Source organism: Rhinolophus sinicus, chromosome 17 (genome assembly GCF_057876585.1).
Source record: "Rhinolophus sinicus isolate RSI-liver-muscle chromosome 17, RSI-T2T, whole genome shotgun sequence".
In the NCBI taxonomy this organism is placed as follows: Eukaryota; Metazoa; Chordata; class Mammalia; order Chiroptera; family Rhinolophidae; genus Rhinolophus; species Rhinolophus sinicus.
Window position 1 is genome coordinate 195,162,548 of NC_142517.1, and position 119,750 is coordinate 195,282,297.

At 44.6% G+C, this 119,750-nt stretch overlaps 2 protein-coding genes and 1 pseudogene across 3 annotated transcripts; all 3 read left to right on the forward strand.

The window, feature by feature from the left end:
* The first annotated feature begins 13,624 nt into the window (after positions 1 to 13,624).
* LOC109445072 (large ribosomal subunit protein eL32 pseudogene) lies at positions 13,625 to 17,160 on the forward strand (annotated as a pseudogene).
* An 11,479-nt stretch (positions 17,161 to 28,639) lies between these two features.
* SMARCAL1 (SNF2 related chromatin remodeling annealing helicase 1) lies at positions 28,640 to 79,244 on the forward strand. 2 transcript variants are annotated; one of them, XM_074312945.2, is made up of 18 exons: positions 28,640 to 28,828; positions 29,961 to 29,997; positions 30,466 to 31,272; positions 32,055 to 32,105; positions 35,038 to 35,244; positions 37,628 to 37,678; positions 42,267 to 42,453; positions 46,102 to 46,252; positions 47,885 to 48,043; positions 51,141 to 51,206; positions 58,779 to 58,919; positions 63,659 to 63,877; positions 69,655 to 69,725; positions 72,912 to 73,014; positions 74,306 to 74,488; positions 75,618 to 75,718; positions 76,704 to 76,800; positions 78,937 to 79,244. In XM_074312945.2, exons 3-18 carry the CDS (start codon positions 30,750 to 30,752, stop codon positions 79,174 to 79,176), a joined length of 2,550 nt encoding a protein of 849 aa, XP_074169046.2. In that variant the 5' UTR covers positions 28,640 to 28,828; positions 29,961 to 29,997; positions 30,466 to 30,749; the 3' UTR covers positions 79,177 to 79,244. The 2 variants fall into 2 exon arrangements, with proteins under 2 accessions (XP_074169046.2, XP_019582613.3); XM_019727054.3 differs by having other exon boundaries at positions 28,651 to 28,828; positions 30,389 to 31,272.
* A 5,686-nt stretch (positions 79,245 to 84,930) lies between these two features.
* RPL37A (ribosomal protein L37a) lies at positions 84,931 to 87,671 on the forward strand. The gene is made up of 4 exons (XM_019727070.3): positions 84,931 to 85,040; positions 85,414 to 85,542; positions 86,090 to 86,172; positions 87,403 to 87,671. Exons 1-4 carry the CDS (start codon positions 85,038 to 85,040, stop codon positions 87,464 to 87,466), a joined length of 279 nt encoding a protein of 92 aa, XP_019582629.2. The 5' UTR covers positions 84,931 to 85,037; the 3' UTR covers positions 87,467 to 87,671.
* The last annotated feature ends 32,079 nt before the right edge of the window (positions 87,672 to 119,750 follow it).

A 119,750-nucleotide genomic window follows, 5' to 3' on the forward strand; every position in this document is an offset into this window, starting at 1 on the left:
AAAGAACCTGAGCCAGAGGACCCATCTAAACTGTGTCTGCATTTCTGACCTACAGAAACTATGAGATAAATGTAATTATTTTAAGGTCTGTACACTATCACAGCCCCCACCCCAACACATACATAGAGATAGACCTGCCACTCAGTCAAAGTCCATTTCTCAGCATGTAAGCAGTTTGAGTAGATATCCATCCGCAAGTCTTGGAAGAGGTAGTTTTGGGAATCTCTCATTGAAACTGCAGACCTGGTAAAGTCTTAGTCCCTCATGACTAAGAGCTCATGAGAAGAAAACACTTCAAAGAGGCTCCAAGGAATAGTGTTCAGGAAGAAATATTAGGAGAAATATTATTTCCTTCCATTTCCTCTTCTAGAATTGAAGTTCCATGGGCAGGGATTTTTCAATTTTTTTTTTGGTCCATTTTGACCCCAAGGGCCTAGCTCAGTAATGACATGAAGTAGATGCTCAGTCCACATTTGTTGAATGGATTATGACCGTCACCACAGTTATCATTCCTCCAAGCCATAGACCTCTTTCAATTAGGGACCATAAGAATCTAGAGCAATATTACAGCCCCATCTTAACCAGTATCCCAGCCTCCTCCTTATCTAAGCCTTTCACTGAGCCACTAATAAGGGGTAATTGGAAATGGACTTTAATTTCCTCTCTTATTTCTGCTCCTGACTCATGTCACTCTATCCCATCCTTCTCAAAGAGTTTCTAGTGAGCAGAAAAGTGTCCTCAAATGTGAGAAGTGCACTCTGCTTTGGGGCAATTTGTGACACAGCCATTGGTGATTCATTCACTAGGGCACTGAGAACATCAGTCATTGTGCCCATGTTTTCTTTGCCCCAAGGTAGTCTCCTCTGACCTCAGACAGAGTTTGATCATTCACAAGACAGTGCAAGGGTCACTGTGAGTGCTCGCCAAGGAAAAGAAGTATTTTGGTTTGCTTAATTGGTGGGCTGAACTTAAGACGTAGGAGAGCTCCTTTCAAGTCTGTGTGTTTAAAGATCACTTTGGGTGCTTTTATTATTATTACTAGTGTCAGGTGTACAAAACAATGTAATAGTTAGACATTTATCATTTATATCCCTCACACAGTGATAACCCCCCTCCACCCATCTACTACCCCTCTAACATCGCACACAGCCATTACATTTCCACTATCTCTAATCCTAATGCTGTACTCCACTTCTTGTAAATATATATATGTGCATATATATATATATTTATATATATATATATATATATATATATATATATATATATATATATATATTTATAGTTGACATTCATTATTGTTCAGCTTCAGCTTCAGGTGTACAGTGCAGTGATCAGGCATCTACACCATCCCTGAGGTGGTCTCCCTAACGAGACAAGTGTCCGTCGGACACCTTACAAAGTCTTTACGACATTATTGATTACATGCCCCAAATTTTGGGTGCTTTTTAAAAGCACAGATTCCAGGGTAGATTCTTACCTCCAGAGAGTCTATCATGGGATTTGGTATATATTTTTTCGTCTAGTTCCTTGGGTGATTCTGAAACAGGTGACACTTGAACTCCACAGTGGAGAACACTGGCTTAGAAGATAAAGTTCAAAGCCAGGACCCCACCCTTTAGTTATCAGCCACCACAGGAGCAGGGCTGGCCATTCCCCTGCTATGAATTGATATTGTTCTCCAGAAACAAGTGAGTAAAGAGCAAGTTCCAAATCAATATCAAAAAGAGGCAACATAGTGACATGGAAAAGGCACAGAGAAGAGATTTGTGCCTTCACCACTGGAGTCTGGACCATTCCTGGTTATAGGGATTCAGTAGAGAGCAAGACAGATGAAGTCTTTGCTCTCACAAAGTTCAGATCCTAGTGTGGAAAACTGTTTGCCTAAGTGGGCAAATAAATGAGTTAATTTCATATGGTGATAAGTGCTATAAAGAAACCGAACAGAGTAACGAGATAGGGAATGACCCACTGTAATGACAAGTGGGGGAGGGGGGAACAGAGGGAACACACGCTAAAGTGGGGTTAATTATTTATCAATATCTAATCAGTTTATTTAGCAATATGCAGTAGCAAAAGACAAAGGCAATTAATAGAATGTGTTAATGACAGAAAGTAAAGGTGTTTAAGACTATATGCATTGATAACAGTGTCGTGTCAAAGGAGTACACATACTTATAAAGTTTAAGAGATCCCAACCTATGTTTACTATTGATCAAAAATCACTTGGCTAAATACACAAATAACATCAGTAAGGAGTATCCAAAAGCAGTAATAAGCTCTATAGGATAGTAACTATTACAGTAGATGCCACAAGCTCACCAAACCGGGGTGGGGAACAGTACTGGAAAAGTCATAAATCAAAACCTTGCCAGGTCTGCAGCTGAGAGAAACTGAGGCGTCTCCCACACCACTGTTTGCTAGTTCCCAAGAATGCTGCTGCTATTGGTATTGTTGTAGTTGTTGGAAGTTAGGAAGTCTTCTGATACTGTAAGCTGCAAGCTACATACAAGTTCCAAAAGATGCTAGAATTATGACAATTCACCAACAAAGGAAGTCTCTACTGTCCATTGAGGCAAGTTCCGATCTCTTACTCTGAAACAATCCAATCCTGAAAAGCAGTTCTGAAACAGCAAATCTTCTGAATAGCAATTTCTTGAAACAGCAATCAATCAATATCAATCCACCTTATATATCTGTCTTATATATCTCTTTAGATGCACCCCAGAGCCAAGTTTTATGTTCCTGCCTCCCCTCTCAAGGAATGGCCAGTTCTGGGAGGGTCTGGCACTTACTGATAGGAATATTGCCCATCCGCCGAAGGGCCAGTTCATCCTAATAAGCAATGTCTACTGTTCTTGCTTGGGACCATCAGCCCAAGGTCTTCCAAAGCCTGGCAACGTGCCTGTCACGTCGTCCTGATATAACTTAGCTACTTCTTCACTTCATCTGCCGATGTGGGTGAAACAGACAGAACAAAGAGGGAATTCTCTCAACCCCAGATCAAGAATTCCTTTAACCCTAAGCTAACCATCACCTCACAGCACACATCATCTCATATCTCCCCTGCTCGGGAGAATGAGACCAAAGGGGGAATTTACTCAACCCCTGATCACAGTGCAGAAATCACCTCACATACAGGAACAGACAAAAGCTAATAGACAAAAGCTCACATCAACCAATGAAGGAAAATTTTCCTCAACATCTACCCTACAATTCTGCCTCAAAATTTGTATTCATTGGTAATCACATATAGTCTCTTATGTGAGAGAACAAAGAGTCAACAGACAGAAGTTAACCATCACCTCACATGCAGTCTCTCATGTGAGGGAACAAAAAACAAACAGAGAAAAGCTCACATTAACCAATAAAGACAAATTTTCCTTAACATCTACCCTACACCCACTTAGCACATGTGTGGACTGGAAGGAAATATGTGGTGAGGAAAGGCAAAATAAACTTTTATTGTGTTTTAGTGTGTGAAGAAATGGGAAATGTGGCACTATTTATGACTGCAGCATAAGTTAACCATTCCAAGAATGGAAACAGAGTCTTGGGTTATATAAACAGCTTGGCCAATAATTAGTTGTATGACTTCAGGGATTGGTTATAATCAGAGCCTTGGTTTCCCAGTCTGTAAAATGTTTGGGATTAGAAAAGCAATGTGGTCCATGCTAGCTTCACCATTCTATGAAATATACTACAGTTGCCTGAATTCGAGCCAAATTCTTACATGTGAGTGGAAAATAAGCCTCTGGTTTCCCTTGCACTGTAAGCCCTGGTCACTTGATACTCAGCACTTCCTCTTCCTCTGTAAGGCTCCTGACTGGTGCCTGAAACCACCTGTGTGGCCTCCTCTCTCTGCCACATCCTCAGCCCAGAGACATCTGTTGGGGTTTTCAGTTTAGGGATGCTCCTAGAGGGGAATGATGGTCAGCCTGCTGCCCTGTGTCAGCGACAGCCCTGCTGCCCACCTCCTGTACCCATGACTGTGCAGGCTTCTCTGAGCTCTTTTTTCTGGGAAGGCAAATGGTATTATTAAATATTTAAAAAGCTTGCAATGAGACAGCGGACATGAAAGACAGAATCGGCTTCTCAATTGTGCTGAGAGGGCAATTGCCTGCTCAGAGTCAGGCAAAGGGGGAGATGGTGTCAGCTGAAGAGTCCCCAGGCTCTTCACATCTGGTCCCAGACCATGAGGCCTTTTGTCTCTCATGGGGACACAGCTCTCTGCTGACCAACCCTCTTTGGTAACATGTCATCTCAATCCAGAGACCTGTGACTAATCACAGAAGTACAGGTGTCTACGATGCATATGTGCACATACATGCATAGTCCTCCATAGAAATGTAATTTGTATTTATATCACAAACTCCCTCAGTTCATGTGTGTATATTGATACCCACACCCTACAATCTTCAACCGTGTGCATGTAAGCCATTTTCACAGAAAGCCCACTTAATGCAACATGGCTTTAAAAAGAGCCTGTTTTAAATGGCTACCCAATGTGCACATGTAGATCGATAGCCAGACAGATAGAAATATTGATTTTTAGATACATACCTAGCAATAATAAAGCCTTGAATTTACATACCCTCCTTCTCCTGGGAAATTCACAGGATATGTCAAGTCTTCCCTATGTGGAAAGCACAGAAGTTTATCTGTGTATGCCATGTGACGGGAAATTAATATAAACACAAAGAAAGGCACATAGCATTTTGGTTTATGCCACCTTGTACCTCATACACTCTGAGCATCTGAATTCACACACCCTCCAAAACTGGAGAGACTTGGGTTCTATGAATTACAACAAGATGTCTATAGTACTATCCACAGGCATGCTGTATCACTATGTTCTAAATAATATTACCGAGAGATTATTTTTTAAATTGTACCTACACTTCCTGTAATGTTTATCATGTCTACCTTTTCAGATTCATATACTTATGGATATAGAGAGCTGGTACATGAGTATATAATTATGTGAAAATCCATTAAGCTATCCACTTAAGATCTGTTGCACTTTACTGGGTATAAGTAAACACCTCAATATAAAAACATAGGAAAACAGGAAGTTGCCTCTTGAAATTCAAGATACATTCCTATAAACTAGAGCCCAGATTTTAAAAAAGGGTGGGGTAGTTAGTATGTGGGTGTGTCTCAGAATTTTTTTAGTACAACTAAGGTGGGACACTGAGTCCTAATTCTGACAGTTCGTGGTTATGGGACCTTAGCCACTTTCCATAACCTTTCTGTGCCTGTTTCCTCATCTGCAAATAAAATAGAACCAATCTCATCGAGTGACAGAAAGGTTAAATGAGAAAATTAGTGTAAAGCCCTTCACATGGTGGCTGGCACCTAGTTAACCCTCAGTAACAGATGGCTGTTCCCATGGTGATTGTGGGGACCCCAACTCCTTGCTGGGGGTCGTTTATGTGCCACAGAATCATTTATGTGCCACAAATTCTGCCCCCAAATCATCTGCAAAAGCAAAAAATATTTAAATATAATCAGAGACCTATCTAATGATTTTGAATGTCCCGCTTGTACAACCTCATCCACAACAATCAAACAAATAAATGTTGGTGTTCCAAATCGCCAGCTAGGCACCATGTTTTCTAACTGCCTCAGCAAATAACACAACTTCTTTCCATCACCGGAGCCCCCACCTAACATGCTGTCCTACTTCTGCTTTCCTCTCCTAATCCTGAGACTCCTCTTCCTGGTCCTGGTCCTGAATCCCAGCACTTCCCCTTTATGTACACCCCTGCAGGTATGTACCCCAGAAAAACGAGCCCAGCCAGCATTCTCTTCCAATTCACTAATGTGGGGAATGCGTGTGTGAGAGGCTGTGTGAGTGTGTGTCTGCAGAATGAACAAAGCAGGGGGTTTCTAGTAAGAAAGACCTGGATATGGATTCTAGGCATGTCCCTTAGAGCAAGTAACTAAAACGGGACCCTTAGAGGGTTGTGGTGGAATGGAATGAGAACACAGATACAAAAGAAGTGCCCAGCACAATGCCAAGAATTAAACTACTGAAGAGAAACATGGACGAGTGGTAAGTAAGGAGTTGGCTGCAGATTCCTCTCTTGGGAGAATGTTTGCAGTTTTATTGGGCAGGACAACGCCTTATTAACTGAAATAAGATCCCATGCCTTCTTGGGAATTATCTCCTCTGAACATTTTCATTGAGAGTTGGTCCTAGGTAGGGCTGGCAATATTTGTGCAATTCATACATACTCGTGAAATTCAAGAACATTGTCTCTTACTGACAGACCATAATGACTATAATACACAGGGAAGCCTCTGTTCTAATAAACAAGTAATTATAGTTGACAATAAATGTGTAAACATAATGCTAATTAGCAAATCTTCTCGTAGCTGTTCCCAGTTTGGGGACCCATGTACAGATGCGTGCGAATATGGGTAAGACCAGGCGCTGTGTTCTCATCCATAGGTATATGAATACGTGGGCAATAAGTGCCACCTTCTTTGTCATCTGTTTTTTCTTTTTCAATAGAAAGTATTATCTTCTTCAGTAAAGAAAATGAGGTCATTTTAGCACCTTGGTTTCCAATGGAATCCCTTTAAAGTCAGGTTTCTTAGTAACCTTGGGGGACTGTGATTTATTACACAAAGTGCCTTTAGATATGGGGACACTGGCCTCATTACCTGGGTTCTTTCCAAACTTAGATACAAAAACATGGCCTGTCGGTCCTTGGGATTTGGAAGTGATGGGTGATAGAAGGCTGAAAGGAGAAGGTGGTTAAGATTAATAAACAATGTTAAACAAACAAATTGTTTTTATTGAACCATGAAAGAGATAAGCCACACAGGGAGCAGTGACCCAAATGAAGATTCTGTCCTGCTTACAGGCAGAAGGACTGTAGCTTGGAACTTCTCTTCCAAAGCAGAGAGCATTCTCATTTATGCTTCCCTAGAGACGGGCTGCAAAATTATTTTCCTTGAAAACAGCCACAATTAATTTCCTGGCCATGAGGAAAAATCCTGGAGGCCCCAACTATAATGTAAAGTTTTCTAAAGCATCCTCTTTTTTCTAATTTATTGATATGATGAGCAAAGGAAAGATAGGTATTATTTTCTACCAATCTCTTTCCTAGCTCTTTTATTTCTCTAGTAAGAGTCCTCATGTGTATCATTTTTCTTTCTTAGGTCCCCTTTCAAAGCCTTGGGTCATTTCCAAGCCACAGCTTTATCCAAGGAGTCTTCTTGGTAATGAGCCAGGGAGAAGCAGTACTGTCCAGTGTTTAAGGGTACTGTTTCGTTCAAACATATTTGTTTTTCATCCCAGCTCCTTCACTGTTTCAGTCAGGATAGGTTAGGTTATGCTATAGTAACAAATAGTACCACTTATTTCCATTGTTATATAACAGTACTATTATTTCCCATTTCTTGACACAATAAAAGTTTCTTTTGCCTTTCCACCAAGTCGGTACAGGTCGGAGTGACTCTGCAAGGCAACTGCTTTCATGTAGGGGCTCAGCAGTCAAAGCTGCTTGAATCTTATGGCACTAACCTCCTATCTCAACACATGCTTATGTGACTACGGAGACAGAGAAATCAAACATTGAAGATCACATGCCAGCTCTGAAAAGGAGTACCTTGTCACTTGAAATCACAATCCATTGGCAACACTAGTCACAAGACTCTCTCCAATTACAAAGAGAGACAGGAAATATAGTTTTCCATGTACCCAGGAAGGAGAAGAGAAGAAGAAATACTGGTGACCACTGGTATTAATCACCATAGCTACATACCAGCTGTTTGATGTTGGGCAAGTTACTTTATTCTCTGAGCCTCAGTTCCCTCTTCTATAAAATAGGGAAAGCAGTAGCATCTAACTCATAAGTTTTGTGCAGGTTAAATGAGATAAAGCATATAAAGTTTGTGGCACAGTTTATGCATTTTACAAGTGTTCAAAAGTCGGTAGTCACCATTGTCAAATATAGCCTGGTAGGCACACTTTCTACTTGCTTAGACAATAGAGAAAATAGGTTAGCAGGGATTGGAAAGCGAGAGGGAGAATAACCCTTAATCCATCATTTTAACTTTTAGCTTCCCAAGAAGGCTAGGTCCTAAGGAATGAATGTGAGTGGCTATTCTTCAGGCTCATTTTAGGAACATTGGGTGGGATCAAGGCTCGTGACCCCCTGGCACAACAATCTGGCATGAGTGGATCTAGTACTTGTCACCTGCCTGTTGTATCAGTCAGGATCCTTGGGGGGACCAGACAACATACTCAGAGATTTTCTAATGAAGGTGCCATATACAAATGTGTAGGGAAAAGTGAGGGAACAAATGGGAAGTGTTGAATCACGCAAGAAGGTGACATTGTGCAGTTAATGCCACCCTTAGGCCTGAAGAAGCAAAGAGAGGAGGCAGTAATGTGAAGCTTAAATGAAAGCAGCACTATGGAAGGGGAACCACCTAACAGAAGTGCTAGTCATAGTGGGATATAGACAGGGTCAGAACCAGGGCAAATCAGGGAAGAATCAGGAGGAATACATATCTGCATCTCTCTTCCCTCTCTCCCTTTTATCTCCTGATGATGCCAACCATTAACCATAGCCAACCGGAAGCCAGAGGACAAAGGGGCCTGAGTGATGCAGTCCCAAGAGCTCAGCACAGAAGTCATATGGGGTTGGGGACACACAACACACCTGTACTCCAGCTCTCTCTCTCTCTCTCTCTCTCTCTCTCTCCCCCTTTCTCAGCTGTCACCTCCTCCTCTCCCTCCCCCTCCTCTGCTCCTCCTGATTTCACTTTGCCAGGTTGACTCAGCCTCTCCTTAGGTGAAAAGTGCTGCCTGGATAGAGGTAATTAAAGCCACAGGACTTCTGCCCACCATGTGGAATGAGCAATTCACAGGCACCAGCCCAGAGTGTTCCTAGACAATCCCATTGACCTCCCGCTGCTACTGCTGCTATTTTGAGCCCAAGTACAAACACAGTTGTTACCCCTGTAGTCTCTTGGTGAGAGCTATGGAGTGGGGGGCACCTGCTGTTTTTGCTGCCCAGCGTCTATTCACCTCATCTTCATGACCATCCCCAGTTCTTTCTGGGATATCACCCTCTCCTCCCCCACTCTCAGCTCCTGTCTTCAGGTGGAGTTGACTCATCCCGGGCTCAGAGGTGCAACATGTGACCTAGACTTAAACCAATCATTGCAGCTCATTCTCCTGTACACAGTAATTGGTTCAGGGATCGACATGTGATGTAATCAGACCAATAGAATATCATGAGGTTTTGCTGGAAATACTGGGACAGCAATGGTTGTTATTTTCCAGATAGAACATTGTAGAAGACATTGTGGTTGATTCTCAACTAGCCATTCTACCCTACTGGATTGTCTACGCAAGGGGTTCTCAACCTCAGCACTACTGACATTTTGGACCATAGTTTTTATTGTCAGGGGCTGTCCCATCCATTCTGGGATGTTTAGCTGTACCCACTAGATGTCAGTAGCACTCCCCAGTACATTTGTGCCAACAAAAAAATGTCTTTAGATATGGTGAAATGGCCCCTGTGGGACAACATCTTCCCTGGTTGAAAACCACTGGTCTAAGCTAATCATGGTAATTTTATTCCACTTGTCAGTGGTTGGTTGAGGAATGGGCAGGTAGGGTAATTCTATTCCACAAGACATTAGAAGTCTTTGAGGAGATTCTGGGGGAACATTTCCTTTTTCTGAAGAAAGAGCTGGAGGAATAGGCAGTTTTAGTTGTTTCCTGCATTGTGTAGATATGATGCTTTGAATTTCAACAGCCATTATGTCACCAAAAGGGAAGCCATTCTGAGAGAATTGATACTGAAAACAAAGGAGTAGAAAAAGTTGGCTTCTTGATGACATTGTTGAGGCACTTAATTAGCCAATCTGGATCTCACTATGTCTTTGGACTTCTTGTGTGAGGTGAAAGATTTCCTTATTGTTTAAGCTAACTTGTGTCAGATTTTCTGTTGACTGCAGCTCAAATTATCCCAACTGACATAGACTTCAACATGATGTATGTAACGCTGGGAGTTTCTGGATGTTCTCGTGATCACAAAAGGAAATCATAACACTTGAGTAAATACAGAGAATGAAGAGCTGAGTGGAGAAGAAATGTGTTTTAGTGACAGTGGTTCAGACCTGTGAGACAACACATTTTCTTTGCTTGGCTTTCATCCATTACAGTTGGGTTTCTGTCCCTTGCAATAAAAAGTGACCTAACTGATACAGGTGAAATAGGAATCGAGCCTCTAGCAGAAGAAGGTCACCTCAGAGCAGACAAAAGACTTAAGTACTTTGGATGTAAGTACTTTGGCTGTATTCAATTTAATCTGAACCCTTTTGGCTGTGTCTATACCAGCAAATGAAGTAGAATGAGGCACCACCCACTCTCCCCCAGCTCATCTTTCCCAAATATAACAAAATACTTCAGCCTAAAATATTAATGAAATTAAGGAAAGTATGGGCCTCAAATATAAACACTTGTCACAATTTCAAATTCCACTGACTCATTGTAGATTTTGTCTACATGCTCCATGCATATATTTGATCATATTGGAAGTTATTGGATCTTTATAAGGAAAGAATTAAAAGGAAACTTAGATATATCCTATCCCACTTTCTCATTTAACAGAGGAGGAAACTGAAGACCAAAGGAGAGATGATTACCGAGGTCACACAGTTAGAAAGCGACAGAACCAGGACCAGAAGCCACGTGTCTTGACTATTCTACCCCTGTTCCTTCTCCCTCACCTCACCTACCTGACACTGGGTCCCATTTTCTGAAACAGCAAATGCAGAGATTGGGCACTTGGCCTGGCTTTCCTGAGGTGCTAGAAGCTACTCTCCCAGCATCTGAATCTCATTAGTGGCACCCATCAGAACATACACTTTAAAATCTTTTTTCTGGAGCAGCTGTCTCAGCAGCTCTAGAAAGCACTGGGACAGGTGGGACCCTCACCCTCGGGTGGGACAGATGGCCCGTCTGGCGAGGCTGGTCCGGTCGCCTGCTCTCCTTCAGCCTGAGTGGGAGCCAGCTGGATGCTGCAGGGCAGAATGACTGGAGACAGCAGTGTGGGAGAATGGGCCCTCCCAGTGGCAGGAGGCACAGAATCTTTTGTGCCACCAAAAACTGAATCCAAATTTAAAGCTGACACACAGGTGGAGTGGGCGGGCCTCTGTGATTTGATGGGTTCTCTAAGGTTCTGGTTGCCTAAAAATATCTCCTCTACCCACCTGCCTAGGACACCCTCCCTTCTTATCAGGCCTGCAATTCTTACCATTGGAGTCATGAAGGTTTTAGATGACAAAGGATGGAGCATGTTTGCCAGCAGGTCACTGTTAAAGCAGGTTTCCTGGGAGTAGAAGGGAGGCCCTTGTGTCTGCTTCTTGTAGCACAAAGAGATAATACTGCCAGGTGCTCAGAGAAGACAAGAATGGCCTACTTTACAACTTTGCCCCCTACTGAGACACCAGTCACACAATTCATTCATGCCCATATGGCCAGGGCCTTGAAGAAATTAGGCAGCAGGCTTTAATACAAATAAGGCAAAGAGGCCTACAAGCAAAGTATCATATTCTGCCTTCTTTGCACTCCTGTTTAGGTTTTCTCTTTGTGGGACTCTGGGTCCAAGTCGGAGAACGCTTTTCCTTGTGCTTGCGGCAGCCAGACGTCAGAGCATTTCCAAGCCCTGCAGGGCTCTCCAATTATTGTTGCTGTCCCCTAAATTCTTTTCCATTTCTTTTTGCCACCACTTCCCCTTGGCCAATCCCAGAAGGAAATTAAAAATCCTAGCATGCACTTGAGAAGTAGAGGGATGAAATTGTGGGGTGCAGGGAAGGGCAGTGGGAGAGATTCATGACCTTGTTGATTGATTCTGTCCACCCCAGTCCGACAGGTGTGAGCCTTTATCCTGCTCTGTCAGGGGCTGGGGTGAGGGAGAGAGACCACAGGGAGGGTCAGAGGGAACAGTTGCTGACAGGAAGAGCCTGGCAGGCGGCAGAGTGATTAATGATCTCGGGTTCAGGGAACACAAAACAGTCAAAGGAGGGGAGGGAGTTGAGCTAAGAATTTATAGGCTCTAGCATGAAGGGGAAGCTCTCTGAATACTGAAGACATTTGGTGTAGGCCTTCTTGGGTGGATCAGGGTGAGTACCTCAATTGGGTCAGATCGTTTACTCATTCATTAACAAAGTACACGTGGATAAGACTGGAGAACCGGATTGAAAGAATTAATGTCCCACCATTCTGTGATTGTCTTATCTGGGCCAGACACACCTGGTGGGAGAATGGGGCGGGGTTGTCCTTGAAGCAAATGGATAGTCCCACTGTCAGTCATCCTGGCATGAATTTAATTGGATGCTAGTCATACGGATATAAGGAGGAGGGATTTGCGTTGGGAAGAATTTATTCTGGGGGCGGGGGAGTAGAATATATCTTCTGTTGGTGCCTCAAAGCCAAGAACAGTGTCCCCAGATATTTCTGGTGGGAATACTTGCCCAGGCAGGGGAGCATTGCCCTTTGTCGATGGAAGCAAGCCAGGAGCCAAACAAGGCAACAGACCTGAAGGATGAGCCTGATACAAAGCAAGAGTGTTGGATAATTCTCAGTTTTCATGATTTCTTCCATTAATCCCAGACTGAGAGAAAAGTCTCCTTAAGATTTACAGGCTTACCTCAGGGATGCTGTATTGGCTCAGGGAAGCGGCTGATACTGGCTTGAGACCCAGCAGCAGAGCAGTGAGCAGCGTCCCCTCCTTGAAGCCAGAGAAGTAGATGAGTGGCTGTCCCAGAGCAGCTGCACCCAGTAGGAACAGCATGAGGGTGGATGGCTGGAGCAAATAGCTCAGGAGAAGACAAAGTGAAATAACCTCACGGGCTTGTTCCGTGACGTGGGTAAGGCTCTGGGAAGCTCTCTGAAATGGTTTCAGGGTCTCAGGGGGTGGACAGGTCTCAGCTCAGGCCACTCTGATTTGAGGTGCTTTCTTTCATAAGGTCCTCCTTCCCCTCAGGACTTTCCTGCCTAAGTGACTTTACCCCAACCCTCCCAGTGTCTGGACCAAAAGATGCTGGGAAGGAAAAGCCATGTGAATCCTGGGTTGTTTTCTTTTCCATTGTCCATGTTGCCAGGCGCACAGCTCAATTTTAGGAATCACAGGCTTATAAGGTCTGGAAGAGAGGTTAGAGAGTGTCTGGCTCAACCTTCTGATTTTATAGACTTAGAGGCATCTAAATGGTAATATCTGGGTGAAGAGGGCATCCAGATTTGTCCCTTGGCCAAAGGGCACTTTCTGCAAGTACCATCAGAACATCACCCTGAAAAGTAGGTGAGTCCTGTGGCCAAGTGTACAGGCTCAGACACAGGGATTCAAATCCTAGTTCTGGCTCTGCAACCCTGGGCATGTTACTGAATCTTTCAAAGCCTTCATTGTCTTGTCTATAAATGGGGACAATAATGGCAGCTATTCACAGGGAATCTGTTGAGAATTAAATGAGGAACACCTGTGTCAATGGCTTAGTGCTCTGTATGGTACATCAAAAATGCTCCATGGATTTCAATTATTTAAAAAAAGCTTTTTCTCAAAATGTGCTAGAGTTGGGATTGATTTGCCTTTTTTCTGCTTCAAAGTACATGTCAGCTGTAAACCTTGCTATTTTTAATATCAGTCATTACCAATTGATGAGAATATTCTTGTTGAAGCTCTTGACTCTCCCATTTCCCTGCAACTCCAGTGCTTTTTCCTGTATCTCACAGCTTCCGTTATAATACTCTAGGCAAAAGGTAATATTCCAGTTATCTATTGTTGCATAACAAACTACCCTACCATTTAGTGGCTTAAAACAACAACTGTATATGTTACATATAATGAGTTTATGGATGAAAACACGTGGGCAGGGCTCCATTCATCTTCTGCTCCATTTAGTGTTGACAGGTTACTCGGTGATACTCGGTTTGCATGGGTGCAAACAGCTACAATTCTGGACTCAACTGGGATGGTCAGATGTTAACACATAACCTCTCCAGCATGGTGGTTAAGGTAGTCAGACTTCTTACATGGAGACTCAGGACTCAATTACCCTGTGCAAAAAGAGTATGACCTCACTTCAGAATTCCCAGGCTATCAGTTCTTCCACATTCTATTGGTCAAGCAAGTTACTAAAGCCAGATTCAACATGAGGAGAATTAGACTCCTCCTCTCAAAGGTAAGAGGAGGAATTTGCAGCCACATTTAATCTACCAGAAGTAATGAGAGCATACAAAGCAACATTTTTAATGGAAACATACACATCATTGAGGAAAACAAAATAAAAAGAAATACACATGGCTTCCTCTGCGCTGCCCACAGAGGTGGCACTCATCTTCTACTTGGCATCATGGCTGCCCTCAGACCACTCATGGAGCCCAAGATCACCAAAAAGAGGACCAAGAAGTTTATCCGGCACCAGTGAGACCGATATGTCAAAATTAAGCGTAAGTGGCAGAAACCCAGAGGCAATGACAACAGGGTGCACAGAGGATTCAAGGGCCAGATCTTGATGCCCATCACTGGTTATGGGAGTAACAAGAAAACAAAGCACATGCTGCCCAGTGGCTTTCGGAAGGTCCTGGTCCACGATGTCAAGGAGATTGAGCAGCTGCTGATGTGGAACAAACCTTACTGTGCTGAGATTGTCACGATGTCTCCTCTAAGAACCGCAAAGCCATTGTGGAAAGAGCAGCCCAGATGGCCATCAGAGTCACCAATCCCAACGCCCGGCTGCACAGGGAAGAAAATGAATAGACAGCTTGTGTGCACATTGTGTTTTAATAAAACCATAAAATTCTTTCCAAAAAAGAAAAGAAATATACATGATTGTTTATCCCCTCTATGGATGGAGAAACTCTCTAAGCATAAGAGGATTGAGGGAAACCACAAAGGAAAATTTTGATAGAGTTCAAACTTCTGTATTTCAAAAGCATTGTACAAAATAAATAATAAAACTGAAGCCACAGAAAATAGCTATAACATATAATAGGTTAATATCACTAAGGTAGAAAATTGATACAAATCAATAAGAAAAAGTTAAGTCCAATAGAAAACTAGGCAAAGTAAATGAATGGGCAATTTCCCCCAAACACGAAATATATGTGACTAATAAATATGTGGAAAAAAATCAATTTCAGTCCAAAAATAGAAATTAAAAACACTATAAAAAATTTTGTGACCTCTTTGACTTGGGCTGACCAAAAATATTCTACTGGATACTGGAAAGAATATTGGGAGACAGGCAGGTGTCCTCAACAAACTTCCTGGAAATCAGTTTGATAATATATATCAAAAGCTTTTAAAATGTTATAGTCTTTGAACAACTAATGCTGCTTCTAGGAATTTATCCTAAAGAAATAATTATTAGAGTGCACAAAGATTTAAATACAAAGATATTCATTGCATATTGGACAAAAGAACAAACATTTGAAAGAAATCTAACAATAAGGATTGCTTAAATAAGTTATGATGATATTTGCACTGTAATACGATACAGCCATTAAAACAAGGTAAAATATGCCATTCGCATGGAATATTTTCACAATATATTGGTAAGGGGAAAATATGCAGTATGATACTATTTTTGCAAGACAAAATATATTTATTTACATAGAAAGCAATGTTGGTACCAGACAAATATCATTGCTTGTGCTACTCAAAGCCACTTAAAGGTGCAAATCTTCTGACTGTGTCAATATGACTGTCATGGGTTGAGTTGCGTCACCCCAAAAGACATTGAAGTTCTAACCTCCATACCTGTGAATGTGACCTAATCTAGAAACAGGGTCTTTGCGGATGATCAGTTGAGGTCATTAAGCTGGGCCCTAATCCAATAGAAAGAGGAAACTTGGACACAAACACATGCACACAGAGAGAATGCACCGTGTGAAAATGAAGGCAGAGGTTAAGGTGATGCAGCAAAAGCCAAAGAAAACCAAAGATTCCAGCGAACCAGCAGGAGCTAAGGGAGAGGCACAACCCTCAGAAGGAACCAACCCTACTGACACCTTGATCTTGGACGTCCAGCCTCCAGAACTGAGAGTCACTGAATTTCTGTTGTTTAAACCACCCAGGTTATGGCACTTTGTTTTGACAGCCCTAGCAAACTAATACAGAGTTCTGACCCTGTCTACCAGAGGAGGCCGCCTGGCCCCAGCTGGCACAATCAGGCTTTTTGAAACTTGGATCTGGGACAGAGAAAGACTGAGTCACTAAGACTGAAAAATCATGGAAGCTCCAGAGCAAACAAGGTAAACAAGAGGACCACCAGTGAACTAATGAATGAGCAAAGGAAAGTGGTCTTTGGAGAGAGATGATTGGAGCAGGTGGAGAGACGGAGGCCCAAGGACGGAGGCCCAAGGCCTCACAGAGCCAGCGAGCGCAGTCTTGGTGTCCGTTGGAGTTTAGTTCCCTTGAGGCCCAGGGATACTCTGTACCCTGCAGGTTTCCCTGGAGCTCACTGCAGCCTTTAATAATATCGTTGTGTCTGGATCAGCCAGAATAGATTTCCATTCCTTACGACTCAAAAGGCATTGATGAGAGCAGTCAAGAAGGTTATATAGCAAATGTCAGCACTGGCTATTTCCAGACGATGGTTCTTATTTCATTCCTAAGGCTTACCATAGTTTCTAACTTTTCTACAAGAAACCCATATGATATGTTTCTTTTTTTTTTCAAAGCTAACTAGGTTTATTTATTCAATCATATAGCAAACAGTTATTAAAAGTGTCCTGTGTACTAAGCACTGTTTAGACCCCAAGGATGCAATAAACAAATCCACAAAAATCCTTGCCCCTGTGGAGCTAAAGATAAAGAAATTGATTAATAAAATATATAGTATGATAAATAGTGATAAGGTTATGGAGAAAATAAAATGGAAGAAGGAGATGAAATTGTCCAGTGAGGTGAAGAGTTTTAATTTTAAATACAGTGATCAGGGAAGGTTTCCTTGAAAAGGTAAGTGTGCACCAAGACTTGAAGGGGGTGAGGGAGCAAGTGATTGAATGTCTGGAGAAGAGTGATTCAGGCAGAGCAACCAACAAATGCAAAGTATCTGAGGCAAGAGGATGCGTGGAATGTTCCCAAAAAATCAGGGTGGCCAGTGTACCTGTGACAGAATGAAAGAGAGGGCAAAGGCTAGGAGATGAGGTCAAAGATGGAACGGGGGGTGGGGTGGGGGAGTAGGAAGGCAGACCATCTAGGGTCTTGTAGATCATTGTGACAACTTTGCTTTTTTGGACTATATATCAATTGGGGTATAGCAAATTATCTCAAGACATAGTGGCTTAAAACAACAGCAAACATTATTACCTCACCATTTCAGTGGTTTGGGCTTGAGATTGCCATCAAGATACCGGCCAGGGCTCTGTTGTTCATCTGAGGGCTTGAGCAGAGCTGGGAAATTAATTTCTAAGGTGGCCCACTCACATGGCAGGCAAGCTGGGGCTGGCTGGTGGCAGGAGGCTTCAGTCACTCACCATATGAGTCCTCCATAGGGTTGTTTGAGCATCCTAATGACATATGGACTAGCCCCCTTTGTGACCCAAGACAGAACAAGGTGAAAACCTCAATATCGTTTATGACCTGGCCTTAGAAGTCATATTCCACATACAATACTTTGAAATATTTTATTGGTTGTACACGTCAGCCCTATTTAATGTGAGAGGGAACTAAACAAAAATGTGACTATCAAGCAGCAAGCATCATTGAGGGACCTTTTGGAAGCTGGCTACCACAGTTATTCTATTTAAATGATCATTTCCAACATGTGCAAAGACAGACAATTTGCCAAATTCAACTGCATCCCACTTTGAAGGGTTTATCTAAATATAACCACATTGAGGAACCAAATAATTCTGCAATTCTGGCTTCCAAGGGACCTGATCTACGGTAGTCAGTCTTTAATCTGTAAATCCTGACATGTTATTTGTCTCCAGAATGAAAACATCTTACTAAGATTCTTCTGTTGTAAATAACAGCCGTCAACTTCAGCTGGCGTGAGCACAAAGAAATGGAACTTTGGGGCGGATTCTGTGGTGTCTCGTAGAAACCACAGAAGGACTGAATTGCCGAACCCCAAGAAGGGTAGGAAACAGGTTCTGGAGACCTCTGTACCTGCAGTACAGGGTTCTTCTCTAGGAGTTGCTGTAATGTGACTCAGCTCTCACAGCACAAGCTCCTATCTCAGTTCAAAATGCCAAGTCCCTGTGAAGGAGCATCTGAAGGGCTCGAATTGGGTCAGGTGTGCCCTACACCACCTAGACCAACCCCCCATTGTGGGGGAGGGGGTATGTGATACAAACTGCACAACTGAGGGCTCACCTTGAGTATTGTATGGAGGAAGTTCCCAGAGAAGACTGAGTCTCTGTGAGCTGAGAAGCCACCCTAGGAAATATCTGCTATAACGCTGGTAGAGGTATTGTATTCCGATGGCCGCTGTTGAGATTGACTTTTTTGCATTATTGTATGCACGTTTGTCTGTATTTTTACGTAAAATTATTTCATTATCATACCAAGCAAAAGGAACAGAAATGCTTTCATATCATCTAATATCCAGTCTAAAAGTGCTTGATTATCTCAGGGAGTTTTTTGTTCTTGTAGTTCTACATTTAAAATTTCTTGGTTGTCATTTAATTTTGTTACATTTAGTTTAATTTGATTCACATGTTAATTGTTACTGTAGCTGAGGATCATCCCCCTCTCCCCCCACCCCAGGGGGCATTTTGGTAAAGAGTGGAGTGTTTTGGGTCGATCCAGTGATGGACAGAGGTCCCATTCCCATTCCTGGCAAGTGGAGGCTGGGACCCGAGCAGCTCCATCTTTTGCAGTCTGTGGCATAATCCTGTACATCCCTCCCCCATGCTGCGCACAACTTTCAAATGTCCCACTAGATAGCGGTAGGGCTGGCAACTTACTTAGAATCATCGGAGCTTCAGAATGTAACTTTGTCTTATATGTAAACAAAAGGACTTTTTAAAGGCTTTTAATACACACTCAGTATACACTAAGAATGGAACTACTATGTATGTAAATTACAGGAAGATTATACTTTATTTTGCTCAACGCTTTACCAGGAGTTGTTCCCTATTGTAGGAGATCACATCCCTTACAGCAGTGCTGATGGTGGTAACTGAGTCTCCAATGTCCCTGTACTAGTCTTCATTCATAGCTGTCACAGGTGTGGTAATTGCACTTTTAGGAACTAGCATCCGTTTCATTATGTCTTCCGGTGTAGTCCGCCTTTAGCTGTTACCTATTGAAATACACCCTCAGTTCCATTTCCTAGCCTCTTTCAACTCTAAGCCTCTCTCAGCAGCTCTTCTTATCATGCCCAAAGCAGATGTGGAAGTCTCCAGCGGCATTTCCCTTAGGATAATGCCTGACATCCAGATTTGGAGTGGGGAGGGTCAAGAATTGAACCTGGATTTTCTTAGCAACCCTGATATTTTGGGGGAGAGGATGAGGAAATGATCCTTTGGGTCACAACAGAAAGAGAGCCAGCTGGAGCTTACCAGGAGGAAATGTGTGTTGCCTCACTCCTGCCACCACTGCCACCGCGATTGCCACCATCCTCACCACCCACCTTCATAACAAAGCTCCTAATTTACAGGCTTAGGATTCAACTTACATTTCCCCAGTGGCTTCACTATGCCAGCCATTTTACCAGGCATCGTACAAGCATTGAATTAAGCAAGGGAACTGAGACTCAGTTTCTACAGTATGGAAAAGATGCCAAGAAATCTTCCTAGAGCCCTCACCCTGCTTCTAGGAAGGGCCAAGTGTCCTTTCCAAGTTCAGGCAGAGAGAGGTCTCCTTTCTTTCCATTCTCTTTGTCTCTTTTTCTGCGTGTGCAGCCTCAGAGGAGAAGGGGATTGGGAAGAGTTCTGGCCAGATGGCAGGGTAATAAATGAATCTGATTTAATAATGTGTTGCTCTCCTCTTAATTAAAAGGCTTTTCCCTAAATGACTTGCTGATAACACAAGCAGCACACACCGGTTGGGCAAGCATTGGGGGCACCAAGGGAAATCTAGACTGAGAGGAAGAGTTGGATACAGAGGCCCCAGATGGGCAGATGCAGCCCACCCCACATAGGCCAGGTGGGCCAGCTTCAGGGCCATTCTCTCGCTTCGGGTCTGAAATGTGCTTAATCCCATGACAGAGCCTTGGGGAGCTGGCTCCTCTCTGGGCGCTGTGTTTGTCTGGAAGCTGACTTCACCATAAGGCTTTTGAATTTCTGGGATCAAGATATAAGCTCCATTTTATCTGACACGTGGCTTGGCACTCAGTTTCCCCAAAGTCCCATCTGGCCTGGGAAATGGTTAGATGGCCTCTGGACCATTTTGCATACGTAATGTTACTTATACACTTGATATATCGGGGCTGCGGCAGGAGCGGGTTGGGGGGGGCACCCATTGTTCCCAGCATTGTTGGATCTGTAGTTGTAATTAAATGATACTCTTTAATAAGCTCTCTATGTCTTCTGTACAATATAGTCCCTGTGACTAAAATCTGTTTTACAGCAATTATCATACAGAGGCATATTTTCAAAGCCTCAGATGTAGTTAGAATGTGTTATTGATAAAGTGTTAGCTAAAAATTTAGATTTTGAGTTTGTTCATGAGGGATTACTTTTGTTGATATTGATATGCCACTGCCCCCCCCACACTTTAATTGCCGTTGACAGTTAGAGATGCCAAATTCAATCTAAGCCCACATAACACACACACCCCCCCCCCACCTAGGGATTCCTGGCCCTCCCTTATTCATTCAGACTTGTTGAAAGGACGCCAGATTCAGGGCAATATCCTGTCCATCTATAAGTTTCTGTCTTAAACGTGATTTCATTTAATTAACCAGATTTTCCTCAGTGTTTGTAATTCCATCCAATTGAATCACCCTTTAATCACCATCTTCTGAATGTCAAATTCCTACCTATCTTTCCAAGTCCAGTTCAGACCCCACTTCATCGGCTTAGCCTTCCTGGTTCTGTACTCTGTATGCCCACCCCCCAGCACTCCAGCCGCAAGAAGCTCACCAATCCCCATAGCAATTATTCTTTTTGTATTCCGTTTTTGACACATGTCTTCTCTCTTCCCCTAGACTTAAAGTTCCTTGAGACAAACTTTTTCTTTCTAGTGTTTGTATTCCACTCCTAGACAACAGCGTCTTGCACACAACTGATAAAGACGGAGTTGCAGAGGCTTCGTATTTTATTTCATCCATCGGCTATTATTTATCAGTACCACACTGTTTTCATTATTATAGCTTTGTAGCATGTTTTTAATAATAACAATGGAATAATAACTTACTATATTCCAGGCAATAAGGTAAGAACTTTCCATTATCTCATTTACTTCTAACAGGAAGTCTCTGGGATGGGCACAATTATTTCCATTTTATAGACGAGGAAGCCAAAATATAAAGAAAGTAACTTACTTCAAGACAAATGCAAAGGGCAGAACAGTGTGCACGGTATGCTACCACACATAAAAAGGATGGAAGGACAAAAATGTTTTTACCTAAATGTGCATAAAAAATATCCATAAAAATACACAAGAAAGCGATGGTATGGGCTGCCTGGTGGGGAGGGAATGAGGTGGCTAAGAGTCAGGGATAGGGGCCGGGGTAGATTCAAGTCTTGCAGGCACTGAAGCTCATCCAATTCAGGGGGGGGAGCTTTTAAATAAAAAAATAATACAAAATGATGAATACGGAATTAGGTACAGAACCTTGAACGGCCTTATGCAAATAAAGATCCCTGAAGGCGAAGCTTATATAACTTCATATTAAATCTGCTCCGGATGGAAGAAAACAGTTCACTGTTTTGCTCTTGCATGTGTATGGAGTTTGAATCACGTGAATGCATTGCCTATTCAACAAATTTATAGTTTTTAAAATTAATACTTTTAAATGCCATCTCTCCAATGGACAGCATGAAACAGAACTTGTACATTTTTCAAAAGCACATAACTTTTGATTTGTTTACAGCAGAGAAGGATGTGCCTACAGCAAGCTGGAGGGGGCGATGAGAAGGAATTCTGGAGTTGTCTGTTTAAGGGAGGTGGGCAGTGGGAGGCGAGGATTTCCTTCCACCCTGCAGAAGTAGAGACTCATGGCGGAAGTCTACAAGGCTCGAGTATGTAATACTTACTGGACTACGCATCACTTGCTGTACAAGTAGGGTTAAGTAGAGAGGCCCTGCTCTTTCAGAAGTTTACAAGAGAAAAAGAAAAGAAAACCTGAAAGAATATTGAATTGCTAAGAGGGAGCTGATTTCCTGGAAACAAGTGCTGGAGGACCAAAGAGGTGAGTGGACTGGATGCTAATGCTGTTTCCCAAATGGATCTGATGGCCCGTGGTTTTCTATTATTGCATCCAGGAGTAGGAGGTCCCTTCCTGTAAACTACCTAGAAAGCATTCATTCTCTTAACCGCTCAATTAGGATAATTTATCTCTCGGACTTAGTCTGAGTGTGCCCCTATCTAATGCAGATGTAAATAACTGTTTGTAGCAGGTGGTCAACCTCGTGTCCTCACCACCCTAACTCCTGAGCCTGCAGCTTGCAGCGTGTCTCCATGGAAGGAATTGATCACAAGCCCCTCAAATCAACAGAAACATAAACTAGCTAGCAGCTCCCGCCATATATCTTTCTCCTGTGGACAGGACAAATTTGACCTTGGAGAGAATTTGGAGTGGACCCTAAGGAGAATCTTCTGACAGTAAGAAATGTGAAATACTGGAGTCAGGGAAGGAACAAATGGCCTTTTCCTGTATCCGTAAGAACCCCACACTTTGGATGGTTAGTTAGATGCTGTCGTAGTTACAGTGAAGACAGGATGCAGCCCTCTTAAATTTTCCCCTTCTCTTGAAATTCCTTAACAATTGAATGACCTTTTGTTTGTTTGTGTCATGTTACGTTTTATTAGGGTCAGAAGTAGATTCCCTTTCTTTTTCTTTTCCTGTTGAAGTGGGGAAGACAATTGATGGCCACATAAGTGAAAAATCAGACATATGAGAGTGGGGAAAGGGTAGGGACAGGAAATATAAAGCGTTTCACTTGTACTCTTTGAGAACTGAAAACCAGGAGCAATTCAATCTACAACAAACTACTAAAAATAGCTTTAGTTCCAAGATGTGGGCAGGCTGGATATGGGGTTCGAGGAACAAAGAGGAAAATAAAGAATTTAAAAAATAATAAATGTAGCATAAAATTAGAAAGAAAGGCATAAAAAGAGACAAAGCATAAATATAGAGAACCTAGAGGTAAAGGGGCCCAGACAGGGACAGGTAACACTAACACTGACTGGCTTTCATGGACTGTTACTTTCCCCCTGGTGGCCTTCAGGGATATTGCACCAAGCCAACCACAATCCAGCGTTAACTTTTCCCATCTGTAGACACAAGTGGGGTGTCACCACTGGGGCAATTTCCCCTGGGATGGATAAAACTGTGTCAAGAGGGGGCCGGCGCTGTGGCTCAGGTGGTTGGAGCTCCATGCTCCTAACTCCGAACGCTGCCGGTTCGATTCCCACATGGGCCAGTTCAACTCCTCCAGTCCCGCAAGGGATGGTGGGCTGCGCCCCCTGCAACTAGAAAACGGCAACTGGACCTGGAGCTGAGCTGCGCCCTCCACAACTAAGATTGAAAGGACAACAACTTGACTTGGAAAAAAGGCCTGGAAGTACACACTGTTCCCCAATAAAGTCCTGTTCTCCTTCCCCAATAAAATCTTAAAAAAAAAAAAAAAAAAAACTGTATCAAGAGTAGAATCCTGAGCACAGTCTGGTGGCTCTCCCCTTGCTGTAGGAACTTCTGGATGAGGAGTAGGAAATAGGACATCTGAGATGGAGTTTGGGCTCCAGTATTATCTATATCCTTGAACAAGCTACTTAGCTCTTCTTTGACTCGGATTTCCATCAATAATTATGAAAGAACGTAATTGTTCTGATTCATACTTCTGTGAAGAAGCTGCCTAGTATATTAAAAAAAAAAAAAAAAAGCACTTCATGGGAAAGTTCAGTTCACTCTCCCAACTTTCTCATCCACCTTCCTGTCCGTTACCACCAGTGGGAGGCGAGCCATGAGGCTCTGAGTGTGTGTGTGTGTGTGTGTGCCGGACTCATACATTCAGGCTCCCTGAGAAGAAGATGTGGTTCTGAAGTCTCTCTCCAAGCATCTTTCCAAAGTGACAATCCAGCCAGGCCACCGTCATCTCTTCTTCAGACTCCTGCCATGGCTTCCTAAAAGTCCTTCCCATGGGCCCACTTGCCTTCCTCTAGGGCATGCTCCACTCAGCAGCAAGAGCAGCCTTCTTAGGACACACATCAGATCACACCATTGCAGCATGAATGCATTCCATGGCTTCCCACAGCTCTCAGAACGAAATCCAAACTTCCTTTCAGAGCTTGCAGGACCCTGAAAGTATCTGTCCTACTTGCCTCTCCAGCTGCTTCGTCTTGTGCCCCTCTCGTCCTCTCACACCACCCTGCAGCCACACTAGCCTTCTTTCCGTTCCTCAAACACACCCAGCCAGCTCTTTCTTGCGTGAGTGCAGTGTGCTGCCTTTGCCTCCGGTTCAGAACCCTCCGCCCTCTGATATTTGCATGACTGCCTCCTCTCTCCCATCCGATCTCAGCTCCACTGTTTCCCCTTAAGGAGGCCATTTCTCACCACTCTGAAATAGTTCTTCTTGGGCCGTCTGTTTAGGTCCTTCAAGCCCTTATCATTTAGTTTATTTGTTTCCTTTTTTTGGTCTGCCTCCCCAGCTAGACTATAAACTTTATAAAGAAAGGGTGAAATCTTGGGGTTCTTATTCAGTTACAACAATATGTGGCCCATAATAGATCCTTGAATTGTTGTTAAATAAATATATGAATGAATGGATGAATACAGTGCAACTTGACATATTGGAGGAACAAAAAAAAAATGAAAATTTTACAGGTTTAAGAAAACTGGAGCCGGGTGTCAAGGGGGTGCTTTTGGCAAAGGATGTGCCAGCTGTCTCAGTAGAAAATGTGCCAGATTTGAGAGAGAGGCTTGTGAAGTAATCACAGTCACCAAGACCAAACAGAGAAATTAAGACGCTTGGAGAACCCTCCCACTGAACTATGGAATGAACCATGCAGAACTAATACTGGAGTTTCTGTCTTTATAACGCATTTAGAGTTGGGAGGCGGGGCTAGGGGAGGCAGATTACAGGAGGGAGAAAAACGGAAGTGTCAGACTGAACGCTATTAAATTCATCAGAAAGGAACAACCACTCAGGAAGGTGAATTTCTTGGCTTATAAACTTTCTCATTGCTCCTCTGTGCTTTGGATATGCAAATGCCTGGCCACTGATGGCACTGAGGAGAGCAGAGTCACCTATTCCATCCAAAGTCTTGCATTTGCTCCAGAATCTTACCACAGTGCTCTAGATGTAATCAACCTGAGTGACGGCATGCCCTTGAGGTGGCTGTCCAATCTCCCTCCCCAAAGGGCTGTCAAGCCCTGTCTAGGGAATCAGAAATGGAAAGCGGGAAGGCCCGCACATACATTACTAACACATAAGCTCCAGGGAGAGGGACTTACATCTGGTGTAGGTGCCCAGACATGCTATCAGGCAAGGGCAAGCGTGCAACAACTAGTGGTATGTTTAATTAGTGTCCAGAAAGAGCCCTACACTGCGACTGAGTTTCCCCATTCCAGCAGGCCTCTGCCTGAGGTGTGACATTGGGCACAGCTGACTTCTCTGGGTGTGTGTTTATAGTACACAAAAGTGCTTTCTATAGACTAGCTAGCAGCTGATCTGGCCTCTATGGTCTCACCTATAAAACCAGATAGTCTCTGAAGTCTCTTCCAGCTGTAAAATTTGATGTATTAATATATCTGTGAATCATCTATCTATTGTATCAACGTCTATTTGTCTGCTGCTCAGCTGAGTCCTGAGCCACTGATAATAGAAGTGGACTGTTTCCACGGTTGTCAGATAAAATATAGGACACCCAGTTAACTTTGAATTTCAGAGAAACAACAAACACTTTTTTAGTATAAGCATGTGCCATGCCATATTTGGGACGGATATCTGGGACGTTAGCTACATCTGACCATTTTAGCTGCTTGTCTTCTATCCTCCAAATACTGTAACCTTTTCAACGGATGGGAACTGCGTCTTAGGCATCTCCGGAATACCTTACAAATGTGTCTGCCAGGCTTTTGGATTTCACAGACTAAACATTATTGGATTCTTTTGGAGGAGAAAACAACTTTTCTACCTTGGTAAATAAAGGCATTTATAACCATCACCACTTTACTAAAGAAAAGCCAGTTAAACATTAAAAACTATGAGACGAATTCTCGTCATTTTATGTTAACTGTATGAAACAATATAATTGCAATTTATATAATTTTATAAATCATTTAAAAATTTTAACTTTACAAAATACTCATCACATTGTCCTTTTGTTTATCTATTTCTAAGGCAACCAAGGGACGCTTCAAACCAGTTTGGGACTGTTCAGCTGATCCTCTGGGAGCTTCAGCTGTGCACTGTTTATTTGAAGGCTTTGCACGACTTTTTGACTTTTTTGCGTTAGCTGCCAGGAAGCTCCGAGTTAAAGTGGAGCTCAACTGCTCCAACTCTCCTCTCCTCTCCCTTCATTTCTTGGCTCCTGTGCTTTCTTCCAGGTCTTTAAACCTTTTAATGAATGCATTTTCACCGTAAGTTGTCTCAAGAACTTCGGAAGTATAGAAATTATTTTTTTAAAGCCTTGCATATGGTAAGACCTCAATAAATGATGCTGTTGGCAAAGCAGAGATAAATATTGAGTGGTATCCAATTAGCTTACTTTTTTGTTTTTGTTTTTTTTACTAAATTCTTATTTAAATTTCCCATTCTTAGAAATTTACAGCGAGAAAGGTAATCACATCTTTTAATCCAATTCCAGACCTACCAAATTGGGATTTGGGGGATAAGATTCATGAATCCACAGGAATTCTAGGATCCAAGGTCCACTCATCCATATGCCCTTTTAGCTATACCGAAGGGCAATATATCATTTCACACGTGAGACGACTGAGCACAACTAAGTGAAGTGACTGTCATAGGAATTGGTGGCAGGCAGGGGTGAAGTGCACAGCACCCAGCTTTCTTAGCAAATTAACTGATTCTGTGGGAAACAGGAAGGACAGGAAAAGTTGTCCGTCCATTTCTGTTCATATTACATAGTGGGAAATGGGTGCCTGGTGTAGAGAAATGAAAGACCTAAGAAGATTTACCTCAAATAACAGCAACATCCTGCTCCCATCTGCTCTGAGATTTCACAGTTCACTAAGCACTTTTCCCATATCATCTTGCTTTGATTCTCACAACAAGAATTAGCAAGATGGTACTGTTTTCCATCTTTACTTTACAGATGAGAACATGGCGGCACAGTCACTGTGTTTATGTGGCCAGTAAAAGGGGTAGAGCTGAGATTTGAACACTTTCTAATATTAAAAGTCAGCCAAGTCCAATAAGACAGGCCAATATCTTTGACATTTAAAAAAACAAAACAAAACAAAACAAAACTGATTTACTGGTTCAAAAGTTACACAAGTTCTATATGATGATTATAAGAAAATTCAAATAATTCAAAAAAATATATATTCCTGATCCTGAAGAGTTTGGTAAGTTTTTTAATTTCCTTCCCAGACCTTTTTCTATAAGTTTACATACTCTTATAGGTAATAAATTTTTTTAATGGATCGAACTATATGCATTGCTGTGCTTTGCTTTTTTTCTTAACAATATGTCTTGGCCATTTTCCAAAATCCTTAAGTAGAGATCTACCTATTTGTTTTTAAATAAGCTATGTATGAAAACAAAGTAGCATTCATATGTAGACTGACTATAGGGGAATATTATATTTACCACCAATGTGTAAACTGGAGTTGATTGTGGAAGGAAAAGGGTGCTGGTGCTCAGAAATGGGTTAATCTGACTCTGATGGTATCAGTTTACTAATTTTGTTCTTGGGGGCGGGGGGAGCCTTCAGATTCAGAATCACGAATCGCCTAACAAGGCCTTGAAAAAGTTATAGAATAGCCCTTAGTTTTCCCATCTGTAAAAAGGGGATACCAACAATGTGTGTTCTATAAGGTTGTAGTGAGGGTTAAAGGAGATGATTTATTAAATGCTCAGAGCAATGCCTGATGATGACGACGATGATGCTCACTTCGCCTTTGTTCCTGAGATGGGAACTTAAATTGCAAGGTTATCAACTCCAGGAATGGATACCCTAGGGAATACTTTTTATTATGCACTACCAAATCAGTCTGGCCGTCTGCGATGCCTTTTGGAGACCGTTCTGACAACGAGACTCCAGTTTTGGAAACCTCAACGTTGGGACCCAGGCTTTCATGATCCGTGCTGGGCTTAAGCTTTGGGGGAACCGAGGACTACAATTCCCAGGGTGCATCCCTTCAGCCTCGCCCCGCCCACGACTATGCGTCGTTCCGAATGCGGGCCAGGCTCCTGGCCCAAACTACAAATCCCAGAAGAAACTCCAGCACTGCTCCAGTCTTCGGGGTCATCACTCCTACTTTTTGAGGCGTAACTGCGGTCCCGTTGCACGCTGGGAAGTGTAGTTCCTCGGTGACCAAGCACCCTACGCCTTTCAGGCCCAGCCGTTGCAATAAAGCTGGCGAACTGGTCGCGCTCGAATGCCGGTCCTAACGGTCCACCCGGAAGCGTAATCCGGCTCGGACGGCCTCTGGAGACGCGCCTGGGTTCGGGGTCCGCGGTGAATGTGGCTCGCATTCTAGGCCTTACCGGGTGAGAAGGGAGACTGGGAGGAAGGCGGACGAGACCAAATGCCATCCTGGAGCAGGGAGTGAGCCAAAGGGAAGGATGAATCCAAGTGGAGATAATACTAAGGGATGGAAATGGAGCGTGGCTCATCCTTACTGCGGGACGGAAGTGAGGCGCGCCCCCCAAATGGGGTAGAAACAGAGGTCCCAGCGAGCGGAGGAAGAGGGGCCTCCGTATGGTGCAATGGCTTTATGGTTTGGGGCTGATTAGTGGGACTTCATCCCATGGTCTTGCTGCCCCTGGCTAATGGAAGCAGTTGCCGCCTCGGGCCTTAGACCTGGAGAGTTCGGGGGTGCTGGAAAGCCCTGGTGGGAAAGTTACCCAAGGAGCTTCAGGGCTTCATCTGTACCCCGGGAACAAAGCCTCTCCCAATCCCTTCCTAACTGCTGGTGGTTGGAGGAAGTGGAAAGTCTCTGGGGATATTGCCTGGGGTTCTGGCCAAAGGGAATCCCAGCAGGAAGGAAACCTTTGAACCCTCAGGCTCCTCTCAGAGGCCTAAAGAGTGCTCTGGGGTGCCCCCTATGTCACCATTATAAGCATGACATGCTATTACACGGGTGGGGGCTATTTAGTCTGAACCAAGGCAGTCAGAGAAATTGGTGTCCAACTCCCTGGTTGTACAATATTGCAAAAGTGGCTCAGCTCGTAGAAAAATGACTTGAGTAAAGAAGCAGGGTACGAAACACAATGTATATAATCATCCTATTTTGTAATAAATGCATATATATTCCAAATATGTAGGATGTGTCTATGGATCTGAATAGAAAACAAATCAGAACTATACTGTAAACTCTGAACAGTAGTTACTGATGGATGGTGAGATTGCAGATTAATTTTACTCTTCATTACATCTTCATGTAGCATCTGAATTTGTAACAATGAGCATGTATTACTTTTTTTCCCCCCCTTGGTTTTCCAAGAGTCACTGGGTTGCGGCGTGATAGTGCATTTTGGAAGGCAGGCCGTAAGGCCAGCTGCGCTATGGGTTGCAGCTGGCCGCCTGCAGATTGGTTTGCCAGGAATGATAAGGGGATTGACTTCAGGGGGTGAATTTAGTGTGCAGTCTGTGAGGCTAATGCTTCTTTCCTTCTTCCAGGTTGGGAAGAGTCTACGTTAGCAAGTATCACACCATGGTAGGTGGTTGTTTTGATCCATGTCGGTCTAATCCATGTCCTTTCTAGTTTGAAATGTTGTTTTTCTCATTATCTGATGGAATTAGGTTCCACTGCGTAATTTCCTTGGGATCTGATAACACACTTTGTCTAGGGAATAAGAGGGAGAAAAATATTGCCACTGAAATACTGCTTCAGCCTGGATTCGATCTTGCTTTTTGCTCTTTGTCAGGGTCATTGTTTTAGTGTCTGTGTGTGTGTGTGTGTGTGTGTGTGTAACTATAAAAGAAACTTTAATATATCCTTTTGTTCTTGTGCATTTCCTGGGACAAAAGCTTTTAAGATCAAGTTTGGAACAGAAAAAATACATTTCATGTGTATTTCAATCTTTTTTTTTTTTCTCCTTCCTCAGCTTTTGCCACGTTTCTGATTAAAGATTGCCATTCCTGCGTTAGCATTTCCCTGTTAAAATGTCCTTGCCTCTTACAGAGGAGCAGAGGGAAAAGATTGAAGTGAATCGACAAAAGGCTCTGGCCCGTAGAGCCGAGAAATTATTAGAACAGCATCAGAACGCCGGCTCAGGCCCCTCCATCACTACCCACCCTTCCCAGTCCAAGCAAGGCGCGTTCCAGAATCTCCCCAGGGATCCTTCTAAGCCAGTGAGCCATGGTGTCATTTTCAAGCAACAGAATCCCAGTAGTTCATCTCCTGGTGACCAAAGACCTCATGACGCCCGCAGTGTTCATCTCAGTACTTCAGAGCGGGCAGAAGGGATGTGGAAGAGGCAAGAAGAGATGTCCACAGCCTGCCCACACCACAGCCCCCCAAGTCAAAGGACTCTCACTGGGATCTCCCCTCCATTGGCACAAAGTCCTCCAGGGGTTTCCATCCAGCAGCTCGCAGGTTATGAGTTAGGTCAGAGTCATCCTCAGGCATCACACGGGACCAAATCGACACCCTTTGCTAACACAACTCATGAGTCTTTGGCCAAAGCAAAGAGTTCCCAGGATACGCCAGCTTCTTCCTCTGGACAGCTTCCCAGGGATCCTGAATTAGAGGCCACGGCAGCGAAACCCTCCACTTCCGGGCAGAACATTTCTGATGTCCATTATGGCTCGGGGCAAGTGACTCCCAGAACAGAGGGAAGACTCCAACAGAAATTGGGGGCCTCACTCCCCAAAGCAGTAAGCTCCCAGGAGGGAATATGTGTAAGGAATGGAGACGGTTTCCAGGTGCAGGTTGGATACAATGCAGAGCTTATTGCTGTGTTTAAGAGTCTGCCCAGCAGAAGATACGGTAATGAGTGTTCATTCAGTCTAGTTCTGTAGATGTTTTGTTTTGTTTTCTATTTCTAGAGTCTCTTTTAATACAGCAGTTCCTCATATATATGAAGAGGGTTCATTGGCACATTCTGTCCATCCAGTTGTTAACATGTTTCTATTTTAGCCTGTGTTTCCTTTTGTCATAGACATTCCTTCAAACAGCTGCCAAAATTGGGGGCTGCTGCATGGCCATATGGAGAATGGATGAATGTGTAATGAGAGGCCAGCTCCGCTGCCAGGTGCTATATATGCATTGTAGCACTTAAGCCTAACAAGTATTTTTTGATGAAAGTAGATGTTTTCATTTTAAAGGCAATGGAACTGACTCAGCAAGGTGAAGTATGATGCTCAGGTTTGTCTGAAGGGCAGAGCCAGGATGTAGCTAGCTAGCTCTGCCATGCCTCCGTGCACACGCCTTCTCATACCTGAGCTTTGCCAGACTACACTGGGTCTCAGAGAACCTGGATTCCAGTCCCACCTCTGCCCTCAGCCCTCTTAGGTAAGGCCCTTAGCATCCCAGGGCCTGACTTGAATTTCACAATATAAAAAGCATTATCCTTATTTATAGTTGCTATTTGTCCTCTCCAAAGATTTTGTAAATCAGTGGGGGCTTGTCAGTCACCTGTTTTGAAGGTAGCATTCATTCATTCATTCATTCGTTCGTTCATTCAGCTTTTATTGAGTGTTCAAGTACAAATCATAACAACAGTCATCAACCTCACTGTGAACAGACCATGTACTTCTGTTTCATTTCAGATCCTGCCACCAAGACATGGAACTTCAGCATGAGCGACTACAGTGCCCTGAGTAAGTAGGTGTGTCGTCACCCCTCGTGCAGAAAATACTGGAATTGAAAAGTTTCTCTGGAGTAGCAGACGTGGTCTCGCTTGTGGGCCCCATCCCAGTGTTCTTCTTCCTTCTCACTCTGGCCAGTCTAGTGAGTCAGCTCGTTGGGTAAAAGTCACTGGTAGTGTTAGCAAAAGCTGGCACTTAATGGAGCCTGCTACGTTCCAGTCTGTGCTAAGCCCCTTACATAGGTTAAGTCTCTTATTCCGTAGAACAACCATTTTACAGATGGGAAAACTGAGGACCAGAGAGACTTTGTAACTAACATAGGGTCACACAGCCAATAAATTGTGCAACTGGTATTCGAACCCCGACAGTCTTGACTTCAGAGTACATGTTCCCACTGGCCTGCTGATTCCAGCCATGACGGGCAGCTATGCCAACCCCTGCCCCCAGGAAGGTTTACATCTCAACAGACAGCCCAAATCCTCATAGCACTCTCCATGTGGCTAGTTAACTCGAGAGTGCAGGACTCCAGCCAAGGCCAGGTGTGGGGAGGCCAGGTCAGGATGTCGTCGGGACCCTGCATACACCGCTGTCTTCTGAGATTTTGTTGACAGTCCTACACCAAAGTTTGTCACCTCCTAATGCCTTAAGCCTGCACCTCTTCCCTGCGTGTTCTCATCTCCCAGGAGCCATTTCTATGCCCTTTCTTCCCTCCCTCCCCGCCATTCAAAACGAAAAAGATGAGGATGCATGGTGAGGTCACTCTTGCACAGATTTGGGACATGAAGTAGAATTCTCTGGAGCACCAGTACAGTTCCTGGGGGCTGATGGGACAGCCCCCTGCAGAAGTTCCTATTTCTCTCCTTGGCCTCCATCTCTTAAAACGTATGGTATTAGGTGGTATGCTTTTCTTTGGTATCTGCTGGTGACCTTTTTGCGAGGCTCATTTTTACTGTTATTTTAATCCATTTGTAAGGTGTTGGGAGGGGTAGAGCCAGTCCTCTGGGTTAGAATTACAGGTCTTGACACCTGGTTTTCATGGTTGTGTGGATTAAATCAGTGAATTCCTCTGTCATGATTTTGTCTGTTTTATCATCTTTTTACTCCTGTTCTCTGGCTGCAATGCATGGTGACCTGTATGACTTTGGCGTTTGCAAATTCATTTAGGTTTTCTGTGTGGTATGATTGCTTTTGCTCACTCTCCACATATTTTTTGAAAACCATTTAATGGGCACAAAAGTCTCTATATAGGTTTTGGATGAATTTTACTGATTATGAATTGTTTAGCTCCTTAGCAGTGTTTTGCACACTTGATCTGCTATCCACCACGCTGTACCTTGAACAGTCTTAATGATTGTGGAGTTGTGCATTTATCCTTCTTTTTAAATTTTCGGATAGGTTCATGATTGCTGTGTCTTCTTAGTAGATTATACTTTTCATCAATATAATATGTAAAGACAGTCTCTATCAGTCTTTTTGTCATTTTGGGTGTACCTCTGGATTTTGCTTTTTTAACCCCACCACATACTCAGTGTAGAACATATGGAAAGTATATCAATGTGCAAAGAAGAGAAACTATCCCCCATAACCTCCCTGCTCAGTTAACCACTATTGACATTTTGGTTTTGCTCCTTCCACCCTTTTAAAATATACAAAATTTTATATATGTAATGCAATTTTATCTTGCCTTTTTCACTTAGTATTCCAGCATTGCGTTTTTATTTTAATGGTAAATGTTAACAGTTAATTCTGAGTGATGAAAATGTGGGTGTCCATTATTGGACCACTTTGACCTCTAAAAAAATGATTTCATATTGTTGAACTTAACACTGTTTTTTTTGTGTTTTTGGCTTTTCCAAAATTTCTTCCTAAAAACAATGGCTATATGATATTCTATTGTATGAATGTGTCATAAATTGCTTAAATCATTTTCTTCTATTTTATTGTATCTTTTTTTTCAATTTGTCAATTACCATTGGCATTATTATTTTATAGTAGTTGCAGGTTTTTTTTGTCTGTTTTAATTTGCTCCCAGTTTTTTCCACATTAAAGCTGTAAGAAACACCTTTATCCATAAATTTTGTATTTTCGATTGTTAGTTGGGAGAGATTCTTAGAAGTTGAGTCATTATGATCACTTTTTGCGGCTCTCGCTATATATTACCACATTGTTTTCCAAAAGGTTTTGTTCCCAACTAGCAATACAGATATCTATTTTTGTCATCTTTTAAGTTTGATAAGTAAAAAAATGTCTTTTTATTTCTCTGATGATTTATAGAGTTGAACGTTTCTTAAAATGTTTAATAGTCATTTCCCCCCCTCTCTTGCTAGAGACATCTCTCCTTATCTTTTGTGGTCTTGGTATTTTTTAAGTTTGAGTTCTGTTTATCATTCTTGCAATTATCTTTATTCAGTAGTTTTCCCTTTCAATTCAGTTTGTGTTTTTTGACAGTTTAGTTTTATGTAGTCAAATCTATTAACCTGTAAAATATATCAGTAATAGGTAAAATAAGGTACAAAACTGTGCTCCTGTGGCCCGACAGTCCTTTGTCTCTTTCCCTTGTTCTCCAAGCAGAGAAGTGGCCTGGAAACAGGATTAAATGGGTGATTTCTGGTGGGTTGACTCTAGTGGCTTCTCTGACACAGCAGCAGAAATTATCTAATAAATTGACTCCTTCTGGTGAGATCCCTCTTCCTCCTTTTAGTTTCTGACTTCTAAGTGTTGTAATTTGAAAGCTTAAGGAGCAGAAGAGTTATGTTTAACAAATACTGAAATTCCCAAAGCCCCAGTTAAAGCACTTGCAAACCTTGCCAGTCCAGCCGTGCCTTTTCTTGCCCACCTGCCGGACAGAATGCCCCCTGCCCCTGCCTCCTCGGCCTGCCTGTGTGTCCCAGGGCACGTGGAAGTCACCCACCTTGACACTTCTGTCCTTCTTCTTCTTCGGCAGTGAGAGCAGCCCAGCGCCTGCGCACGGTCGTCCTGCAGCCTTTGGAAGGGGCCAGCAGTGTGGCGCAGACCAGCCTGCCGTCAGCCTCCTCCCTTAGGTTTGTCAAAGGGCAGTGCATGCTCATCTCCCGGGCCCGCTTCGAAGCCGACATCGACTATTCAGAAGAGCTGGTCACACTGTTTAAACAGATGGATTCTGGAAATTACGGCAAGTTACTGGCCTCTGCCTGATTCCCAGGATGTGCAGTGGTGTGTGATCTCAGAGGAGGGTGTTTTTCTCTCTCTTTCAATATTCAGAAATGACTTTTCTTGGTAGAGCCTCTTGGATCTGCTCCTCTTATTGTAGAACAGTGATACCTACATTGTGCCAGGTCGGGGACACATAGTGGGGCCTGTCTTGTCCTTCAGGGCCTCCCAAAGAGAAGACCCCACAGTTTCCCCAGTCACCTGGTCAGTGTCTTCTTGGTAAAAGTAGGTAAATTCCGGCTTCAGCCATTTAAATCTACCTGTTTATGTTTTGTCCTTAGCAAAGCTTGAAAAACAGATGCTTACCCTAAAAATAAAAATAAACGCCTTTGTGCGGACCAAGGCAACAGCTCTCAAACATGAACATGCTCCAGAGCCACGTGGAGGGCTTGGTAACACAGACTGCTGGGCCCTGCCCCAGAGTAAATATGATGCCTGCCTGCCCCCCAGAGATACCAAGTAAATTGGTTTGAGGTGGGTCTAGGCAGTGGTATTTTTAAAATCTTTCAGTGAGTCTCGTAATCAGCCAGGATTGACAACCACTGCCCAAAGCTAAGCAGTTTTCCTTTATTTTGGGGGAGGTTCTTCAAAAGCTGCCCCCTTGGATAAGGTGCAAAAGTCAGTTTTAGAATTCTGATTTCCTGGGTTTCATTCTTAGCTTGGGCCATGTTGTCTTACAAAACAGTGTGGCTTTTATGGGTTAATATTCCCATTCTTGACATGGTTGTAGCCTTTCCCTTGGCAAGTAGAAAGCAAACCCTTAACACCTCTTGCCTTTGAAGCATCATGTTCAGACAATGTCGTGGAAGACGCCTCTGTAGAATTACTTGCTCGGTGAGTTTTCATCGAAGGGCTTGGGGCTCCTTCAGGAGGAAGACGGTTCTGCCTGTTACATTTTTATCCTTTAGAGGACAGAGTTTTAACTGGTAAGAGCAGGCCAGTGAGCAGAGTTTCGATGAGATGTGGTAGGCTCAGCCTGAGTCATGGAGACAGCTGCTCACACAAGGGCCAGGATTCTTTGCCTCTCCTGCCCCCTTATGAAGTTCGGCTTCAGCTTGGGGTGGCCCTTAACAGGCAATCTCAGATGACCTGGGTCTTCTGAAAAGTGTGACCTTTGAAATCACACTCCTGACACAGCCTGCTGTTCTGGGAATGTGCATAGCTGAAAGAGCGACACCCCGTCCTGCCCACACTCAGACATCCAAACCCACAGTTGGAGTTTTTGCCGTCACTCCTATTTGCAGACTTTCCCCTTTGCTGCTCGGCCAGTGTCAGGATCCAGCTGTTTTCAGGAAGAATCTCCTGCCCTCTTCCCACAGTAAGAGTAGTCTGTCAGCTTTGGGGCTTTCTGTCAGATTACACCTAGGCTACCTTGCTTTTCTCCGGAATCTGACCCACTATGTCCATAATGCTTTTTCCCTGACCGCCGTGCTTTCCAGTGGTCATACAGAGAAGAATTAAGTTTTGCTGTTCAGAAAGCATTTGTCAAGTTGAAGTTTTCTTGATTTTCTCAGAAGATAGATTAGTGGGGAGGGTAACCTTTCTTAGGTAATTAGCCATTGTTGGATAGTGAGATGCTTACCCTTTAGTTAATTTTGTGTGTAGTTTATGCTATACGATACCAACCAGATGGCCTCATAATAATAATAACAGTAGTCATAATTTAAATTGCTTTATTTTGAGTGCTCACTGTCCCAGGCACACTTTCATAAGCATTTTATATTTAAATTTCCTGTAATCCTCACAAGGACCCTGTGAGGCAGCGGCTTTAATATCTTCGTTTTTCAGATGTGAGAACTGAGGTACAGAGAAGTTAGGCAACTTGCCCAAGGTCACATACATCTAGGAAGTGGCAGAACTGGGATTTTGACGTAGGCTTTGTGACCGTTCCAACCACGTGCAGCTTGTTTCCTATGTGTAGAATGGAGCTGGAAGTAGTGCCCAGCTTAGAGCATAGTGAGGAGAAGGTGGGTGTGAATCTCCTGGCATCATGCCTGGCTTAAAGGAAACACCGAACAAGTGTAAGCTATAATTGTTACCCCCGATCTCAGAAACTCAGGGCATTTCTGACCTGCTGGGCCATCCCCCGTCGCGTCTCCCCAAAGCACAGTTTGTCACCGCGCTTACAACCCAGTGTTGTCGCCGTGACCGTTTGTCTTTCCTCCTGAATTCTGTGAAAACCTCAATGGCAGGCACCCTCAATTTCTGTATCCCCAGTGCCAGGCACAGGACCAGCCATGTCCCCCGAGCTCATTGGAGGTTTATGAAACCAGGGAAGACTGAGTGTGGGGCTGTAGCAAAAGGGCAGAGTATCATGTTTGCTTGTTTGTTTGTTCTCATTGCAGATGTCAAGACCAGGAAGTGGAACTTTCTCTTGGAAGACCACAATAAACTAAGTGAGATGCCCACCTTGCTTGTTTTAGATCATGCTATCGGGAAGCTTTTAATTACCTGCCTTAAGTTGGATGTATTTTAAAAGAACCTCCTCCTCCCTGCGTTGCGGTGACATCCCATGCTGTGTGCAGGACAAGTAAAGGCAGAGGTGTTCTCAGGCAGCTGCGTGCCTGTCTGCTGAGATGGTGGTTTTACAACAGCCCAGGTGGACACAGGGCCTCTTCTTCCATCAGGGAGAAGCGGTACCAGTCAGATTCCTGAGGCCGTGAAACCTCCCACCCATCACAGAAGTATTAGAAGTGAGGGTACGTGGACTTTGGGGACCAGAGGTGAGCTAGGATTGCTCAGTAGGAATCTACTTAGACTCCCTCTAAGAAGAGCCTCTCAATTTACTTCTAGAACCAGACGATCTACCAGAGGCGAAAGCCTAGGCCAGGGTGCGGAAGCTTTTAGTGAGCACTTTGGAGACCGACCAAGGGAAGGGATATGTGTACAGATAAGACTACAAGAAGGAGAAGCCAGTGTGGGCTCCTCAGTTTTCTTCTCTGTGCCCTGCTTGGGTGGGGCACTACATTCTAATGTGCCCGACAAAGGGGGACATGGCCAGAGCCTAGCCTGTCCTAGGATGCCAGTCTGTCACCTGCCTGCCAAGCTGTCATGGTTCTGCTGTGCCTATGCAGCTGACACAGCTGATGTTCCTCCCACTTGACCCCCCTGAAGCCTTGGTGGGCCTCCCAGGCAGTGGTGGGACCAGTCAGGCCAGGAGAGACATGATCCAACCTGGGAGCTCAAAATCATTGGCCCTCATGCCCACCAGGCTAGGGCTGTAAGGAGGAGGGAAAAGCTGGGTTTCTTTCCTTTGTCTCTTTATATGACATACTATGCAATATCAGGTAGATGATTCAGCATTCTGGTCCCATTTGTCTCTTTAGAAAGAAAGGGCTCTTTAATCTATATCTGCCCTACTACCAGAAGTTAAATATAAGGGAAGAGCTTTTAATTCCTTGAGGAAAGACTTGTTGCAAACTCGAGGTTAAGTTTGGATACAATTGGATGCTTGGTGTCAGGAAACACTAGCTGAAGCAGAAAGGATGCTTGACGTTGATCTGAGACTCCATGGCAGCTGCTGTTCGGAACTTGTGATTCAGGGTGAACTATTTGGCCAAAGCTGAATTTTTGATGAGCGATAAGGAGTGAATTTTTCTCTCTCGTCCCCTTGCCTTTTGACCACAGAAAGACATGTAAATATGTTAGTTATAAAGACTTGACTTCCGTGGAATGACAAAAAGCAGGATACTTACAGCATTAGCAGATGAATATAATATTGAAAAATCGTGACTCATGGTTATATAATGATTCCAGCTCTTGTGGGCCATAGGCTCCTCGAAATAGCTGATGAAAATGATGGCGTCTTCATCCAGAAAAATACGCATAATGGCCACACTTAAAATTTTGCATTGGGTATTAATTTTACCATGGATCTGGAGTTAAGAATTCTCGATTTTAGGGTTCAGATAGCTTTTCTACGTGCAGTCTTGTGATTATAATGTCTTGTGGAAGGGAAGACTGATACTCCCCCCAGCTCATAAATCGGGAAAAGCTTGGACCCAGAGAAAGGAAACCATTTTTTTCCTTATTGGGAGCATCCCAGGGTCACGATAAAGTCAGTTACAAAAATCAGACTGAAATTTCAATTTTGAGTTTGTAACATGACCTATTTGGGAATTTAGAAGTCAGATGCACGAACTAAGCGGCAAAAGAGACCGGGCATCGCGGGATACCGCAGTTCCGGTTTAGCTCTGATCCCACCATTCGCGGACGGTAAACGGGAGCTTTGCACCTCTCCTCATCCCTCGGGCTGGTTCCTCATGTGTGAATCTAGGTTATTGACCCTGAGCTAGTGAACATGTGCCTGTAACATGTGCCTAATTAAAAATGACATTAAGACCTTCTGAGTATATGAATGCTCATTGATGATGTGGTGGCAATTGTTTTCTCCAGATCAGGGGACTCTAAGAGCTTTCCCTCTCTGTCTTTTGTAAGTGACTTGAGGCCTTTCCCCGTAGTGAAACTGGCATAAGGCCTTTTGTTTTCCCCTGACTGTCACATCCAGAAGCGTTCTGCATCCCCCTCAGTGATTCCGTCTCGTCAGCTCCCATTTGAAAACATGCATATCTCTGCTCTGCTGCGTGGATCGGTGGTGGTCTGTCCAGGAGCCGTTTCACAGAAATGACTTCTAGATGACTCAGGAGCCAGGCAGCACATTGCTGTCAGCTCCTGCCTCGGGGAAAGGACAGGAGCCCAGTCACTGACAGCGAACGGGGGCTTTCTCAGAATCACACCCAGTCGGCTGACATAGCAGCATAGGGTTTTGGAGACAGTTGGTAGGAAACAGAGGAGGCCAGTTTTTTTTTTTTTCCTCTTGAGTGGCTGAAAGAACGTAATGCTTATAAAGCACCACATTTCACACCAGCTGGATTATCAGCCATTTCTTAGTTTTCATGAGGTGAGTTCTGAAGATCAGTAGGATTAAAATGAAAATGGTTTCTGAAAGCACATGGAGGGTGCAGTCTCCTGAAGTGTGCAGAAATCAGCACGCTCACATTTAATTTGGAGGCATAAAATGTATTTCTGTGTCAATGTGGACAGTCTTCTTTTATATTAAAGCTGTCAGCCTTACCTAATTCCTTATCCTGGTGATTCTGTTCTTGCAGACTATTTCCAGAAATAGCTGCTACATATTTAGTGAAGGACGGAAATGGATTTAAATGGATTGAAAATACCAAGCAATTTAAGGGACCAGTAGATGGCTCAGCCCTCCATTTGCACACCGGTGTTTGCAGTGGTAGCCAGTTGATGGTGTGGCAAAAGGCTTTTGTAATACCTTGTGAAGATATGAAGAAAAAAACATGACCATATGGAATAGAGAACTAACAACCTTACAATTTCAAATAATATTGGGTAGAAATGAAACATACCCGGTTTTTTCTTTCCTGAGGATAATTGTCGCCTCGATGGGTTACCATGATTCTCCCAGGGTGCTCCTGAAAATATAAAGGATAAAGAGCAATTGAGGACCTGTAAACAATGCTCACTCTTCTAATTAGATTTTTCAAAGGCCAGTACTAAAAAGGAGGAACATGTAGAAAGCTACATCCCGTAGGACAGCAGGCTGTGATTAGTAGTTTAATGATGATTCTACCAATCTCTAGGTCTAGCATCTTTTCTCTAACTTGGTCATTTTTTAACTTGTTTTTCCCTGCCCTTCCCCCAAGTGTATGTTTTATTTGTATCTCTGGGTTATTCTTTTTCTGTTTCTCTATTGAATAAATTATTTTCCCCCCTATTTAATTTTAAAATCAGCTGAGGCTAAGTTCTTTCAAAGAGCAAAATCAATGACATAAATTTGCTTTCATTTCCATGGAGACATCAGGTAATTTCTTTTTCCCACTTGGGTTAATGGCCCTCTGACTAGAGGAAGCGATTTCCCCATTCATTAGATAGAGGTCTGGAACCAGCACACTGGAAGGAAAGTAAAGACCCCTACATATAAACTTTAATGGAAAGAGTCAGAGTCATGGTCACTTTTAGCAATAGTTTAGACTTTGAGCTTAGCAGGGGGTGGTAAGCTTTTTTGTAAAGGGCCAGATAGTATATCTTCTAGGCTTTCTGGGCCATGCAGCCTTTGTCTCAGCTATACGACTTCACCATTGTAGCCTGAAAGCAGCCGTAGACCATAAACAAATTGGCACAACTGTGTTCCAGTAAAACTATTTACAGAAACAGGCCATAGGCCGATTTGCCCCACAGGCCTTCACTTGCCAACACCTGCTTTAGAGGATAAGTAGGGAGCTAGCAGGTCACCTCCAGACTAATGGATTTTCTAGCTGCTTCACCCCTGAGTTCACTACTGTAAATCTCACCTCTCAAGGGGAAATCATTATTCTTTTATGGAAAGAGTCAAGCGTGCAGGGCCACATGCATTGTTGCACTATATGTGGCCTTTGCATGGACTCTGCCCATTGTTTGTAAATAGCACTACCATCCATCCTTGTCTTTCTCGGAAACACCTAACGGCTTCTCTGTACAGAGCACAGTGCTTCCTTGCCTGTTACCAGCAGGTTACAGAGTTCTCTGACTTCTCAAACATCGAAACCAAAGTAAAACATAAGGACAATGGAAACAAGATTTATTCATTCTAAGTCTTGCTTTTTCTGGGCTGATTTTTTGTTTGTTTTTAAGAATATGGGTCCTTATTTATTGGAATGGGCATACTAGGATGATTTTTAAAATTACTGTAGGTTAAAAAATGGGTGATGAAAACACTTCGTAGTTCTTTCTGGTGTGTGTATAGTGTAGAAAATCAATTTTGTATTACTGATTGCCCTCTTATTTGCAGAAATTAAGGAATAGCGAGGGAAAACTAGTTCTCTGGGATACATCTGTCAGTCCCTGATTTTCTCTCCAGTTTCTTTTTTGAGAAGAAGCAGAATTTCAGCCATTGAACTTTGTATTTTGAAGCCCCTTCTCTTTTCACGAGATCTCTTGGACATAAGACTCCAATTCACATGCCTCTGTTCTCCTTCCTAGTTGAAAGGGCACGCTCTCTTCCACAAGTTCAGCTGAGTCCTCTGCCCAAGACACTCACCCTGGCTTTCGCTTCTCAGATGGAGAAGACGTCTCTCAGTCCCACAGCAGACATCCCTGAGGCAGACCTTTCCAGAGTGGACCCCAAACTCGTGTCTAGTCTGCTGCCCTTTCAGAGAGCTGGAGTCAAGTAAGTTTTTCATCTTCCACTTGCTCAGAGTTCATCACTTACCACCAGCTGTGTTCAGATACTCCTTCTTTTATGAATTCTTATCTTTCACAGGCGTCTAGAAGCATCTAGGCATTAAACAGCCAGCTGTGCAGTTACCAAAGCCTGATTGTAACCATTGATTTAAAATTCCATGCTTTAATCAGGACCCTATTGCCAGTGTGCAGAAACCCAACTCACACTAGCTTAAGGAAAGAGATTTCTCAGGGGGCATGCAATAGAAAACCCAGGGTCTCTAAAAGCTCTCATCAGGATTCTGTCCATCTCTCAGCTCTCCTTTCTTCTTGGTTTGCTTTGTTCTCAGCCAGACGCTCCTCAAGTGTGGTGGCTGTGGTTGCCAGGGGTTTCTGGCTTGTACCCATCAGCTCAGCAGCCCAGTGGAAGCACGCCTTTCCTATGGGTCCACCACTGAAATGTGTGAAATCTGGTGCTGATGCTGGAACCAGCCAGTCACTGGGGCTGGGGGCCTTGGAGGTCCTGTTGGTGAGGCCGGGTGATAGGCTACCCCTGAGCAAGAGGCAGGGGGCCTGCCCCACACTAATTACCTGAGCTGAGAGTGGGAGGTGGTAGTTTTCCAACAGGAAGTCAGGGTGCTCTTGTGATAGAAAGAAAAAAGATAAACCCATGTGCTGACCTGTCCTTTTTTCCAGTTTCTTGGGAGAAGTAAAATCACAGGTTTGAATTTGCTTTCTGGTGAAAATATGGGAGATCGAGAAGAGGAAAGAGAGGGTCTTGATAGTCCATCCAGAAAAAATAATAAAAGCTGGATCTGTTACTAGGTGGTGTGGTTGGAGGAGAATCCTGAGCAAGGGAAGGAACTAAATGGTCAATGGCACAGACAAGTGAAGACAGCCTGCCTGCGTGCAGCCCGCTGTGGTGTTTTGGTTAAAGCTTGGCTACTGTCTCGGACAGATTTTCTTCTGTGTGTGGTTTGGGCACAGTCACACCTTCCTGCAGTCCCACGGCCCCAGCCCTGCCCGTACCATTTCTTCCTTTCCTTCCGGCTTCCCTGCCTCTTAGTAACACACTTTGCCATTTCAGTCCTTCATCTGTTGTGATGTCCTTTGGGCCTCCTTTTACTCAGGCTCAGGGCGGTTTTCTCTTTTGCTCTCTCTTCATCTGGCCCCTTCATTAATGCTGAGCGAGAGCTTGTCCACCCTGCCTGGAGTGTCAAGTTCTTCATGGCTCCGGCAGAGATCCTTGGGCACGTGTGGTACGTGCCGGCCATGCCGGCTAATCCTGTCTCCACTGAGGGGCTCTGTGTGCGAGGCTTCCCAGGCCGTGTGCGTCAGAACGGAGCATGGCCGGCAGTTTCCAGCCTTTTCTCTATGGCTCTAAAAGTGCTAGTGGTGCTTATACTTTTTCTTCTTCGACAGTTTCTAATTAAATCTAGATTTTATCTTTTATTCTCTGAAGAGGGCTGTCAGTTCCACGTTTGTTTGTTTGTTTGTTTTCATATGTAAGAACTACAATCAAAAACTCCCTTAAACTTACAGAGCAAAATTTTTTCGATATACATCAGCTTCCGCTAATGACTAAGTAAATGGTCTCTCTCAAGAGACGAGTGAGTCGAGGCTCAGAAAGACGGCCGTCTGCTTACCGTCACTCCGCTTGCAAAAGGGGAACTGGGGCTTAAATCCGTGCTTTCTAATGATGAGTGCAGTGTTTCTTCTGTTAAGCCAAACCACCCTGTAGAGTATGGCATTCAGCTGTGTGATTGTTTCTCTATCATCCCAGTGTTTTCTTTGTTCTCACTTTTGTCATTTGGTTCCTCAGCTGGGCTACCTACCTCAGGGCAGGGAAAAAGGAAAGACCTTGAAATTCAAGGGTCCATTCTGCTTTGAGAATGACCAGCTGGACTAAACCGTGTCATAAACGGTTGTGCTGAAGAGGCCATAACAGAAGGCCCTCTGGGTTGGGTGCTCCCTGTCTGCCCTGGGCATCCGTTTCGTAAATCAGAAAGGGAAGTAAAAAAAATGTCTTTTCACACCTGCCCTCCCTGCGTCTGTCTGAGTCTTGGGTTGATCCCGGAAATTGTCCAAAAGATTTAACCAAGGCAGGTGTGTCTAGAGGAGGCTGGGCCTGTTCAGAGAGGTGAGGTGGCACCCTGCCTTTCCACTGAGGGAATACGGTGGCCACGGCCTGAGGGCTGCTGGAAGGGATGACCCCTCACTGGGTGGGCTGTTGTGGCTGCTGGGAGGACAGAGAAGTGCTGTGACACAGTACCTGTTGTGTCCATGCGCTGGGAGCCCGGGCGTGCTGGCCACACGCCGCCCACAGATCTGCTACTCCATTTCCCACCTTTGTCGAACGCTGGCCTTTCAAGGAGAGAAACGCTATTTCCAGGCAATTCGGAAAAGCCCCATGCAGCCTCGCATTCTTGTCAGCCATTCCAGCTGCTGATGAGAAGAGGTTACATTCTCTGTCTTTACTGTGTGAGAGGGAACAAAAAAGAGCCAGTGGCCTGGCTTCTCCAGTGTCTGAGCAAATGATCGTTTTTTGAGGAATTCAGATGAAAGAGGGCTGCTGTTTGGAACAGGAGACCAGACATCTGGCACTCAGGATCCTTTTAGCTTTTCATTGAGTCATCAGGTGACTTGAGCAAGACATTTTTACTGTTTGCATCTCGGTTATTTTCCTCCTTTTTGTGGAGTAATAGGAGTAATAGTAAGAGGAACATTCCCCCCGGCACTTACACGATGGCGTCAGCATGTTTTAAGTGCTTTCCATATGAACTTCTTGAATCCTTGCGACAGTCTCAGGGGTGGGTCCTGTGATTTCCACCGACAGCCAAGGCACAAGCTTAGAAGACTTGTACGAGGTGTACAGCGTCTAAGTGGTGGGGGAGGGATTCCAACCCAGGCCAGTCGGCCTCCAGAGGAGTGGGATGTGCCCTCACTCACCAATTGTTAGCAAGAGTCGTCGCACTGGAGGCCGTAGGACCCTGGAGGCTGCCTGCTAGTGAGCACTTGGGCTGAGCAGCAGTGCTGCTCCCTCCCAGACAAACGCCTGCCCCACCCTTTCCTCTGCCCATCCTCCTCCTCCTCCTCCTCCTCCTCCTCCTCCTCCCCAGAACTTTCTGTCCTTGCTGCCTCCTTCCCTTTGCCCTTAGCACACGACACCCTCTCTGATCTTCAGAAAGCTGTATTTTGACCCCGCCATCTCTTTCTTTCCTCCCCTTCTAGGCAGGTCTCTCACGGAAACAATTGCTCCCCTCCCTGCCCCTCATTAGAGACTGTTCCCACTCTACCTTTCTCATCCCCCTGGGCCTCACCTGCACCGGGCTGAAGGTGACTCCCTTATTATAAACTCCCTCCCTTGGCTTCCATGACCTAATTATCTTCTAGAGCTTCTGCCTACCTTTTGGCCACCATTTCACACTTTCCCTATTTTGACTCTTTTTAAAATTATTATTATTCTGCCCCCAATTGGCTCCTGCTCTTCCCTCTTTGGGGAGCAGGCCTCTTCTTGTGAGCAGGGCCCGTGTTGGCTGGCATGGTAGCCCACACCGGGCCATGTGTACCGCTTGGTACGTGGTGGTGTGATGGCAGGTAACTCGTGTCCCTGGGACATGAGTTGTGTCACTGCCCTTACCTTGTCTGCTTTCAGTTTTGCCATAGCAAAAGGAGGCCGCCTGCTACTCGCTGACGACATGGGCCTGGGGAAGACCATCCAGGCCATCTGTATCGCCGCCTTCTACCGGAAGGAGTGGCCGCTGCTGGTGGTGGTGCCATCGTCTGTGCGCTTCACCTGGGAGCAGGTCAGTTCTCTTTGTGTTGTGATTTTAACAAAGAAAGTTTTCCTCAGGGTAAGAGTAATCAAATAACAGCTTGGGGACAGGGCCTGGGATCTTTAAAGACCCTGTTTCAGCTGAAGGCAGGAAGGGAGATGAAATAGCCTCCCAAGTCGAGGCTAGGCGCATGGGTTTCCAAATTAGAATCAGGTTTTACCTTTAGGGAAGAAAACCAAGGGGCTTCTTTGCTCAGGCTTGCTTCCGTCTATCGGCAGACACTTCCCGAGTCCTTCTTGCACCCCTGCTAATAGCACCTCTCATCTGGACCACACTGAATTTTCAAACTATTTTGACCTCCTTCATTTTTCTGTAATCCCATAATAGCCATGTGCAGTAGACACACTAGATATTAGTCCCCTTTACAGATGAGAAAATGGAGTCCCAAAGGGGTTAAGCTCTACACTTACTGCTACTACTGATGAGGAGCTGTGCCGGGCCTGGACGTCGCGTCCCCGACTTCCTGGCTCGGAGTTTTTGTGCTCTGTGGAGGGTGGTGTGGGCAGGGCAGGGCGTTCGCTGTGTGTAGGGTACCTTTATGGCTGAAGACTCTGACGTGCCCTCAGCTGTATCATCATCAGCCTTGAGCTTTGTCTGCCATAAATCCAGAGACCAGAGTGCTGCTGTGAAAGGAATAAAAATCCTTGAAGTAGAAGGAAGCCCCAGTTCATCGTCTGCAGCTTTTCCCAGCTTTATGCTCTTCCTGGTGGTGTTGGCTTCCCCAGACCGTGACCTCTTCCTGAGTCCCTGGGAACTGCTCCTGGAGAAGAGGCAGCTCTGCCTGCAGCCTGTCAGCCAGCCATGTGCACAGGCACTCCCTTCCTTGTGGAGAGAAACCAAAACTTTACAAATGGATGCTGCAACTTTATCCTGTGCTTGTGACCTGAATTCTGCCAGTACCTCTAGAAACTAGTAATTCAACACAGATTTATTTTGTGTGTGTTAGATTCCCACAGAACCCTCAAAAATTCTGGGGAAGAATCACATGGTCCGATGAGACTGGAGAAAGAGCCAGCACTCCCGGTATCAGAATAGTGTTGGCCCAGGCACAGCACCTGAGCGCTGACATGGAGGCACCTGGTGGCCTTCTGTTGGCTCTAGATATTGGCTTTGACTAGGGATGGCAAGTTCTCTGGAGAGAGCAGGTGGCTTTATAGAAAATATGGACATAAATATTTTCATCGTCATCAGTGCCTTCAGTATACCAAGCTCTGCTGAAACTTCCTTTATAAAATTTCTCTTAAAACAGTCACATTTCCCCATAGAAACGTGCCATCTAGTGAGAGATTACAGAAAGGACATCCACAGACACCACAAAGTGACTGCTCTGACTGCACTTGGCTCGTGAAGGAGGGAAATGTCCTGTTAGTGGAAAGTGAAGGGGAGGGGATGGATGAGGAAGATGGAGGTGGTTGCTGTTCGTGGGGACAGGGTTACAGCAAACGCAGGAGGACGTGGAGGGACACAGAGCAAGTTTGTTTTTCAGGGAGTATTAACGTTGGTCCACACGGAGAGAGTGCAGTTGATGGGCTGGCTGGGGTCGCAGCTGGCGCTGCTGGGCTCGATTGACATCTTGGTTTTGTTCCCTCCTGTCATCCCCAGGCCTTCCTTCAGTGGCTGCCGTCCCTGAGCCCAGACCAAATCAATGTCGTGGTGACCGGCAAGGACCGCCTGACCGCTGGCTTAGTCAACATTGTCAGTTTTGACCTTCTGAGCAAGTTGGAAAAACAGCTAAAAACCCCTTTCAAAGTTGTCATCATAGTAAGTGACTTGACAAAGTCTTTAAGGACTTTATCTCCTTGGAAACTTTCTTCTTAAAAGCCCCGAGAACTTTCATACCTGTACTCTCACGGAGCCCCACTCAGTCTCTAGGAGAACAGAAGTCATTGTCTTTATTTCATGGGGAGCTGATGTTTCATCTCTCTCAATTAGCGGGTCTCAGCCCTGGCTACATGTTAGAATCTCCTGGGGAGCTTTTTGAAAAATGTGACGTATTAGGTCTGCATTGGGGGTTGCTAGCCTATCTCTCCCCAATGTGAGGGCATGGATGGAGGCCAGCCCATTGGTTCCAGACCGCCCCAGGCTCCAGTAACTGCAACCTGGACAGCAAGACCATGTGCCATCACCTGGGCCCTCTTGTCAGAATGTCTCAGACACGGAGTTCAAACAGTTAATAAGTTTTTCTCCAGTCAATATGTAGGCACTCCCTCCCCCTAACCTCAAAGAAAGCACTTTTCACTCTAAGTTGTTTTTTTAAAGATGGCTTTACTTGAGTCCTGCTCCTGTATGTGATAGCATATCTTCCAGTTACTGGCCTGCCTTCCTTTAGCCTCTCAAGAGACTTGGTGCTGGCACCTCCGTCAGTACTCAGTGTGTGGCATGGCTCACAAGTGAAAAGTAGGAAAGGTGTGCAGTTTCTCCCACCCCCAGGCCAGGGAACCGCTAACAGACATTCAGGGGCAAAGTGTGTGGTGGATGATTTCCAATGCAAGTTTACCTCCATTTTTCTTTTTGGAAAAACAGTGAAACCTGATGCCTCCAGACGATGTGAAAGGTTCTTCTCAATTCAAATGTGTGAACTTTAAGAGCCAGTGGTATTTTCCTTCTCTTAAAAATAGAGTTGTCAGTGGAGAATTCTCGATACTCAAAATCAGGGTGCATATCTTCTCCACCAGGAGAGAAAGGAGTTTTTAGGAGGCCCCAAAAGGGTAAAGCCTCTGAGTCGCATAGGTCAACGAGATTACAGTAGAGACTCTGTGCCTTGGGTTTCCCAGCACGGGGCTGGCTGTTGGAGGCCGGGGAGGGTGCAACCATCTGTGTTCATCTAACCAACCGTTGAGTGCCAGCTCCATGCCCTACACAGTACTGTGAACTAAAGTGTGGAGAAAAGACAGCCCCCGCTCTCCAGGGAACCGCAGTCCAGTAGGACAGACAGACACGTGCACAGATCACCAGATGGTGATACAGTGTTTTCACAGACGTGTGGACCAAATATCATGGGAACTCAGAGAAGGGAAGGAGCAGTCACAGGTCCTGACCTCGGGGATCTATGATTATGATTTGAGCATGAGTACCATACTGTAGCATAAGCAAACTTAAATGTTTATTTGTTTCAAAACTAGAAGGGTAACGAGTCTGAAGGAGTCATTTCTGGTTTGGCACAAATTCATGTGTGGCTTTGAAAAAATATTAGCATGCATGTGAAATGAAAACATTGAAAGAAGTACCCCGGGGTGAAGACAATGGTTTTCTACGATGTGTAGGAGGAATGATGCCTTCATTTCTTGAGTGTTTTCTTGTATCAGGTATTTCACCTATAATCGCTGATCTTCCCGATGGCCCCCTATGGGAAGATATTATCCCCATTTCAGAGCTGATGAGACTGACAATGAGAGAGGTTACTTAATTTGACCATAGGCCCGAAGCTGGCAAGATAGAGAGTCATTGATTAAAGCTGGATTGCACCTAGCTTTAGAATTCACGTCTTTCTGTGTCCAACTCAGTACTTAATCTGCCATATGATTTTTGGCAAGCCGCTTACCACCATTGACAGTTTGTTCTTCAGTTAATTAAGATCTCTGTCCTCTTCTGACTTCAGAGAAATGTTGTAGAAAGGACTAAAGTGACAGTTCTATGTCACACTTTTGTATATGAAGATACAAGCCATTCCTTGTGGTGAGTTATATAATAGTGGTTCGTTATAATTGTGGTACATTTTTACCCATTGGTTAAAAGGGTCCAGTCCCTTCCACATACTCTGGACTTTGTGCTATTTCTTTCTATAAGCCCCTTTTTCTTGGCTGTCGTATGGCTCATCATCAGACAGGAGTACGAATGTTACACTCCAGGTTTCTGGGAGTAGATACAGTGACATTTGGGGATTCATCTCACACTCCCCTACATTGTGTTTTTGAGGTCCTTTTTTTGGTTCATTTTAGCTGAAATGGAGCCAGGGGCGTTTTCTTATAGACCATCTTTAGTGACCGAGCTAGGATCTCCCCGGTGTTCCCATCCTATGGTGACTGATACCACTAAGCGCTTACTAAGTGGCAAGACTGTTCTAAGGGCTTTATGTGTGTGACCCCGCTTAAGATCTTGGACATCGCAGTACACGATGTACTGGAATTATACCCATTTTACAGATGGAGAAACTGACACTATAGCGAGGTCAAGTAGTTGCTCAGGTCACATAGCAAGTAACTTAAATGTATATCAAAATAGAAATTTTCTCCTTAAATACTAAGAATGTATTAGTTACTCATTTGGCTTTGGAAAGTATGACATATTCTAGTTTGCTTATGCACAGAATGCAGAGCTATAAATAACCAAACTCCATGTTCTAAACATGGCAGTCAGGAGTCATGTCTTCCCTTCTCCAAGTTCCCACAGTACTTTGTCACACCTGCCTCAGTGACAGCACTTAGAGCATCGTCTGATCAGTTGTCAGTGTGGCTGACGTCCTTCCTGTACAGCGAACCCCTGGGGTGAGGGCTGAGCCCCAGGGCAGGGCACACAGTAGGTCTTCAGCCCACTTTGCTCCAGTGCCATGCAAAGGTCAGGTGTGTCTTAACAAAGCAGAAGTCACCTTTCAGCAGTTTGTTCAGTGCAGCCTGTGAGGTGAGTAGGGCAGGGGAGTCGCTACCCATTTTATAGGTGGAGAACTGACTCGCCCAGAATGTAGTGGGAGAAGCTGCTCCAGAGCCTGGGTCCTTACCGCAGGCCCTCCGCTGTCTCCTGGAATGAGAAAGTGCTGAGGGAGCATCCTCGATTCCCTGCCATGCCAGGTCACGCTTTGTGTGGCCTCTGTCTCCGTCCACTCAGCATTTGACCTTACTCACCTATGTGACTTGCTTTTCAGGATGAATCTCACTTCCTCAAAAACATTAAGACTGCTCGCTGTCGCGCAGCTATGCCCCTCCTCAAGGTGAGTCCTGCTGAGAACAGACTCGGAGCCTGAGCCCACTCCGCACTGAGGTCCTGCATAGTTTGCTCAGGCTGCCAGGAGGTCAAGGAGAGCAGGGGCTGCCAATCCGGGCTGTGGGCGTGACTTAGCATTGACTTAGGGCTGGGGTGCTAGATTCCTGTTTCTTCCTAACGTCCTGCTAAGGAACTCGTGGTTGGTGCGGTCGCCTGTCTCTCAAAAGGTGAAGACCTGTGGAAGGTCACAGGCCAGGTTGGGACGGCAATCCACATCCTCCTGGGCTCCTCCTAGACCAGACAGAGGGACGCCTCCAGCAGCGTGTCCTGAACAGCTCAGGAGAAACTGCCTGTCTTCCAAGTCGCTTCTGGGGCAGAACGCCCATGGTGCTGAGGGAGATGAGCTGTACGGGCTGAGAACCAGGCCAGTGCGTATCAGCAAGAAGCGTTGGCAAAGCTGAGACGTGCCATATAAGCCGGTGCCCATTTCTTGGGCCACCCTTTCTGGGGTGGCCTAAACTTGTGCCTGAGCACGTTGGCTGGTTGAGTCCTGGCCTCAGAGCAGGTGGGGGTGTGTATACAGTGTCGCTTCAGATCTTCATGTAAAGGTATTCTCTTCTGACAGGCATGAAGTGTAAGGTCCGTGTTTCATCTGCACACACTGCCGTGCCAGTGCCTTGTGTCCCGACAGAGGGAAGGCCCCTAGATTTTCTTGCATCTTTTTGTAGTGACCTTTTTCTAAATATTGGGGGGAAAAATAGTACAATTAGAAAAGTAGCTTTTCCTCTCGTAACAAGGTAGAAATCTCAGAGATGAGATGTTGAGGGAATTGACTTTGGTTTAGGTAGACTGAGCAAACAAAAGCATGTGTTTATGTTGTGCTCCATTAAAGCAGCTTTTGTGTTAACACCAGCATTTTAAAACTGCAGCTTTTATTTTATTGTTTAAAATAGAAGCTTTAAGTTGTACGTAAACTAGAGAAAACAAATATGCTAAATGTCAGTGAAGCTTATTAGCATTTGAAAATGAACTTGCTTTTTCCATCTCCCCGTAACACACACACACACACACACACACACACGCACGCACGAGTGTCAACTCACTTCATATTTGTTTCATTTTAGGCAAAGCAAGTAATATGATAATAACAAGTAATACGACACACCTTCCAAAGCAGGATTATGTCATAGGCTCCAAACTTAAAAATAAAAGTTCTTTACTTAAAAACCTTGATCCTCTGCTCATTTTACCCATAAATATTTATAGGTCAGGGGCCATTTATGGACACACATAAATGTGTTTCCCAGAGTGGTGACCCTTCTTTGGGGAAGCTTTAATATATTTTCTTTTGAAAAATGTTAATACACCTGGGTACCGTGATTCCAGTTTTATAGCCATAACTAAAATTAAATCTGTACCCCTGGTTGTTTAGACGAAAGAAACTACAGAATGGGTAGATTACATCATTAAAAGTATAACAGGGAAGCTTCTTAACAATGATCTTGTTAATGCCACCGTTGCCTGAGCAGCGCGCTGGACCACATGCTGGTTTCTGAAATGTGTGCTTCTGAGCCCGACCTTTTAAAGCAGCATTTACATCTTTAATATCTTGGGTGTATCTCAAAGTGACATATTTAAAAGAATTCTTTTTTAACTGTTAACTAGTACATATTACTCTGCATTTGCTGTAGAACTGGGATGAATTAACATTAAAATAGGAGCCATGAATATAGTCTGCTGTTGATGAGGGTGTCTTGAAGCCATTCTCTTCCATAATGGTGACTTCACATGATGCTGGACCATCAGCAGGGTTGAGTGGAGGTGGCGGTGAGGCATTCTGTGTGACGCTGTTGACCGAGGCTTTCATCTCTCTGCTGTATTTTCATCTGGATTGGAGTTTCTCAACCTCAGCACTGTTGACACTTTGGGCTGGATAATTCTGCGTTGTGTGGGGACTGTCCTGTGCTTTGTACAACGTTTAGCAGCATCCCTGGCCTCTGCCCACTAAATGCCAGTAATACCCCCGAGTTGTGACAACCAAAATTGTCTCCAGATATTACCAAACATCCCCTGGATAGCAAATCACTCTTCCCCATCTCTATTGAGAACCACTGACCTAAGTAATCTAAGGAAATGAATCTAAATAGTTTGGAATAAGACAGTTGAGAAGAAGTAAATATACCTTAAAAAGCCATTTATAAAGGGGTGAAGGGAGTCAGTGGTGTGGTGACGGATAGTAACTAGACTTTTGGTGGTGATCACTTTGTAGTGTATACAGATGTCGAATTAGAAAGTTGTACACCTAAATATTACATAATAAAATAAAACTATATGAGGACCTAATTTAATACCACTTAATTGTTCTCTGACTTGTGCATCTCTTAGAACTATTTTCTGATCATTAATGTTTTAAAATTTTTCAGCAAATATGCATGATGAAGTAGATAGATTATGCCATGCAATCTTTGAGATAGCCAGGCCAGATCACGTCCAGAAGATGTGGGTTTCGTAAATGGCAACAGCAGCCACTTGCGTTGGACATGTTGATTAGGTGATAAGAAACTGGTGTCATTGTCCCCTGGGAAGTGTGACAGCTCTCTTTCCCCAGAGCAGCGTTTGCCTGGGCTACTAAGCAAGGTTCTGTTTTCATATACAAATGTCGTAGGCAAGTCAAAACTATAAAGGACATCTTTATAATCACCTTTAAACTCTCCAACAGTGAAAACCACTGTTAGCAGTTTGGTTATTTTCTAACCAGTATAAGGCAAGATCATAATTTTTAATGGTTTTGGAGCGTTCTATTACATGGATACATTTCATAATTTAACCCTTAGTGTTAGACATTGTTTTGCTGTTACATATAATTCTGCAAGTGAACATCACCCATATATTCATAACTTGCATACTTTCTCCTTATAAGACAAATTTCTGCACTCAGAATTGCTGTGTCGTAGTTTAACCTTTTGCTAGATGCTTCTGAAGTCCAGTCTGGGTAGGCATAACCGTCTTCACTGAGTTCATAACTGGACTCAGCCTGAATCACAAAGTCTTTTTCTCTACACAACTCTAGCACTGAAGGTTATCAGTAGTCTTCCTTTTTGAGCAATGAGATATATGTTCAGGTTTTCTTTAGCTGTGTTCTATTTGCCGTGCTTTTTACTGTTAAACAAGTATTATAACATTACTAACAGTATCCGATTATTTCTTTAGAGGGAAAAGCCCCAGAATCCCGTAAATCCTTTCCTAATAACTGTTTCTCTTTCTGTGTGAGCAGAATCGTTTTTATATCTCTATTGATTGGCTAGGTGAGGTGAGAATAGTGGTCTAAAATGGATGAGCTTTTTCCTTTTTCATTAAAATAGTCAAAATGGATGCTGTAATCAAGTCCTACAAAAGAGTATACAGTGAAAACTAACTCTCCCGCCTCTGGACCCTAGTCCCTTGATCTTTTTCTCCAAAGGCAGCTGTAGTTACCAGATTTTCAGATTTTCGTCTAAAAATTAGCCCATGCCCACATAAGTACATGCATGTATGTTTCCTTTCTCCCTTCTTAGAGTGTTCGGCAACCACATTTTTGCACCTTCCTTTTTTCTCTTAATAGTGTATCTTGGGACTCATTCCACCTCATTCCAGGTAACTTGACCTCAGTCTTACAAATAGGACTCTACTATATAAGTCTGTCATAATATGTATTATCTGTTCCCTTTTTTTTTTTGTCTGTTCCCTTTTGATGGATTTGTACCCAGGCTTTGGCTGTTATGTACAGTACCACAGTGACCATCTTTCCCTGTGGTATGCAAGCAGGGAGTGGAAAACCCAGTTCCTCTGTGTCTAGGAGAGGTGGCTCTTTGCCCCTCAAGCCAGAGGGAAGAGAAGTGTCGGCTGGGGGGTCTGCTCTCTACCCCAGTATGACCAGGCGACAGGAGGAGTCCCTGTGGTCCAGCTGTTCTGGTAAATTTTCTCAATTTATCACAGAATCAGTCTTAAATGAAATGATTGGAATCTTATACTTAAGTTAAAATAGACTACTTTTTTCCAGAGGGGAAAAAAAAACCCACTTTAGTGTTAATTTTAACAAGTGTGCTATCTTGATAATACTCATACGCAAGTGTTTTGCATGCCTCGGAGGTCAGAAATGGCATCACTGTAATCAGCCATAATTATACCCTTTGATGTAGTCTCATAACATTTGGGCATTTTTGAACCAGTACACCTGTGGTCACAGCCTTCGTCCTGTCTGTTCTTACCCAAGAGCTATTGCCTGATACGTGGCATCAATGCCATTTCTATCAAAGCAGCGACACTCACTTAGCTTGAAAGCACTATGGTTCTCATGCAGATCGGTTTAGTAACAGCAGTGCCATCCAGACTTCTGACTGGAACATTGTGTCTTTGTGGGGAAAGGCTAGACCTAGAAGGAACCATTTTTACGTGACATATACTGACCTAAGTGGAGGCTCCGAAAGGCCGTTTGCTGGCCATGGCCCTGTGTTGATCCTGGGGGCACCTCTGCTCAGCAGTGGTCATGACCGTGCCGTTTGTCTTGTTTCGGCTTGTTTGTCATGGGAGCAGCATCTTGGGAGCAGAGCGAGTGAAGGACAGAACCCCATCTTCTCCCCAGACTCCAGTCCCCCGATTCCTCCTGAACACTGACTTTCCCTCTTCTCAAGCTTTGGAGTTCACTCAGTCCTCAGGTATTGACTCTGCTGGTGCTTCCTGGGGAGTGGCCATGATCCTGCGTTTGTTCCTCATCTGTGTACTTTTGGCCACTTGTCCCCAACCTGTGCTTGCCACTATCCTTATTTTTGAAGATTCTGTATTGACTTCTGAACTGACTAAAACGTAGCTCCGACGTCTCTGCCACGTCAGGGCTGCCGAGTATTGGGACACTTGGGTGGTACAGGCTTGACCTTCTCTTTGGTGTCAGCTGCCTTCTCATGTCCCGTTTCTAAATCATAGGGGACTTTGCCTGTTGTGTCAACTTTAGTGAGAGTACTGTTAGGAATAATATTGGGCATGAGAATGGCACTAAGATTTGGGGAGCATGACTTTGTTCCTAGTCTGGGGTCCTGGTGACATATGTGAACAGTCAATCAGAATAATTCAGTAAAGCAAGTTATTAGCTCAGTTGGGAAAAAAAGAGGCAGAAGAAGAAAGTAATGAAGAATTCCCATACCACTTCTTGTCTGAACTTAAAACAACTTCAGGCTTTTCTTTACAACAGAACATTCTCTGGCTCGTGTTTTAAAATCTATGCGTAGGTTATCACTTTGAATTACTCCATTGGGTTTTCCTTGACAAATTACATATACCAACTTACCCTGCCGTCAGCCTGTGGGGCTCTTCTACCTGTGACCCTTGAGGCAACTAAACATGGCCCTGAAGGTTGTCTGCCCCTGTGACTCACGGTGTCTGCTCATGTCAATCACATAATTTCTCTCAGACCAAACAAATTAATTTTTACATTGTTCCATTGTACATTTCTTGGGTGTTGCTTTCTTCTTAGAGGAGTTAACTGTGAAGTGTTCATTTATACAGTTTTGTGCATTTATGTTTTCCTGCAGTGGAAGTTCTCAAAGGTGGAGGGTGACATATAAACCATGTGTAGCTGGGCATGATTAAACGTATTATGTGTGGCAGTGGTGACAATATAAACATACTAGGGCTGAGCACGGAGCAGGCTAAGTCAGCCCGTAATAGATGAGACACCATTCTGGTTCTTTTTAAAGCTGGCCTTTTTCTTTTTCCATAACGCTGCCTCCGCTTTCCAACACCCACAAATGTCCATTTTCAACGGTTCCATCACCCCATAGTCTGGGCAGCATGTGGGAGAACTGACTCAGTGTTAATTCTACCCTTTAAATACCTGACCCTGGAGTGAATTTCCGTCACCTGACCTGGGAGCTGCTGCCCTGGCTCAGCCCCAGACAACAATCGCAAAGACCTGGGAAATAGGTTTGGGATGATGGGCCGATTCTCTCTTATTGATAAGACTTCTCATTTTCCCTGTTTCATTGAAATTGCCTTGAGCCAAGGCAAGCGATGCTACAGACGTCATTCAAGAAGCTCATTGTTATTGTAATGAGCCTGCATTAAACCGGGCAGGAAATTAGAGGGCCTGGGTAATTGAACTGTGGAAAATTATAGCTGGGGAAATTCATAGCTCTCCTGTCATAATGGAATTTGGTACTGGTGGCTGCGCAGAGGGCAAGAGTGCACCTTGAGAATTGTATATACTGTATATTTATAAAGAATCATTTTCTTCCCTCTGTTGCACCTTTATTTATTTATTTTTATGAGGCAAGTGTACCCATATGAAAACTTAATTTCCTCCCCGAGGTGATTTACTGCATGTGATTGCTTTATACCACTGTCATTAACTCAAGGTTACAGTGGTTAACAAGCTGTTTCTAGACGACCGCGCTCCACAGTAGGGTCCCTTCCCAGGGCTGAAGTGAATTTTACCTCCAGTAATCTTTGGCGATTACGTGTTCTAATAGGGTGGGCAGTGTCTCCTTTTTATTCTCACCCTCTTTTCCATCTTAATAAGAGATGGGATATGTGGGTCTCACCCCCTTGGGTCAGGTTAGTGTCACGGTGGTGAGCAATCTGAGCTTCATCACTGGAACCGAGCAACTATTTATTTCCACCCTACTCACTGCTGAACAGACTGCTGACCCGGACTGAGTTTAGGGTAAATGGATCCGGGTCCCACTTTGAAAGTCCTTATTCACTGCAGTGTGAACTTGAGTCAGGGATCTCTAGGCTCAACACATTGGGCAGCTAAATTAGTGATGGCCTCCTTTTTTCTTCTAAGGAGAATCGAATTGTGGCTGACATAACAGGCAATGCCTGTACTTCCTCCTGGGAGTGAGATAGGGTTGGTTCTTGGTGTCCTTATCTGCTCATAAGTTCAACTTGAACATCAGAAATCCACGCTGCACGTTCAGAGCTGTTGCTGTCTCCACCACTTCCACTTCTGGTGCTGGATTCTTTGGGTGGACCCCATGGTCCGCACGACACTAGTTAGCCTCCTTCTGAATATTTTTCAGCGTACGATGAACATGTTTTCATTACTTGCTTTGTACCAGGCTCGGTGCTACAGAAAATGAAGGTGAACACAGTCCGTGATGTCCAGAAGCTTGCAGTCTAGTGAGGGAGACAGAAAAGGCAGGATTCAATGTCATGTGCTAAGTGCCAGCGTAGAGCTGGGCAGAGCGTGCTACAAAGGCCACATAGGCGATGACATCCACCTGCTCCCAGGGGTCACACCATGAAGTTTTGGGACACGCATGCACTTTTTTTCTGGTCGTGGTACCTTCGCTTCAAGATGCTAGGTTGTGGGCCACACAAAGCTCTGGAGTGAGTCCAGTCTTAGTGTCTCTGGAATCTAGATCTGCCTTGGTTCTAAGATGATTAGACTTGAGACCTGCCAGCAATCAGAGTGCCCAGGAATGAAAGGTGTTCGTGCTGGTTTCCAGGGCCTTGCACGGTCCCTGGGCGCCTGTGTCGTTGGGGCGTTAGGGATGTTCCCCATGTGCTCCTCTGTGTTCTCAGCACATCTGGCTCTGTTTTCCAGGTTGCCAAGCGGGTGATCTTACTGTCGGGCACTCCAGCCATGTCGCGGCCATCAGAGCTCTACACTCAGGTCATCGCAGTCAAGCCAACCTTCTTCCCTCAGTTCCACAGCTTTGGACTTCGCTACTGTGATGCCAAACGGGTACCGATTCTCTCTCTCATCCCTCACTGGCTCCCCCATCCCTCACCGGCTCCCCCATCCTTCACCCTGATTTTGACACCCACCTTTCTGTCCCTTCTCGGTGGCTGTGGTATGATCAGAAGAGCACTGGCCAGGGAGCCAGACCAAGATTTTAGTTCCTCTCTGACCCAGGGGTGTCCTCAGGGGAAGGTGAGAACAGTTCCACCTAGTTTTAAGCCTTGTGGTGATTCCAGGTGAGTGTTTTCCAATAAAGGGACCAGTGGCAGATGGGTAGGTACGTAGACTGCTGAGGCGAGCTGGAGGTGAGGCCGAGGCCCTAGGCAGAGGGAAGAAAGTAGATGAGGCAGCTGAAGTTCACTTGGATTGGGAGCAGTATGAAAACATCCTCTGAAACAGTGAAGCTACTCCATGCAAAAAAGGCAAAGGAAGCGTTTGGACAGGTGGAGAGCAGAGCATGATCTCAGGCGGCCGTGGGTGAGTTCCCGTCCTGAGCCTCGGCTCGTAAATGTTGACTCCTTGTAGTGAGTTGTGCTTGGTTGGCGGGCCGGAAGCCTCTGACCTACGCGTTAGTTCTATAAATACGGTGCCAGTGGGGCAGGTGTCTCAGGAGCTACAATCTGTGCAGTTTCTGTTCTCTAAAAATGGCAGCGGAAGCCTTATAGACAGAAATGCCATTGCAACCAAAATCTTGATTTCTGAAACCTCATTTTTTAAAACTGAAGAAAAATTTTTATTTAATGACATTGGGCAATGCAAGTGTGCAAAAAGTAGGATGCAAAACTTCCTCCCTCCCTTCCTCATTCTTTCCTACCTTCCTTCCTTCCTCTCTCGCTCCATCCTCTCTCTTCCTCTCTCATATACGACTGGAAGGTAATGTACATCAAAATGGATTATTTTTCTATGCAGAGAAAATAAACATTTTAAAAATACTTATAAATCTTATATTTCTCCTGTTGGGCCATGGAATTCATTAGTGTTCATTAACCTTATCAAGCCAGCTGAGCATGGGACACTGTTCTCTTCACAGATTCTTTTATGTCTCTTCCAAAGCCGTCTACTTCAAAATGATGACCTTGCCAAACAAAAGACTACTGTTGAAAGATAAATTCATTGCTTGGCTTTCCTCTAGATCCCGCAGTACCTCACTTTTGAATAAAGGTCATAACAATTCTAGCTGCTACAAATATCTCTCTTGTAAGCCAGAGGGAAAGCGTCAAGGAGATTGAGAGGTAGAAGAGGAAGAGGAGGGTCCCGTGTTTTTCTTTTATCACTGGATCTCCTCATCAACCAATAGATAACAGGTCACATGCACAGTGGGCATGATGTCCACACTTTGCACAGGTGAATTTTGTAGATTCCTGCGCTGGGCATCTCCAGATGTGGCATAATCCTTGGCTGGTAAGACACTCGCCTCTGCAGTTTGGGGGCTGATGTCAGTGAACGAAGAAACAGATAGAATGGGCGGCTGCAACTGCTGAGGAACCTGGGTGTGGATCCTCCTGCAGCTTCAGTTTCTTCACGTAGACTCCTCAGAGCTGACATCCTGTCACCCCTGGCAGGAATGACGTTGCCGATTGCCTTTTCAAAGTATAGGTTCGACCTGTGGATGGCCAAGGAGGCTCTGCCCCAAGCAATTGAGAGGTCTTTCTCTGAGGCTTGTATAATTCGTTCATTTCCTTCGCGCTCCTCTCTGCCTTCTGCAGGTTGAACTGGGCCTCGTGGCCATGTCTCTCCAGGAGCCAGGCCATCCCCAGATGGCCAGCGCTCCTAGGACATTCTCTCTGTCCTTGCCTGTCTCCCCTCCAGGTCAGCAGTGTGTTAATGCTGCATGTTTCTTGGCCTGAGCTGGGAGTCACTCAATGTCAGACAGCCATAGCCAGATTGGCCAAAGCCTGTGCGCATTTCCAGTGTTCTTCCTCAAAAATAACCTGAGAAAGGATGTCCCAGCGAATCGGCTCCTTGTTTGCGTGGGTGTTCATTTTTTCCTTAGTCAGCTGCGTTGCTTTCTTCTGGGATTGGGCTGCTTTCTCTGTGGGAAGAGACACAGTCCTCCTTGGCTTAGTGCTTCCGTCGCTCTCTTCCTCCCAGTGGGACACGGCTCAGCTGTTTGCTGGTGTGCTGGGGACTCGATTTGCTATGATGGATCGAAGCAGAAGTCCCAGTTGGTGTCATTGCTGACAGTTGGGGTGTGGGTGTGGCTGGCTCCCGTCTTCTTCCTGAGTTTCAAGTAACTCTTTAATCCAGGCTCCAGAACACCCGTGGTCTGAAAACCAGAAGGGAGGTTTCACTAATTTCTCTTCTAATGTCTACTTTCAAAACCCAGGCCAAGGCAGTGAATTCGTCCTTCACCAGTACAGCCAGGTCAGACTTCTCTCACTCCTAAACTCTGTTCCCGTGAGGCTCTAGTGGCCCTGAATTCCAACACCAAACTTGGTCCCCTTCTCAAGTGCAGGTTGAGTCTCCTTGTCCCCACTTGTTCTGCTGTCACTTTGTACACCCTAATAAAGCCACATCCAGAGTTCCTCTGGCTTGTTTCCTGAGGGGAGTGCCCCTGCCGCAGAGGACTAGCAGGGCTCTAAATCCTCGTTAATTCAGACCTTGAGGATTCCGGCTTTGTGATAAAATCACAAACATACCGAGCTGCTGTTACATTTACATCGAAGAGCCTGACACTTTGGAGAAGTGGCTGCAGCTTACTTACCCACTTGCCCATTCCATTTGATCAGGAACTTTGCTATATAAGTTCATGGGAAATAAGACGCTCTGCTTTAGTTTTAAATAATTTTTAAAAGAAAATAAAACTTTTCAATTACTTTTAAAACATCTACTTAAATTCAGACAAAGCACTTACAATGTAAATTGTAGTGCTTTGCAAAGTTAATTGCAAACTATATTTAGCTTCTTATCGAGACAGGCAATTTCTCAGTTATTAAATGTACTTACTTAAAGCCATACACTTCTTTAACAAAATCTGTAATGCACTTTCCCCGTAGATCAATCCAGATTAGATTGATTGTATATAGTTTTCATGGTCCCATAAAATCTTCATGTGTGATTTGTACCTTTGTCCTATTTGCAAATAATCCACTTTCTGAAAAAGGATCTTCTCTTCCTCGACCACCTGGGTCCATGGGATAATAATGCTCATCTGGTGAGAGGAGGGCCTCAAGATGGAGGCCTTTGCCTTTATTCCCCAAACTGCCCCCTCTGTGTTTCTAGTGCCCTGCTACCATCGCTCCGTCTCTCAATCCATTCTCAAACTCACCCTTTCCCTCCTTTTGGCGGCCCCCCCCCCCCGCCCACACACACGCCATCCAGTAAAACAAACATAGACGATGCCCTCTTCATCTTTGTGTCCTTTTTCCACCTCACCCCGTGCCTGGTACGTGGTAAGTTTTCAATAAAAGCTTGTTGGATTGTGATTATTCCAAAGTCCAATTTAAAATTTTTGGTATTATTGGGTTTTAGTCTGCAAGATTAAGAGCAGATAATATCAGAATTTAGGAGTATGGTATCCAAATTAATTATGATACCCACTTGTTCCCAGCGTGATTTTTATCTAATGCACCGGCCAGGGCTGCTGTGTGTGTGTGTGTGTGTGTGTGTGTGTGTGTGTGTGTGTGTGTGCGCTACCTTCGTGCGTTAGCAGAAGCCACTGAAGAGAGCGCCCGTGCTGAGCTCATTTTCGACCACATACCATGAAGGCATTTGCTGAGAACTTCCAGTTGATTTCAGAGTATTTTTTTAACAGAAGCACTTTTTGATCGTTTTATTTCCCCACCTTTGAGTGTCTCTGTGTTCTCTATTTTACAAAGGTTTATAGGACACCTGCCACGTCTCCACAATTATACTAGGTCCACTGGCCCTCGGAAATGAGTGAGGCTCGGCCTTACCCTCGGTATTTCACAGTCTAGGGGAGAGTGAGGCAGGAGGGCAGATGAGTGGCTAAAAATATAAGGACGTAGATACCCTGGCTCCCTGTTTGTTTTTTTATAAGACTGTAGAAATCAGTCTGAAAGATAGGGTTTTTATTTGATTTGATAACATCTCCTCTAGCTCCGTGGCAGGGAGTAGACATTTCTTGCTCACTGCCTCCCATGAGCTACTGAATGAGGGAACCAGGTTTATGACGGACTGCTGGGCACTCTGCAGCCCACCTCTCGTTTCAGCCAGACTGGCAAAAACCTGTGTTCTTGGCTCCTCCCGTTCATCCCACCACCAACCCGCAATTGCGTTTTCTACATTGCTCTCGGTTGTGTTGGTGTGACCCGCACCGAGGACCAACAGCTTTTTAAATCCCTGGAAGTCAAATCCGATGAAGGTATTACTGACAGCATTCGTTATTTTATTGCACGATGGACTCTTGAGTATAAGCCCTAGCGAAGAGCATTTCCGTATTTAGTGTGCAGGAATAGTCTGACAAGCTGGTGTCGTGTTTGTTTTTTAATGTAATGGACACCAGACCGCTGACCTCTTGCGTTCGCTGCTAGACAGCTTAGTGCCAAATTGTAGAACGCCGTGATGCGTGCTTTTGGTTCACTTCACCCCTGACTTCTTTTTCCCTTTTCCTTCTGTTTCGCATATGGGGTTTTATTCATTCTTTAAAGCCACTTGACATTCTCTGAACAAAGCCAGGGGAAGAGAAGGGTGTGCAAAGAGAAACCTACCTGGAGGTGACAGCCCTGTTAGCGTGGCCCTGGGAAAGTCTAACGGGCTGTATGTCTGTCCTTCCTCCACAGCATGCCTGGGGATGGGATTATTCAGGCTCCTCCAACCTGGGAGAGCTGAAGCTCCTGCTGGAGGAGGCGGTCATGCTGCGACGCCTCAAATCTGATGTCCTGTCCCAGCTGCCAGCCAAACAGCGCAAGATGGTGGTGGTCATCCCAGGTCGGATCAGTGCCACGCTCAGAGCATCCCTGGATGTCGCCGCCAAGGAAATGACCACCAAGAACCAATCTGTGAGTCCGGGGCTGGAGGTGGGGACTTGGAAGTTGTGTTCACAGGGTTTTTTTTCCCGGGAGGGGCTCTGTGGAGATTACCCAGAGCGCTCTGAACTTGCCTTTCTGTAACTTCTTCCCACCTCCCTGGGCAAGGATGGTGAGCCCGTTGCATTTCTCAGCCTACTTGGTCTACTTCGAAAATCTCTTATTAATTTGCAGTTTTTTGTAGATCGCTGTTGATGGATGGTCATCAAAATAAGCCCCAGGGCAAGTGCAGGATGGTGATATATATATTCAGACTCCCTCAAAGAAAATTGGAATTTATGCTTAGTATATTTTAAGACTGCCTCGGTGCAGGAACAGTTGTTAGAAATTAGTTCTATGTTTGTTTGATAGATATGTTAACCCTCTAACCATCCCATGTCATGTGCTTTAGTCAAAATAACAAGTTGACAGTTACTTAACGAAGTCGAGTTTTCAACCCCTCTTAACCCTTTGCTTCCTAATTATAGTCATATATGGTTGGTAGGAAGTTGGCAGGATCCCCATTTTAATACAGGGAAACTGAGGCTCATAGAAACTGATTCACCCAAGGTCCTGTGGCTTCTCTGTGGCAGAGCTGAGGCTGTATTCAAGCCTGTTACCCTATATTTTAGGGTTCTTTCCACTATGGTGGTTTTATTTCTTTCCAAACACTTTCATTTTATATCTGTCGTTAGTGTCTTACTGTGCTAAGTACCATAAAGTAATCTACACCACCTCCCTCTCTGTCCTCTTGGGACAAACCTTGCAATTTTCATTGCCAAGAAAAATAACAAGCATTGACATTTTCTGGCATTATCATAAAGCATTATCTAGGCTTGATATTACCCTATATAAAAAAACTTAGACCTAAATGAGATCTCAGCCTTCTGGGAGATTACAAAATAAATAAAATCACAAGAGACAGAATGCATGATTTTTTTAAATGTTATTTTACCGTGTGATGAACCAGACTAACTGGTAACTTTTAAGAAAACAGGGTAGCGTAGAGGATGCATGGGTCAATTGTCAAGCTGTGTTTAATCTATGTCGTATTACATACATACAATAATCTGGATGGTCTGGAGGAAATGAGCAGGCATCTGTTTTTGCTGTGGAGTTTGCAAACAAAGATCCACAACGCTGATGTGGAAGTACAGGCCAACAGTCCTGAGATTGTATTCCTTGGATCCATGAGTGGAACCAGAGTGTTCTGTTGCTAAAATCAGTCTTGGTGATCTTTTCTTATTTCTAAAGATAAAAAGTCAATATATGGAAAATTTCATCTCAGTGTTTTTTTTCTTATAACTTTCTTAAATATTTAATGTCTACTAGTTTTTGCCTGCTAGTGAACTCTACCAGATAAGAAAGCCAATGAGTAAGTACAGCAAATATGAGATTAATAGAAAAAATTCAGACATGTCATACTTTTAGATGCAAAGATCTGAATATTTATCAAATGCTATGTTTTAGTCCCCGTGTGTGTGATAGAAGTTAAGTCTGCCGGTATTTCATGGGACTTCCCAGAGACGAACACCCTTGCCTATACATGGTCCACCTCCTGAATCATGTTGAAAACAGCCAGTATAGACAACTGAAAAAGTGGGCTTTTGAATCGAGGACAAAAATACTATTAACTGGCTAAGATGCAACCGTAAATTGTGCGATGTGGCCAAAAAGAAAAAGAAAGAAATAGAAGTATGGGAATTTTGTACTTAGAGCAGCAAGGTTTGAAAGCATTTGTTCAACTTTCTGTCAACTTGCATAGTTCCTCAAGTTAGGGAGTGGCTCTTTCCAAAGATGATAGCAGAGGGCTATTAGAAGCCTGCGTTTCTGAATTTGTAATCTCCCAGAAGGCTGCATTTCTGAGTTTATAGTCAATGATGTGAAATTGACCAGCCTGAATCATGGAAACCAGGAATATTGGGTGTTTTATGACTTTTGGTAGTTCCGCAAATCCCTTAAATTATTTGGTATATTTTGGTATTTTCTTACCTAAAAAAAGGAAGGCATGACCTGCGTCCTGGGCTTGGTGCTGGAAAAATACATCAGGAGAGTACCAACTGCTCAAAAAAGAACCCCACCTGTACGGTGATTATCATCTCTGCTTCTTCAACGTCCCAGCATCTTAATGCTGTTTTGCAGATTAGGAAAATGAAGCCTGAATTGCACTGTAATTCTTCAAGAATCCAGCAGAGAAAAAACCTAGAGCTCTTCTCAGTTCCGTGCTTGAGAGTTGCTGTCTGCTTCCATGGAGTCTTAGGAAAATTAAGGGTTGTCCCTGAACGAGAGAAACTGAGTTGGTACAGATTATTACCGTCAGCAAGATGCTGAAGCCAGATACTGAATTCTTTCTAACAGTAAGATAAATCCTTGAAAATGTGGTTCTCCTTTGTGTTCTTTAAATTCATTTTTATAATGGAAAATCCAAGGAGAAAATACATTTAGGAGCTTTGCGGTATGGACCATCAGAAGCTTTCTTACTCTGAAAGCCACCAGTTGGTGCCTCTGTACACTGGGTGTCGGATCAGGAGTACCGCGCTGACTGAGCTCAGGAAGGGGAGCCAGCGTCAGCTGGCGCGGCCATTGGACTCGGTGGCCATCAACGCTCCTTCTTAGCCTGGACCAGCAATGGAATCCGGAGCCAAGAGTTAAAATGGGGAATCATGGTTTTATGGTTTTAGTCAAATAAGGAGGCCTGTGAATCAATAGGAAGCCACTCCTCCACCCACCATTTTTATCGTTCCTTTTTAGGCCCAGTTTCCCTGCAATTTTGCACATTATGGTGGCTCCAGCAAAGCAGTGCTGACCTGTCAAAAACTGATTTTTTTTGTCTTTGTTCCCTCACACCTTCCCACATGGAGGAAGACATTTTTTAAAAAGCTTTAAATTACAGAAGCCAAGGTGAAGCTGCCAATTTATGTACAACGAAAGCTTTTTCTCATTTTGAGCTGAAATAATAGATATCTCTTCACAGGCTAAGAAAAGCTGGCTCTAATCATCTTTTGTCTAAAGCCTTTTTTTTGATCAGCAAGACCCCAAGCAGCAAAATGGAACAAGGCCATGCAGACTTCCTGGTGACAATATCAGTTCACCCTTCTGCCGTTTGACAGTCCATTCAAATTTCCAACATAGAAAAATAAATCCGAAACCCCACTGGGTCAATTTAATAAAAGTCTAGGAAGCAAGAACAAAGAATTGCAGGTTATTTAAAATTTCTTGGTCCATGGCTGGCAAAAGAAGTGAGATCATTAATGGACTAGTATTCTGCCTACTGAGTTTTAGGGAGGTATTTGGTTTTTGGTTTTTTTAAAGATAAAACTATTGATTTCTCTCACATTAAAAATTCAATGTGTCTGTTGTATAAAATCTGAAAAATAAAAGAAAGTACTTACAATAGGTAACATTTTTACTACTATACTATAAAAATGATTCACCTATCTTTTATATCACATAATTTCAGCACATATCATTTGCATATATCAGCATATTTTTGCTATAAAATGTATGAATATTTTTTGCTTTAAAATATATATATACATATGTAAACATATACTGTATATATAAACCTTATGTATATAATAAGCAATATATACAGAGGGTGCCAAAAAAAAAAAAAAAATATATATATATATATATATATATATATATATATATATATGTTTTTAAAAAAGAAAAAACTGTATTAAAATTGTAATACTCAATATATACCTATAACAAAAGATGAATACAAATCATGTGTATACATTATTTTGGCACCCCCAGTACAGTTTAAAAGCAGAATTCGGATCATATAAACATATACCAAGCAAGGAAGAAAACAGGTTACAAAACTATATCATGAACACTTTCCATGTTGTTAAATGTTCTTTTAAGACATAATATTTAAACACTGCATAGTGTGTTCTCACGTGACTATATTATAGTTTTGCCGGCCATTTTTACTTGGGCATTTAAATTAATTCCGTTGTTCACTATGCTAAGTCATACCACACTGGAAAAGTGGCTTACATGTGAACTTGTGTGCGTCCGATGGTTCCATGAGGATAAATTTTAAAGAGTATGTTTCTGGATCGTAGAGTTGGGCATATTTTGAAGTCTTTGGCACACATTGACAAATGATTCCCAAAAGGTCAGCCACGGGGGGCCCCGTGTGCAGTAAAGGTGTTTGTTTCCTCATACTCGCCTCAGCTCTGTGGTACATCTTGGGGCAAGGTTTCCGAAAGTGCCTTTCACCATGTCTCTCCTTGTGTTTGCTCTGCCCTCTCCCTTTCTTATTAGCAAGTGGGGAGTGAGTGAATGTGGGTGGGACGGATGACAAGAGTAACAACAGTCTCCGAAGGACACAGCAGGAAAATTGTAGACGGAGGGTGCCTGAGGTGCGGTCTGCTTGAGGCAGACACTGCACCTACAGCGGGTGAGGTCCTCATAAGGACCCTGGCTTGTCTCTTTAGCATATCCTACTAGGAACTACATTAAGTTAGAGGGCCTAACCTGCTGCAAGGGACCCTGTGAGGGTACATGAACGGACTTCATGGAGTTTGTGTGTCCAGAGCCTCATCCGTCTAAACTGGTCTGTGGCTGAGAAGTTCACATACACTTCCAGGGAGCTGCACCTTCAATATCAGTTCCCAGGAGGTTTAAGTTGTTCAGCTGGACTACTGTCACCACACAAGAGGGGTAGTGGCCTCTGCTGCCACGATGCATGTAGAAGTGAAAGGGGTCAGTGCCCCCACGGATTCCTGTGGTTCCTGGGTATCTTCCTTCCTTCTCGTCTCAAGACCTAAAGGAAAGATGCTGTTTAAAGCCAAGCTCTTTTGACTAGGCAGCATTTTCCACCATCTGTGGTATCAATAATTTAAGGTACCGTCTGGCTGTGGCTGCTTTCCTGAGTTAGTAAGGGCCCAGGAATAAGGAGTTCTGGACCACAGCTGTTATTCTTGTTGGCTCACTTCTTTGTTCCATGAGGAGGCTGTCGTGTCAGTCACTGGCCTCATAGGCCCCGGCACGAGAAGATGGGGGCCTCTGTAAACCCATGCCTGCTAGTGGAAGGAGATGGTGCCCCACCAATGGGAACGAGAGTATCTTTTATCTCTGGGAGCCCAGGGTGATAGTAAATGTACCTCATTATGAAACTGTCTGAGCATCTCCTGTGTTAGCATTCTTTATTAGGATTTATTTAGATGCAAACTATAAAGAAAACATGGTTTCTTCTGCGAAGTCACTTACCTTACGTGGGAAACAGGCCAGAAACCGTGAGCGACGGTTTTGAGATGATGCTAGAATAAACTGGTTGGAGTCGGTGGGAACTGATTCAGCAAGTCTTCGATGGAGGTGAGCTTGGTCAGTAAGTTGGCAGAGGAACAGGGGGAGGCAAAAACACGGTGGGCTAGTGTCATGTGTATGTTGTCCCCAGGCTATAGTAAATAGGTGTCTTTAGCAAGGCTGCATTTCAGCTGATCACGTGAGCTAGGTGTGTATGGTGAACCCTACCTGAAATGCCTTTCCAAAGAACTTTCATGTTCCTTGCTTCATTGTATTCTCACAACAGTTCTCAGTGGCTGACAGAGTAACAGTTATGCCATGTGTCCGATGGCAAATCCAGAGTTCAGGCAGTTCCTGTGGCTTGGCTAAAGTGAGTGCATAAGTCAGGGTCTCCTGGCTCTGGTGATTGGTGTTAGGATTTGTAAAGCTCATAGCGGCCATAATTATGTCATCTTAGCACACAGTTCTCAGAGTAGGAGACTTGAAACTCTCGACTTCTCTTTCTACAGAAAGGACAGCAGAGAGAAGCCCTCCTTCTGTTCTTCAACAGAACAGCCGAAGCTAAAATCCCATCTGTCATGTAAGTAGTCACCAAGTGTCTGTCTGTCTGGCTGTCTCTCTCTTTCGTCTTTGAAAGAAACACCTGTGTCTTAGTCTGCCAGAATGGTGTTACTGCTCGGTAAGAAATGATCAGATTCCAATTACAGCTACTTTAAATATGTAAGGTTTAGGGCATCACAGCCTCATCACCCACAGGCATGAGAAGGCTTGTGACCGCAGTGCTGCCAGGATGTGCTTGGGTCCCTGTGAGATCCTGGCTTAACCCAAATGAGCTGGAGCTGCTGCCACGTATGAGGAGGGTGGGGTGACCCAAACACTAAGGGGGAGTTTTCCTCTCACTTGCCTGTAGGAAAAAAATTAGGGCTTTCATAAAAGACTGAGAAGCTGCCTTGGGTGATTCTTTGGTCTTCTCCAAAGACATGATGTTTCAGCCATTATTTACCTACAGAGAAAGGAGAATTTCAAAGTTTGTTCAAAAGATACAAGCAAGGGGTCATTGTCACGCCTAATTCTCCTTCCACCTCATAAACTAAAGCTGAAGTAATTTCTATTCTTAGAATTATTCACTGACTGGAAAAAAAAAATCTCAATTGCCTGCCTTTCTTAAAGAAAGAAAGAAAAACCCACTCATGTTCAAGTATCCCTGTGGTTCTTAGAAACTTGAGACAAGTCTAATGATGTGCAGTTTGCTTGACTTTTTTATTGTTTAACATTCATGGGAGACACGGGCAGGATAATGGCGCAAGTGATTAAATTACAATGAGAATGGATTTGGTGTGGGTTGAGCGGTGCCAGACTGGCTGCGGGGACCGAGATCTGTGGACAAGTGGAGACACAGCCTACCCCACCCTCTCACTCAGCCATGTCTCCCAGCCTCACCCCTCTCCCTCTGTGCCCCTAAATGCGGTAAGAGAGTGAGTTCTCTGCAGTATTCAAATCTAAGATTCTCCACAAAGGCTGCGGAATGTTGGCCAGCTCTCCTCCACCCTCTGGGCACTGCCCTTTTCATTTATGGTGCTATGATGAGACTAATGAACTCCAGATGTGGTTTTTATGGCCTGGAAACTTATCTCTCAGAAACGAATCTGAATTGTCCCCACCTTCCCATTTCTCATATGCTGCCGAATAACAGATGGCAGGGGTGTGGGTCCTTCCCCTCGCTCTCTCAGCGTATGACCTACAAAACTCAGGGTTTATTGAGTGCCAGGCCCAGAACCGACCATGTCTCTTAGAAATTACAAATCTAATCATTTTGCCACCTTGTAAATAAATGTGGTAATGCCTTGTCTTAGTCCATTCAAGCTGCCATAACAAAAATTCCAGACTGATAGACTGGGTGGCTTAAACAACAGACGTTTGTTTCTCACAGCTCTGGAGGCGGGGAAGTCCAACTTCAAGGCGCCAACAGATTCAGAGTCTGGTGAGGGTTCTCTTCCTGGCTCGTACACAGCCTTCTTCTCACCGTGTCCTCACATGGCTGCTGTCTTGGGGTCTCTTTTATGAGAAGACCCCTAACTCCATCACCTGCCATAGGCTCTACCTTTCCATACCCTCCCATTTAGGAATATTTTGACACAAGCATTCATTCCATGCCACACCTCACACATACTATTTCACAATTCTGTTATAAATTATGTAGTGCTTTATCGTTCCAACAATTTTGACATCTGTTAACTTGTTTCACATTTACAGCCTCTTTGTGAAATCAGTAGAATGAGTCATGTTGGCACAGTTTTTTAAGTGCAGAAACTGAGTAAATCTCATGAAAATCTCTGGACTTCACAGTCAAACACAGCTAGGAGGTGGAAATTAGATTATAATTCTTAAAACCACAATTTCCTCTGCTGGTTGTTTTTCTTCCCTTTTTTGCTATTGTTTGTTTTCATTTTAAGGGGCATCTTTCAATACAAAAGCCAGGGTTATTGTGGTTAGGCAAATACTTTTAGCCTGGTAACTTAGGGACGCAGGGAAGGGCAGAGCAATAAAGCCATGGCTGAGCTGTAAAGGGGAGAGAGCCATTAGGAAAATGGGGGCCTCTGGTGACTGAGTTGCCCACATGGATTTCATGGCCTTGCGACTTGTTAATGTGGTAGCAATCAACATTTTTGCTTAGATCATGGCAAATTTTATGTCTCAAGCTAATTAGAGTCTATTTAGTTCACAAATGGAACTCAAATCCATACCCTGGTTGGCCATAGTGTTGTTTCAAAATAATTCTTAGATGTATAGAGGACAGTCCACTGTAACAGGAAACCTTTGACACGTGTCCTTCTCCGAGGAGGGCAGTGTCTGTTCTCTGCCCAGACACGACTATGTGTGGGGATGGCCTCTGGTGGAGCAAATGCTCCTTGTGTCCCCGGAAGCTCACCTTCCCGCCACCTTCCCGCCACCCTGCAGGAGCAGTGAGCTGCTCTGGGACTGTGAACCCTCTGCAGGGTACTTGTCCCGGGGAAGCTTCCAGCGTATGCTGACTGGGTAACTCTCTCCCCTGCAGTCCTCAGGTAAGGTAAGGTGCAGGAAGTCAAACAACAACAACAGCAACAACAAAACAGTAGGTATTAGAGAGAAGTAAATTAAAGGGAGAATGAAGACCAAGCAAATTAGGTGCTTCACCCCATATTCCTTTGCCTCGGGAAAGAATTCACCTACTGCTGACTTAACTGCTGGCCCAGATGTGGGCAGAAGCTGGACAGCTTTCCCAGACCATCTCTTCGGTATGATTAGTGAAGAAATTCGGTTACTGTCAAGAATCCCTAAATCCCCTGCCTAGGCATTTTCAGATCTACAGACATTTCAATTTGTATTGAAAACTCATTATAAAGATAATGGCAGGCAAAGTGCTAACTGTTAATTATCTTCTATGATCCCAGGTAATAAGAATGTTTCAGTAACAGATCAAAGACACATAAAACATGCAGATACTTCAATTTATTTGTGTATGAGAGATGACTAAAAAGTATGGAAGTACTCCTGCACCTGGCAAAAGATAGCTTGCTTCCCCACAGCTCCTAACTTTGCTGCTTTTATTCAAGTGACCTGGCAGGAGGGAAAGGGGGAGAGGTGCGCTCTCAGAGAAGGGAGCGAATGGGCCGGGAAGGACAGGTACCCTGAAGGTGTCTGCTACAGATACAGTCACTTTTCAGGAATTAACCTAAACTGGGTGAGTGTTAGGTTTAACTTATTGTGTTCTCATTGTCAAATGTAGTGAATATATCCTGGACCTGCTGGAAAGTGGAAAAGAGAAGTTTCTAGTGTTTGCCCACCATAAGATGGTTCTGGATGCAATTACCAAGGAGCTTGAGAGAAAGGTAAGCTCCCTTTGAAATTTCACACAGGATGCTTTTATTGTTTGTGTGTCGGCTGCTAAGTTGTTCTGAGTAGTCTGAGGTCACATCAGCAAAGGAATGCTGATCCCTCCTCAGTTGGAGGAGTGATCGGCACTCCTGATGGTTTCCAGAAACATTGCTAACGACTTCCTGAAGAATTCTTCTTGCTCGTGGAACCACAGTGCAGTCAGAATATCTTCCCAGCAGTGTCATTTAACTTCCTCCATGCTCCGTACGGATATCCCAGAAATCTTGCTTTGGGAACATCTCCCAGTGGGTCCCCCATCACTCTGTGTCAATAATTAGAAAATTGACAAGAAAAGAGGTAGCAGAAATTGTTCTCCTTGGTGGAGACAGGTATTTGTATGACAGTCCTCTCCTCTTTCTCCCTTTTGTTCTTCCTTATTACCATCAAGGTGGTTTTATTCATTGTACATGGCCATGTGCCAACTTCAATACAGAGTTTTGTGATCCTCATTAAATTGAGTGAAAAATATCTGGAGGGATTTCCTGGGATGTTCATTAAAACTAAATACATCATACTTTCACCCCCTTTTACATTTTTTGGTTAAATTTTGAACCATAAATTACCTTTTGTCTTCCTTCATTTTTTATGTAATATTTCAAAAATACAGAAGAGTACAGAGAAAAAAACAACAAACACCTACTTGTCCCCTATCCAGATATACACACGGTATAACTCCATTTATGTAACATTTTTGAAATGAGACATTTTAGAAATGTAGGATGGAGTATTAGGGCCTGAGGTAGCAGGAGGAAGGTGGGCATGGTCACCAGGACTACAGAGAATCCTGGTGGTGTTAGAACTGTTCGGTATCTTGACTGTGAAGGCAGATCCATGAAAACCCACACTGGTGATAAAATTGTGTAGAACACACACACGAGTTTAAGTAACGGGAAATCTGAGGAAGGTCTGTGGCTTGTATCAAAGTCAGTATCCTGGTCATGATATGACACTATAGTTTCACAGAATATTAACCACTGGGGGAAACTGGGCAAAATGTACAAGGAATCGCTCTGTGTTATTGCCTAAGCTACTTGGGAATCTACAATTATCTCAACACAAATTTCAATTCGAAAGACAAGGAAAGACAAGACAGGACCAAGTAACCAGCCTGATGCTCCAGCCGGCTTCGCGGCCGAGCAGCAGCGTGTTCCTGCCCTGGGAGCCGCGGCTGCAGTCTCTGGGCACCGCAGCTGCAGCCTCTGGGCACCGCGGCAGCCCACCTCACTTCCCTCCCGTGTCCCGCAGAAGGTGCAGTACATCCGCATCGATGGCTCCACCTCCTCGGCAGACCGAGAGAGTCTGTGCCAGCAGTTCCAGCTGTTCGAGAGGCACGCCGTGGCCGTGCTGTCCATCACCGCTGCCAACATGGGCCTCACCTTCTCCTCGGCCAACCTGGTGGTGTTCGCCGAGCTGTTCTGGAACCCAGGGGTATGGGACGCATGGCCATGGGGTGGATGGAGCTGGTGTCAGTGGGGAAGACAGGGCTCTGAGAGCTGTCCCTGCTGCCAGTGTCGTCTCCTGTCGGTTTCCATTAGCCCTCATAAGCATGTTTATGCTTTCCACCAACCTCTTTTAAGTGAAGACGCGCACATCTGTTGGTTAGCTGTTAGGTCTGCACAGCAACCCTGAGTAGTAGGACGACTCCGCCTGAAAACTGAATGGGAAAACTGAAGTCATAGGAGGAATCGTAGAAGTCACATCTCTATGAGGCATTTGGGGCACAGACAGCTCAGGTGCATATGTGTCACCAAAGGGAAGCTCGTGGCAGCCCCAGGCCCCAGCCCAGCCCTCTGGCTTTCCACCCTGTGCCCCCTTTAGTAACCATCCCTGTGAGCTGCCTTAGCCACAGGGGCCACAACAGGGCGACCGCTGTGGGTGTTCCCTGAACACGATCATTGTGCCACTGGCCTTATCTGATTAGCTGAGAACTGGGACAGCAGGTAGAAGACATTTGTTTGGACTCATTACGTTTTCTCCTGAGCTCCAGAAAGAATTGATTTCCCCTCATGTTCTCACATAGAGTTGCTGTCGTTGGCCACACACAGGTGATTGCTTTAATGATGGGGGGACGTCCAGGTGGAGGGCATTTTATAACGGAGACAGTGCTCTTGGTTGTAGGGCGTCCACCATATCAAAAACTACCCTACCTCCTAACATGTTTGTGTAGCTGGGAGATAACTGTTTTTAGTTCACGGAGAGGGAGAAGGGATGTATGCCACGTTTCCTTGGTTTGTCCTTCTTCCCAGCCTGATGGCAGAAGCAAAGCTCGCGTCCCCTTTGCAGCACCTAGTACCGTGCCCGACACAGAAAGGTCACCCCCAGCTATCCAGCTGCAGATTTAATTCCCTGACCAGTGTTTTGTTTGGGTCTGTCTTTTGGCAGATGGCAGGTCGTTTGTAGGGAGAGGCTCATGGGTCCTCCACCACATGACACGGCAGTGAAGTCCTCTGAGGAAGAAGGGTTGTGGTGGGGCTTCGGGGCAAGGGGCTGCCTGCTGCGCTGGGCTGAGCGGCTTCAGGCCTTGACCTACAAACAACCTGATCCCCGGGCCTCATAGGTGCTGATGCAGGCTGAGGACCGGGTGCATCGCATTGGACAGTTGAGCTCCGTGGGCATCCACTACCTCGTGGCGAGAGGCACGGCTGACGACTACATTTGGTATGGCCGGCCACTGGCCCGGCACTTGGGGTTGAGCAAGGCTTGACACAGATTATGTATTTCCTTTGCTCTCTAACTGCTTCTGCTTTTTGCAATAGGCTTCAGGGATCCCCACAGAACATCAGTTAGGAATGCCCTCCCACTTTCCCACTTTCATCATGACCATGTTTGGCTCCTTCCCAGCATTCACTGCTGACCTGCAGGGTGCAGGAGCAAATCTTGTAGGAACAGGGACTGTGGCTCCTTTCCCACTGTCTTGAGACAGGGAGGAGAAATGGCTGTGGTGAAATGTAGATGGCATTTGTAAAACACTCTGTTCCGCGCCATGAAGGCATGTTGAGACAGGTGACAGCCCCCTTTCCCCTTTATGTTGCGCATTGGTATGATAAGGCCATCTTATAGCTGCTGGGCCATCAGGAGAAAGTGGCTCACTCTGGGCCATGCCGTGCTTCGTCAAAGAGCTGGGGGTTCATGTCTGTTATCTAAGCAAAAAATCCCAAAATGCTCCTTCCCAACCCCAGTCCTGATACTAAGTTTCTTGATACTTTCCCCCTTCCTAATACTAAGTTTCTTGATTGTCTCAGTTTCTACCACTCATCTGTTTCCAGCCTTGTGATTGAGGGGTCTTGGCACTGCCGGACATGCAGCTCATCCCTACTGCCCGGGGTTGGTTTAGTGGACTTGTTAGTTGGGCATCTCCAAACAAGACCAAGTTCAAGATTTAGTTGTAATGAGGCAACATTTATTTCCTACACATCTTCCCTCAGAAAGTATTCTGAATCTGATGATCTGAGCCCTAAATGGGGTGGCTTACCATTGAGAGGAGGCAGATATTTCAGGATGGGCACTGTGCCTTGAGGGATACAAAGATGTGAAACACTATGTTGCAGCCCCCCGCCCCAAGAACAGGGAGGGTGGTCTCATTGTCATCAGTCTGCTGTTTCTGTGCAGGTTGGATTCACTGCAGCTCATTTCTCTCCACCAGGCCCTTGATTCAAGAGAAGATGAAAATTCTGGGTGAAGCCGGGGTTTCCGAGAGCAATTTTTCAGAAATGACAGAAACCACTGATTTCGTATGCAAGGTAACAGCAGCACATGACTCCTCGCCACTGGGGCACAGGGAGGCACTAAGCTGCCCGCCCAGCCCGTGGGTCCAGAGTGGGAAGATATGAATCACTCCTGGGGCCTCGCCCTGCCCCGGAGCCTGCAGCATTCTCAGTTCAATCCACTGTGCGTCCTTATGGAGAAGTGATGGCACTGACAACTCCTACTTTGTTTTTTCAAAAGAGAACACAGCTCACAGTGGCCCATGCGGGGATCAAACTGGCAACCTTGGTGTTATCAGCACCACGCTCTAACCAACTAAGCTAACCAACCACCCCCGACAACTCCTACTTCTGACCTTCCCTCAGAGAGTCTCATAAAACTAGGGTTCCAAATGCTGCCTCTTCCATCAGGCCATTAGGAACTGACAGAAAACACCCCGTGGCAACTGTTGAATTGTTGCAGAAAGTACATAGCAATACCACATAGCAGGGCAGCCCTGGGGACATGTCCCCAGCACAGAATAAGGAATGTTCAAAATCGGGTATTGCTTTTTTATAACATATTTTCCCCTCTGTCGGTGCATTTTATTCTCAGTGCCTCCCATTTTTATAGAAGGGTGAACTGAGACATGCAGAACAGTGAGACTTGCCCACAGTTATGGGCCTTGTGAAGCCATCCCAAGCTAGACAGCTTCCCAACTCGGCCCAGCATTCATTCTTATTATCAAGGAGAGTAAGAGGCCAGTGAGCATCCTTCCATGGCCAGGTGGGCCTTGCCAGAGGTGCTGAGAGGAAGTTTGTTGGCCTCCAGAGAGGACAGCCAGTGCCCAGGAAGCCTGCCCTGGCCTAGCACTCGGCCCAATTGCTGCCACAGCCTCTTTCTTCTCCGTTTCAATGTCACTCACTGGAGAGAAGCAAGAGGCACAAAGACTTCCAAAACCTTGTCTTTCACCTGCTCAGGTGATTGGCGTGGAAGGTGAGGACCCGGGAGGTACTGCCTGCTGGAGGGCGACTCCTTAGGGGGAATCATTTCTAATAAAAGAGGTTGGACAGAGGTCTGAGCCTCACACAGAAAGGGGCCCTAGGATTGCTTGTCAGAAAGCCGAGGTGCCATGTCTTTCCTGTGGAATTGCCAAGCATCAGAGGCTGAATTCAATCAACAAAATCTTATAGGTGACACTAAGATTTAGGAGTCTGAGGATCGGTCTTTCATTTACATTTACTTAGCAACTAAATCCTTTCTTCCGAATGTAATTATTGGGATGACTAAGACTTGGAGATCATGGGTTTAAATGGAGAGTTGAATTCAGTTGAATGGTAAATATTTAGCAGAGCCTTGGTTATTATATGACCTATAAAAAGAGCCTTATTTTAAAAGGATTCTCAGCTACTGATAATGAGTTTAAGAGTTTATTTATTTAGTTACAAATAGAAATTCATTAATTCATACTGGCCTTATCCTCAGTTACTCTGAATTTCAGGTGCAAGATAATATAAATGGAGTTGATCAATATTTATTGTGACTAATAATTAGGTCAATTTATTTTTTATTAAAATAGGGCTGAAAATTTCATCAACTACTAGAAAAAGAAAATATTGACTCCTATGTAGGAGACAAAAGCAAAAGAGGTTATGTCTCACTAAGATATCCTGCCTTCTGAGAGGGGAAGTGAAATATTAATCTGATTTTTGAATTTGCTTCCATTAATTATGCCTGGCCCAAATTAGCACATAGAGTTACCATCATCATAATCAAATGCACATTAACAGGTATTTCTACTTGGAATAGGCTGCCTTGCGTGGTGGCATTTCCTTGACCTTGCAGTTGTTCAGAAGGTGATGAGAAGACCCTAGAGGACGACATGTGGACGGCGTGGGGCTGACCTTAATGGTCTTTAGTATCACTTCCATCTGAAAGGACAACCACTTCTCTCTCTTGTCGTTTTTCTTTACCCAAAGAGCAGGACAGAAGAGCTCAGACACTAAGGCAGTGAGGTTGCTTTAGTGACAAGTAGTTTACTGAGCTGGCTTGCTCACAGCATCATACAGCAGCTGATGATGTGAAATGTGCAGTCCCTTCCCTCACCTGTGTGTGCGCTCAACAGCCACGGTAGCAGGAAGTCAGTGTGGAACCTGGATTCTTTTGTCTTTCCTTTTCTTTCTCTGATGAAGGACCCAAAGCAGCAGGCGATCTATGACCTATTCCAGAAGTCCTTTGAGGAAGATGGAAACGACGAGGCGTTTCTCGAGGCAGCAGAGTCCGTTGACCCCGGAAGTGCTTCAGGAACATCAGGAAGTAGTTCCCAGGACACAGGAGACCCGCTGGACGAAAGCGCACTGACGGGCAGTCCACTGAAGAAAAGGAGATTTGAATTTTTTGATAACTGGGACAGCTTTACCTCTCCCCTGTAAGAGGGGCAAAAAAAGCATTTGAAAATCATGTAATTCATTAAAATAAACGAAGACATTTTGTTTATAAAGCCTGTGCTCCTCTTGGCATTACAGGGGTGCTGGTCTCTGTCTCCGTCCGTAGCAAGTGACCAGGCCCAGGATCAGCGTTTCCTTTCCAACCTCATTCAATGTGGGTTTGCTTGGGTCTTTATTAGCAGACAGTAGGTTGTAGTAGTAGTAATTCATGTTCTTTAAATAATGAGATGCTTCCCCGAAATACGGACTTTGAAAATGTATTGATTCACCAAATATTTACGTACCAGGCACTGTTCTAGGTGCTGGCAGTAACTCGCCAAACACACGAGAAAAAGTATGCACCTCTGCAGAGGTTATCATATCATGGGAGAGGCAATAGTTACATATCCTAAGAAGAAAGATTAAAAATTAAGGGTTTAGAGCAGGGGTTTCTTTTTCTGTGCATAGCCAGATAGTAAAAATTTTGGCTTGAAGGGCCAGGACAGCTCTGTTGGAACTACTCAACTCTGCTGCTGTTATGCCAGATCAACCATAGATAATCCAGAAACAAACGATAACGGCTCTTTTCCAATAACACTCTGTTATGGACGCTGAAATTTGAATTTCGTATAATTTCTACATGTCACAAATCATTATTCTTTTGATTTATTTTTAATCATTTAAAAATGTAAAAACCATACTTAACTCTCAGACCATACAAAAACAGGCGGTGGGCAGGGTTTGGCCTGCAGACCACAGTTGGCTAACCCCGGGTTTGCAGCACCACTGTCCAGTAACATAAGCCCCATATGTGATTTTAATTTTCTGGTAAATTATTTTTAAAGATAAAGAGGGATCAAATAAGTAATATTTAACCCAATATATTCAAAATATTGTCTTTTCAATGTGTAATCGCTACTAAAAAGTCACTGAGAAACTTTACATTATTTTTTTTCCATACTTCAAAATCCAATGTGTATTTGACACTAATAGACACTCACCTGCTGCTCACTCAACACCCCTCAGGGTGTCCAGAGACGTTTGGGTACAGCTTTTCCGCTGGAGCTTGGTCAGGTTCTTTAAATGGCTTAGAGAATGAGATCATAGGATCTCATTCCTTACTTCTATTAATAGTTCCCCCTTACTCCAGGAATGTAGCTAGGCGATCTATGACCTATTTATAGATCAATGCGTTTGCTTCAAAAGTAAAAGTGAAGTGTGTAGATGATTTTGAAACACACATACCCATTGTTGCTTAGGAGACTCACTGATCGTTGTTAAATGAACAAATCCTGGCTGTGTTCACCTCGGAGCCTGACAAACAGAGTGGCCCTTATGATACTGCAAGGTGCCAGATCAGTGCCTGTCATTGGAGGGTTTGCCCTTTGTTCTTGCAATTTGGTGCTTGTATTTGAAACCACTATTTATTCCTCTGTGGTTTTAGTAAATGTGGCCTGTTGAGCCTGCATCTGAGGCCTCTAATTGAACCTCAGTTTCAGCTGCTCTGGAGAAAAACTCTTCTCTGAGATGTCCCTGAGCTCCTCCAAAGCAAATTTTATTTATACCTTGTAGCCTATATGTTTTCAACTATACCGTCTGAAATGTACCTCTGAAATTTATAGAGATCCACCCGGCCATTTCTGTGATTCAGTAAAAGACACGTGGATTTATTTATATAGAGAGTGGATACCTGTGGGTTTAAGGAAGGATTTCCACACTAACTCCTTTTCCTCCTGTACTTGGCAGCTCGATCCAGACATATACACCCCAGCAGCCAGCATGTTTTCTGGAAATGTCAGTTAGAATGAAGAAAATATGAGCCCATCTCATTCCACTCCTGTCTCTGTCATCAATTATCCCCATAAAGGGGACAATTTTTTACTAAAAGTCCCCCCAGGTCCACTCACACTGTCTCTGCTTCCCCTTACCAGGGTCATTAAGTGGAGTCTTGTACCCTGAGTGACCCTGGTTAATTTCTGTCCCTGGGACCAGCGTAAGGAAGATCCTGTTAGCTTTGATCCACTTGTGCTTGAATTAATTGTGTCTTCTTGGCTTCACACAAGCCTTTTTCTAGGTCAGAGGGAGAGCTGAGAATCAGAACTGGAGGTGCCATCCCCTCACCGCCGGCTAAGGTTTGCCTTCTCTGTGCATTCTTGTCTATTGAACCTTGATGCTTTCTGAAGCTCTATTTAGGTGAAATTTAAACTGAAAAGAGGATAAAAAGACGTCTAACCTTATTTTTTACCCCATGGTTCCACTTCTTACCAAGTTCAAGATTATAAGGTAAAACATGGCTTGGAAGCTTAAAGGGGTTTCATTGGAGTAGTGTCTCATACTTACGCTTTATTTTGGTTGTGCGTTTTCCTGCGGGGGTCTCAGCAAAGGAATTGATGCCTAATCATAGTGGAAATCATTGAGAAGCCTGTGATGCACAGTCTTTTGGGTATTATGACAGCCAACAGTTACTTGATTTTGTAAGACTCTCTGCCACATTCCCCCCAACCCATTAAACAGATTTTATTGAGTACCAGGTATTCCTCCTCCGGTCTTCATCCCTCTTTTTGGGGATGAAATATAATACATAAAAAGTTCATAAGACAAATTTAGAGCTTTACAAAGTATTACAAAATAAACACCTGTATAATCATGACCCCAAGGTTATTTATTTAATATCTTCAAGAAGCTTTATTGTTGTGCTTCTAATGTTTATATCTACATTCCACCTGGAGGTTATTTTTGTACATGGGGTAAGGTATGGTCAAGGTTAATTTTTTTCCCATATGAATATGCAATTATCTCAGCACCACTTATTGAAAAGAATTTCCCTTCCATGCTGCTCTGCAGTGCCTTTTTCACTGTGATAAATTTGATGTAAAAATTAACCTAGAAGTGTATAAGTAAAAAATGAAAGTCTTACATTCTCATCCCTCCTACTCATGGCCCTACTTCCTAAAGGTAATAACCAATATAAACAATTTGGGATGGAGCCATTGGTAATACATTCCCCAAGCATACAATTATATAGAAACATACAACAGGTCCTTGAATAAACATCGCTTCATTCTACATCTTCATTATAATGTTGATGAGCTGCCATAAGAATTTAAGTCTTGTTTATATCAATTAGCCTATGGTAAAATTGGTGTCCTTATACATCTTTTCACTTAAAATCACAGAAACAATCAATGACGTTAAGTGAGGACTTTACATAGAATTTGTTTTTACAAAAATTGTACTGAAAATGGCTTATTTCACATAAACTATTTGGCCATTGCTATCTTATCTCTTTTAAGAGTTGCAGAGTAACTCCCATCCTGATGGCTGCATTACCTGTGTCAATGCTCTGTGAAATCTCCATTTAAAAAAAAACCTAGAATGCATTTAAAGTAAATCTGTGGAGAGAAGTGAGAAAGAAAAGAATCCTCATGCTGAATTCATTTCAGACACCTGATTCTTTCTAGGTGTCCAGGTCTTGGTCTTGGCAAACATTGTCCCCCCTCTTGCTGAGTCAGCTCTTCCCTGTAGAGCTGGGACAAAAGGCTCTTAACAGTTCTGTGTAGACTTTGCTCTTCTGTATCCACCAGGCACTTCAGTGAAGGGCAAGCAAGAGCCCTTCAGGCCAGAAGTGAAGGAACAACATGGAGCCTGGGTCTCCAGAATGAGCCCTTTCTATCTCCAGCATGACATGAATTCACAATGATGCTGGCACCTTAGATTTCCTTCAAGAATATAATGCTCCATGTGGCCCCAAGAGAACTGGTTGACTCAACAGCTAAAAGAACTCTTCTCTGAAGCCAACTTTTAACGTATTTATTTTTCTAAAGGTGAAAGTGAATTTTGAGTGCTTCTGAGGAGCAGGAGTGACTCAATAGAGATTTTCACTGAGACTTTTATGGATACACATTACAGTTAACCATCTCTACACCTGATGGTCCTCTAATAGGGGTGGAAATTTACTAGCCTACAGATAAGACAAATGGAGATTTTATGAGAGGCACAATTCTCTGAAGCCACCGAGAGCTGATTCATGAGAGTGCTATTTGCACACCCTCAAGCTTGCTATTTAAAAAGAATTGTTCAGTTTTGACAAAATTGCTTTGAACGTGAAACATGTCCTCCTGTTACAGAGTGTCTCGTTTTCAGCCAGTCTATTGCATTCTTATTCATGCAGGGGACGGGGTGGGGATGTGGTAAATGTGCTAAATGATGATCTGAACTAGACTCTAGATCCAGCTCAGGAGAGCTCACTTCAGCTTGGGCTGCCCCAGCACGAGGCTGGCCGTGCTTACCCACTCACCCAGGACAAGTGAGCCACCACTGCTTGGCAGGAAGCACAGACGGGAACATTAGAGTCTGTGCTCAACCCTCCTTCCACAAGTCCCATTTGTTTGCATCAATGTGAATACATTTTTGTTTTAATTTATAATTTTCTGGAGGCAGGGTATAGTATCGGCGGAGAGGTTTCCAGGAATCAGCCCCGCTCCGCCGCCAACTGCAGTGTATTTCTCTATTGGGGAAGGAGAGACTTGCTCCCTGGGCCCCTTGCTATTCTTCACCCTAAAGAAGCAAAGGCTACATGAAGTCTGTGGTAGGGGCATCCTGCTCCCTCGAGGGAAACTTAGGTAGCAGTAGCTATGACTGTAATAGGTTCATTTTATCCAAGGTAAAGAAATTGAGAAAAGAGACGGGCATATTATTAAGGGAATGTAGAAAGTAGATCTGTTGTAGTCCCCTGAGCATGGCAGAAGAGGAAACAGGATTGAAAAGGTATCGAGACATTGAAATCAGGTCTTACCATCATCATCTCAATAACAGTTAACAATCACTTAGAAATGTCCACTAGGGCACTTCACAAATGTTATTTCATCCTCCCAAGAATCTTATAAGGTGTATACCCACTTTGAAACCGAGGAAACAGCTTGAATCTTGTGATATAGTAGAGCACTGGTCTGGAAGTCATTTATTGTCTACATGACCTTGGGCAAGTCACTTAACCTCCCTGGGCCTCAGTTTCCAGAATAGGCTAGATTATCTCTAAAGCCTTTTTCAGTTCTAAAATAAGGAGATCGACCTTGTAAAGAAGAGAAGCACAAATAAAACCCTTTACAAACCCATCTCAACATCATACCATGCAAGGTACCATTTCTCCATTCAACAAGTATCCACGCTGCAGAGCAGTGCCAGGCTCTGCTGTCCTGGGTTGCAGAGGTGGACACATTGGCCTTGCCCTCGTGGAGGTGATTTGTGGTGACTTTAGGTGGTGGTTGTTTAAAATAGACTTTATTTTTTAGAAGAGTTTTAGATTTATATAAAAATTGAGGAGACAGTAAGGACAGTACCTGTATACCCTCTCACCCAATTTCCCATGTTGGTAACATCTTACATTAGTATAGTACATCGGAGTGGAGCCTTGGTTTTCAGTCAACACTATACCAGCCCCCTGCACAAGGCCTGCTGCTTTCAGAAGGTATAATGTAGAAAGCAATGCGACTTGGAATCATAAGATGTAAGCACATCTCTAAGCCAAGAGCCAGTGAGCAAGTCACTTAAAAGTTGCCTTTTTCCTTATTCATAAAATGGAGGAAATAGTACCAGCCTTGCAGGGTTTTGTGAGATATGTGTAAAATAATGTGGATGGGTTAAGGTGCTTCCACTATAGCTCGTTGCTACTATTTGTGAATCACGGTAAACCTGGCGGAGAGACTGCGTGCCACATTCCCCAGAAGGCCGCAGGTTTGAGGAAACCTCCGGATCATAGAGCTCATATCCTAGCTTGGCCTACCCCTCGCCACTTCCGCTCGACCGCCTAAACTGCGCCTGCGCACTGCCTCACTTCCTTTCTGGGTTCCGGCCTGGTTTGAGGCGACATGGTGAGTGTTGGTCCCGGTGAGGCCTACAAGTTTATCTGCCTGCATCTGTTTTTGTCTTGGTTTCTTCGTCCTAACCCATCTCTGCTTGCCTGCCCTGTCCTGTGTCCTCGGCTTCTGTGCCCTCAGAACTCCTCTCGGACGCGGACTTAGGCGAGGGGCGGGGCGGCTTGGCGGGTCCTGGTCCATCCTGGCCGCGTTAACGGAGCCCTCGGGACCTGGACTCTCCCTGGGCCTAAATTTCGTCGGGATGGAATGGGGAAGCTAGGCACAGGCAGGGGCCTGAGGAGGTGGAGAAAAGGTTACCGAGGCACCGGGACTTGGGGACGGGGTCTCCGTATCTGGGTCCTAAAGTCGCTGGTTTCTCTCTTAACAGGCTAAACGCACGAAGAAGGTCGGCATCGTCGGTAAATACGGGACCCGTTATGGCGCCTCCCTCAGGAAAATGGTGAAGAAAATTGAAATCAGCCAGCACGCCAAGTACACTTGCTCCTTCTGTGGCAAAGTAAGATGGTCTCTGGGCGGGGGAGGGGGAGCGGAGATTGCCTTCCGTAGTGAGGCCCGTGTTAAAGAAACAGCAGTTAGAACTGCTCATGCTGTTTCATCAGTTATGATGGAGTATTGTTGCGAACTTTAGATTTTGTAAAACGTTTTTCATTTTAAAAAAGACACTTGGGAGCTAAAGGGTAAAAATGTTCGACAGAGAGTCCCAGCGTGAGTACAACCTGCTTTGTGGGAAATAGTTGTCAGTTTTGTCTAGTGGTGTTGCTAGAGGTTTTCATTTAATACTTGTATGTTTACTGTGTGCAAAAGGACTGTGTTACAGCAGTCTTGTTTTTGTCGTTTTGCGGGGAGGGGGTTCTTCATTCATAATCCCTGGCCGTACCAGCACGATGACTGTAAATTTTGCATTCGAGAATTCAGGGTATTAGAAACACGCATAACCCAATTAAATGCGCCAACTTTAGTTTTCTACTGTAGCTTAGACTCCAGCGTGTTCGTAAGGTAAAAGGCTTTTATTTGGTTCATAGAGGAAATTGATTCTCTTACAGACCAAGATGAAGAGACGAGCTGTGGGGATCTGGCACTGTGGTTCTTGCATGAAAACAGTAGCTGGTGGTGCCTGGACCTACAAGTAAGTCCATTTCTTTGTGGTATTTGAAAGTGTGCGGACCATGTCGTATTCCAGGTTTAACGCTGTATGGGCTAGTTTTAATAATTTAAAAGACTAAAATAAGTAGGGATGCTTTTGTTTCTTCAGGACTCGAGAGTTACGGTTTGTTTTCAGTTACGTCAAAGAATAGAAAGGAAACTACTGAAATAAAGTCTGATTCATGTTAATTTCGAATTTTATAATTAGGGGAGGGCCATCATTGTCATGATATTGTACAGGTCCGTTAGTGGGACTGAAATTATACGGAACCTTAACATGCATTGCAAATTTTTATAAAAAATGAAGAGGTCAGTTGGCTTATTACTGTCTAAGGAACCTTGAGGCTATCTGGACCACCACACCTTTGCCATTCTAAACAGTATTGGTTGGATCTCTTCCGCTTTGTGATCCTGACAAGGTCCAGGTGGTCATGGCTGAGATTGACCTCTGTATGCTGGTTAGTGATTGAGCAGCCTCATAGGTTGTCCATTTCTGGAAGCTAAAGCCTCTAATTTTGGAATTCATTGCCGACCCTGAAGGCTGAGGTGTTCTCTGGCCATTGTCTTGACTTGTGCTGTCTAATATATTAACCAGCTTCATATAAAATGATTTGGCTGGTGTGGTTGAACGTTTACATTTAAAACTGAAACGCTGTAAAATATCGGAAAATGTTGACATGAATTATGGATATATAAGCGCCTTGTGAGGTTTTGATGAGAGTAGAGGGAAAATGGGGACTAGGGTGCTTTTGGTTGTGACAGTAAAATGAATTAGTATTCATATACCCACCATATGGGGTGGGCTTGTGTTTTTCAGATACAGTTCCTGAGTCTTGTAAAATTTTTTGTAGTCATTTTAATAGCTCTTTCCAAAATGTACTTTAGTCTTCTGTACTGCCTTAGATGTTTTCTTGATAACTTATTTATTGTACCATCTTATAATTTATTAGTTTCTTCTGACATTTTGTTCATTCCCTTTTAATAAGTTTAGGCCAGCCTCTTGCAACTGTATTTCCAAGTTTATTTTTTTATGCTCTGTTTGAGAAATCGGATGCATGATATTGTCTATCTAATTCTGCAAGAGCCTGAAGATATGACTCTTAAAGGATGCCATCGTTAAGATTGTAATGTAAAAATGAGGCAGATAAGCTCATTAGCCATTTCACATGTAACAAGTTAATTATGTCGGAACCAAATTTGTTTTTCTTTCCAGCACCACTTCTGCTGTCACAGTAAAGTCTGCCATCAGAAGACTGAAGGAATTGAAAGACCAGTAGAAGCTCCACAATTGAAACCTTGCTAGCCTAGAATAAATGGGTTAATTTATGTAACAAAATTACTTTGGTTTGTTAATTTTATTAATTAGATGTTACGGTTTGCATTGCATTGATTTTGCTTTCTCAAAAAAGACTTGGAGATTAAAATCCTAATTTTTCAGTAGCCAAATGATACATGACATAAGAATATAAGCCTTACAGACTAGGTATGTGTCTTAGCTTTTTTGTAACTTGTTGTTTTTTGTTTTGCTTTTTTGTTTTTGCCAATTCAACTCCTTTGAGATACATTGGTTAAAATAGTGCAAACTTGTTTTAAAATCACAGTTAATATTTTTCTTAATGTTTCTAAAGGTAGGATGACATACTTTCTCTTTTGGTATTTTGTTTGACCATTGTATCAGTGTCTGCAGAAATCGGTGTGAAGCAATTAGAATTTCAGAACAAATTTTGCAAATAGCTGCACTTCATTTTTCAGTTTGCACACAAGGATTTGCCGGCTTGAATTATTCAAGTTGTTATAGTCACACTAATAAAATAAGTTCCTTCAAGGTATGTAAGAGTTGCGAATAGTTAAGATGATTAATATTCATCACCTTTATTTGTCACTTAATTGTCTGCCAGTTTTCCTATATCTTTCTCTTGGGCCCATATCCAGGTTTATTAAGTGTTCTATATGGCCTGTGCACATAAGATTTTTTTCCCTTCGCTTCAGCATTGACTCTGGCACAAACAATACCTCTAAGTAACACCCTGTGCAAAGCTCCTATTAGGCCAATAGTAATAACTGGAGGGTTTTTAATTTGGGTTATTGTCCCTAACAGTTTTGTTTATTATCGTAACCTCATTACCTAGTATAATTACTGCACATTAGTGGGCTTAAATGTTTCATGAGTAAATGTGTGGATCTGAATTTTGTAACAAAATGGTGCTAACTGATTTTGTACTGTGAAACATCATTAGGTACCGTGAGGCAGTAGACAAATCAGGATTGTTAGAAATGTTTGACAGGTCTTCAGGAATCCCCAGATTGGTGCTAGGATTTCACATCAACATGGGGAGTTTTGAATAATCATTAGGTGGCTGTGGTCAAGAGGTACCAGCTCAGCCAAACGCTTAGGTAGCTGTGTGGTTTAGGTTAAGTTACTTAACCTCTGCTTAAGTGTCCTGAACAGTGCCTGGTAGTAGAATGGAGTATGTGATGTGAGCTAAGATTACTAATTTGGAGTCTTACTTGAAAGCTGTTGTGTTACTTTGCTTAAGAATTTGATTCTGTAAACAATATAGAGTAATGAGAATTTTGTAAGCAGTGAGGTAATTAACATTTGTTGAGACTGAGTATTCTGAATACTGAGTCTCATTTAATCCCATGACTTTTTGAATTGTAGACAATACCCGTTTACATTTGAGAAAGTTATGTAACTTGTAAATGATGGAGTTGGGATTTGAACCCGTGTGTTCTTGGTCCAGACTGATAATCGTGGACATTTTATATTGCTTTTAACATTTTTTGTGATAGTAGAGTGGATGGGGAACAAACACCAGTTCAAGGCTATTGAAACAGTAAATATTTGTGTGGCTAAGGAAGTAATGTCTATCTCAAGGTTATAGGAGGCAGCTGGTGGCAGTAGGGCTGAAAATTAGGTTTCTGGCTCCTGGTCTGTACGAGGCTGCCTTACATTTTATGGGCTCAGAATATGTGCTTTCTTTATCTTAATGGACTAAAGAGTCCCCACTTTTGTTTTACTCTTACAAAAGCAGCCACCCCCTGGCTTGTTTTCACAGTTGTTTTGGGTCTGAGTCATTTCATTGACTTTGCGTCGGGATACAAATGTGAATAAAGTGTGTTCTTCGCTAGATTCTAAGCTTAAATCTCATTGTATCCTAAATATTACTGTGTGCTCTGATAAATATACAGGTAGCCACAAAGCCAAAATGGGAGCACATTTAATTGCAAGTTTTGTTTTGGGTGTGGAGATGTGGAGTGGGGATACGTAAGCTTTGTTTTAAGGATTAGTAAGAGATGAGGATTATAGACCAAGATCTGGAACCAAGAACTGCAGCTGAGAACTGAGAAGGGATTTGGGGAAGACCCAACTAAGATGGGAAATAATACATCTGCAACAGCAATTTTGAAATATAGCAACCAGAACCAAGGAGTTGAAAAATGCTTTACTGGTACTATGTTCCTCTGGAAAGCCAAGAGCCATTTTGCTGTTAGCATTTGGGCCAAAATTCAACAACAGAGAAAATAAATTTTGATATGTTTTGGGATACATAGTCAAAATGAGTCAAGGCTCAAGTTGGTGTCATGCCACAATCAACCCTGTAGACCAGGGCCCTTGAAAGAGTGTCAGGAAAGTGGATGGTACGGCTGACACCAAAGACAGGTCTTTTTTGTGGGTTCAGCTAATGAAGGATTAGTTGAGGGTAGAGACCATTCATTAAATAAACCAGTATGCACTGACCACCCTGAAGTACAGATGTGATCACCACTCAGCTCACTAGCAGGGTTGAAACAGCATGCCTCATTAAACTTACAAACTCCTGGTGTGGAAAACTGGTGAGTGTGTTCCAAAGGGATTATATGCCTGCTTCAATCAAAATGCTATTTTTTCTTTCCCCAGAACTGGAAAATGTTTCTAAAAATTTTTTGGAAACATCAGGATGAGAAAAGTCAGTGTAGCATAGTTAGGAACATAGATAAATGGGAGTTTTAAATGTCTTATGAGTGACCTTCAACAAGTTTATTACTTTTCTGAACTTCAGTTTTCTCATCTGTAAAATGAGTGTGATGGTTTTTCTCTCAAAGAAGGTAAAATGGGTTTCAGAACACTCACTAATGGTGGGTGTGGTCCAGGAGGAACCCAAGGTAAATAAAAGTCCGCGATCTTGGACGGAAAGAATACTAATTTTGGACATACTGGTTCTGTTTTTCAGTTGGGATGTTAGGCCAACAGAGGGAATCAGGAGGGAAACTGCCTTTGACAAAGGATAGATTATGATGGGAAAGGAGGAACAGATGTAATGTTCTGACGGTGGAAGCTTTTTTAAAGGTAGATTTTTGGCCTAAGGGGAAAGAGGAGCTAAAGCAATATTTTTAATAGGTATCCATCATACCCTGTATGTGTGCGTATGCACACACCTGACCACATAACATGCCCGTATGATAGAGCGCTCTGGTTCAAGTTTTCTTTGGGCTCTTGTGATATACCTTGTAAGGGGAAGGTTTATTTTGCTTTTTTGCATCGGATTTGCCTGTGCTGTTTGTGTTTATGTGAAATCATGTGGACCTATATGCCATGGGTTAAAGTCTAGCATTCCAGTCTGGAGAAAATGTTATGGGTTAGCTGTGTTGATACAGGAACCATACATAATAGGATTACCCTAAGCACTATGGGTAAAGGAACAGATGATAAAGTAAATGGAACCAACCCTCTTCAGAGAATTGGCATCAAATGATACAGGAACTGAGTTTTACACTAAGGAAGAGCACTGAGCTTCAGGAAAAGTTAATGAGCTGCTGCCCCGGTTCCCACCTGTTTTCAGCTAGAGTTTTTTGATTGCATGTGATAGAGACTGATTCAAGCTAACTAAAGCAGAAGAGATTTATTGGAGGGTAATAGTGCTTCACAGGATAAAAGAATAGGACTAGATTTGTAAGAGGAAGAAACCAGGCGTCTTCACAGTTATCAATGGGAAGAACTAAGGCAATCCCCAGTGGGATCAGATCTCATGTCTTTCTGACACTTCCAGAGTCAAAAACCCTGAAAAGTGCATCCACTTGGCCTAATGGGTTAATTTCCATGCCATGGCACCTTAGTCTCACCAAGAGTACACAGGACAGGAAAAATCTCCAAAAGAAAGTCAGAGATTGGCTATAATTTTAGGAGGGAAAAGTGTCCTTAACATCAAAATGGAATTATATGTATTGTATTTTTACTACTTACTGTAAACCACTAATTTAAAAGTAACACTTGTATTTTGTCCCTCAAACCACCTTGCCAATGTACTACTCTTAAAAGAACATTATAACATGGCCACAAGAATACACTAAATTGTTTCTCAACTCTTCCCCATGGAAACCTGAGGCCATTTACCATGGTCAGAGTGGGAGCTTCTGGAGGTCAAATGACAGGTGATGTCGTGGACTGAGTCGTCAGTGGGTATGTGGCATGATGGCTCCCATCCTGTTACCCCATGCCCAGAATGCAGAATGAGAATATATGTATTTAGAAACAGGGGGAGTTTCTTCATTTTCCCTTGGCCAGTGGAGGAAAGGCTGTTAGGTTTGGAAAGGTCAAGTGCAAACCTCTAGAATTGTACCTAACACCAGCTTGGGGGTTTATTCCCCCTCATCCTTATCTGCAAAGTAATCAAAATTAGTTTACAGGGACAGCAGTATGCTTTAGTTGCTTTATTTCAGGGCTATCAACTTATTCTCATAATCCTGAAGGATCTTGACCGTGTTGATAATTCAGAAGATCATATTGATCCGTTACACCAATGACATAATGACTGGGTACATACAGGCATATGCTCCTACTGCCTCGCTGTTTCTCCCTTAATTCAGTTGGCCTCATTGGGGAGTTTCTATCAGTTAATGGGAGAGGAAAAAGTGCTTTATGGATCGATGCAGTCACTATGCTGGCATTAGCTGAAAGTGGACAGAAGTAACCCTGAAAGCAGTAGTGGAGGGAAATCCAGTGGGCAGAACTTAGGGTAATACTCGTTTTGCGTACAAGAATAGATAGATGGCTTGGGTATAGATTTTTTTACTGATTCATGAGCAGTGGTTAATGGGTTAGTCAGCTGGTCAAAGAGTTGGAAGGAACAAGGATCAAAGATTGGTGACAAAGATGTTGCAAGAATTGTTGGATAGAACTCTTAGAATGAGTATAGAGTTGATAGTTATAGCCCATGTAAATGCCCAGCAGAAAGCATACACTGCATATCGCTCTCCCAAACCAGATAAATTCGGTAACCCATTCTGTGGGGGGCAGCCACTACGATAGGCCCGTGAATGAAAGTCATGATAGCAGAGACAGCCTGTGTATGAGCTCAAAGAGATGGACCTCCCGTAACAAGGGTGACCTGGCTATTATCTCTGCAGAGTTGCAAACTGGAACGAGAGGCCAGTGCTGAACACAACTTAGTGGTTTGCTAAAGGCTGGACCAGCTAGGAGTTAACTTACTGTGAGGTTAGGTACTATCCTACAGTATATACCTTAAACCTGTCAGTATATGCTGCTTTCTCCCCCATAGCCAGGATGCATGAGTCAAGACATCAAAGGTATGGAAGTGGGACTCACATCACAGAATTAGGCTAGTTGACTCATTGAAGGCATTTTTTTTTTTTTTTTTTTTTTCTAATTTTTATTGGGGAGCTGTTCTTCCAGGACCCATCAGCTCCAAGTCAAGTCATTTTCAATGTAGTTGTGGAGAGTGCAGCTCACTGGCCCATGTGGGAATTGAACCAGTGACCTTCTTGTTAATGAGCACTGTGCTCTAACCTACTGAGCTAATTGGCTGCCCATTGAAGGCATTTTTGCTTCCCTTGCTTGAGACTTGAGTGGTGAGTTTGGAGCTCTTAGTGCATAAGGAAGTAATGTTTCTTCCAGGGAACACAACCTTGGTTCCATTTGAACTGAAACCTTGAGACAGTTCTTTGATCATTTTGGGTTCTTCATGCCACTGAACCAACAAACAGAAAAGGGAGTCTCTCCAGATACCTCACCTTTACCATCCAGCTCTGTACTCTGGGAAATTCTCTGGTTTGTATAGCCTATAGCAATGGGTTCCCTTGTTCCCTGACTTCTGGTTAGGTTCAGTAAATGGAAGTTACCAGAGAAGACTTGGCAGTTGGAAAGAAAGTGGAGTCATGGTATTTTCCCTGCTGCTCCTTGCAGAGTTGCTTCAGGTCGACTGTGCTACTGAGGGCTACAGCTCTGTTAGGTGACTCTTTCCTGTATCTACAGCCACTCTCCCTGAGATTTAGTACTCTGTCCCCTTACTCCTGTAGGTCTAAGGTCGTAATGCCTCCCCGGGGTTATTAGTCCTGGAAGACTTCATCCATTATTGATTTTCCTTAATTCTGACCACACTGTTGCCCTTAGTCCCTTTATTCAACTTCCCTTAATTACCCCGCTTGAGTGTCCCATCTGTTTCCTGCCAGGACCCTGAACCAAATATTTCATAGTAACGTGTTTTGACATTTCTAGAGCTGAAGTGATATTCTCTAAATTTGTTCCCCATTCTATGTCATCTATTCCTTCCTCTACCTTATTTTCTGTATTAACATTATTTTTGTCTCCCAGAATCTCTTTGATCAGCTTACCTCCATTCCGTTTGGTTATAGTAGCATTACCAATAACAGGATATTTTCCCTTGGCCACAGAAGGATTGTCATATGACACAAACTAGAACTCATTGAATTATTCCAGGAATTTATAAATTGGGCAGTCAGACACAGAGAGAAGTGGCTAATTAGAATTGAGTCTTAGGGCAAGAACCCTAAGAGACAGACCCTGAATTTCTGCCTCAGATTCCCTGAAGTTGCCCTGGTTCTTGCTTGGGTGTGAGCTCTTCCTTTGATTTGGTGAGATCCCAATATAGAGTAAGACTCCAGCAGTCTACACCCTGAGAGGAGAAGTGAACAACAAATAAACCCTCACAGGGACTCAAGATGAGTTCCAAATCATCTTCATACATGATTGGATTCAGTTAATTTAGAATTACTAGTGCCCTAAGTTTTTACAAGAAGCAAATGTAAATCCTCTCTGGGGGAAGGGAAAAAAAAAGATCCTAAGCTTCAACTTATCTCTACTTTTTTACATATGATGTCTTAACATCCAAGTAAAAACAAGTATACAAGGAGACAGTATTTTAAAGTTTGATTTTTAAAATCTAAGGAAACAATAGATAACTGAAAAGGATCCCCAGGGTATTCAAATAATATCAGAAATTGACTTTAAAAAAACTGCTTAATATGGACAAGGAAATAAAAGAAGACTAAGAATTTCATTACCAAAAAAAGATTCTTGGTACTAAAAAATTAAAAACCAATTAGAACTCCATTGATGGGTTTAACAGCAAGTTAGATTCTGATTAAGAGAATTAGTGACTAGAAAAAGAAAATATCCAGAAAGAAGCACAAAAAACCAATGGAAAAGTACAAATAAATGTAAGAGAGGAAGGAGAGAGCATGAAGAGTTCTAATAATGGATAATTGGAGTCCAAGAAAAAGGATGATAATGGCTCAGGATTTTCCAAAACCGATAAAAACACAAAGCCGCAGAATCAAGAATCGCTGTAAGTCTTAGGCAAAATAACAAAATCACCTAAGAATATCGTAGTAGTATGATACCAAAGAGAAAAGGAGTATCTGGAAAGCAGCCAGTAAGAAACAAGCAGCAATAAGATAGTCAACTTCTTAATAACAATAGACTTTAAGACAATAGATTCATGTCTTCAAAGTTCTTCAAATTCTTTGCTCTTCTCCATATCCTTAAAGTATGAAGGTGAAATGACAATTTCAAACAAATAGTATCACCACAGACCCACCCACTGGACAGGAAGTACATAAAGTAGAGACTTGAAGATGCAGGAAGGAATGAAAGTCAACAAAAGGGAAATGTGTAAGTAAATACAAATGAATGTAGACTATAAATAACAGTAAATTTGGGGGTTATATTAAAATGTATTACAGGGGTAGCCAGATGGCTTAGTTGGTTAGAGCGCAAGCTCTCAACAAGGAAGTTGTCAATTCAATTCCCACATGGGATGGGATGGGATGGGGGCTGTGTCCCCCGCAACTAAAGATTGAAAACAGCAACTGGACTTGGAGCTGAGTTGTGCCCTCCACAACTAGATTGAAGGACAACAACTTGGAACTGATGGGCCCTGGAGAAACACACTGTTCCCCAATAAAACTTAAAAAGAAAAAATGTATGACAACAGTTGCATGTAGGTTGCTAAAGAGGGTAAATAGTGTTTAAGTGTTCTAAGGTTCTTAACACTTGGGGAAGAGGTAAAACAATCAAATACATGTAATCTCTGGTAATTATTAAAAATAGAAAATAATGTATTAATTAACAAGTTAATAGAATGGGAAAAGAATTAAAAAGCAATTGGAAGGGAAAAGAAAACTAGGAGGGCATACAATACATAGTAAGATGGTAGATTAAGCATATACATATATACACGTGTGTGTCAGTAATAACTACATATAAATAGATGCTTCAATTAAAATGTTGAAATAGTCAAATGGGATTACATACACAAAATATAGATTAAAGAAAGGCATACCTGAAGATAAAGGAATCAGATATAAATAAAATATAAGGACATAGACACACTGAAAACAAAGGTACAGGAAAGTTTAATGTAAAAGGATAAGATACAACCTGCAAACTAAGCCATGAAATGAGCTGTATTATTAACATTCGACCAAGTGGAGTTTAAGGCAGAAAAGCATTGCTAGAGACAAAGGGACATTAATATTGATAAACATACAGAAAAAAACTACATGATTTTTCAGCATTTCTGGGCCATTGACGAAGATATGAAGTACTAGGTAAGTAGGTGATGGCTCTGAAAATGTTCTTGAGGAACAAACTGAATTAATTGAACTTAGAGAAACACTGACTAGAGGAAATCAAGAGCTGACAAATTCTGCAAAGTCAATACCAATGACCAAGAAGAGCCAGCAAGCCGGGATCATTGTAAGCTGGGAAACGGGAGTTAATTTCTAAATAGTTATTTCTATGAAGCAGAAACTTAAAATATCAAATGTTTCAGCAGCTCAAGGTATAATAGTAACATGCTAATCATTAAAAAAAAAAATTAACCTTTCGAGCTGAATTAAAGCCACCCCTTTGTGTTTGTTCTGTTACTGACATCTGCTGCACTGTTTTGTTTCCTAGATCGACATTAAACACTGATGTACCTTAAAAATGTCAACGGGAAAACAGTAATCGTGTGTATGTTACTGTATTTACTGTTGGTTTTGTACTGAGTTTGGAAAGCATCCTCCATAGGATGTCACAGTGTAGTCAGTACTCTAGATATGTTTGAAGGTTTGTATGGTGCATTTTGGCGTTGGAACCCAATGGATTTACATATATTCTTTGGAAACTAATCTGTAAATCAGGAAAGTACTTACCTACAGAGATATTCGTCCCTTCAAAAAAGCAAAGAAATTGGTCAGCACGTATTGGCTGCAGGCATTGTGTATAACGCTAGGGGGTGATACAGTATTACTAGAAAGAAGGAACATAGCCTGACAAGTGTAAGGTTTGGCAGATTCATCTTGAGGGCAAGTATAAAATGGTTAAGAGCTGGTATAACAGTTTAGTAAGTACCACGTTATTTTTAAATTTCCATAATGTGATCAAGCGGACAAAGGTAAAGAAGGAGATCAAAAGGAGTTAATAAGTATAGGTTTTGTGGGACAAATAACCTACTAACTAATTAAGATGAACTTGGGTGTATTTTTCTAGAGTCTGCTAAATTTTAATTTAGTATTTTCATTTTGTTAATGATACTAAAAATTATTTTTACCAGTTGTAAAAACAAAACTTCTGCAGTGATAATGCATTGTTAAAATATATTTAATTAAGATTTTACTTATCAAGCAGTTCTCAAATTAGGGTGTGCAGGTCTCTGAACACATTTTCAGAGTTTTAAAGGATTTTTTTCTCTTTAAAAAGCTCAATACAGGATAAAAGTATTAAGTATACCATCATACACACTGGCCTTCATAATTGAGTAACTAGAGTAAGACATGAACCAATGGGGGGAGCTAAGTGAGAGCGCAGCCCCCCAAAAGTAGGTCAAAAGGTTACACTAATGCAGGGAGACACCCTAATGGTGCCACCACTGGGAAGAGCCAATGGGATGCTCAGTGGAAATATGATTTGGAAGGGAGCCAGGGGAGGTGTGTGTACCTCTACACGTGCACATGAAATGGTGTAATATGTTAAGATTCAAAGGCCAATATTATATGGGTGGGACATGGGTCTTCACTTCTTTCCTAATGTTCTTATTCTAATCTTTTCTCCCAAGCAACTGTCCTTTAACTCATCAACTTAAGGCTGTTCAGCTCATATATTTATTTCCTTGCTTTAGTTTCTAAGCTGTGATTAATAGTTGGAGAATTCACTGGGACTACCTAACACATGCACCGTGCTGTGAGCCTGGCTGTGTTCTAAGGGCTGGACCTGTGTAAACTCATTTACTCCTCATGACAGCCCTGCACTGGGGTTGGGAGACTATTTTACAAGGCTGGCTGTGACCTTACTGCTGCGTACCTTCCCAGCCGTACCTGTTGTCATGTCCTGTTTGCTCAGCACTCGCCATGCTCAACTTCCCACGACGTGAGCACCCTGTGCTGTAAGATCACAGCGAGTCTGGATTGTACTCTTATTGCCAGTTCTCCGTTTCTCCCGCAGTGTCTACCCTTCTCACACCAAATTCATGGGATTAGTGTGATTGTTTCCCCTATTTACAGCCGAAGAGGGAAAAGTAGCTTAGAGAAGTTAAACGTTATGTCTATGGTGACACACTTCAGAGAGGGATAATGTTCCTGGAAAAAGGGTGAGCTTTGGATCCAGAAGTTATCCATCTTCCGCTCTGTCGTTTATTGGCTTGAACTTCCAAGAATTCTTTATTTTCACAGATAAAGAGACAGGTTCTCAGAGAGTGGCATGTTGTGAAGGGTTTTGATAATGGGAGTGCCAACTTAGGCATGAGACAAAGGCAGAAAACTAGGGGAAGAGCAACAGAATGGAAAGGAAACCATGTTTCCAAGAGGTGGTGTTAAAGTGTGAACATGACCGCACTGATGAATCCCGGCGAGTGCACAGCCTGTGCCTGGGACTAAGGAATCGGGGCATCTTAGATGATACAGGAAGACGAGTGCGGAGAATGGACAGCAGAGGGAGCCCTGGATACGTTTTGCTCATCAAGTCTGGACTCAGAAGAATGAGAAAGACATTTTCTCTGGTGCCTCCCCCCCACCCACCCCCATTAGCTTGTTTCTCCCATTCTCATCTTTACTCATACCATTTATGAAGGTACCATTTCCCTAACAGAAGTGACTGAAGTACTAGCAGCTGTTCCCCTTCTCACAAGGCCCTGTGAGGTTGCTTTAATCCTCAGCAGGAAGCTGCTGAGAGGAATTGAATAACTGCCCCCAGTTCAGTTACACAACTGATAAGTCATTGAGTTAGGGCTCTGGGATTCTAAAGTGCAACCTCCTCAACCCAGAGTCTCTTCTCTGTGCCCCTGGATCTCTTCTAGACCTATAGCCCCCTCTGCAAATGCAACCCTGGGAACAAATGGGGTTAGAAAGGAGAGTAGCATAGTCGGTTCATTTTAGCAGGGACATTTTAAAAATTCTTTTACTGAAATGAAGTGCCCCACACCCAGCATCCCATAGGAGAGAAATGTGGGGGCTGGTGGCAATGGAGGTAGCAAAGGTGTGGATTTGGGCTTTAAAATCCGTAATTTCCATTACCTCCTCTGTTTCTTAAGAACAGCTCACATAATCTTACATCCAAACCTTTGCAAATACAGCTTCAAAACCCTACCCTGGCTGCGCCCTTCCAACTTTCCCTAAACTCCATGGTGGCAGCTGTTAGTGGCAGTATGCAAACTTCCCTCCTGTGAGTGATCGTGGGTTAGCACACTTGGGAACCCCAAAAACAAAACAGCTCCAACTACATATCTTTAATTGCTAAAAATAGAGACTCCTGTCTTCCCTTCTGGGACTTCACCATGCAGCTCGGCAGGGGACCAAGTCCTTGGGGGACTCAGCAAAGACTTGGTGACAGGCTGATTGATGGGTTCCCGCCTCTACCTGCCCTCCCCTCCACTCGGGCAGGCTCTGGCCCAGGTCTACCGTCCAGCTGCCTGAGGGTCTGCTTTTCTTTGTTGACTCAGCACCAATGAGTCAGGGCCAAGATCAGCTGGGGGTCGGGGGAGTACTGCAGGATACTGGGAAGGGAGAAAGGCCAAAGGAAGACATGCCTGGGGGCATCTGAACGGAGGGCACTGGGGTTGTGGTCAGACAGGCCTGAGCAGGAGGCTGACCTGTTTCTGCCATTGGCCACTGGCTGTTGGTAGAACAGTCTTGTAGAAAAACAGAAGGGGTTACTCAAATCACGTTGCTTAGGACCCTAAAAAGTCCCAATCTTGTCCTCGTGCTTCAGCTCTGCTCCCTTAGAGATGCCAGAATGGAACCCAGTCTCCATGAACTCTACTGAAGAGAAGACAGATGAGTGAAATTCCCAGATAAACCCCAACAGCAATTTAGCCATGTCCTTTTGCCAGAGCTGCTGAGGATCCAAAGTGGCTGATGACATTTGGGGGCAGGTAGGTAGAGGGAACAGAAATTAAGAAATCAGCCTTCCAGTAACATGTAGGGAGGCGGGAGTGGATGGGAAGAGGTAAACCAATGACGCCGTTCTTGCTAACAGTCAGGCAAGACAGTTAAGTCCACGTTGTCCCCAGAATCCTAGACCTCAGAGCATCCTGAGTCATTGCTGGGGGGGGCTACTTTGAGGTTGCCGCATCCAGTTCCATCATTCTAAAGAGAAGGAGGTGCAGATCCAGAGCAGTGCAGTGACCTACCCACAGTCCTGCAAGTAGGTGGCGACAGAGCCAAAGCCTGATTCAAGGCCCTCGCTGATGAGGAGGACCCAGGCTCACATCTCAGCAGGCCTGGGGAGTTCAGGGTTTGTGGGCACAGGTTTGTGGATGAGACGTTCACTACTGCCCAGGGGCTAAGAGACTGGAGGCCCTTGGTTTGACATTTCTGACCCTTTGAAGGAACCAGTCTCTTCAGGTTAGTTGGACTCGTGAGCTTTTTTTCATTCTCAAGAGCAAGGTCATTAAGAGACCAGGCCACAGAGAGTGAAAATGATCTTTCAAAAAGCCTTGGGTTTCTGTCTAACAGAAGAAGGGAGATGGATGCAGGAAGGTCCGTTTATTGCAGTGTCTAAGTGGTCTCGAGAAATGGGAGGTCTATGTTCTGCCAATGCCGTTCTGTGAAAGGAGCAGGGCTTCCACTCTTGGGAAAACTCCTATGCCTGCTCCTTTCTTAGGGGCTAAGGAGTGCCTGTTGTAAGGATTAGCAGAATAAAATGAACAAAGTTCCCTAGGGCCCGGGGCTACGAACCTGAGTCCAGAGCCACATGATGAGGCCGCACCCCTCACCCTGGCCTCTGCCAGGAGAGGTCCCCCTCCCTGGCCATCACTTTTGTAAGCGATTTTCATCCATATATAAAAACCTGGCAAGAGCAAGAAGGCTTTCTGCTTTGGCGGCACATTTCTCACACAGCAAGACAGCGACTTTGGAGAGGGAAGTAGCTGGAGGGACCTCTTGAACCCGGGAGGGGCCGTCCTCCTGTGAGGACTGGGGCACTCACTCCGGTTCTCCAGTCCTTCCTTCAGGACATTCAGAAAGCGGTAGAAACGATTTTCTTAACCCCACAAGAGTAGGGCAGTGGTGAAAATGGGTTTTGGTTTCAAAATTGAAATCCTAGGGTAGTTGTTACCATACGGCAATGTCACAGCCCTAGTGAGTCAGAAGGAGAGGATCTTAGCCATGACCCCACAGGTGCAGCACAGAGGTCAAGGGACGAGGCTCCCACAGGCCGTTTCATCCATCCGTCACGTTATTCTTAGTGTCTGTGTTTCCCTGAGCAACTTTCCTAAGCGCTCCAGGCCTCTGGCCCTTTGTCTCTAAAATGAGGATGATAATAGTCACACCACCTCATAGGGCTGTTATTCTAAAGTGCTCAGCCTGACACATGATAAACATCCAATTAACATTTGATATTATTATGTTGTTATTCTTTCCCTCACTTGACAGGAATGGAAACTAAGGCTCATGGAGGTATTTTTAAGAAATATATTTTCTTAAAATCATAAAACCAGGCTAGTTGTGCATGAACATTTTCACTGATTGAAAAAAGTGGACATGCAGGGGGCGGCTGGTTAGCCCATTTAGTTAGAGCGCGGTGCTCTTAACAAGGTTGCTGTTTCGATCCCCACATGGGCCACTGTGAGCTGCGCCCTCCACAACTAGTTTGAAACAACTACTTGACTTGGAGCTGATGGGTCCTGGAAAAACACACTTAAATAAATAAAAGTTAAAAAAAAAAAAAAAAGACATGCAGGCATCTGGACACGAGCCAGGACAGGCCAGGTTATGTGGTATAACAACTCCCAAATGCCAGCGCTTAGAGCAAAACTGTTCGCTGCTTGCCCATCCTCTCTGTCCACTGTGGGTCAGCTCGGGGCTCTTCTTGTCATTGTCAACCTTCTGGGACCTGGACATTCAAAACACAAACCTGTTCTTACAGCATCCATCTGGGAGTGATGCTGGTCACTGCTGCGCACGTTCCTTGACCAAATCAAACCACACGGCCCTGTGGGAGGGCAGCAGTGTGGGAAGCATGTGCTCCTGGCGAGGTAACCAGACATTGATGGAGAATTGTGCACTTTATGATACTCTGCGATGTAAACAAAGGTAATCTTAGTGTGAGTGGTCTCTGACATGAGCCGATTGAAACACGTGCCCCAAGATGTCAAATAGGTATGAAGGACTAAGAGACAGTAAAAGGAACATCTGCTGATGACCAGTCCTTGAAATAATTTCTCAAAACCCCCAAACCATGGACAAGATCGAAGTCTCCATTTCTTAAAAAACAACCACATAGTCATATGGCTCGTCCTCGGATGGGGAAGTCTTTATACTACAACATCACAGAGGGTTCGCTTCCTCCTCCCATCCTGAAGTGCTTACCACCCGGCCGTCCCATCGTATCCCCTGTGTGGGTCATTCCATTAACAGGCGCTGAGCTAGTGCTGACCACCGGTCTAGATGGTGGAAAGAGAAGGGGACAAGCCCTTGTTCTCAAGGAATGGGAGGAGACTACTGGTGGCGAAAGGAGCAGTCAAGTCAACAGAAGGAGTAGTGTAAAGTGAGTGCTGGTGTGGTCTGGGAGCTGGGGAGCCACAAAGGAGCCAGTAAAGTTCATACAGGAAAGCTGACGTTGCTGGAATTTCATTCTTAAGGCGGGGTGGGAATTACGCAATTGGTTGAAGTTGTGAAATAATGTTGAGGACAAAATGTATATTCCTTAAGAAGCAAGTATTCAGACTTCCTGGTATTTCTCATTTATTAGCAAGCATCTTGTCCAAATGTTGGGCATTGGCAATACATTGGGTAGTTAAATGACACGGTTCGTGCCCTTTGGGACTTAATCTGTAAGAATGGGTCTGGGGTCACCCACAGGTGCAGACTTGTGGGGCCCACCCCAGAGTTTCTAGGTGTGAAATCCAGAAACTGGCATTTTAAACAGATGACTATCATAATTTTGTCACGCTCAAAATTTGAGGGTTACTGCTTAAAAGGCAGCCATAATATTGGTGAATGTGGAGAAGACCCAGGGAAAACGGGATGAGTGTATTGAACAAAGAAGTACATTAGAGTAATAAATATTTGTGTTACCTGTGAGTCAGGGGCCAATGCCCTTTGAAGTGTGGTACAAAGGTTAGAGAACTTGGCATTTCTTTGGCCAGGTTGCTGTTGACTTCAATTCAGGACTCTCTCCAAGCCTACTCTCTTATGCTAACATGTTTGTTGTTTTTTAAATTCGTGTTGCCTTTTTATCTCTTCCAATAAAACGATTCAATGGTGGAATCCGGTACGCACTTTGCGTGCAACAGCCAGTTAGGGGTAAAGTGATTGGTGAATGAGGAATAACGACATCTGTTGGCTGAGAATTTATAACGAACTCGGAGTGTCTCATTGAGCTTCAGCCAGTTTTGTGGGGTAGGTCTTGTACTAGCCTCATTTTGCAGTTGAGGAAACTGAGTTTGGAGAGGATAGGCAATCTGCCCAAGGTCACATAAGGTAGTTGGTAAGCTAGCTGCGCTGAGAAATGATGGACTTCTTTGGGAGTTTAGCCTTTGGGACGATTCCTCTGACTCTGAGGACCCTGTGTAAATAGTTCGCCTCATTTGCAGCCAGGCTGCCTCTGACAGAGAACTCATTCCCCATGAACCCCACCCTGATCACTTGATCCCCCTGGTGAATCCTGGCATCCTTTCAACACTGCTAGAACAAGAATGAGGTGGTCCAGGTAAGTGGGAGGGAGAAGAAGCAGAGAGGGTCAAAGCAAAGGTCAGAAAATGGAGGCGTCCGTCTCCTACTCCCCAAGGTCAGCAGGCTGGCTGTAATATGCTGGACCAACTTTGGCAGAACTGGGACGGTTTATATGGCCTGCCGTCCTCCTCCCCTCCCCTCAGCTGTCTCCCTCACCCCTGCCCCCTCGCCTTTTAGCTCAGTGGTCTCCTTCCTGTTCCAAAGGGACTGGGAACTCTCTCAAGATGAAAGAATTAGGGAGCTGGTGTGTTACTCTCTCCAGGGTGGCACGTCAGTGCTTTAAGCATGAGGCCAGTTTGGGGAACTGCATAATCCAAAGGAACAGATGATTAAGGGGCGAGTGTAGGCTAGGAAGGAATTGCCATTGTCAGTTATTATGGAGAATGCCAGAGAGCTGTTTTCTGACCTCTGGTGAGAGGAGAACAAGCCATAGAACCAAGGACCCTGGAGAGTCTCCTTCCCTTGTCATGACCTTGAGGTATCCAGTACCAGCAGCAGTAGGAGATGGCTTTGGCTCTAGGAAACTAGGCTAGAATTGCAAGTCTACCAAATGCTTGCAGTGGCTTCGACAAGTCTCTTCACCCCTGTTATGCTCATTTTCCCCATGTGTTGAGTGGGAGTAGAGGGGCCTGCCTGCCTGCCCACCCCGTAGGTGGCTACACGCTCAAACGAGAGGGTATGCGAAGCGAAGCTAGTTCCAGCTGCATGGCATGCATATGCCACGGGGGAGTGGTGTGGAGTGAGAAAGGAGATACGGAGTCCCCGGGGACAGGTGCTTTATGAATGACCACTCTGAGTCCAGTGGAGGATTCCTACCTCATCCCACGATGGGCGTGAGTGCGGGTCACCAGCTGACCTATAATAACAGTCAGAAAGCAGTGGAGGGGTCTAGCCCAGAAGGTGGACTTGAGCCCCACTACTTGGGTATTTCTGACTCTGCCTCTCCCTAGCTTTGTGACTCGGGGAAGGTATTTAACATCTTCAAACCTCAGTGTCCGCATCTGTAAAGTGAACATAACAACGATCCTCAGCTCAGCAAGTTGCTCTGAGATTTAAATGAGACAAGATTGCAGTGCTTAGCAAAATACTTGGTGCAAGAGAGAAGCCTGGGAGTGCTAGCTGTTATTATTATCGTTATTATATTTGACTGCAGAACTAAGCTCAGTCCAGTGCTTTCTGGTTGCTCACGGGGCCTGTGCTGAAGAGGCCTGAGGGACACAGGCTAAACATTTAGCGAGTCCAGGAATTAATTAAGTGGATAACGGGTGCAATCAATAAATAATGCATCGACACTTGTACATAGCAGGGATGGGTAATTGCATATCTAATTGGTTGGCTCTGTCTGCTGTGTGCTCTCAGGTGTAGAAGTCAGAGGGGTCACACAGCAGTCCCTGTGCTGCCACACCCTGTGTGACAGACTCTCTCTCTTGCCTAGCAGTCCTCCCTTGGGTCCCTGAAGGTAAAGAGAAGTTGTGATTATGACGGGGAAGCTTTTCATCTGCTGCTCCCAACCTTGACTCACCTTCATCTGTACGCATTCTCAGCCCCCCTGCCCCTCCAAAGCATTCTCCGTTCCCTACCCCGCAGCTTCAAGTGGAATGAAAAGGAGGCTGCAGGAGAGCAGTTGTGCTCCGTTATGGAAACCAAAGATCTGATTGGCACCCGCTTGCAGTTCCTAGCTTACATTGTCAGTTTCTTTCTACTTCTGTCTGGGTCAGCCTTCAAGAAGCATCACCCCCCCCCCCCCATTTGTTTTACTTAATGGTGATTCTGGGAAACCTTGAACATGGGTTTCTTGCAGAGCCTTGATGATTTATGGAGTCACCAAAAAAAAAGGGTTCATGGGAGGTGCCAAAAGAGGGAGGGGCAGCCCCTTGCTCAGCAGGTTATTTCAGGAATGGTTTGTGTGGGGAGGAGGGCATTAGACCCCCTGGCTCCCATCACCTCCACACTTCAGCAGCACCTGTGGAGGTGGGAATGGACAGGAGGCGCTCTGTTTGACAGTGTCAATGAGGGTGGGGGCGCACATCTCTCTTCTCGTTTAGGACTGGCATTCTGGAGGGTGCATTGGTTTCAGAAGTAGTGAGTGTGAGTTTCTACCTCTGCTGTCACTAGCTCTCAGTGCCTATTACTTCTGAGCTTTGTAGGCGTTAAGACACTTTGAATCCCCCCCCCCAAAAAAAGATACCAAAAAGAAATTGCAAGATCAAAATTAACATATTTAACCGAAACTTCTTATGTCACCTTCATTAATTATTAAATTTAGCATTTAAATTTTTCCTATGAAAACAACTTTTAGTTGAGGTTTTTGTATTTTGCAGGAATTCCAGGGACTACAAATATTAAGATACCAAGGAGTCATAAACAACCACAAATTTAATAAGTTACTGATAGTCAAACCACTTCAAAAGCTAAATTAGAAATATTTATTAAAATACCAGGGACGCACAAGCAACCATAAATTTAATAAATTGCTGATAGTCAAACCACTTCAAAAGCTAAATTAGAAATATGCTTTAGCCATTACGTGGACAAACTTCTTTCAATGTGGGTACATTTAGACATGCTTGACGTGATGGAGAGCCTCCAAAGAACAAGGGCCCAGGGCCTCTGGAAGTCTTGAGCTCCCTGCCAGCAAGCCGTGACAAGTCACCTCCCTTCCCCGACACTTTCTTTTTGTTTGCTAAGGGTGTCAAGTTAGAAGCGCCCTCATTTTTTTCCCCATCTAAAAATCTGTGAATAGTCTTGCTAATTTTTCTTCTCTTATCACTTTAGTTTTCAGCCCATAAGATTGAAAGGATGATCAATAATCAAGCAATTAATTAATAGGAACCAGCCTAGGGCTCCTGAGGAGGCAGCTGGAAGGTCTGTGCGGTGTTGCTCTGCACCAGCTCTTAGCACAGGGCCTCATGACCACAGCCACCTAAACCCTCCAGGCCTCAGTCCCCTTCTGCCACCCCACCCCTTTCCCAGCTTCCTTTTCCACATCCAGGTGTCTTGTTTCCTGCTGCAGGAGGCTCTGAACACTCAAATTCAACAGAATTCCAAGTTCCTCTTGGAAAGAATTCCGTGAAAGCCAAGGTGATGGAACTAGGAAGGGAAGACAGCATCTATTTATAACATCTTTAGTCTCCATTAAAAAAAATTTTTGTTTTGTGGCTTAAATCCATATAGTTCAAACACTGAGTTTCATTAGTGCTTCTCTGTCTTTTCAAGGTGCTGTTATGGGCACCAGGGCTGAGCTTTGCAGCTCAGGGCCAGAGCTGAACAAGCCTGCTGCACCCAAGTGCGGCATCTGTGAAGCAAGCGCAGAGAGAAGCAGAGTGCGGGGCCTTTGAAATTACATTGTCCAGCTTCTCCTGAGACCCTGGGAGGGAAAAAGTCTCCCCCAGGGCTGTGTGGCTCATTGAAAGGCAGAGCTAGGCCTAGAAGAATTTTTGATTTCTGGTCCAGTGCTTTCTGCCGCTGTATAAGTGTGGAATGAAGGTTTTTCTTCTCAAAGAGATTTGTCTTAACATCCCTATCCTGTATCCACTCAGGACACACAGATTTTGGAACCAATGAGACCTGCAGTGAAAGCCTCGCCACCTCTTAATAGCCTTTCCATCTCAAGCAACCTCTCAGAGCCTCAGTTTCCTTATCTGTAAATGGGCCTGGGGCTGCCTGGGCCACAGCAGTGTGTTGTGGCTTCAGTGAACGCACGCAGGTGGGATGCACCTGGAGCGTGCCCAGTGTACGGCGGGCACTTGGCGTTGTCCGAGGAATCTGGACTCGCTGGGATTGTTCTGTAGCTTCTCATCTGGTACATCTTGTAAAAGCTCTGCTGTTACTTTGACTTCCTTCATATCTCTATAGAGATGGACACACAACCAATACTGAAACATTTCTGCTGAACGAAAGAAGGCCACAAAGAGCAACATCTCTTTGGAACTCACCCCACAGGAAGGGCAGAGGCTGTTGTAGAATTTCCTGGAGTTTGTATGCAATCTGAAGGGGAACACCTGCTTTCTGCAGGTGTGGGGGCCATGCGGGGAATAGAACAGCCAGGCCAACCTCTCATTTTACAGATCAGGAGACTGAGGCTCGGAAAAGGAGGGAATGGCCCACGGTCCCCCAGAGGCGGCTCTGCTGAGCTGGGCCTCTTCAGGCTGGCCAGGGTGGAGACCAGCTAAAACATCGTGGGGTATGAGGCCCTTGTACTTTCATCGGTTTCAGCCTGCCTGTCCCTGCTTGGAGCCCAGGCACGTTCACAGCTGAACAAGATGTGGCAGGAAACCATGAATCAAGGGGTGAAGGCGTTAAAGTAGTCAAGCTGACTTCTGGGTCTAAATCCCTTTCCCTCTCCTCCCAGGCTTGCTCTGGCCTGTCCCTGCCTGGCAGAGTCTGAAGGTTGCCCTCAGCTCTGTCTTTCAAATTGCACTGGAAGCCAGGTGACAGCTGGGAGAGCCCAGGGCTGGTTCAGTATGCAGAGGGAACGTCAGAATCCGAGACCAAGATGGATTGCTGCAGGGATGGACGCCTTTTCTGTAGCATAACTTTTCTGGAAAGGAAGTTGTCTTTGCAGGATGGTTACCCTTAAGAGGCAGCATGGCACTGAGCAGGGGTCGGCAAACCTTTTCTGTAAAGAGCCAGATAGTAAATATTTTAGCCTTTAAGGGCCATTTAGCCTCCTCTTGCAAATATTCCAACTCTTCTTTTATAGCACAAAAGCAGCCAGACTATACATTAATGAACAGATGTTGTTGTGTTCTAATAAAGCTTTGTTTACGGATACTGACATTTGAATTTCATGTAATTTTTGCATGTCACAGAATATTAGTCTCCTTTTGATTTCCCCCCCCCCCCCCCAACTATTTAAAAGTGTAAAAACCCTTCTTGGCTTAATGGCCTTACAGAAACCAGGGCAGACTGCAGGAGGGAGTTTTCAGACCCCTGGACTTGGGAATGTGGACTCAGGAGTTGGGACAGCCTCGGATTCAGACCCCAGCGCAGCTGTACATTTGGTGTCTGGGCTTTGGGAGGTGATGTAATCTCTCTGAGCCTCAGTCTCCCCATCCGTAAATAGGAATAATAATATCTACCTCACGGGATTTCAGTGAGCATTAAATGAGGCCAAGCGTCCAAAGGACCTGACATGGACTGTTTGAAGTCCTCAGTGGGTGGAGATTATTGTTATTGTTTTTATCATTCGTAAGAAAACCAGTAATGAGAGCTGGGAGTGACATCCCACTCTCCATTTCTACCCAGAACGTCTGAAGCTTATTTAGAAAGGCAGTCGCCGAAGGTTTTTGCAAAAGCTATAACCCCTTGCTGTTGGCTACAACGAACTCATCCTGTTTGTGTCCGGTTCACTTCAATTGAACACATGCTCACTGAGCATTGAGTTTGTGCAGGGCTCAGGGTGCAGCGAGAGTGGAAGGATAAACTTGGCCTAGCTCCTGACAAGATAGGTATCTGTAGGAGGAGAGATCAAATGCAAACCCAAACAGCCATAAATCAACACAGCATGTGCAGGAAGACCTCCCAGGGAGGCAGTCATGTCTGCCATTCATTGAGCTCCAGGCCCTTTGCTCTGTGTTAATATATGTAAACCCACAAGGAGAGGATTATTGTCATCCCCACTAGATAAGTGGAAAAATGGAGCCAGGCGGACTGTTAAGGTACTCCCCAGAGGTCACACCGGGGGCCAGCAGAGCACGGAGATTCCCACCCAGGTCTGGCTCACGTGCTGGCCTGAAGTGTCTCTGGAGCTCAGAAAGTCCATTCTGGCTGTGATGGTTGGGACGCTTCACAGAGAGGACAGCTTTGGAGCTGCACCCGTGAAGCTGGGGAAGGTTTCTCCAGGTACTGATTGGGGAGGGAGGATTCAAGCAGAGGGAACGTCGTGAGCAAGTGTCCCTGGGCGGGAATGTGGAATGCTCTAGGCGTGTTTGGGAAACAGCAAGTGGCCCAAGGAAGGTGCATTCTGTACAGGTGTCCTGTCTCCTTTGTGATCTCCCTGTGCCTTCAAGCAGGGGTAGGGGAGAGGCAAGGAAGGCCTGATGACGTCACCTGACTCATACAGGAACTTGCTTGCAACAAAGAAAGACCTTCTCATTGTAAAACAATCTGCCACGCAATGTGTTCAATTCTTAAAACTTGCTTTTCGACCCATAATTTCTCACCCAGCTTCCAGATGTGACTTTTCCAGGTGTGAAGAAGAAGCCACAGGGTATAGTAAAAACAGTGCTGGGCAAGGAGTGGGCTGTCTCAGCAGGCACCGCATGGCCCCAGGCTGGTCACTTCCCCTCTCGTCTCAGTTCCCTCAAACATAAACTTAGGGGTTAGGTGATCTCCGGGTCCTTTCCAGTCTAACCTTCCAAATGACGGCATGCTGTCCCTGTTTCTGTAAGGAGGCAGCCTTCACCTGTAGCTCAGAGCAGGTGAGGCCACTGCAGAGCACCAAGATGATGGACTGGGCAGCGTGGGGGCCAGGATTAGAACCCCCAGTCTTCAAGTTGTCAGTATGCTACTTGGATAACCCACCTCTTCCTGAAGCTCCTGGGGATCCACGTTCTTTGTCCATCCATCTGCCAATACAACGACTTTTGATTTAGTTCACCTGTTTATTCACACCAACCTCTGGAGCCAGACCACCTGAGTTTAAATCCAGAGCTGCAGCTCTGTGACCAGGGACAAGTTACAGAAGCTCTCTGTGCCTTAGCATTCTCCTCTGTAACGGGGAGGTAACAATGGACTTTGCCTTACAGGGTTGTGAAGGATTAAGTTGGTCATATATGCAAAGTACTTAAAACCATTCCTGACATGTATTAAGCACGATGTAAGTGTTCACTCTTGGTATTATCATTCAAAGCATTTCCTGAGTGCATGCTGTGTGCCTGGCGCTGCTAGGAGCTTTTCCTATGTAACATCTTCACCTTCCCTACAGCCCTGCAAGGTCGGCATTCCTAAGCCTGCTTTTCACAGGAAGAAACTAAGGACTGAAGAGTTTACATGACTTGCCCGAGATGGGCCACTGCCCCCATGGGCTGCAGAGGACACGTCAACAGGGCTAAGAAGGGACACAGCTGGGAAGAGCGGTCAGGTCACCTCCTGCCCTTATCACTTGACATCTATCTCGCGTTGCCTCCCTGCTGCACTATTTGGTTCTTGCTCAAACCCGGACTCCTGCTGGTGTCTTGTCTCGAACTGTATAACCTGTCCGCACATGAGGAGCATTTGCAGGGACTGGGGAGCCATGTGACTTAGGTGCAGGGAGAGAAGCTCGGTGAGTCCGGAAAGCTGCCCCTCCACGGTTCGTTCTGGAGCTGTCCCTCAGCAAAAGCAAATGGGAAACGCCAGCTTCGGAACAATCAGGGTGTTAACACTTAGATACCGTAAGTGAAGACACACACGTCTTAGCTAATACCCCAGGCACTGATATCGGACTGATTATGCTGCACCATAGTGCAATTTCCTCTTGGGTTTTATTTCTTTGGCCCAACATTGCGCAGATGGCGTGCTCTGCTTACTGGAAGTAAGTGTGGAAATGATAAAATAGAAATACGAGGCATTTGGATATCACTGGAGTTGAAACTTGACACTATAGGTCTGACTGAAAATCCAGAAGGACTCCTTCATGACCCTTTTTCCCTGCTCCCCCTTCACCAGGGAAGGTGCCTGCTGAATTAATTCCCCCAGCCCTCTCCAAATCCCAGCTGTTAGCTCTGGCGCTGTTAGCCCAGCTTCTCCCAGGAGTTGTGTGACCAGGTAATTCTCCCCATTCAAGTCCCAGGACTCATGCGCGTGCATACCCACACGCGCACGCACACGCTCACACACATGCGCGCACGCACACGCGCACACATGCACACACACATGCACATACACGCGCACACACATGCATGCACCCCTCTCACTGCTGCCCAAGGCTCCCCTTCCAGCTTAAACTCGTCATTGATGGCTTCCTGCCTTCTGTCCACCGAACCTTCTTGAGTTTCTCTCTCACATTTTCCATGGGAAAAAGCACCTTCTTCTGTCCTTCAAGCTGCATCTTCCTCCTCCTTTGCAGCCCGGCTCCCAGAGTGCCTCCTCCAGGACGTCCTCCTCATTTCAGATCCCTGTCTTCAGCAGCCCTTCTCTTTGTCCTAACCTATTTTAAAGTCTGCTCTCAACACAGAAACCCAACTTCCTTCAAGTTTCAGGATGCCTCCCTCCCCACATCCTCAGGCCCCGCCATCCTGTAAAACTAACGCCCTCACTCCTCCTGCGCTTCTGGTGATTTCCATGTTGACTGCAGATTCCAGAGCCAGCTGGGCCTCCACAGCACCTGTGTCGGGCCAGCTGGAATTCCCGAAAGCCTCTGTCCTGCCCCACTCCCTGGATACACCGCTTTTCGTTTTACCAAACCTAAGACAATATATTTTGCCTCTTGCCTGTGAAAATGAACTTGCTTCTGGGAATCCAAGAGCCCAAACAGAGTGACTGCTAGTTACTGATGCAGCCCGATGATGTCACATGAGGCCCATCCTCAGGGCTCTGGTCCATTTCACGTGAGAACGTGGATTCCTCTGGGGCACCAGTTTTGCTTCTCCAGCCAGGTGGAAATATTGGCCTGCCCCTTTGACCCCACCTCTCGTGGCGATTGGTGTATAAAGATCTGTAGAGTAGAAAGATTGGGATGGCTTTGCTTTGTCTTAGGTCTTGTGTTTTCATCTCTTTAAACTCCAGCTTTTCATACCATTGATTTCAAGCACTGGTCCTGTCACAGAAGAAACCATCACTTGTGCCGCTGCTGCAGCACCCCACCCCGTGCATGGGGGGCTATCACTCTCAGAGCTCTGCTGAGGATGCTGAAGGATCCTCAGGATCCCTGCAGCCAAGGGCAAGACAAAGACATGTGGCAGTCAGCTCCCCTATGCGGCACCCTGTGCTCCCTGCAGACAGGGTTCTCCCGGTTCCTCTAGAGCAGGGGTGTCCAAACTGCGGCCCGCGAACCAACTGCGGCCAGCAATCCATTTTTTATTGGCCCGCAGCAAATTCCAAAAATATATTTAGTTTACTTAAATAAACCAGGTGAAGCAATACGTACTTCACCTCGAGTGAGTGGCCCTGCTGTTTGTGTATTTTACTGCATGTGGCCCTTGGTGAAAAACGTTGAAAAAAGTTTGGACACCCCTGCTCTAGACAGTCCTGGGCCACGGCTCCCTGCCTGAGTCCACTTGGGCTGCCCTAGCAAAGACCGAAGGCCATAGACTGGGCGGCTCAAACAACACAAGTGGATTGTCTCACAGTCCTGGAAGCTGGGAGTCCAAGGTCAAAGAGTTGACATGGTTGGTTTCTTCTGAGGCCTTTCTCCTGGGCTGCTTCTCCCTGGGTCTTCATATGGTCCTTGTGGGGACAGAACCAGGAGTGCAGTTTCCACGTTCTCGCCCTCACATGGAAAGGTGCTGGCTCAGGTTGTAAATGGCCATCAACTGTGATCAGATGGCCATCAGCTGTGGCTAGTTGGCCGTCAGCTGTAACCAGTGAGCCATTGGCCATTAATATAACTGCCATGGCTACGCTAGCAGTAGATGGTGGCTGAGCTAGCAAGTGCGGATTGTGGATTGGGGATTGCAGAGAGGGGGATTGCAGTTAGCAAGTGAGGTTGGCTGGCAGAGTAGCGGACGGCAGGTGGCAGATCGTGTGGCTCCTGCTTCCTGTGTCTCCAACCCAGCGCCAGAGAGAATATACTGGTATGACTCCCTTATCTATGGCTCCCTGGGTGTTCCTTTTCAGCCTCTCCATGTCCTGCGTGTTTATGTGGGGAGCAGGACCAGAGACCCTGCATGACACCCTGCATGACAGTCCTTCCTCTGCACCCGTCTGTGTCCAAATTTCCTCTTCTCGTCGGGACACTGGTCATATTGGATGAGGGCCCACCCTAATGACTTCACTTAAAGACTCTACTTCCTGTTTAAAGACACTACTTCCAAATACAGTCACATTCTGAGGTACCAGAGGTTAGGACTTCAGCATATTAATTTTAGGGGGACACATTCAGCCCCTAACACTTTCCACTTTTTAAGTTTTACGGCATCCTGGACTTTCATGTAAAATGAGATCGGTAAAGATACTTAATCTCTTGAAGATTACGTGCCAATGAGGCTTAATATAGCCTGGCTCGTAGTAGATGGTCAGTAAATGTTGGAACCATTGAAACAAACAAAGAAGATGGTGATGGAGAAGAATAACACCACTGTTATTAGCAGATGTGTTGGGCATAACAGATTTCCTTTTTTATAGCACCTGATGACCATTCTGCTCACATCACTTTCATTTTGCTCATTTCTTTCCAAAAGAGGCTTCCCTGTGGCTGCCCAGCACCCCAAGATTCAGGTCAAAGCTACTCTTTACCCCTGTTTTGAGGACGTGGAAGTGCTCTGGCAGGAGGAGGCGCTGGGCCTGCCCTGCCTCTTCCATCTCCTCCTGGTAACCAGCAGGCCCTGGGGCTCCCTTAACCACAGCTCGCTGACTCAGGCAACCACTTTTGACCTTGGCACCTTTCCCGGCCCTGCGCCAGGTGCTGGGGGACTGCCAGCTCTCCCAGCCTGCCAAGCTGACTCTCTTCCATCATGCCAGGGATCTGGGAAATCCCATCTCCCCTCCAGCAGGGGCCCAATCTCCTGTATTGATCACAGGAAAGGTGCTGCTGCGTGGACACATAGCCCCACCACCCCGGCCCCTGCACACACAACACTGGGCTCGCACTCACAGCCCCTTCTGATGAAGGCTTCCTGCCCAGGACTTTCTTTCTGTCTACATGCATCCAAGTGTCCATCTCCGTCAGCATTTTTTTAAAAAAATGTTAGAGTGTAAGGCTGGGTGTCATTCCAGTGTCTGTCCTGTGCGTTACATGTGCATAAACATGCCCAATGGAGAGGCTGGGGCTTCACAGGTTACAACGCAGTTGCGCTTGAGCACTTTGTCCCTCTCCTCCCCCGCCTCACGCTCCTGTGCTTTTGCATCTGCTGTTTCCCCACCCACTCCCCCACCTTCTGCCTGGTACCCTAGTGAGCACCTGTCCTAAGTCAGGCCTGACCTCCCCCGAAGCTGATGACCCCTCCTTGGTGGCTCCATTGTCCCTTTGATGGCATCTTGTCCGTACTTTCCACACTGTACGGTGATTGTTTGTGTCGCTTCCCTGGCTGGACTGGGAGCTTCTCAAGGTCAAGCACGATGATTCATTTAACTCTGCATCCCCTCTGCCCCGCGCGGTGCCTGGCTACAGATGAATGAAGCCAGTGAGGACAGCTCGGGGCCCTGGCTGTGCCGGGCAGTGCCTTTCATGGCATTTTCCATTCAGCCTCACCTCGTCCTTTGTCCTGTTTTTAGCCTAATTCCTTTCAAGGCTCTGGCATGAGACTCTGAGCTCATTTTCATGATTGCTTTAAATATTTGGGGCTGTTGGTATGCCAACACAGGGACCCACGCTAAGGAGGGAAAGGAATTCTCTAGCTCTCTGGGCCCTGCCCAAACACCAAAAATACTCCAGAGGCAGGGGAGGTTCTGAGAAAGTGCCAGATTGGGTCAAAGTAAACTACTTTCCTACCTGGCTTAGGGAACCAGGAATTTTGGCAAGGGACAAGAAAGTGAGAGGACACAAAGGCCTGGAGGCGAGGGTGGGGTGGGGTGGGGGGCAGGGACAGGATTCTCAGAAACGCAGGAGGAGTCCGGGGTGGAAGTGAGAGGACAGCCACAGCGCCGATCTGGAGATTCAGTGTTGTGGGGACAGAGTCCCAGAGAGCAGTTTCCAGGCTCTCGGCCTCCCGTGGAAATGTGCTGGCTCGGTTATTAGATGGCCATCAGCTGTAATCAGATGGCCATCAGCTGTTACCGGTTAGCCATTAGCCACTAATATAACTGCCGTGGCTATGCTAGGGGGTGGGTGGCTTGGTTAGCAAGTGTGGATGGTGGATTGTGGATCGTGTGGATCCTACTTCCTGTGTCTCCCCGGCCGCCAGAAAGACTGGGGTACAGGAAGACCCCTGTTGGGGTGCTGGCAGATGTTTGCTTTTGTGTCTTGACCAGCCGCCATTGAGAATATAGTGGTATGACTCTCCTATCTATGGCTTCGTTGTTGTTCCTTTTTGGCCTCACCATATCCTGTGTTCTTATGTGGGGAGCGGGAGCTGAGACCCTGCATCACAAGTGTCTATGCCGGAAGCGGTGAGGAGCCCCCTGGAGTAAATGCCAGGACATGGACAGTCCTGGGAGCCAATATGGAAAATCAGATAGACAGGAGGAGACTCTGAAAGTCTTGTCATGGAAGAACTTGGAAGCCACAAAAGGAAAACTCATGAGCAGCTGCGTAAGCTCATGCCGCCCCTGCCACTATATAGATGAGGACGTGGAAGCCCCGAGAGGAAAGGGCTGCCTAAGATCACACAGTTCATGGTGGCAGCACCAGGACTGAGAACTCAGATCTCTTTATTCTCTGTCCAAAGCTCCTCCCTGCTCAAGTGCTGGAGAGGAGCTGGAATTATGTTCTTCCCATTTCCTCCAACAGTTGCTATAAACATGACAGAAAGCCTAGCTTCTGCTTGGTGTGTTCTTGCTACGTGCCAGGCACAGTGCTAACTGGTTTACCTGTTTTATCTTCTCTGAGCAGCCGAGGAAGTAGACATTTGTAGCCTCATTTTAAAGATGGCAAACTGAGGTCCAGAGGCTAAATGATTTGCTTCAGTCAACCAGCCCACTGAGGTTCTAACTCAGAGCCTGGCGGATTCTGGGGCTCATGCTCTTGACAGCTGCTGTGTAAAACCTTTCCTGCCTGGCCTTTACAGATGCCAGGAGATTGGATCAAAAGCAAGATGGCCTAGAGCTTCTAGATGAAAATGCAACATCGTAGCCCTCCTGGCAGTGAAATTAGGGGCAGGTAGGTGTGGGCATCTGAAGGAGGCAGGACATTTTTCTTCCCTAAATACTCTCCACTCCAAAAGAGGCCTGTGGTTCCAGGGATGGAGATGGACAGATGACCCGTGGCGGGTTATGAGATGAGGCAGCTCGAAAGAACAGATTCCCCACTCACTTCCCAAAGTGGCTGCTGGCTTTAGAGCTCTGTTGTCTAAGAGTAAACTTGTAAAGGAGGTCAGCGGCCCCTTAAAATTCATACACTTTACATTTATAGAGCAACTCAAGCTCACAAGGGACAGTCTCCCATATCCTTATGGGATTCTTATAACAAGGTAGGGTTACTATTCCCACTTACAAGATGAGCACACCAACCCAGAGAAGTTAAGTGACTTGCTCAAAGTCACACAGCTAGCCTGCAGCTGCCAGGACTACAACCCAGTGCTGAGCCCAGCGTGGAAATCCTTCATCTTGACACCACTTCTAGGGGACAGAGGATCCAGTGGAGCAGCTGCTGGAAGCTGATGATCCCGCTCCCAGCTCTAAGTCTGCCCTCACTGGGCTACAGAAAATCCTACTTCCTTCCCCATTGGTTGGTTCAGGAAAGACCAAGTGACACAATTCTAGCGAATGAGGCAGGAATGGGGGTGTACTGGCCAGCCCATGGGAAACTTTCTCTCGCTCCTAAAGAGCCACAGGAGGGGGCATTCTCTCTATCCCTCTGTGCCTGGAACACGATGACGGGCCTGTGGCAACCAACTTGCTGCTTGGAAGAAGCCAGCACATGGCAGAGGGCTGAGCAAAGAGATAAGCGTCTGCGTCCTTGACGATGTCGTTTACCAACACTGAGGCCCACTCCCCTCAGGCCGCACATCCCAGGCGTCAGACTTCAGACGTGGCCCAGCCGTGAAAATACAAGGGTCGGGAAACCTTGTGTCTCCTTCAGAATTAGGATCACCTCCCCAGAAGGTCCCCAGCAGATGGCCCTCACGACTTTGTGCTGAGCACTAGATCCCATGGCTACCCCGAACCTGGCAATGGCAAGTGTCCTGGGAATGCTTCGATTGTCTTATCATCTTAGTTGGGGTGAAAATAGCAAGCACTCCATAATACAACTTTTATTACATGCCAGACACTGTTCTAAGGTCTTTCCATGTATTGTAATGCTCTAGAAGAAGTACTATTAGTATCCTCGTTGTATACAGGAGGAAATGAAAATACAGGGTTTAAATAATCTGCCCAGGAGCCACACAGCTAGAAAACAGCAGACCAAATTTTGAACTCAAGCTCCAGCACCTGTGCCCTTAATCACCACTTACTCAAGTCAAGGATGAGATCAGCTTCCCCGGAGCACATGACTGTTGTAAAGGAGAGGTGGGACCTTGAACAAAATTGAAGTTCTCTTAAGGAAAGAAGAAGAGATAGTTAGCGGCAGTGTTTGCTACAGCCGACCCCACTAGCTACTCTCTAGATTTCCGTTGATGCGAGCTAGCAAATATCCTTATGGTTGAAGCCAGTTTGAGTGTTTCTCAAAGTAGTACCTGTAGCCCAGCTGTCCTAACTAAAATGAGTTATTATTGTGGACTAGAGTGATCAGAAAAAGCCTTCAGGGAAGAGAATGCTTCAAAGGATGACGGGTGGGATTTAGAGCAAATGGACATTCCAGAGAGAATTGCAAAAGAAAATGTCCAGAAGACAGAGCCCGAAATATAGAGTAGGATTAGGTCTTTGAAGTCCTTGAATGCCGAATGCAGGAGCATGGGCTTCATTCAGGCAGTGAGAATGGCTCAGGGTCCTTGAGTAGGGGGTCGGGGGTGGCTGGGCGTTTACAGAGATCCATGCTAAAGCTGAGCAAAGGAAGTGTGTGCAGGAGGAGAGAGCTGGTTGGCAAGAGGATCTATGTTATGATAAAAGTTTGAACAAGAGTGATAGTGTTAGAAATGGGAAGGCAGAGACACTCCAGGAGACACGGAGGAAAAATAATGTATGGGTGTGATTGATGACCGCTTAGATGCTGGAGGAGCAGAAGTCAGAGGCCCCGCTGAGGTTTCAGGCTTTGGTGACAGGAAGACGGAAACCAGGAGCTTGCCTGGGGGAGGTGGGGGAAGGAGAGCATGATACGGTGGATTTGGTGTTCGACCCGGAGACTTGAGGTGATGGGACTCCCACAAGGTGGGTGACTGAGACATTAGTGATGGGTGAGGACTAGCGGTGTCCGTTAGAAAGCTGAAGGGACATTGGAGTGGATGAGGGCACCAAGAAAGAGGGTGTGGAGAAGGAAGAAGGGAACTGCTGAGGCCTGGGCCTGAGGAAAGATCAGCGAGATCAAAGGAGAACCCAGAAAACAGGGAGAGAACCAGGGAATTGAGGGTTTCAAGACAGAAGGGTCAATAGTGCTAAATCCTACCACTGCAGAGAAATCCAGGTCGGTGAAAGCAAACACCCTGGGTATTTTCAGAGAAGAGAGCCAGAAGACTGTGGACGAGCCGACGTCTTGACAAACTGCTCGTGGGAATGTAAATTGGCACAATCCCTCAGGAGGACATTGGGTAATATGTTTCAAAGGCCTTACATATGTATAAAGTTATTAATCTAGAAATTCTTCAAGGACCATAACCGCAAAGACGTAATAATCAGTCAAAGTTTATGGAGTACTTTCTCAATGACGATGGCAAGGATGGCAGTGCTTCAAGCGCTTTACATTGAATCATTTGTTTAATCCTCAGGACAGCCGTATATGGTGAGTGCTAGTAATATTTTCTACAAGTAAATCTTCATTCTACAAATAAGGAAAGTCAGGCCCAGAGAGGTTAAATCGTGTGAGTAAGGTCTAATGATAAAAACGTGGTGACACTGGGATTGAGATCCAGTGACAACAGCTGCAAGGCTGTTGTTCTTACCCATCAGGCCATCTTGCCTGTGGAAATGATGAGAAATGATTAGAAATGAAGGCAGGGCTGTGCCCTGAGGGTGTTCATTTTAGCGATATAATAACAGGAAACAATCTAAATGCTTAACAGCTGGAGGTTGGCTAAATAAAGTCTGACTTCCCACTGAGAGCATGCTATATAGATGTTAAAAATCACGTTGTAAAAGAACACTCAATGACATAGAGAAATGTTGATGATACAGTTTTAACTGAGAAAAGCTGTTTTCAAAGCAGTGTGATCCCAAATATGAAAAAGGAAAGATACTTGCTATTATTCACACGTGTGTGCGTTGGCAGACAGACCTGGC

Bases quoted from the DNA above. Each gene is read 5' to 3' on its own strand.
- RPL37A (XM_019727070.3), top strand. The intron at 85,543-86,089 runs GTAAGATGGTCT...ATTCTCTTACAG, and splicing joins CTTGCTCCTTCTGTGGCAAA to ACCAAGATGAAGAGACGAGC. The intron at 86,173-87,402 runs GTAAGTCCATTT...TTTTCTTTCCAG, and splicing joins GGTGGTGCCTGGACCTACAA to CACCACTTCTGCTGTCACAG.
- SMARCAL1 (XM_019727054.3), top strand. From the start codon at position 30,447: ATGTCCTTGCCTCTTACAGAGGAGCAGAGGGAAAAGATTGAAGTGAAT. The intron at 31,273-32,054 runs GTAATGAGTGTT...GTTTCATTTCAG, and splicing joins TCTGCCCAGCAGAAGATACG to ATCCTGCCACCAAGACATGG. The intron at 48,044-51,140 runs GTAAGTGACTTG...CTTGCTTTTCAG, and splicing joins CTTTCAAAGTTGTCATCATA to GATGAATCTCACTTCCTCAA.